Below are 141,208 nucleotides of genomic sequence, written 5' to 3'. Positions count from 1 at the left end.
TACAATGAGAGTGGTGAGGCACTGGAAGAGGTTCCCCAGAGACATTGTGAATGCTCAATCCATCACTGGAAATATTCAAGGCCAGGGTGGATGGGGCTTTGAACAACCCAACCTAGTGGAAGATGTCCCTGCTGATGGTAGCAGGGTTGGAAATCAGTGAACTTTGAAAGTCTCCCTTCTCTCGTTTCGTTGCATGTTGTCACTAGTGTGGCTTCCTGTCTTTCCTGATGAAGTGTTTAAACTCTCTTTAATTTGGAGATATGGTGATATCAGCATGAAGACTCAGATTTTGATCACACTAGATACGACTTGCAGACTGGGATTGCTGCTGAGCTATAAAGATCCTGGGGACACAGTCTTCTTTTTGTTGGTTTTTTGTTGTTGTTGTTATTGTTGGTTTATGTAGCCAAAGACTGCGTAATGATGTGTTGTGGGGTAGACAGGAGAGGAAAAAAGTGCAGTATGTTAGTGGCAAATTTAGTGTTAATAAAAAGACTCCTGAAATACCTCTTACAGGTATGATACTGGTACTATGATCCAATATTTATTTTTTTTATTTATTTTATTTTTCTGGAAAAAACATAGGTCTAAGAAAAGTTTAAAAGCTCTCTGATATTGAAGCTGTCTGAGACTAAACCTTCTAGTCTGTGTTTTGGAGAGGGAAGTAGTTTGTTTAATGCTAGGTTATTCTACAAGTCATGTAATAGCTGATGAATATTGAACTCCCCAATATCTTCGATTTACAAAATGTGTTGTCTACAGGACCTGAGATGGGATTTAGTTCAGAACTAAACTCTAAAGCTGACTTTTACTGGAATTTAGGATAATTTTAGTAATTATTTGACCAGAGCACTTGTGGTTTCTTTGCTTGACAACTTGCATGCAACTTCCATTTTATACGCAATGTCACGTATGTTTCTGTCTGTAATATTTATAGTTGCTATACTGCTTTATTTCCTTAAGTATCATTAACTTATTTCTTGTCTGTTCTGCAGCAAATGTGTGGATCCAGAATGGCTTTTACTGGCAGTTTTCTTTCATGGTCCCCTGTAGTACAAATGTAACAGGCACGTCTAGGATGTCTCTGTTTTGAAGGATTTGAACTCTGCCAGCAGAGGGCATACCCTTCTTCCATTATGAGAAATAGGCTGCTTCAGCCCAGGGTTGTTGATGGATACCTTACTGTGGGTCCACTGTAGTTAAAATGCATACTAAACACCTGGTTTCGTAGTGTTCTGTACAGAGGTGGTTGGTTCCACATTAGTTGCTAATGAAAAATGCATGATTTTTCTAGAATTTGTGTCTGTGGATATCCTCGCCAGCAAGTAAGAAAGTACAAGGGAGTCAACTGTAGGATTCCAGTTTCATCTGAATTCATGGTGCAGATGCTAACAGGAATTTATTATGCCTTGTAAGTTGTTTGGATTTTTCTATATGCATACAAAATAAAGAAATGTCAGCTTAATTTCTGCACGTGTTTAAGCGTGTTACCATTGTAATGTTTTATTTTCTAGTGGATGATGCTGTGTCTAGCTATAACCTCCTTAGGAAGAGAACGTAGTTCTCCAGCTAGTTGTCTGAAGTTACTTACGTCATATTGGGGAAAGAGGGCTAGAACAGCAGTTAATGGGTATAATTGCTGATGTAAAAAAACTGACTTTAAAGAAACCCCAACCCTTTTCCATCCGTTGTGTGCTGTCTGCATTTTTTGCATGCTTAGTTTTGACATCAGTCTAGTTAAGGACAAAAGGTCTTATTTTTTTCTCTGAAATGCTTATGTTGTCTACCCTTTGATAGCCAAATTAATGTTTGAAGCTCTCCTGTTAACTGAAATAATTAAAGATTAGAAACACAGGAATACTCCAAAGGTGGAGTAATATTAAAGCAGTTCTGCTTGAATTTCAGAATATTTTGTCACTAGCTGATCAGTAACAAATGACATAATTTCTAAACTACTCAGGATGGCCACTTGTAAATAAAACTGTCTTCATAGATGCTACTTCGGAACAAGTTCACTAAATGGCAAGCTTACTGCTAGTGAACACAAGTAGTTCAACCCCTCTAAACTGAGCTATGAAGGGACGCTAAGTCTGTGAAGGTTATGTGGCCAAGAAGGTTCTTCTGTTGATACAGATGCTTATTATTATGTATATATTTACCTTTGTAGTTATAATGGAGAATGGGATCTGGCTCGTAAAGCTATGGATGACATTTTGTATAGAGCACAGCTGGAACTGTATCCAGAACCTTTGCTGGTAGGTATTGTATTTCAACATTTTTGTGAGTAGAATTTTTAGTCTAGGAAATCCTTCCTTTGAACACACATGATGCAACATCACACCAGGAACCTAAATTCCACAAGGTGTGTGTGGCTGTGCTTGTATGAACAGCTAGGTCTGTAAGTATGCACACAGAGGCACAGGTATTTTCAATGCATTTAGTTATTTTGTCACCTTCCTTAGTGAACAAGCTGTTTTCAGTAGAATGTTTCTAAGTTTTGAGAGCTTAGATGATAGTAGAGAAGCATTCTGAAGTAATAGCCACAACTCTGAACTGGAAACACTTTTGAAACAAAGTTCAAATGTTAGTACTGAGAGTTAATTGCAACCATAAAAAAGCTAGCGTGCTTTTTGACTTTACACTGGAATTGTACATGGTATCCTTCTTGGAGTAATAAGAATCCCCTGAGAGAATTCTTCTAAAATTTGCATCTTTGTGTTAAGAACTTAACTGCATTTTTTCTGTTCTAGGTTGCTAATGCAATAAAAGCTTCACTGCCTCAAGGTGCCATGAAATCTAGTAAAGAAGGTACAAGATGCATTCAGGTTGAAATTACACCTACTTCATCCAGAATATCAAGAAATGCTGTGACTAGCATGTCTATCCGAGGACATAGATGGAAAAGGCATGGTAAGAAACACATTATGCAATGAATTCTCAACTTTTTACATGTGTTTAATATAATACTGAGAATTTTATTTTTGTGCATCTTCATTGCTCATATCAAGCAGCAGTTTGGAGGTTTTTATTTTCTTGATTGGTAAATGGGAGCCTTAATGCAGTTCAAATGAAGTGTTTATTTCCTTAATCATTGGGGGTGGGGGGGAAGTTGATTAAAAAAAATCACACTCAAACGAACCAAACAAAACAATAAGCGAACATACAAGCAAAATCCACAAATCCCCTTTTTCTGAAAGGGGAGGGGAGCTGTACCAAGTTAGAGATTCTTTACAGAGACTGATATTCCTGTCTTCTGAAAAGTAGTTTATAGTACCTGAAGCAAAGCAGATATTTAACAGCTCTATGCAGAGCCTCGTCTCTCTTAAATCCAATTTTTATTTAAATAATTTAAGGGTAGAGAACATGAACAGTTACGTTTTGGTGTTGTGGTTTAACCCCGGCCAGGGCTTTATTACGCGTAATGTTTATTTGGGAAGATAAATGCCATAACTCTGAATGTTCCCCCGCACACACTTCTTCCCCCAGCTTTATATGCTGAATATGACATCATATGGTCTGGGATATCCCTTGGGTCAGCTCTCCTGGCTGTGTGCCCTCACAGCTTCTCGTGCACCCCCAGCCTACTTGCTGGAGAAGAGGTGCGAGGAGCAGAAAAGGCCTGGACTTCGAAAGTAAAAAACCTCCCTGTATTATCAACACTGTGTTCTGCACAATCCAATATATAGCCCCATACCAGCTACTGTGAGGAAAATTAACTCTGTCCCAGCCAAAACCAGCACATTTGAGCAAACTAATGTAAGGGTTTCCACAAAGTAGAACTGGGCACAGTAGGCTGGGCTCAAAGGTAGAAAAATGATGCTAAATGAACTGCAAAAGGAGCACTCTTATAATTTCTTCTACCAACTTCAGATGACGAAAGCACCACTGGACCAGCGATCACAACTGACAGTGGCTTGTTCTGCTGGCCTTGTAATTCTGGTGACAGGCTAAGTGAGTGAGTGTAGATAAGAATGCTCTTTAAAAGATTCAATAAAGATTGTGAAGTAGTATCATAAAAATTTCTGTATGATGATGAGCTTCTGATGATGATGTATTTCTGATGAGCTTTTGTAGTATATGGACAGTTTGGTTAGAAAAATATTGCCAAGTCACGTAGCATGAGGGACTGAGAGTTAATTCAGGTAAATGTTGAGAAAACTTCATAGATATGCTGATCGAAGGTGACTTTAAAATAATGATGGAGCTTTCCGAGCAGTAATGGTACACATTGGTGATAATAGTACCACTAGTAAGCTGCCAGAGGGAGTGAGGGGCAAACAAAGGTTAAACCAACCAAACTTCTTTTTGGTTGATTAAAAACTGCTTAAAACTATCAGACAGACCTGAGAAGCAAGACACTGGTGTCTAACTTGAGTGAGGTCCAGGAGCAAGTCATTACTGAAATCTCAAGACGTTTTAGTCTTTATCATTTATTTTCCTTTCTTCATGATTACAGTTGTTAAGCAGGGATTACTGACTGAGTGCAAGAAAACTGTATGATAGCTCAGCTTTTAAAGGTACAAATCCCTCTGAAGCTTGGCAATTCTGTCAGCTATTAGTTTTCAGTGGTTCTGATGCTTGATAAGATGAGGTGGCAGGGGACATAGATTAGGGATACTGAGTGCCAGTTTGTTTAGAGCAATTGAAAGTGTATGAAAATAAACATTCCTTTTGTGTTTGCATTTACAGAAAAAAAGTAAATGTTACAGAATCAGCATTGGAACCATCCTTATAAGTGCGTCTTTTTCAGCAGATACAGAAATCAGGAAGTTTTTACAATTACTGCTTTCTTGCAGGGGTGATGTGCAAGGGAAAATGGGTGGGACAAGTGGGCCCTGCAACAGGTAACAGTAAGGTGAAAGGGAAATGGGGATAACAACTAATAGAAATGGAGCAGAATGCTGTGTTTTATGGGAGTCTCATAAAGCAGGACAAGATGAGAGAAACGGTGATATCTAGTCAATATGACCCAAGTAAGGAGCAGTCAGTGTTTAGGGATGAGGATTGAACTTTAACAAAAAAACTGTTTTCAACATTTTGTTTGGATTATTGGAAAAGCTTTGGATTTGCCTCAATGGTACAGGATTTAATGAAGAGGAAGAAAATCACTCATTGTAGGGTGGGTGTGGAGCAGAACTTGTATGGTAGATTGCGAGATAAGTTGTAAATTCGAAGGCTGTGTAAATATTAGTCTGAAACGGAGTCTATGGTATGTTTTACTAACTGCTTTTCCAATTGTTTTGTTTTTAAATAGTAAATGTTCCATGCATATACTACTTCAGCTAATCTTCTAAACATTTTCGTTACAAAATACTAACAAAATTGTTCAGTTTAACTTGAAAAGCCTTTTTAAAGTCAGAATGGATGGTCTCCTGATTTCAAAATTCCTAATAATATAACTCGGTGCCCCACAATTCCTGATAAAAGAAAGACAAAGAATAGATCTTTGAGGTCAGCATGCAGAAAGAATAATGAGGCTTGTGCTTACAGGTGCTTGTTTGAATTAAAATAAACACTGAAACTGGTAGAAATCAGGTGACAAACTTTGTACCTCCTAACCATTATTCTCCCATGGTGTAAGGGGAAAAAAAGTAATTGGGGGTTTTATTTTTGTGCTTGAGTGTAATAACAGCGAGTTATATACCTGAATGAGGAAGCTAGAAGAAACAACTGAGAGGAAGCTTGATCTTATACACTGTGTGGACCAGAAGAACTGATGAAGTGAAGCATCCCTTGGGGGAGCAAGGGTAACAATTTTTAATCACTAGCCATTTGTGTAAAATAACAGAATTGTAGCTAATTGCATTTCTGAGAAGTTGTAATGTAATTTATAGCTTCTCTATATTAGTATATAGCTTCTATACATTAGAAGCGGAGAAGCAGAGACTTTATTCTTTGATATTAAAAAAGCCCTCAGTTTACTGTAAGTTTTCAGACATCAGATCTTGCAAGCCTGTGCTAGAACTCAAGACTGAAGTTAAACCAATCTTTTTTTCAAAGCTGACATTTAATTTTGTTGTGATACTCAACCCTGTAACTCATTAGTTAGAGGTGTTACTTAAGACTTCTTTAAAGATCAAGTTAGTATTATGCATTATACCCTTCTAAGATAGGTACTTTAAAGATACTGAAAGTGAAGGTCATTTGCAAAATCAGTCTATCTAATCACAAATGGGTAGGATTTATAGAATCAGGGCATACTAGCCACCACTTATCAACGAATTATTGAGTGCTGTTGAGCTGGATTACCTCTAAATTGTAAAGCTTAAAATGTGTTAAAAACAAGCCTTGAGTGGCATCTCCATTTCCATTTGCAAATACAGGAAAACCAGAAAAATCATATGGCGGGTGAGGGACATGAACACCTAAATTAATGGTTATTTATGGAAGCTAGGAAAAAAACAAAGCAAGCCCTAGCAGTGCTTTCCCTGCTGACATAAAATCTGCCATACTGACCTATACAAGTGTTGTTTGGGAAGAACTCCTGTGTAGAGGTGTAATGCATGTAAGAGAAATAATCTGATGTAACAGACTGAATAAGAAGAGCTAAACAGATATTGGTATGATACATAACATAAAACCCAAGGCATCAGCTAGAGAATAGAGACAAGATGTTATCTTTTTTACCCAATACAGAAATTGATTTTCATATAGTACACAAGGTTTAGAAACATTAGTCTTCGAATCACTTTTTTTGGAAACATTATGGATTCCTGAAATAGTTATAACTTTGAGGAAGCTGGAATGAATGTTAATTTTGGAATATAAACTTGATGCTCTTGTGAATAATCTAAAATGCTAACGTTGTGCAGAAAATGCAGCTTGAGCTTGTGGTGCTTAAAATTGAATTACAATCCAAATGGGCAGTTTGCCTGTGCAATCTGAGGTAAATGATCTAGGCAACTATAATAATAAGGTAGGCTATAATTGAAATATCTTTTCAGTGAATTCTTAGCAGCTGGTAATCATGAAATGCATTTATCAAGGTTGGTTGTACTACTCATAGCATTCAGAATGTGACTCCAAATGCAGTTTCCTTCAATTGTTATATTTATATTAACTTTCAAACTGATGTAATTTATTGAGTTTCATCTCTACACTATTTAGCGGTGTCCTTTGTTTTTCTCTTTTGCTACATTGCCTTGTGCACTGGTTTTAATAGCTCTTTCACAAAAGACATGCCCCCAGAGTTGTCCAGCTTGAAGCAATATTCTATTCAAAACCAAGCACTACAAAGCTGAAGGTTTGTTCTAGGTGTTCTTAGAAGTTTTAAAATGAAGAGCCAATGCTATTATGGAAAGCATGGATTGTGTAGTCTTATCCCTGCCGTGAGACTGTAGGTGCTATGGTAGTTAGGATACCCAGTATCCCATTTGTTTCATTAATTTTCTCCTCTAGTTCAATGTTAAACCCAGAGAAAGGTAGTTCATTAGAAGCAGTTAATAGCATTTAACTAAAAGATTGGACATAATTATACTGAGTAAAACTCTTCATTTTTTTGGCTTGGTGTATCCTCCATCCATTTTCACCCTAACCCCCCCCAGTTCACGGTTTATTGTGGTAATAGTTACACAGCTGTGGGAATGCAGCAATGATGGGTAAAGTGCTAATATCACAGCAAGGTATTACATTTAAAATGTACACCACCAGACTATAGGTATTGCTGTTATGCAAAATCTGTAACAAAATATTCTTCCTCTGCTCCTTTCATTTCTGCTGTGCAGTCTGAGTCTCCTTTCTTTGGAACCGGACAATTAATTAGCGCTTTTCTGCCCTCGGAGGGGAAGGGACTTGACAGTAAGCTCTGTTCTGCCCTCTCCTCCCTCTGGTATGCTGGCTCTAAATGAAGTTTCTATCAGAATCGACATGAGTGTATGGAGATCAGTGGATCCTGGGGAGATGTTCTGCTGGAATAAGGTGCCTGTAGCTGCAGTGATGGGGTAGCAGGAAGGACTTTGAAGATTGCCATAGAGAAAGTTCAGGTACCTTACCATAGTTAAATAAATTAATGAGGCCAATCAGAGTGTTGATCTTCTCTCCTTGCTAACCTTTCTGCTCTTACGTTTTTAGAAAAAAGGCTGTATATGATGGTGGTATTACTATTATTATTACCACTATTGATCTTATTTATTATTATTACTATTGCAGTTCATGGTGCTTGGTTGTAGCTTTGTGACTGACAATAGAATTCTTTTGCAGAAAGTGCTATTAGAAGGAGTAACACAGAAACAGGTCTAACTTGATTTTCCTACTAAATATCAGGAAGTTAGTGCTAATAGCAGCAATTATTAATGCCATTTCCTTTGGATAGTACAACTTAATAAATACATACTTTCATTTGTAGTTGACTAGTTAGAATCTTGATGCTTAGCATTTGTGGGTAAAACTGGGGATAGCTCTCACACCAAGGGACAGTTGTGTCCATCCCTGCTCGAATAACCTTCTAGCTCTGAGATTTATTTTCCTGAGATATGCAGACAGTGCAAATGCTAGCAAAAAGCCCAGTGCCACAGCCCACTTGACCTAGAAGTACACTGTGCCTGCACAAGAACCCTCACTGTGTGCACAGGGGGAAGAGAGTATCTCCTCCAGCTAAAAAGCATTAGAGCTGCCGCTGTGAAAAATCATCTCATCATAAATTCCCCTGAATTTGTACTTCATACTGCTAGTTAAATGTCTGTACTGCCAGCTTCTGTCATATGCAGTAGCAAACTGGCAGTGTAGTCTGGATTGTCCTTACTGAATCCTCCAGTCTGAAAGAGCTTTGTTATGAATAAAACACAGGGGCTCAGCTGAGCTTTATTCTGAGCTGTGCTTTCAGTGCATTTTTAGTCTTGTCAAGTTTGTGGCCACATTGCTTGAATAAGTGTGTATATATATATATATATAAAGTATATGAATATGTAGCAATAGTGTAGTTCTTGCTCATTTGTATTTCTGTGGTATAGATCTTCAAGGAGGGTGTGCCCTGACTGTCTGTAACTGATGGCTTCTCTTTTTTTTCTTCTTCTCCAGGTCTTCTAAATGCAGTTTTCTGTTTATAGAGCTAGTAGCTGATAAAGTAATTCTGAATACATTTAGAAAGACCTTCAGATACTGAGACTACTTCAAACACTGTGGAGCTGACAGGTTGCTAGGATTGTAACTTGTCACTTACATATACTTGGAATTTCCATAAAGTTTCAACTCCCATTTTTGTTTTCACTTTTTCCCTTTTGAGCACTCGTTCATCTGAAACCTGTCTTCATGTAGTAGAGACAGGCATCTTCTGAGCTGGGACTTGTTTTACCAAGACCCTGTAGGAATTATTGCATTCTTATTACTAAATATCGCTATTAAATCTCTTGTGCTGACACACAACCATCATTCTCAGACTTTAAGTAGCAGTGGAGTTTGCTTTTTGCTTGAGGATTTTTGGCTGTCTGCAGGAATCTTTGTCTTGAAATCATTTTTTGGTCAGGTTGAGCATTTGTATATGTGCTAGTGATGTCTTACCCAGATGAAAAGAAGTAATCTTAGAAACGAGCTGCAATGGTATTCACTTTAATTTCCCCTTCTCCCTTTCCCCCCCAGTGCAGCAGAAAGTTGTGGTGCTTTCCCTCTCCCCAGCTTAATCCCTGTTTTTTTAAACTGTACTTAGTAGCTGACTTGTGTGACAAATAAGTTTATTGCAAACTGATTTAGTTGTAAGCTCATGTAAAACGCTTAAAAAGGCTGAGGAGATCTACATTTATGGTGTTAGTGGGTGGCAAAAATTGCGGTAAAACTCCATCAGTTTTATCTGAATAGGTTGGTTTTAGTAACTGGAGAATTTTTCTATTGGTAAATCTTCCAGGTTGAAAATAGTTTTTTGTTATGGTGAAAGAAAATGAACGTCAGTGTGCTTGGGCTGGCTTAGTTGTTTCACCCTTAGTTTTCAGGCTGACCACTGTGCAGCATCATGACATTGTATGTGTAGAATTTCTAGTCTTGTATGGTAACATGTGAAGCTGATAATGCCATTTTGTTGTAAAAAATAAGTTTCGCTTTAGCATGGTGATACAGAGAATACAGTCATAGAAGTGTATTATGGAGAATTCTTTGATTTCTGATAGTCTGATAAATGCTTGTTTTGATGATCCTTAGAAATTTCAGTTTTGAAAGAGCAAGCGCGGGGCTTTCCAGTATGGGGATGCAGGCCAGTAATTGGAAGAATCAAGCCTGCGATTTCGAAATAAAGCAAAATTCCATACATGCTAATACTGCTAATTAACAAGAGGTTAATATATGAACATCTGCTTTAATTTATAATGCTTTAGTCATCTGTATCTATTGGCTTTTGTTTCATGTTTTGTTTCAGCCATCTTTTGTTTGTTGTTTTTTTTTTTTTCTTATCCATCTTTAATTCTAGAACAACCAGAGAATGGTAATGATGCTACTGAATTGGGCAACTTTATCATACCTGAGATTAGTGTCACAAGTGTGGCTGGAGAGAGGACCGGGAATGGGGAAAAGAGCAGAGCACTAGCAGAGAATGATGTTCAGCATTTACAGGGAGTACAGGAAACAGCTACAGATCCTAGAACTGACAGCAAAGGCATGCCAGAAATCAGGAGACAGAAATCTGTAAGAAAAATGATGGAGGATGGAATAAACTCATCTGGCAGAGTGCAGTTTTAGCAGAGCACTTGTAGCTGCACTCTAAGGTACCACTGTTGATTGAAAGGGTCACTGCTGCATGTTTGGAGATTTAAAGTATGCAGTTAATATATTTGCATGTGTAATAACACAAATGCATGTATTGCATACAGCTTTGTCTGTGCCACAGACTATGGCAACATACTTACAAGTAGATATATTTAATCTCAAGAAAATACATTTTGAGACTCAATATACCTTTGAGTTCACTAAGCTCTGTTTATTGGGTTTACAAAATCCAGTGATCAATGGTTTGAAGAATCCGTGAAAATAGATGTGGAAAGTCTTTTGCTGTGTACCTCAGATTTGCCAAATTCACCTTTTACGGTATACTGGAGATCTCATCTTGTGCTTGAGTTTCTGACTCATACCACTAGACCTGTGATGCAGAAGGTGACCTTTCAGTCCTAAAGCATTCTTAGGTTGCTAAACATGCCAGTGCCATACTGGATGCGCTGGAGCATTGATCACATACCTTTATAATTAACAAGCTTTGCAAAATCGTGTATGGAAGCACTTGCTCAGAATAAGTTTTACACATTTTGTTTTGTGTGGCATCTTCTAATCTGTGAGTTTCTTAAATTTCTAATCTGCATGAATTAACAAGACTGCTTGTTCGTTTTCTTTTCCAAATCACTACAAAATGAGATTTTGGGCATGCTTTTGATCTAGTTAATGCAGCATTATTTGCTGCAACTTTCTATCCTAATGAACCTTAATTCCAAAATAAAACGGAATAGGTAAGTGGTTTGTCTTCTGTTCTCTCTTCTGTTGCTGTATGGCTTCATGCTTGTAAATATCAAAATCTAGCAATACATAAAATTAGTAAATGTGAGAAAGTCAAATGCTAATTATTTTATTTTGTTTTCTACCATACAGGTAATACTGATTTAGAGATACAAGAGGAACTGATCGAAGTATCTGAAAGTGATGAAGGGTTTTACTCTAGGGCTACTTCTAGCACAAGTCAGTCTGCCCTATCTAACAGCAGCAACACGAGCAGTAAGAACCTATTAGGGAAGAGCCAACGAAGGTCTGGAGGAAGCAAAGCTGGAGGAAAAGAAAAAGAAGGAGAAACCTGCAGAGAACACTTGTCACGAAAACAAACCCAGAGAGCCATGAGTGAGAATCTAGAGCTTGTCTCTCTGAAGAGACTGACACTGACAACTAGCCAGTCCCTGCCTAAGCCTGGCAGCCACAGTCTGGCCAGAACAACCACTACAGTGTTCAGTAAATCCTTTGAACAGGTCAGTGGTGTCACAGTTCCAAATAATCGTGGTGGTGTATCTGGTACAGAGGCAAACAGGTTTTCAGCTTGCAGTCTCCAGGAGGAAAAACTGATATATGGAACAGAAAGATCAGATTTTCCGATCTTAAGCAAACAACCTAACCAGCAGCGACCTCCTAGTATTAGCATAACTTTGTCAACAGATTGATATCCAGTTGGCAAGTATGAAAACTAAAAATACTGAGGGTTTATGCTGGTATTGGTGCATTGATACATTAAACTCCTTAATATGTTACATATTACTTTCTTAAACCACAAGCCCATAAATTCTTACTTGGCTCATATTTGACAGTAACAGTGAATAGACAACAGTTGTAATTATTTTGCATCAAATTCTAACAGCTTGCAAAGTTCCTCTTTGACTTACTGTATTTATATACCCAGTTTTTTATGGCTTCATGTGAAGTTACATCTTCATCAGTCTAAGAAGCATTAACTGGTTGTTTAGCCACTGACCAAGATGTTTGGCTTTTTACAAATGCACAGTATGGGAACAAATAAATCCTCTTTCCCAGATTCTGCTTTTTCAGTACCACTTGGCATAGGCAAAACTGCAAGGACTTGTTTTGATTAAGCTGAATCTTGCAGTATGGGCATGACATTTTGGAACAGCATTGTAAGAACAAACGTTCTTGTGTGTTAGCCATGAGAAAGCGGTGTGTACATGTAAAACTAGAAGCATCAGTTCAGTGTTTGATGTTCTGGTGGTTTTTGTAATGGTAGTTAGTACGTGTTGCAGTGTTCATACGTATTTACACCTGTACAAGTCTGAATTATGAAAGCATTTTGGTTTTTCTGTATGTCTTTGAAACTGGGCCAAAAGTCATACAGCAGCAATACTTGCAGATGGGAGTTCTTACCAGTTGCTATAGTAGTCACTCTTTAGACTTAGGAATCATGTGACAGACTGTTTTTGTTTCAGATTCTTAAATATCAGGCGCAAAGCTACTCACTGAAAAGTCACTGCCATCAGTATTATTATTTATGAGGAAGAGATGTGCTTATGTAACTGTGTTATGCAGGAAATAAGGTGTGAGCCCTTTGCACTGACTCAAGCAAATCAGGAGTGTGAATGTGTGAACATGGACTTCTTACTTGAGACTAAGAGAAAACTACCAAAGGATGTGTACTTTCAGTAACTTGCAAGCACAAAGGGAAATTATAATGTAAATATAACTAGTACTGTAATTCCTAATCTTTTATATCTATTATTTTTCTAGTTCGAAATTCTAAAACAGCAGCCTGTCCTAGGCTACCAAACCTTTAATCTTCAGCTAGTTTGATGACGTTGTTTGATACCAACTTTTATAATGTTAAGGTTTTAATTAAAAATGGGTATTAAAACTTCTTATGCAGAAATTTGGAGAAGCAGTAGCTGACAAAACTACTCCAATAGCAGTGATGAGCTGACAGACAATTTATTATGAATGAAGTAGAAAGATCTAAGGCACAGTCATTCCCAACCATCCAGATTTCTGCAGCTAGTGATCCCATATGGTCTGGAACCTTGTAACAGAGCAAACTAAAACTCTGGTAGACTTTCCCATTTGCCTGAAGATAGATTTAGATATCCCTTTTTTGACTTAAACTGAAGCACAAGCAACTTTTAAGCAGCTAACATTATTCAGGTTTATAGCAATTAATAAGTTGATTGGTTAATGAAAAGAGATGAGGATATATAGTTGATAGGGATAAGTTGTGTAATTCTGCTTCTAAGACTGCAGAATAGGTGTGTACCTTTCTTAATGTTCACTGCAGCCTGTGGAATAGCTGGAGTGGTCTGTAGGTGTTCATCTTCACCTGAGAGACTGCCTTTAAATGAATGTGCCACATTTTCTCATTCTTCAGTTTGTTGTGTGACTGTTCTATTCTAGTAATGCAGTAGTTCAACTTTTTACAGAGGAATGTTTTCTTAATTGTACATGAAAACTTACATTCCTGATGTATAAACTGCAGGTTTGTCCTGTTTAGTATTTAATACTTTAGCCAGTGAAATAAACTGGTTGTTTGAAGTTGTATGTTTTTGTAAATACTTTGTATGGCCGAAAATTTTGCCTTTTTAACAGGTTTTTCTGCAACAGCACATTTGTTTCAGATTGACTAATGCCTGTGGCCGCTTGGAGCATGCGTAACCACAAGCAGTAGGAGGGTTTAGGCAGCTGATAGCTGCAAACCTTGGCTAGCACTATACATACTGAATGTGGAGCTCTTCCTTTCCTTGAAATTGTTCTAGATAGTATGAGGAAATAACCTGCAGAACTTACAGCTGCCTCTTGATCTGCTCTTGCAGTGTAGCACTGGAGAATACTTAGGAAATACTTAGAAGTAATTTTAAATTGAAACATAAACTAGAATAGATACACAAAATTGCAATTGATAGATGTTTGCTGTAATGGTATTAGTTCTGAGTGTCAAGGGACTAGAAGTTTTAAGTAACTCTACTGGTTTTCTTTTCATTTAGTTCGTGATTGGTTGGTATCTCCACACTACACACTCTTTTCAAGCTGGCTGTTGGTTTAAAAGATCTTTATTATATTGGGAAGATGTAGTCACTTTAGCTATAAATAGAATTTTGAAGGATCTAAAATGCCATCATGTTTACAGTACTATTGTCTACCAGTCAAACAGTGTTAAAGTCAAGTCAGTTTATAGTTTATCCTTTTATTTTCTCCAGCTAATTATTCTAACTGGTCTGACTTGAACCCAGGGGCCAATAGGCTCATACTGGTACAACTCAAATTACATAAAGCTTCACACCTTCTTTTAGAAAATGATGAAAAGTTCTCAGTACTAAAGGCTGCTGTTTCTATACATATGTGGCTTCATATAAGTATGTATGTATTGGTCTTTGGAGCAATTTACACAATGAGCATGTTTTTGTGAACTGACATTACATGTTTGATACTGGTCGAGTCTGAATATCTCTTTCCTTATGTGAGCAGTAAAACTTTCAGTTGTGTTTCTTTCCTTCCTTAAAAATAGACAAAAAAAAAAAAAAAAAGAAAGAAAAAAAGGCAGGAAAGCGGGATAGGGAAGAGGGGAGGGCAGGATTATTTGTTTTCAAAATATCCATGGATTGGAGGTAGAGGGAAGCAGGGCAGGAGCCAGATATATTAATTCTTTTGTGATATTTCTAAAACTGTCAGGCTCTTGAGTTTTGAGCATTACTGGATCACTTCAGACTGATGAATGAAAAATGTGTGTTAATGTAGTAGAGGTCTCCTAAGAGTGTAAGGAAGACATATAAAGACATCCCGTACTGTAATCTGTCTAGCCGGCAGTGGAGAACACTCCAAACAGAACGCTTTCCCTGAAGAATGTGCATGCAGGATTGAATCCTCTCAAATTATAGTAAGAGAATTTGTTTTAATGCTGACACTTACAACTGACCTTACTGTTTTAAATCAAAGGGCACTGTTTCCAATTACGGCTTCAAGCTTTCAAAACTGTTGAAGCTGAGAATAATTATTTTTGTTGTGAGAATCTGTACCATTTGTGCAAAAAGCGGATGGCCTCTAACCACTTGCTGTAGAGCTTCAGTGACTTTTCCAAAGGGAGTGAAATGTCCTTGAATTGCCTTGAATACCTGATTTGACAGGTACAGAAATATAGCGCTCTTTTAGCTACACTTCTCTCTAAGGAGGTCTCTTCTGATTTCTGTGAGGATTCTAGAAATTTCTAACTTAATTATTGTCTAATATCTTTTGTCAGCGTTTGAGGGTTACAGTGCTGTATATAGGTGTGTAATATATTGCCTTTTGTATTTGTACAATTCTAAGACTAGATGTGTACATTTCTAATATTCACCAAAGTCTGTGGAATAGCTACATCAGTCTATAGGTGTCTGTCTTCACCTGAGAAGCCTGAGTTTAATGTACCACACTCTTTCAAATTCTTCCTTTCATGTGTGACACTGTTCTGTATTATCCTAATGCAGTATTTCACCTTTTTACAGTGAAGTGTTCTCTTCATTATACCTGAAAACTCACATTCCTAATGTATAAACTGCAAGGTTGTCTTGTTTAGTGTTTAATAATGTGGGCAATAAAATAAACTTTTTTTTTTTGCAGTTGTATGCCTGTGTAAATACTTTCCTCAGCAGAAAATATTGCTGCCTCTTTGCAGGCTTTGTTGATGAAATACACGATAAATAGCAATGTATTTGTTCCATTTTCATTATATGCATCTAGAAGTCACAGACCACATTACTTAAAATATGCTGAATACCCATTTTAGAGAGCCTTGTCAGGTGAGTCACCTGCCTGAGAAACACTGGCTGACGCATGAAAGGTGGGTTCAAGTGGATGAATTTTAAACTGGTTGATGGCAGGAGTGGATGACTGTCCTTTAAGCAATGTAGCACTGCTTGGGCAACTTGGAAGTTTTGGTGGTCTTAATATATATTAATTATAGATAACATTATTCCAATATATATATTATTCTAATATGTCCATTACTTTAAGATGTATATCAATATATATTAGAATAATCATGTACATTACAGGAATATATATATTTATATAATATATTAGTGGTTTGAAACACAGGTATGATCTGCAATGTGTCTCTGTTATTAGATCTTCCATCCAGCAGTCTTCACTGTGTTACTGTGACCTGCTGGTGATCTGGGAGCTGTGGGATGTCTTTGCCGCAAGGGTGCATGTGTTGCCGCATGAGTGCATGTGGCTGGCTCACATTCCCATTGTTTCCCCAGGGCTTTTTCTGTGAAGCTGCTTTCCAGCTCTCTGGTCCCTGTGTGTGCTGGTGCCTGAGATTCATGCGTTGGCTCATGTCTTCCGCCCGTTCATGTCCCTGTGAATGGCAGCGCAGTATTGTCTTCTCCTGGTTTTGTGTTACCTGCAAACATGCCAAGGGTGAGCTCTGCTCGATCACCCACCATTGTGAATGAAAATGTTAAACTGTCCTGGCCCTGGGTGTTGACCTGTGGTGTGCACCAGTAAGGCCAGGTCTGTGGCTGGCCTTGGTGCCCCTTTGAGCCTGGCAATTTAGGCAGTCGTCTGTACTCAGAGGCTGCTTTCTTTTCCAAAAGGTTTAAATTAGACTTGATGCTGTGATTGTCCTGTTGGTGTGTAAGATTTGCTGTTTCAGGTACAGTGGGTGAAAGGCCGTGCTGAGAATCTGCTCTTATATTGCTTCAGGTCAGATTTGTTATTGGTTGGTAAAAGACAATGTGAATTTGAATGCTTCTTCTCAAAATGCGGTAATGAGTATGGAAGATGGTAATGGTTCCCCGACAGCCCTTAGCGGAGGATGAGAGCACCTGAGAGCCTGCTGCACAGTTCACAGAGGGGTGTTTGAGGGCTGTACAAGTGATTAGTGGCCAGGTACAGAAATTACTTTTGTTTCTACAGACTTTACAGCTAGCTGCCTGCACTGAGCTTGTAATAATTATTTTTCATGTTTTATGTTAATCCACCTCTGTAAGGAAGCTGACTTCAGTGTGGGGGTTTTCTCCCCACCCACAGTGCCAGGTTAATAAATACATCTACTAATTCAGGATAGTGGGAAGAAAGTCACCGTGACTGCAGAAACCTTTACAAAGCAAGCCTTTACATTGCACAGTGCTTGCTTCATTAACTTGATTCCTGAAATGAGGCTGTGTTTAATCATCTGTTACTCTAAATGTGCTGGGACAATACTGAAGTGTAATGGTGCAGAAGGACTTGGGGAAGCCAGGCTGAGTCACACTGTGCTCCTGACAAGCTACCTCGTTGTTGTTCTCATCATTAATGCTGACTAATACTGGCAGTAGGGTTTCTTGGTCAGGACTGTGGTGGTAGATTTTTCTAGTGGGAGAGGATAGATTTCAGAGGAGGCGAGAGGAAATTCCACCTTTTCCCTCTGCAGCACATGACAGTAAATGAAGGAGCGTCAGGTATTGGCACAAGAAGTCCTTGATGTGGATGTGGTGATTTTCCCAATATTTCTTCAGTCCAAACAGTGAACCAAAATAATGCACAAACATCCTGTGATTTCTCTGAAAAGGTACTTTGCTTGTGCATGAAACTTGAATAGCATCATGGATTCCTATCAAAGTAGGAACCGAACAGTGACTCATTTAAAACATACATATAAAACCACGTAATATATATGTGTGTATGGACAGTTATACATACACACACATACATGGCTTCTTTCTCAGCTAGTCACAGTATGGAGGTTGTAGAACTGCTCGGGAGGAGACTGTTGAAGCTGGCAAAGGCTTGGACCAGCACTGATACCAGTGACCTGTGACACCATCTGAAATGAATTGGATATGCTTTTTTAACAATCACCATATTAATATTTTTCTTCTAAATTTTTCTTCTCAAAATGCATGATGGCTTCATTATTGTTAATAATCCGGAGTTCGGACTTGGCTAATAACTTCGGTTGCATGATTAAATTGGGATAAGGTTATATCTGCTAACATTTTGGAATCAAGTGCAAGCCAACTGTCATACCACATGTCAGCTTTCATCAGACTCTCATGCCCCTGAACTGTCAGTGTTTCAGAAATCTGCTCTAACAAATCACAGACCAGAAAGATTTCCCCAAAGTCGCAGCACTGATACTCCCCAGCTTTACTTGTTAGTTCACTGGGATTTATATCCCACGTTTCAGCCATTAAAGAAAACCAATCCAACTGTATGTAGCTAGACTGCTGGTTCCGGCTTTCCCTGTATTGACTGGAGGAAGATTACAAGCACTGTGAAACTGATTCAGAACATCCTGAGCCAGGGAGATCCTTTCTGACACACAGAAAGTGTTCATCCCATCCCTCGCTTCAGTCTCATCCTGAACAGCTAGCTTAGCATTGCTGCCTTGTTACTGCTGCCTGCTGAGTCTGTATACCCCCCTCTTTTGCTGCACAAAGCCAAAATAAGCTTTAGTGTATCATCAGTCGCTTCAGCACAGCTCCGTATCCCAGCAGCTGTCTGCCTTTTACCAAAGGCCTTGCGAGCAGGCAGACGTCAAGGAAGAATAGATTTGTCCAGGGTGTAAAGTTGGCTTGAAATAACGTGGACAGGTGCTGGGAGTTGAGATTCAAGCTGCATCTCTTTGGATTATCTGAGTAATCACGAAGTAGTTGCATTTCTCTATGCCTGAAGCAGGGAAGAAGGAAAGAACCGGAACACAAACCTCTCCCTAGCATTACTGTTTCTGCTTTTCTTGCTTCAGGATCCCGCTTTGAAGTATGTAATAGATTTATCAGGTTTTTGTATTTAAAGGTAGAATAGCAGCAAGGCTGTTAAAGCTTCCTTGCAACCGGGTGATACCTGTTCAGCTCTGGCTGAATCCTCTGACAAATCTGAGGCTTGGTTCTTGACTATTCAGCCTGGGAAGGAGCTTCTCAACTGTCTCACATATGGCATCAAATTCATAACTAAGCTTCTTTGGTTATCCATGAGAACTGTTTCCTGCTGCCAGACTGGGGAGCCATGCTACAAAAGCATTGCCCTTGAATTCAGCATAAACCCGAATGTGTTTCAGGTGCTTTAATCTCCCCCAGCTCAGGGAAGAGCCAAGGAGATGTTTTCATCACTTCTTCAGTCTTTGCCCAAGACAGGCTTCCGTGTCCAGCAGGTCAAGGGAGGTGATTCTCCCTCTCTACGTCCTTGTGAGACTCCCCCTGCCCCGCAGTACTACATCACAGCTCTGGGGCCCCCAACACAAGAGGAACATGAACCTGTTGCAGTGAGTCTAGAGGAGGCCACAAAGATGGTCCAAGTGCTGCAGCAGCCCTGCTCTGGATCCAGGCTGAGAGAGCTGTTCCGTCTGGAGAAGAGAAGGTGCTGGCAAGACCTTAGAGCAGCTTCCAGTGCCTAAAGGGTCTAGCGGAAGGTGTTCCTGCCCATGGCAGAGGGGTTGGAACTGGATGATTTTAAGGTCCCTTCCAACGCAGACCGCTCCTTGAGATGTGTTAGAATGCTGCCAGCCTTGTACCGAGGCACTTGTGCAGCAGCCAGTTCCATGTGTGGTGATAGGAGTGAGGGCAGAGGTCAGTGCAATTGCAAACCCGAGGGCTTTTTCAATACTGAGCCTTTGCATGGGCAGACCTGTGTGGAGAACAGCAGGAGGATGGCTGCACCTTCCAAATGGCTGGCTGGAGAGGCAATTTCCAATGTCTTCAACTGGACACTGCATCGAGCCCTAGCAGCACTGCAGCTGCCCATCTCCTGAAACACTGCGATGCAGCTTCTGAACAGATTAGGTCACTGCTTTGGCATCATTACCCAAAATAAAATGTGCTTATGGACAAATACCTTGAAATTACTCAGCAATGAATTCCTCCAAGAGCCCACACTGTATGATCCATCTTTTTCACAAAGCCTGGCATGAGTGATACATACTGCAGCATGATACGTGTGCTCCGTGCTCGATGAATGACAAGAGTGTTTTTGTTCCTTAGCAGCAGGATTGGATAAAAAAAAGCTGGGATGCTTGTGAGCACAAAGAGTTTTGACGCATTCGGGTAATGGTAAGATGAATAACTTCTTGAATATGCCAACAAAATTAGTTACTGGGTAGATCCACTTATAAGGTATTTGATGCCACAATTTAATTTCAGGCAGAAAAGCAGTGCCTTGGAAGAATCTTTATTCAATCTCGAGATATTGAACAGCTTTAATACGCCTTGACATTCAGTACCACATTCATAATCCCTGCAATTATTCCTTCCTACTCTAATAAGAGCAGGCGCTGTACAGCACAAGTACTGAGGGATAGTTTTGTTTCATGCTTGAAAGAAGGAACACGTTGTATAAAGCAGACTTTGTACTGAGCTGTGGGAAAAGAGGTGAATGAGAGGCTAAACCCAAAGCTTTAAAAGCAGTTCAGAATGCCCACTATGCTTCCTCTGCCTGTCTCTGTAGGCAGTTGTGGATGAATGAAGAAGCTGCACAAAATGAGAGGCATAAAGCTGAGAGCTTACTGAAGAGGGGAGAGCTTTTGGAGGAAACCTCCCATGGCTCCCACCTGACTGCAAGGGCAGGAGGCACCTTCCCTCATCAGGGCTTGTGCTGTGGGCTTCTGCCCCTTCCCTCCCTCTGCCTGAAACTTGTGCCTCTGTCCTCTCTTGGAGAGCATCCTGAGTGCTGCTGCTGTCACAGCAACAACTACAGGAAATCAGTGCTGAAACAACCCAATGTGGGGCTACAAGAGCATTTGTGGGCAGGTGGCTGCGCTCTGCTATGTAGGTTTAAGCATTGATGATTTGCTTGTCAAGTTCCAGTGTCACAAAATGTGTGACTGGTACCTGAAGCCAACATGTCAGGAACTTCTGGGCTGTTTCTGGCAGAGGGCTGAAGGAAAGGAGCACAGACAATGAGTGCATGTGAAGAAGCTGTTTGCTTTCTTAAAGGATGTGGCCCTTCAGCTGTCTCTTGGGACAAGGGTATTAAAAACATTCTAGTGGGAAGTGTTACAGGTCTGTGATAATCCTTTGGGAGATGTCTGTAATTTCCACAGAGGATTGTTAACAGAACTGTCATTAGGAGGGACTTGAAGGACCAATTCTGTATCAGTAACTGCAGGTCCTTATTGCTTCCGGAAGTTTTAACTGACACCCTTGTTCAACAAAATGTTCCTGAACCAAGAATAGGGTGTCCTGCTTCAGGCTTCGAGCACCTTTATGTTGATACTGGTGAGCAGTGGATTCCAGAAGATGGGAACAGCCCTAGGTGGGAGCTCTTGAGCGTGCCATTCTGGTACTTAAACCATCTTTCTCAGCTGGGGCTCTGGTGCTTCTTCACCAGACTTCATTGTACCGCCTTGAAATGGTACCCTTGTACCACTCTGTTACAGTGAAGTAACAGAGATTCATAGAAAATAACCTTTTGGGGGTTTAGACAAAGAATGAAAAATGGACCTTGAATGAAAGGACTTTTTATTGCAAAAGGATAAACGTTGTGAAATGGAGATGTCTGGATGGTGGAGCCTGTTGGTCTGAGAGTCAGCAAAAACCCAGATGCTCAAAGAAACTTCAGTGGAACGACAAAGTCTCTCACATTTACACCTCAAGAAGGGGAGGAATCTTTCATGGGAAGCTGGCATTGAACATGTAATTCCCTTAAATAGTGCACTTGAGCACCCGTAAGGAATAGAATGAAGGGGAAGCAGAAGAAAGCATACAGCCTAGTGGGATCAGAAAGTCTTTGTTGTGGACTCATTTAACTTTTGCAATGAAAATTAAAATACATGTACAGGTTCTTTAACTGTAAAACCAGACTAAATAAGAACAAGGGAAAAGGCACAAAGGAGGAGGAGTAGGAGCAAGAGCGAGGGCTGAGACTAGCAATGTGAGAAATGCTTTAAGAAGATTGACATTGCCACCTCATGGCCAGTCAGTGCAAGGACGTAGTGATGCATGTGCGAAGGCTACAGCAAATCGTACAGTGAGGTTATGTTCCTCTAGTCAGTCACGACTGCTTCTCTCGATTGACAGTGAAAGGTCGGGCAGCGGAGGTAGTGCACAGCCTGAGCTGTTCATCATTCCCACCGCAGGCACTAGGGTAACCCCCATAGGTTCATTTATGTGCCACAGTACAGAGTCTGAACAGGGTGAACTCCTTACACCAAGCATGATCCAGTGACCCACCAGGTCAGTGGCTGATCTCCTTTAAGCATTTATTTATCACAGCAGATTACATTTTCTTGAGGCTTCAAGCAAATGTAATAGAAGCCACCATGTGATTTGTTGTACTGTGCCATACAAAGTACTTGCATTGCTCTTATTCTTTGCAGCTTTCGTTCCCTGGGCAGATAGAATCCCAGACTGGTTTGGGTTGGAAGGGACCTTAAAGCTCACCCAGTTCCAATCCCTGACACGGGCAGGGGCACCTCCCGCTAGACCAGGTTGCTCCAAGGCCCATCCAACCTGGCCTTGAACACTGCCAGGGATGGGGCAGCCACAGCTTCTCCGGGCACCCTGTGCCAGCGCCTCAGCACCCTCACAGGGAAGAACTTCTTCCTAATGTCTAATCTCAGTCTCCCCTGTCAGTTAAAAGCCATTCTCATTTGTCCTATCGCTAAATGCCCTTGTAAAAAGTTCATCTCCAGATTTCCTGTAGGTCCTTTTAGAATCATGACTGACATGAAGCACAACAGGGTTACAATCCCGAAGTCACTCTGTGCGTCATTCTGCAGAAGGAAGATGTCCCATAGTGATCAGGCCTGACCGCATTTGCTCGGATCTCAATATCTGCTCAGGGGGCAAGTTACCGGCTCATGTAAACTTCCATAGCCTTGCCAGTTGCCTCTTCTAACCTCTCCTAACACTGTGCTGACAGGCACATCAAAATGTCAGGTCAGCTAAAACACTGAGCACCTCTGACAGCAGGCTGTCACGTGGGAAACAGAAGAAAGTCAAAAAGGAGGTTCAGGGTACTTGGCAGCCTCTTTCCTACGGACAAACACAAGTCCGTAAGAAAAGAAAGAGCATGACAGAATATATTCTGTTATATTCTGTAATGTTATCTTGGTTCTGACACCAGCTCTCATTCAACAGCAAACATGGAGCACCCCTATCACTTTTCGCATACTGCTGTACTTCTTTGTGGAGAGCTTTGCAAAGGACTGGCTGCGTGGCAGAGGCCATGCAGATGGTGCTACGCGGCAGCTGGTGCAAATCTCAGATGGAAAAGTACAAGGGAGCAAGATGAGCGCGCCCTGGAGATAAACCGCGGCAGCAGCAGAACGATAATTAAGTTTGTGACCTTCAAGTTGCTTAATGTTTATCTCACTGACCAGACTCCTTGTCCCTGATGCTATTTTGTATCCTGTTTTGCTGAATTCCTTTACTGTATCTTTAACCAATAACCTTGTAACATGTAAAAGCTATAAACCAATGATCTTGTAACATGCAAAAGCTGTAAGCCAATAATCTCTCTGTAATCAAACTATGAACATGCAAGCAAGGTATATAAGCATCCAGCTGCTTAGCAATAAACGAGACTTCTAAAGCAAGCTATGCTCGTGTCTCCCAGCTCTTTGCGACACTTCTTCTTAGGTGTGCATGTGACTCTCACCAGCTGCGCTCACCCCAAGCTGTATTTCTTAGGGAAATACTCTTTTTCTGTAGAGTTGTATAGACTGTGTCTGAATTATCTGAAAAAAACACCCAAAACAAGCCTACATGGAACTATATGAGAATGTTGGTAAAAGAGAAGTGCTGGTTGAGCTACTTAATAAAACTGATCAATCTTAACTTTCTATAAGCTACTGCATTGGATAACTGAGAGCGCTGCTGTCATAGCTGATCCGTGCTAATTACAGCAATTATAATGCTTGTGGAAAAGGAAATTTGCAAGAAGTATATGAAGCGTTGAGCACTCGGCTGCTGTCAGCTGAGAGGAAGGCAAGTTAATTGAATGTAACAGTCTCTCCTCTTTCTGTTGGAAATCAGTGGTTAATTACAATGTGCAGCTACACGGCCATGTCACTTGCTGTGGTATAACAGCAGCGTGTCACGTTATCAGTCACTGTGCTGGTGAAGCTGGAAGGTCCTAAACACCTGATGGAAGGCTGGTTGGTTTCAGTGATGCATGAAGCTGATCTTCATTCAAAGTGTAGAAATGGAAATATTCTACCAGAATCTACCTATCCTTGTGTGCTGTGTTGGTGTGTGAACTCTAGCTTTTTTTAGTATTGCTATTTATTGTAAATAGATTTAAATACAAAGGAAAGTTGATGAAGTTGCAGAAATACCTTCTAGGAGCAGGCATACAAAAGAGCTGGTGCCAAGGGCAATTTTCTGTAGATTTCTTGAAGCTAAGCAGAGCTGTCCCAAATCCCAAACTGATTTAATGTCTCCATGTATCTGGAAATTGGCTGGTTTTCATCTATAGCAACTTCGGTTGCTCACTAAAAAATGCAGAGTTGTCCAAAGGGCTGCTTTTCTCTAATGTTTGGTTTCTATTTGATAGTATACTTGTGCCTGGTTGAGACTGCCTAGAAATTAGAGCATGGCTTTCAAATGAATGTGCCATAGAAGGCATTCCTCTACCTCACCTCTCCTGATGGATTTTCAGGCCATGGGACTGGTCTGTGTAGGTGCAGATACCACAAATGAGTGTGGGAATGAAGACAAAGCCTTAGGCCTGCAGTGCCAGTTGTTTGGTACCGCAGAGCCTGGCGCTGCAACCTGCAGCCGCTGCGAACTGGAGGTAAGGGGTGCAGTTAACATATTAAAAGGATACTAAGGAGCAGTTAAAATAGATAATAAGGAATAGACACTAGAATCTGTTGCCAGACATTCCTCTAGCTTTGCCCCTGTAAGCACTTTTCATCTGTGAGGATAAACCAGAAGGTAACTATGGATTCAGCATGAAGAGCAATCCAGCGAGGTAAACAACAAGGTTTAATGAAACTAGCTGGGTTAATTGGGAATGGAAGCACTTTCCAACAGATCAATCGTGTCTTCTGTTCTGCCTCAGAGTTCAATACTGGACATCATGCAAGAATGTAATGTTTTGTGGTGCCAGGAAAACCACTATTAGCGCAGTTTATTAGATTGTGCATAGGCAGCCAGTGCCTTTAATCAGTTTTATTTCCTATTAGCTAAATATATGAGTAACATGAGGTATTTTGTTGAAAAGGGGAGTCAAGTCTTCGCAGTATTTGGTTAACTGAAAGTGAGAAAGCATCCAGCCACCTCCAAGTAGAGGAGAAAGCACACCAAGCCCTTGCCCTGCGGGACAAGCAGAGCTTGTGTCCCCATGGCAGCAGCTGCCTGGGGCAGTGGGTTTGTCACTGCTCTGCTGCACACAGCCAGTACCTTTTCACTACCCCTCTGCCAAGGCAGGGCTGTGGGGCAGTTCTTCTGGGAAATGCCCCAGATCCTCAAGCTCTCCTGCTCACATTCCTGCCTCCGGGAAGCTGCACTTCTGGTGGTTGGTGCCTGTTTATCATTGGGGTGTTTTGTTTTCATCGTGGGGTCCTCCGTGCACATCATCAGAGCCGTGCTGAGGATCCCCTCTGAGCAAGGGCACCACAAAGCCTTCTGCACGTGCCTCCCTCGCCTGCCCGTGCTCTCCCTGTCTGTCAGCACTGGCGCATTCGCCTGCCTGAAGCCCTCCTCCATCCCATCCCATCCCTGGATCTGGTGGTGGCAGTTCTGTACTCGGTGGTGTCTCCAGCAGTGAGCCCCCTCATCTCCAGCCTGAGGAACCAGGAGCTCAAGGATGCTCTGAGGAAGCTGGTGGCTGGATGTGTTTCAGGCTCTATCTCCCTTTGCTGCTTTACATAGGTCTTTCTGTTTCAGCTGGTGATGTTCTTGTCTGCGTGTAAACGGCAGTTTTCATCCCCTCCTGCTTAAGTATCCACACACGTCCAGTGACCCACAGAGGATGTGTCCTTGGGCGTCTCTCACTGTATTTAAGGGAAACCAAAGACCCTGCAGCAACTTCTTCTCTGTGATACGGCTCTCTGGGACGGCTGCTCTGTCCCTGGAGCAGGAAGAGCTCTTGAGGAGCCCAAGGGCCAGGGCTGTTGTGCTGGTGTGGGGAGACGGGATGGCACGGGGGGGCTGCAGACCTCTCAGGGTGTCCTGGGCAGGAGAGCAGGGACACAGGGGTCCCTGCAGGGGACTCCCCTGCAATGGCACAGGCTGGGGCTGCCTGGCTGGGAGCAGCCCATGGCAAAGGTCTGGGGGGGCAGGAGCTGGACAGGAGGCAGCGTGTGCCCTGGCAGCAAGGGAGCGCAGCAGCACCGCGGGCTGTATGGCCGGGAGCACGGCAGGAGAACAAGGGAAGGGATGCTCTGGGATACTCCATCCGGGTTTCAGTTCCCCAATTCAGGAATGACATTGGCAAGCAGGAGTGGGTTTAGCAACGGGCCCTCAGGACAGGCAGGGACTGGAGCCCCGTGCCTGTGGGGAGAGGCTGGGGGAGCTGGGCTTGTCCAGCCCGGAGAAGGGAAGGCTGATGGGGACCTGCGATCTTGGGAAGGGAAGGCTGTCGGGACTGGCTGCCTCTCCCGGCAAGGAGGACGTGGAGAATACAGAGCCAGGGTCCTCACTCTGGTGCCTGGTGGGAGGACGGAAGGCAATGGGGGATAGTGGCAGAGGAGAGTTTCAGCCAGGACATAAGGAAACCTTGTCCCCATAGGCTCAGGCAAGTGCTGCATCCGGTCACCCAGAGAGGCTGTGCAGCCTCTGGCCTTGGGGTTTTCCAACTGGGGCTGAATCGACCTTTGAACCGCTTGTTCTGAGCCTGTTTCTGACAGGCTGGGCTTGAGATTTCCTGCGGTCCCCTCCAGCCTCTGTTCTCGTATGATCCTGCAATGACGAGGCTATGAAGGGCCACAGAGAAGCTGTGGCTGCCCCATCCCTGGCTGTGTTCAAGGCCGGGTTGGACAGGGCTCGGAGCAACCTGCTCTAATGGACCACTCTGAAACACCCCCATAACACCCAGGCACACCCCTGAAACACCTCAAAAAAAATCCAAACCACCCAGACAACATCCAATGGACACCCTAAAACATGCCCAGAGCCCCCAAAACTCTACTGGGATTCCTCAAACTCCTCATGTCCTTGTCCCCTCCCTGCTGTGATGCCGTGGCTTAAATCAAAACCTAACCCCTAACCCTAAACCCTATCCCTGAGCAAAACCCTTATTCCTGACCCCAACTCTAAGCCTCACTTATTTTTGTAATAAGCTATACCGTGTAATTATAATTATTATCGAGCAGATATTATTTTAATAAATACCAATTTATACATCATCCTCGCTAGTAGAAATGCTTTGCAGCCCAGTGCGCCCATGACACCTCAGGCCATAGAAACCGGGGCGGGTCACCCAGAAGGGACGGGTTGCTGCTTGGGTCGGGCTGGGTGACGCTCAGCGGGTGCTGAGCAACTGTATTGGGCATCACTGCTGGCTCCTGGTGTCTTTTTCCCTTTTTGGTTCCGTATCTCTCCGCTTGTTGTTTCCATTCTTTAATAGCAATAACACGAATATTACAGTGTACTTGATTTCGGTTCCTGACCTGTTCTCATCTCCACCTGCGGGTTTTACGTTGTTCCCATTCTCCTCCCCATCCCGCCCGGGTGCTGAGCAAGTGGCTGCTGGTGCTGAGTTCCCAGCTGGGTTTCAGCAGTGACCCGATCCTGGGCTCTTTGTACACGGGCACAGAGCTGGAAGCAGCATTATTTGGTTCAGGAAGCGCAGCTCCCGACTGTTGCTGGGGCTGGGGCTGTGCTTGCCAAGGGCAGGGGAGGCCCAGCAACAGCTCCTGTCCCGGCGCAGCTGCTGAGGGAGCACAGGGGCTTCTGCGGACATTGCCACAGTCAGGGTTCTGCAAAGCCCACCAGCCCCTTCCCACCTTCCGCAGTGCCCGATGGGCTTCTGGGCTGAGCCTGCGTCTGCCAGTACCTGTCACCCCGGCTGGAATGGCTGGAGAGCCGCTGCTGAGGCTGCAGCAGCCGCAGTGCTGGTTGCTGGGGTTGGAGTAGAAGCACTGCCTGCTGCTTTGCCACGAGATCCAGGGACCTTTTCTCCTTGAGGGTGCTGCATAGTGCTGAGCAGGGCTCGGTGGGCACGGGGCAGGCCCCAGCACGTTGTGCTGGTTTCGCCTCTCTGGTATCGCCAGGACGATGCTTTTCCCAGCCAATGGAGTGGTTCTCCTGGATCTTGCACTTGTTCAGGGGTGAAGTTCCACAGCATTGCAGGGGCCCCTGGCCTAGGTACCTGCCCATACGGTCCCACACACCCTGCTCCCGTAACCGTACAGCCTCGGGGAAGGTGTCTGGGGGTGTGCTCACAGCGTTGCTCACCCTTAAGCAAGACCTGAACCATAGGCAGCAACACGCTGGTGCCCAGCAGAGGAGCAGGGTGGTTTCATGGGCATTCAAAGGACATTTGAAGTGTCTGAAATTCTGAAATGCTACCGTAAAGAGCCTGGCGGGGAGGTGGAAGATGTGGGGGGACGTCTCCCCCATAGGTTGGTCCTCCGAGGAGAAAAAGCAGGAGGTGCAGTTATTAATAGTTCCCACAACGTGGATTGCAAAGTCCAGGGGGGATGGCGATGCTGAGAGCACAGACCAGACTGACAGTGTCTAGTACAAAGATGTCAGCACCGTTCTTAACATCAAGACACAAACACGGCTCTTTAAACCATAAGATTTATTATCAGTATAAACATTGAGAATGTTATAAATAACAATAAATTTATTAATAAAGCTATAAATAACATACAAATTTGTGAAGAAAGCTATAAATAACAATAAATTTATTAATGAAGCAATAAATAACATACAAATTTATGAACATAGCTATAAATAACAATAGATAAAGAAAGCTATAAAAAACAAATTTATGAATAGAGCTGTAAATAACAATAAATTTATTAAGAAACTATAAATAACATACAGACTTGTGAAGAAAACTATAAATAACAATAAATTTATTAATAAAGATATAAATAACAAATTTTTGAATAGAGCTATATATAAGAATAAATTTATTAATAAAGCTATAACATACACATTTATGAACACAGCTATAAGTAACAATACATTTACTAATAAAGCTATAACATAAATTTATTAAGATATAAATAACATACGAATTTATGAAAAGCTTTAAATAAGAAGAAATTTATTAAGAAAGCGATAAATAACATACAAATTTATGAATAGAGCTATGAAGAACAATAAATTTATTAAGAAAGCTATAAAAAACATACAAATTTGTGAAGATATAAATAACAATAAATTTAATAAAGCTATGAATAACATACAAATTGATGAATCAAGCTATAAATAACAATTAATTTATTAATAAAGCTATAAATAACATACAATTTATTAATCGAGCTATAAATAACAATAAATTTATTAATAAAGCTATAAATAACATACAATTTATGAATCAAGCTATAAATAACAATTTATTAATAAAGCTATGAATAACATACAAATTTATGAATCGAGCTATAGATAACAATAAATTTATTAAAGCTATAAAATAAAATTTATTAATAGAGCCATAAATAACATACAAATTTGTGAAGAAAGCTATAATGATAAATTTATTAACGAATCTATAAATAACATACAAATTTATGAATAGAGCTATAAATAACAATAAATTTATTTAAAAAGCTATAAATATACAAATTTGTGAAGACAGCTATAAACAACATTTATTAATAAAGCTATAAATAACACATAAATTTATACCTATAATTTCAAAGTTATGAATAAAGCTATAAATAATGTATAAATTTATTAATAAAGCTAAAAATAGCAAATTTATGAATAACACTAAAATTAACATAAATTTATTAATAAAGCTATAAAAATACGGAAATTCATTAATAAAGCTATGAATAAAATAGACATTTATTAATAAAGGAATAAATAACGTATACATTTATACCTATAATTTTCAAAGTTATGACTAAAGCTATAAATAATGTATAAATTTATTAGTAAAGCGAAAAATAGCAAATTTATGAATAACACTATAAATCACATAAATTTATTAATAAAGCTATAAGTAACATATAAATTTATACCTATAATTTTCAAAGTTATGAATAAAGCTATAATGTATAAATTTATTAATAAAGCTAAAAATAGCAAATTTATGAATAAACTATAAATAACATAAATTTATTAATAAAGCTATAAACAACACAGAAATTTATTAGTAGAGCTATAATATACACATTTATTAATAAAGCTATAAATAACATACAATTTATGAATCGAGCTAAAAATAACAATAAATTTATTAATAAAGCTATAAATAACATACAAATTTATGAATCAAGCTATAGATAACAATAAATTTATTAAAGCTATAAAATAAAATTTATTAATAGAGCCATAAATAACATACAAATTTGTGAAGAAAGCTATAATGATAAATTTATTAACGAATCTATAAATAACATACAAATTTATGAATAGAGCTATAAATAACAATAAATTTATTTAAAAAGCTATAAATATGAATAAAGCTATAAATAATGTATAAATTTATTAATAAAGCTAAAAATAGCAAATTTATGAATAACACTATAAATAACATAAATTTATTAATAAAGCTATAAGCAACACAGAAATTTATTAATAAAGCTATGAATAAAATACACATTTATTAATAAAGCTATAAATAACATATAAATTTATACCTATAATTATCAAAGTTATGACTAAAGCCATAAATAATGTATAAATTTTTTAAATAAAGCTAAAAATAGCAAATTTAGAATAACACTATAAATAACATAAATTTATTAAAAAAGCCATAAACAACACAGAAATTTATTAATAAAGCTATGAATAAAATACACATTTATTAATAAAGCTATAAATAACATATACATTTATACCTATAATTTTCAAAGTTCTGAATAAAGCTATAAATAGTGTATAAATTTATTAATAAAGCTAAAAATAGCAAATTTATGAATAACACTATAAATAACATAAATTTATTAATAAAGCTATAAATAACATATAAATTTATACCTATAATTTACAAAGTTATGACTAAAGCTATAAATAATGTATAAATTTATTAATAAAGCTAAAAATAGCAAATGTATGAAAACACTATAAATAACATAAATTTATTAATAAAGCTATAAATAACATATAAATTTATACCTATAATTTCAAAGTTATGACTAAAGCTATAAATAATGTATAAATTTATTAATAAAGCTAAAAATAGCAGATTTATGAATAACACTATAAATAACATAAATTTATTAATAAAGCTATAAATAACATATAAATTTATACCTATAATTTCAAAGTTATGACTAAAGCTACAAATAATGTATAAATTTATTAATAAAGCTAAAAATAGCAAATTTATGAATAACACTATAAATAACATAAATTTATTAATAAAGCTACAAATAGCATATAAATTTATACCTATAATTTCAAAGTTATGACTAAAGCTATAAATAATGTACAAATTTATTAATAAAGCTAAACATAGCAAATTTATGAATAACACTATAAATAAGTTTATTAATAAAGCTATAAACAACACAGTAATTTATTAATAAAGCTATGAATAAAATACACATTTATTAATAAAGCTATAAATAACATATAAATTTATACCTATAATTTCAAAGTTATGAATAAAGCTATAAATACTGTATAAATTTATTAATAAAGCTAAAAATAGCAAATTTATGAATAGCACTATAAATAATATAAATTTATTAATAAAGCTATAAATAACACATTTTTAATAAAGCCATAAATACCATACAAATATATGAATAAAGCTATAAATAACCTACAAATTTATGAATAATGCTATGAATAACATATAAATTTATGAATAAAGCTATAAATAACAAATTTATGAATGAAGCTACGAATGAACATAGGAATTTAGGAATAAAGCTATCAGTAACACACAAGCTGATGACTAAAGCTATGAATAACACACAAATTGATGACTAAAGCTATCAGTAACGTCAAAGTCCGGAAACAGAAGAGGCGTGACGCTGAACCCAGGCCCCAGTTCCGTGCCCAGCGCTGCTGCCGCACTCGCAGGACGGAACCAGCCGGCAGCTGCTCCACGTGTTCACCGCTCCTCACTCCGGTGTCTTCCTCCAGAAGCAGCCCCGCTTACAGGCTCCACCTTCCGGCTCCTGGGGGTCTAGGAAGCAAACGACACCCAGGAAGCATCAGGCCTTGCCTAGGGCTCACCCGGCAGCACGCACAGCAACTGTGCTGCCATCGGGGACGGTCCGACCTGGCCAAAGGCGGCCTGCCACTTGGGAATCTGAGGGTGCTTTTCTCCTGTGTCTCAGCACACGTACCAGCAGGCTGCTCTGAAACGCCTTTAGTGCGCTGAGCCAGAAAGGCTGGACTCGTGCACTCACTTCGGCAGCATGCGGGGCTTTTCCCCTCTTACTTCAACGGTCACCTCATTCGTCAGTGCTCCCTCTGTGGCACTCTCACCCTCCAGCAAACATACCCACAGCCGGCATCTCAGTGTTGTGCGCTGTGCCGTGCAGGGCTCTGACACAACTCCCGCAGCTTCAGCTTTTACTGACTGACAGAATTTATTCCCTTCTCCCCCCAGGAGTCCTCAGCACCAGCTTATCTATAGAAGCCTGTCGGGAAGTACGCTAAGAGCTCGTGCGAGTGCAATGGTTGAACTGAAGGCCCAGTGAGGTACTTACACTGCAGACAGTAACTCAGCTCTTGTGATCTCCCCTTCCTGGAAGAGTTTCAGAGCAGCTGTCTTGGCCGCCTCTAACAAACGTAGGATCTCTTACCAGGGACTTACCCTGCTGTGAGCTCTGTCTTCTCTTCCTGCACTGAGGTTTTGCAGGGGATCCTGGCTCTTCTGCAGCTTTCTTCGCCGCCTCGGTTCCTGATGGCAGCTCTCTCCCTTCCGTCAGAGATGCACATGCAACACTCGCATTCTCCTTTGAATAAACACACCAAAAATGAAATAAACCCAAAGATCACGCAACAGTTTCCCGGGAAGTTTTACCTCCATTTAGCCCTTACGTGCTCTGCACTGAACAGTGCCTCCACAACAGCCATTTCAGACTGGTGAGCTGGGGTGTGATCCAGTCCTTCTCCCCGTTCTTCAGGGGCTCCCTGTGTGGTCACAGAGTCTTGTGCCGTTTCAGCAGCAGCGGTGCTTTCTATGGCTGCATTGAGGTAGCTTTCAAGCAGCTCTCCATCCCAGCTTTCCACTACAACAGCGCTGCGTGATGCACACATCTCATTCAAAATCTCAAACACATCTTCGTAGCTGAATTCCGGCAACTTCTCCTCGCCCTCAGATGCATGATGTGCCCCATCAGAGGGCGGGCATTCAGCTGCAGAAGGTGGCTGCACGTCAGGACTCTGCGAGAAACAAAATACAGGGAATTGCTAGACCCAAAAATCACAACCATTTTCAGTCAGGGCTGACGGATTTTACTGCTTCTGAGGACCATGCAAGTGCTTACTGATGATGAGGACACAAGCAGGGCAGGATGACCAATGCTGTAGCTGGCTGCATCCCTCAGCAAGACCTCGGGGAAGTGTCTGCCCCAGAGCACACACGAGGTAAACTGATTCTTGGCCAGAGCTCAGTGAGATCCACAGCCAAAGCACTGTCTTCTGTACCACCTGCACAGCCCCTGCCACCCTGCTCCCGGAGAAGCGATCGAGGCTACACTAAGGCTCGGAAATCTCAAGCCCGTTTGATCCCTTCTGCACAATGCTCCTGCTGTCCTGCTCAGAGGCAGCCAGGCACTGACCTGGCACCACTGGCTTACACCCCTGCTTGCCTTTGGGCTGCTCACACGCAGGGGACCTTCCACCAACCTCTGCCCAGATGCACCAGCACCTTTTGACTGGCAGTTCCCTGGCTGCGGGTGTACAATCCAAGCAACCGCTAACCAGGAAGCGGTTAACCAGGAAGCTACCAGGCCACTTACTGGTTAAGTAACCAGTCCACCTCTTCTGACTCCATGGGACTTGCTTCTCCAAGGAAGACCCTTTTGACCGTGTATTTCTATCACCTTTCAATCTCGACACACCACCACCCCCTGACGACTCCTTTGGGAGCATGTGCTATCCCAGACACTGATCTCAGCCTTCTGACATCGGAACTGATGTGACTGTGACTTCCCATCGCTCACACTGATCCTCATGTGCTGGAGGGAAAAGCAGCTCACAATGGAAGTGAGAGGACAAAGATGCACCGTGTGGAAAACAAACACCAGCCTATCGATGGCACGACTGGCTGTTGGCTATTTCTAGCCTCACAGCAACGTTACCCTGGCCATAACCTCCCCAGCTCGGGTAAGCTCATATTAAAACAGGAAAACACGCAAAAAGGACAAAAGGTTGGTATTCGCAAGACAAGAAACTGGACGATCAGGCTTGCACGGGTCAACCCTTTTTCAGCACACACCAGCAGAGCTTGCTTTGCTTATCCCCTGTGAGGAAAAAAAGTATCTCCATGCTGCTGGACCGCGAAAGGAAGCCCTGGCATTTTTACTGAGGTTCTTTTGCTACTGGATAAGCCAGGCCACCCAATGAGGGGCGATTTCCACCAGAATTCTAGAAAGCCTTGACAGGAAGCACTGGAGCTCTCCTAGATAGGGTATCTCTGAGCTGGGGCCAATTGCAAAAGTCAGCTTGGTTCTTCTCATGCATCCAATGAAACTCAGGACTGCCGCAAGCTGTCTGGGGCACAGAAGTGGAGCTGATTCCCAGTATCATAACATTAAAGAATCCCATTTTGTGCAGGCCAGGGCTTTCTTCAAGGACAAACGGAGACTCAGGAACTAAAGCGAACTATGGTGAAGTCAAACATAACACTTTTATGGGAAAAAACCCTCCGCCGATGAGGACACCCACTATGCCGCTGCCCTGAAACCTTACCTGCATTACAGCACTGCCCCTTTCGTGTTTCAAAGCGGTGCTTTGAAATGGGCACTGGCAAACCACGTTACTTTCCCTTTCCAAAGCAGGTCAGTCCCAAAGTCCTCTCCTTCCTGCCGCAAGCCCAGAACCCTGCGGTCCGTGCACGGGGTCTCCTCCCTTCCCCCTGCTCTCTGTGCGCTGCACTCACCTGCACAAAGCCGCAGTCGGTGGACGCCGCAGCCGCAGCACTGGCGCTGACAGTCAGAGGCCCTCCCTGGGCAGGGGGCAAACACTGCGGGGTGGCTGCAAAATTCAAACACAGGGATCAGATGCCAGAACCGGTGCCCAGTGTGCACAGTTCTGTTGCTTACTTGCATTAAACACTGCAGTAACCACTCCGTAAGATAACTCCCTGAAAGGGATTATGGCCTCCCCACTGACTGAGAGACTGAGCTCTCCACCTTAAAACATATTTCTTCTGAAGTATGGAGACACAGATCAAACATACGTCTTGTAGAATTAACCAACACACACACACACAGAAACTTCCTATTCACTCTATCTTAATATCACCCTTTGGATTTGGCGGCTTGACTTTCTCAACACACCACACCACAGAAAGGGGACGCCCACAGGAAGGGCCTGCCTGTTCACACACACACACTGGAATGAAAATGGGATCTTATTCCAAAAAGCAGGAAAAAGTGCTTGTGAAACAGGAGGCAAGTGTAAAACAGAATGTCCAGATCACAGGCTATAAGAAGCTACAAGTAAAGTAGAAATTGCACAACTCTTGCACTTAGTAGAGCTTATAGTGAAAGCAGCTCGTGAATCAAATGCGCTGTAATGCCTGTACATCAAGGGGAGGAGAGCAAACATAACCGTGTAGCAGCCCAGACTGGTGACCAGTTCTGAACGGGTCTGAAGTGCAGAATGGTGCACAAAAAGAATGGTTTGCACTCACAACACCTTTTCTTGGGGTTTTTTCCCAGCTGCAGCAGTGCCTGATCTAACAGCAAGAAAAACTGCCCCACTGATGGGCTCGGCCGGCAAAGGGAAAGGGGCCAATTCATTTGTAATACTTCAAGTCTTCCAGGTGAACCAGGATTCCACACACACCTGCTTCACCCACACACTGTTGTCCTTCCCTGCTCATTGCAGAGAAGGCATTTCTAAGCTCTTCTGTCTCTGATACAGTTCATCTCATCAGAGCCAGAAGAAAGGAGCAGCTAACGCACATTCTGTCACCGGCTGGTAGCAAGTAACGGGCAGGGAGCACACATCTCACTGCAAGCACCCACGTCAGGTACACACACAGTGACAGAGCACTGGGGAAAACCATTTCATGCATCACTTTGCGGTAACTTCTCGGGCAGCAAGGGGAGAACTTTTGCCGTACGTGTTGGATCCGGGCCTGGCAAGCACTGCCCCGGAGACGCGCAGCTGCCAGGTTCTGGAAGGGAAGCAGCAGCTGGAGCCCCTCGCTGAAGCGGCAGAAGCGAGCACACGGTGTGGAGCGTGTACGTGACCTCGGTGGAACCCCGGTGGAGGACGGGAAAGGGAGCCCCTGGGCCTGGGAAAGCTGCGGAAGCCCCGTGCCCTGGCAGCGACCCAACAGAACCCTGCCACGGTCTGCAAGGGACTGGGCGCTGCTGGGAAGGCGCTGCCTGGAAAGCAGGGGGGTACAGGCAGGAGGCCGCTCTGTTGGCGTAAGGGAAGAAGCTGGCTGGACGGCAAGGTTGAGGAGCCTGTCCTGCAGTCACCAGTCCTGTAAAACAAAGGGAAACGAGGACTAAGGGAAGGAATTCTCACTAGCCCTGAAAGGCAGGATGAGGAGCCGAGGCTCCACGACGTTCCCTGGGAAGACCACCTTTGCTCCAATGCTCTTAATCCAACAACAGAGTCTATACTTATACCTAAACATACAGTAACTGCTGTAGCACTACCACCTGAACACACAGGAACATCAGTGCTGTGCCAACGCACAGTCATCTCTGGAGCATTCAGTCTCCTGAAGCCCTCAGGAGCAAGGGATCGCTACCTAGAAATGTGCTATTATGAATCAAAACGGGCAGGAGCTGACTAAACGGGCACAACTCATTTAGGAAGTGCTGCGCGTTACAGCAGGCGGAGAGTTGAAATAAAAGGGGAATCGTGAAGCACGGCTCTACCAAACTCCAGCGCTGACAGCACACGGGCAGCCAAGGCAAGGGCAACGTCCAAATCCTAAACGTGACTCTGAGAGCCCCTGATCACAAGTCCTTCAGTTTGTCAAGGGAAACAAACCCAAAGCCAGCTTTTTTCCAGGTAGCTCACCCGGTGCAGTTGAGCCTAAGAAAGCTCGGACTTTGCGTTTTGTTACTCCCAAGACATTCCCTTTAATCTTCCCTGGTTTCCTCCCTCAGTCAGTCACTGTTTCATGGAGCGGTACCTGCCCTCATAGCGTTACCCACCGCTTCCCGCAGATTTAACGACAGCTTTCGGAGCAGCCCCTCAAGGAGCAGTAACGTTCACCTGGCAGGGCCGTGCCCGCTCCACAGACGGGGTGAGGGTGCTCTCAGTGCGGCCCCCGACAGAGGCCGTCTTGCAGCCGAGGGGCAGACTGAAGCACACGCGAGCCCCGCTCCCCGTGCCTGCTGGCAGCACATCTCCCTGCGCCAACAGCAGCGGCTTTCCCGCAGCAAGGTCCGGCAGCCCCGCTCCCCGCGGGGGTGGCGCTCTCCAAAGCCCCCAGCCCCCAGCGCTTCTCGGCCCGCAGCCCGGGGCCACCCCAGCTCACCGGGCCTGGCAGCCTCGCCGAGCGTCGAGGGCGGGCGCTGGGAGCGCTGGGGCGGGCGGCTGGGCAGCTCCGGGCCGGCCGCCAGCTTCGCCTTGTTGGCGCTCGTCAGGCGCTTGAGGCGCACGAGGAGCTCGGGGCGGTCGCGGCGGAAATGGGGGCTGTGGAAGTGCAGCAGGGGCCCGGCGGAGCCGCCGCCGTCGCCCCCCGCCGGGTCCCGCAGGGGCCCGGGCCCCGGCCCCAGCTTGCGGAACCCGTACAGGTTCAGCTGCCGGATGAAGCTGGCGAAGTTGCTGGTCTTGAAGAAGCCGGCGCCCAGCGCCGCCCCCTCGCCGGCCGGCTCCGCGCCCAGCAGCTCTCGCTCGAAGAGCCGCCGGTCGATGAGCAGCCCCTCGCCACGGGCATCCCAGCGCACGGAGCCGCAGCGCGGGCTGTTCACCAGCTGCCAGAGCTTGGCCGGGAAGCGGCTGGGGTTGACAGCGCCGGGCAGCCGCTGGCCCTCCATGGCGCTCCCCGCCAACGGACGCCCCGGCCGCTCGCGCTCCACCGCCCGGCCCCATCGGCCCGCGCCGGGGGAGCGACACCGGCCCGCGGCCGGCTTCAGCCCGCGCTGCCCGCTGGACATCCGCAGACCGCAGCGCTCCGACAGAACCAAAGCTGCTTTCTTCCCGAAGCAAAGCCAGACTCAACTCATGCTTTCCCTCTCCGGAAAACACAGCAGAGTGAACCCAGCTCCCTGCACACCTTCCCCTCCGAGCCCGACTGCCCCACAACAGCCAGCAGCTTCAGAGAACCTTCTGGTGCCTGCCAAGGGGAACAAAGCCCACTTGTGAGCGCACTGCTCCCACTCTTCTCACTGCTCATTCTGTAGCTGAAGACCACCACAAATAATCCAGTGGGCTTTATGAGGACTTACGGAAAAATCGACCGAATTCCTCCACATGGAGACCTCCGGAAAGGTGCCCCCAGCACGGAAATCCGCCCTTGCCTTGCCACCTTAACCACCACTGCCGGACTGACCCTCTGCTGCACCACTTTGCTGGGCTGGAGCACGGCTCCACAGTGCGAACATCCAGCCGCTGCTCCCGAGCAGGTAGCGCCAGCACAGAAAGCAGTTGCTGAGCAGCACCTACACAGGGAGACCGGCAGAACAATGCTCCCAACATGGGAATCCACTCTTGCTTAACCACATAGAATCGCATGTGTACTGCCTACATGGAGTGCTCTCTCAAGTGCCACGGAACCGAGCTCCGAAGTGTGAATGTCTAGATCCTGCTCCTAAGGCTAATGTTTTAGAAAAGAAAGAACTGCACGTGCTCCATACGGTCCGGAACAGTGCCCCCAGCATGGATATCCTCACTTACATACACACCTAAAACTCCATCCTAAAGCCTCACTCAACAGCACTCTCTGTTGATCCACAAAACAGCTCTCAGAGTTTGAACGTCCAAATCCTGATGTGAAGAATATACTAACAAACAGAAAGCTGGTGCTGGGCATCACGTAAACATGGTGCCTTCCGCAACAGGGACACCAACATGGCAATCCACCTCTGCTTAGCTACCTAAACCTACACCTGTGTCCGACCACACAGGGCAGCACTCTCAGACGCCCCATAAACCAGGCCCCTATGTGCGAGGTCTAGACCCCGCTCCTAAGCCTCATGTCTTAGGACAGAAACGAGGAGCTAGGCATATCCTATGCATTGTGCCCTCTGGAACAGTGCTGCCAATATGGAAATCCTCACTTCCTTACCGACCTAAAACTGCATTTGTGTAAAGTCCAACTGGACAGCACTACCCTCTGACCCACAAACCAGCTCCCTCAGTGCAAACGTTCAGACCCTGATGCTAAGCCTATGGTGCCAGGACAGAAAGATACGCATTAGCTACACACGGCGTCCTGTACAACAGTGCCACCAATAGGGCAAACCATTTGGGTGTCAAACCCCCAAATTATTTTCTTTTTTCCTTTTTTTTTCTCCCTAGATTTTTTCCCCCATGTGTTTTTGTTCCACTCTTTTTAACCCCACGGTTATTTTATCCCACGTTTTTCCCCTTCCAGTTCCCCTCCTTTTTGTTCCCATCGTCACATCCCATACACACTTCTTTTTTCCTCACAGGTTTCTCTCCTTTTTTTCCCTCTCCCTCCAGCATTCTTTGGGGATTTTTCCTTTCTTTTTTTGTCCTTTTTTTTTTTTTTTTGGAGGTGGGTTGGGTTTTTTTTGCTGGTGTTTTGGGGTGAGTTGTTGTTGGTTTGTGTTGTTTTGGTTTTTTATTTGGATGGGGGTTTTAATTTTGCTGGAGCTTTTTCCATGGTGTTTTTTGTTCCATGCTCCCCCCCCCCCCCCCCCCGCATTTTCCTCCCTCCCCGTTTCTCTCTCCCACTGTTTCCCCCCCAGGTCGGTAGGGTTCTTTTCCTACGGCTTCCCACACGCACACTTCCCTCCCCACCCATGTCTTCCCTTCTGGTTGGTGGGGGTTTTCCCCACACTTCCCCTCCTCCACTTTTCTCCCTTGTGTGTGTCCCCTCCCTTTTTCCCCCCACCCTTTTTTCCCCATTCTTGGCTGGTTTTTCCCCATGGGGATGGGTTTTTTTTGACACCCCCTTTTTTTTGCCCTCCCCCCACCCGCTAGGGGTTTCATTTGTTTTTTGGGGAGGTTGTTTTAATTGATGGTTTTGAGTGGGGTTTTATTTGCTTCCCCTTCCCCCCCCCCCCCTTTTTTGTCTGTTTTTTTCTCCCCAGGTTGGTGTGGGGCTTTGGGTGCAGTTTTTGGTGGGTTGGGTTTGGTTTATTTTTTTCTTTTTTCCTGATTCCTCTTTTTTCCTGGATTTTTTTTTCCGCAATTTTTTTTGGTCCACATTTTTTAACCCCCCAGTTCCCCCACACACACACTTTTCCTCCCCCACAAAATGGGGGGTTTTGGTTTTCTCGTTGTGTTTTTGTTCTTCGGGTTCCCCCCTCCCTTTTTTTTTTTTTTTTTTTTTTTTTTTTTGCTGGGTTTCTCCCAGGTTAGTGCTTTTTGCTTGGCTTTGTTTTTGGGGGTTGCTGTGGTCTTTCTTGGGTTTCTGTTTTTTTCTGCCAAGGAGGTTTGGGGTTTTGATTTTTCTTTATTCCTTTTTTCTAGCTTATTATTATTATTCATATTTTGCTGGATTTTATCCATGCTTTTTATCAATGCATTTGATTCGCTTCCCCCGCCCCCCCCCCTTTTCTATACCTTTTTCCCCTTCTGGTTGGTGGGCTTTTTCCACACAGCTTCACACCCCCCACCCCACCCCCTTTCCTCCCCTGTCCCTTCTCCTCCCCAGAAGTCGTGTCCTCCCTCCCCCCCCCCCTTTTCCCCTTTCCCACCTTTTCCTCCCTCACGGGTTGGTTGATTTCTTCCCCACAGGGTTGTGGCTCTCCCGCTCCGGTTTGTTTTTTGGCGGGGGGTGCATGTGGTTTTGGTTTTCAGGTTTGCGGAAAGGGGGAAAAAAAAAAACAAAAGAGGTGTTTGTTTTCTGGAGAGGTGGGTTTGCCACCCCCCACCACCCCCTTTTTTGGTTTTTTTTTTGACTGGCTTTCCACCCCCCCTCCCCCCAAGGTTTTCTGGGTTGGTTTTCCCCTTTTTCGGTTTTGTGTTTACGGGGTTCCTGGTTGTTTGTTGGGTTGGGGTTTTTTGTTGGGTTTTTTTTTCTGGGATATTTATTCCCCACCCCGTTTTTCCCCTCTCCCCGCCTTGTTTCCCCCACACGCACTCACAGCAGGAGTGCCCTGGCACCACCTGCTCACAGGGGCACCACCACCTCTGCACATTTGCCTCCTCCCAAACGGGCTCCCCTGGCCAGGGCACAATTCCTTTCCTTCACAGCAGCTCACAGGGGCTGTGGTTTATGTGGCCATGCAGCTTTGGCTGAACACCATTTGCACAGCACTGAGGCCTCAGCACTGAATGCTGCAGGGGGAACAGCAGGCTGGGAGGGGACACCCCCAGGCAGGTGACCCAAACTACCCGAACAGGGATCATGCTCAGCAACGAGAGAAAATACAGGGGTTTAGGAGGATTATCCATCTGCTCAGAGACTGGCATCAGCCTACCCACAGGAGGTGGCAGTGGCCGCCTCTGCCTCACTTGTGGCATTTCCTTCACTTCTTGCACTTCTCAGACCATTTTTCTCTTCAATCTTGACGCACACCTCCACACACGCACTCCACCCGGCCGGAGCCCCGCGCTATCCTGCGGGATACACGGCAGCGCCTTGCTCTGCAGCACTCGGGGCCCCTCGCTGCAGCCTCGCACGGGCAGCGGGAGCGAGCGTCGCTTATCCCAGGTACAGAACTGAAGCGTCCCGGGACCGCACCGCGGGCAGCCGCGCACACCCGGCAGCGTCCCTCGGGGCAGGACAGGCGCTGCCGAGCCCCTGCCCCGCACCTCCCGGCCCCGGCACGCACACGCCCGGGCTGGCAGCGAGCCGCTTCCTCCGCGCCCTTTACCGCGCTCTCCTCACGGCCCCCGCGCTCCCTCCCCAGCGGCGGCGCGGCTCGGGCGGCCCCGCTGCGCGCGCAGGCGCCGCTCAGCGTCGCCCCGGCAACCCCCGCCCGCCGCGGCCAATGGCAGGCGTCCCTCGGCGACGCGGCGGGAACCGGCGGCCAATGGCCGTGCGCGGCGGAGAGGCCTGCGGGGCGCGGGCGGGCGCGGGCGGTCACCGGGAGCCGGTGCCCCGCGGCCCGTGCGGGCAGGGCGGGCACCGGGCTCGCCCCCGGAACGGGCAGCGGCAGCCGGGGGCAGGCCCGCACCTGCCGGAGAGACAGCGCCGGGAGAGGGACTGCGGCCGCAGGGCGAGGGGAGCGGCTCCGAGGGAAAGAGGGGAGACCGAGATCAGCCGCGGGGGAAAGCGCCTCACCGGGGGGGCGGTGAAGCACTGGCACGGGCTGCCCGGGAAACTGCGGCTGCCCCGTCCCTGGCGCTGCAGGGGCTGGAGCGGCTCTGCCCTGCAGCCAGGCTGAGAGCTGGGCTGGGTCCGCCTGCGGAGGAGAAGGCTCCCTGAGGGGAGACCTTAGGGCAGCTCCAGGGAACCTGGAGAGGGGCTTTGGACAAGGGGGAATGGCTTTAACCTGCCAGAGGGGAGATGGAGCTTTAAGGTCTCTTCCAACCAAAACCATTGTGTCATTCCACGAGCTGCCCAAGTAACCTTCCCACACCAGTCAACAACAACAACATGGGGCTCTAACACAAGGTAACAACCACAGCAAAGACCATACCCTTCTCCAGGCTGAGCTGCTGCTGCTCTTCCTTCCAAAAGGAAACACACAGCTGTGCTCTCCACACCTACTGGGGTAGAAGGACTTGGAAGAGTTCAGCATCGAGTTTGGGGGTTCCCAAGGAGTCGGTTGTGTAATCGGGGCTCACCTAATGGCCCAGCGGCCTTGCAAAGCAGGTCAGGGCTTTGCAAGTTGTTCTGGATCAGAAGGGAGAAGGATGGATGTGAGGGAAAGTCACCCCTTCCCGTGTGCCTTTCTTGTCCTTCACATTAACAATACAGGTACTCAGAGTACCAGGAATCTCGCAAACTCTCTGGGATTCTCCACAGACCCAGATCTTCCCCGGTTCATTACGTGAGATGTGGAAAAACTTCACTCCTCTGCAATTTGTTACTGATGTCTGCCTAAAGATACAGCCGCTGCGAGGGAGGAATGGTCACCAGAAGGATGTCCATCGGTACTCAGTTGTGACTGATTACATGAACTTAAAAATGGACTTCAATATTCACACACTAGGGTTTTTTTTTAATGATAGAGGTCTGCAGTGTTGGTGTTACTGCAAATACAAGGAAAAGTCAACTTGAAAGTGGGCACCTGAAAGTACTGTATTTGTGATGCTGCACTGCCTCAGGAAAGGCATCTCATTTGGACCCAGAACACTGTTGCAGTGAGTAAGCATTTCTGTGGATTTCAGTAGACACAGTTTCCCACAGATTTAAATTGTCCTGGAAAGTTGCACATTTCCGAGAGCAAATACCCTGTGTGCTTAGTTAGTTAGCAGTTTTCTTAGCAGCTGTGTTGGGGTTGCTGTCAGGTATCGTTTTCTGCTGCGCGCTCCTCTTCAACTTCACAGCGAGTGTAAAAGTTGTTCCTAGGAGAAGATCACCTTTCCCCTAAGAATGACTCTTTTTTGGTGTGCTCTCTGTTATTGGCTTCCACTGTTCTGCTGCTGCACTGTTCAGGTTCTGTGCAAGGTGACTGACACATGGAGCGCCCCTTCCTTCTCTCAGTTTTAGTAATAAAAGGTCTACAGACAATGATTTGCTTGTGCTTTTGTGCATTTTTGAAGTAATTTTTCCTTCTATATGATTCCCCTTCCCCAATTGTGCTTTCTTTTTTTCAACTATTACAATTAAGGCTGAAGTAAGGAGCCACACTGTTAGAAGCATCCAGTGGTTACCAAGGAAACCGATACTTCCGACCATCCCATCCAGTCAGTCCAGTCCTTTTTCTACAATTTTCAGAGTCATTAAGATTTAAGAGAATTCTCAGTTAAGTGCAGCAGCTCTGAAATGGAACAGAATTGTTATGGATGGCTCCGTGAAGGTCTCTGCTCAATGAAAGCAAAAAGGGGAACATGGTACTAAGGTACAGAAGGGATGAGACTAACATTGATAGCATTTATAATGCACTTGGGTACAGCAGTAATACTGTTCTTGCAGAGTTGTGCAACAAGAAGTGGTTAAATCCAGATCTGGTGAAGAAGGACATGGAGCTGTTGGAGCTAGTCCAGAGGAGGCCATGAGGATGGTCAGGAGTCAGAGCACCTCCCATATGAAGACAGGCTGAGAAGGCTGGGGCTGTTCAGCCTGGAGAAGAAAAGCTGCACGGACACCTAAGAGCAGCTTCCAGTGTCTGAAGGAGGCCTACAAGGATGCTGGAGAGGGACTCTTCATCAGGGACTGTATGATAGGACAAGGGGTAATGGGTTCAAACTTAAACAGGGGACGTTCAGGTTAGATGTAAGGAAGAAGTTCTTTACTGTGAGGGTGGTGAGGCACCGGCACAGGGTGCCTACAATTGTGGTAAATGCTCCAACAGTGGCAGTGTTCAAGGTCAGGCCGGACAGAGCCTTGGGTGACCTGGTCTAGTGTGAGGCATCGCAGCCCCTCGAAGGGGATTGTAACTGGATGATCTTAAGGTCCGTTCCAACCCAAACCATTCTATGATCCTGTAAGCCAGAAAAGACTATGAGTTGAAGAGAAATTTAAAAGATAGGGTTTTTTACTTTCTATAGGAGACATTAGGCAATATTAAAAAAAAAAAAATCCATCAAATACTTCCATGCATCTCATAATGTTATAGGAGATTTGTCCTCTGTGCATATATATATATTATAATGTGAATAAATGTAAATAAATGTAAATAAATTCTTATGTGAGGGTGTGTAGAAATAGCAATTATAATGGATTTTCAGCTGGTAAGTGTTACTGAGTGATGTAAATGAAATCAGAATTTAGTCCAAGGTTCTGTTCTCCCTTTCTGAACTGGTTTCCTCCCACCATGGCAGATGTGAATACATATGGGAGAAAGAACAGCACAGATCCATCTAGCGGGAGGACGGGAACAATGTACGTGTTGCTGTATTACATGTGACCACAAAGCAAAGTTAAAATTTTCACACAGAACATGATCATGCAGGTATGGTTTATATATGACACGCCTTGCATTGTTAATAAGCATTACATTTAAAATCAGGTAAAGTGATAGCGCATAAACATACGATAAAGGAAAATCAGAAGTTGTATGGACAGCTATTTCTCAAATCAGTGCATTCTGCTGTATTAGGTGCAGCAACTGCAAGCTGTCCTGTTCCCGCTATGTGGATAATTAAAGCAGAATGATTGCTGATAGTGCACCTGGGTCTTGAGCAAGCCGGGGAATGTCTGGGTGCAAGGTCGGGCTGAGAAACAGCCTGGGGGTGACAGTTTATAGAATGGAATTTATAGTGACTGAAAACAGTCACTGTGAGTGATGTGGTTCTGTTTGGCTTCATAGCTCCGACCCATATCTGCATGCTATAGATTACCATGCTGTAGCGAATAAAGAACTGAACTGGAACTCGTTGTGAAAGCAGTGTGTGTGTGTGTGTGTGTGTGTGTGTGTGTGTGTGTGTTTAGACTCTTTCTTTACAGACGCCACAAATGGTGCCCTCTGTGTGTGGTAACTAGACTGCTCGACATTGTGTGTGTGCGACCCGACTGGGAATTTCTGGTACAGACACTGGTCTGTTAAAGGTCAGTAATACCCGTGGAACAGCGAATTACAGGATTGCGTTAGAAAAACGGGACAAGTAGAATCAGCCAAACAGAAATTATATTTGAAAGTTCTGCAACAGATTTTAAAATCCTCTGAATATCATTTGTCTGAGAGACAAGTAGTGAATCTTTTGTTATGGGTCAAAACAAATGGCAACTGGTTTCCAGAAACAGGATCATTTCGTACTCGGATATGGGAGAGAGCTGGAGACCGTTTACAGGCTCAAAATCGCCTTGGCGTGGAGGTTCGTGTTGATTTAATAGTGACATGGCGTTTTGCCTATTGTGCGTTACCTAATTTACAACCTGCTGAGGATATCATTCAGAAACATGACAAACCAAATGACCAAAACACTGACCATTTGAAGGAGCAAGGACAGAAGGATGCAAATATCTTTTCTGAGAAGCCTGATGATCCTTTTGATCTTGGCCCCACAGATTCAGAAAGGGAGCCACATTTAATACCCGCCTCTGACGCCGTTAAAGGCATTCACATTGAATATTCCTCATGCTCCTCAACCTACCACACCTCCATTGATTAATCTTGACAAAGAACCATTTGGCCAGCTCTTAGTGAACCAGAAGGACAGTAAACCATGTATACAAAAATGTATGGGGAAAGCGATAGAGGATGGTGATTTTACTGGGGACATGGCTTTCACTTTTCCTGTATTTTATAGAACAGATGGGCAGGGATAACAACAACACCCGGTACATGAAAGTATTCCGTACACAGTCTTTAAGGAATTGGAAAAAATCAGTGATGGAAAATGGAATTCAAAGTCCTTACACATGAGGTCTGCTAGAAATGATGAGCAGTTCAGGATCTATGGGGCCATGGGATTGGAACACTTAAATGAGAACGATTTTGACACCTGATCAATACTCAATATGGAGATTGGAATATAGTGACTTAGTGGCTTTACAGTTATTAGATAATGCTCAAAGAGGAATACCAATAGATGGTGCCACATTAACAGGCTATAGGTGATGGTTGCAACCTCATAATCAAATTAATCTAAACCCTTTGGTATTCCAGCAAGCCGCCCATATGGCTGTTCAAGCCTGGAGGCGAGTACCTGCATCAGGAAAGAAAACTACTTCTTTCGCAACTGTTCGCCAAGGGTCTCAGGAACCCTGTGTGTCTTTTATAGACCGATTAAATAATGCTATGCAAAGGCAGATTGATAATCCTGAGGCTGATGGGGTGCTTTCGTTTCAGCTAGCATATGAAAATACAAATGGAGATTGCAAAGCTGCTTTAGCCCCAGTCAGGGAAAAATTTACAGACACTGCTGAGTTATGAAAACATGTCAGGATATGGGTACGGAGACTCGTAAGGCTTCTGTAGGGATGGAAATCCTTTGTTGGGAAACTCCAAATGGGGTGCGGCGAAACCCGGTGCCCCTCAAAACAACATGGGTTTTGCAGCAAATGCTCCATCTCCGATCTTGCAGCTGCCACAACGGGCAGCACCGGGTTGGATTTGGCAGCAGGCGCAGACATCGAATTAGATTGCTCCACTGTTAAAGCTACAGCTACCAATGCTTGGGGACCTTTGCCAAATGGATTTATGGGTCTTTTGTTGTGATGCTCAAGTACAACTCTCCAGGAAGTAAAAGTTCATCCAGGGGTAATAGATTTGGGTTATACAGGAGAAACAAACATTTTAGCACCTGCCTTAAACGGCAGTTTTAAAATTCCAACAGGTCGAAAACCGGCACGACTTGGTTTGATTCCATACTGGGTGCCAAAAGGAGAAATTAGCACAAGGAATATCTCTGGATTTGGAAACTCTGGGAAAGCTGAGGCTTATTGGAGCCAGCAGATTACTCAGAACCCACCTTTATTGAATTTGCGGGTAGAGAATAGAGTCTTCAGTGGATTAATAGACACTGGGGCAGATGTTCTGATTATTTCACAATCTCAGTGGCCGGCTGATTGGCCCTTTGAAAACACTTCAGCAGCAGTAGCCAGAAGAGGAGGTATACAATCGCCTCTTAAAAGTAGTCGAGTCCTCAAAGCTATTGCACCGGATGGTGCTGTAGCTGATTTTTAACCACATATACTGCCAGTATCTGTGAATGAATCTGTGGGGTTGAAATTTGCGAACGCAATTGGATTTGTTACTTACCACAGACAGTGCAAATTTATCCTAACGGTGCCTGACCTGAAGCCCCTGCTCAAACTTGCATGGTAAACAGAAAAACCAGTCTGGGTTGATCACTGGCCTTAAAAAGAGGACAAATTGGAGCAAGCACATTTACTGGTCAAAGAGCAACTAAGAGCTGGACTTTGTTCCATCTACTAGCCCCCGGAACACACTCATTTTTGTAATTCCAAAGAAATCAGGGAAATGGCGACTTTTGCAAGATCTGCATGCAATTAATAATGTAGTGCGACCCATGGGGTCTTTACACCCGGGTTTGCCCAATCCTACTATGATTCCAGCTGACTGGCTTCTTTGCATTACTGATTTGAAGGATTGGCTTCTTGCAATTCCTTTGCATCCTGCAGATTGTGATCATTTTGCTTTTTCTGTGCCTTCAGTCAACTGTGCTGCTTCTGTGCCTTCAGTCAACTGTGCTGCTCCTGTGCAAAGATATCAATGGACTGTTTTGCCACAAGGAATGGTAACAGTGAATATAATGAATATTGAATACAGTGACTCAAAAAATTGAGATAAGAAACTACACCTTGTATTGTATGGGTTTGTCACTCGTAAAAGAGATGTTAGAGCAAGGAAATTTGCAGCATCTGCTAGAAAATGCTAAGGCAGAAGCTAGAAAGATCCTAATAACTACATCACAACGGTAGTGCTATGAAGCAGGTAATGGAACGAATTAAGAGGATGGGAGAACACCACTGCTGGGAGATTTTCTTTGGCTGTTCCCCCACTGCCACCAGCATCTTCAATGCGCTGCTGCACCCTGTGGTAGTTATACTGCTAATGTAAACCTGTATGTGCTTTGCCGTGACAGCGACCTGTTACTGGATGAGGCAGGTGAAACTCTGCATTGACGACGAGGTGCAAAGACTGAGGTTGGCCAAACACCTCCTACCATAGTCAAGGGCAAGGCTGGGTTGGCCTCTGTGTTTGTCACCAAGAGGAACCTTTTGCTCTGCTGTTGGCCGCAACCCCGTAGGCACTGAGCGGTGGGGACACATGCCATGCCAGACCTTGATGGAAGGGATGGCCTCCTCTGTTAGAAGGGGGCCATCCAGGAGGAAAGGACAGGCCAAGCAGCCTGCGGCTGGCACGACAGATGATGTAGTTCAAATCCCCTGCTCAAGCAGGCTCATCTAAAGCAGGTTTCATCACCTTCTATTCAAAAAGTCTCGTGTCAAGAAGCTGCTCTTGTGCGATTTAAGACTCCTTGAGCAGAGAAGGGGGTAAGGAAAGCCAAGGACTGTGTCTTTGGAGGTAACAGCATCTATCTACAGGTTTCCAAGATTCCCAGTGTATCTGGCCAACACATTGGTTAAATCTTGGGTTTGGAGCCCGGACATCACCGATCTGCTTTGCTTCTCCTCCATGCCATCTGGAGACTTGGTACCAATCTGTGAAGAACCGAAGCCAAAGTGCTCACCACCTTGATCGTGCAAGGGGCAAAACAGGGCAGCAATTGATTTTTTTGCTTTTGGTACGCAAGCATGGGTGTGAAGACTTTGATGGGTTTTGCTGCATGAATTTATGCTACCACTCCAGTCCAATACATGCACAAATACAGAAGTTAAAGACCTTCACACCTAAAACCCCATCTCTAAATTCTCACTGGACACCACTCTCCACTCAGATGCTTTGGGGGATGCTCCGGTGACCCCCTCGCAGACACACCGGGACGGGGCACCCCCGCCGCCGCCCCGCCACTTACCAGGGCGCTGTCGGACGGGCGCACCCCGAGGGCACGGACCCGGAGCCACCGCTCCCCAGCAGCGCTCCCAGGCGGTGCAGCTGCTCCAGGGGCTCCTTCTCCTTCCCTGAGTGCCACACGCGGCCGCTACCGCTGCGAGCGGCAGGGCTTGGAGCAACCTGCTCTAGTGGAAGGTGTCCCTGCCCATAGCAGGGGGTTGGAGCTGGATAAGCTTTAAGGTCCCCTCCAACCCAAACCATTCTGGGATATGAGTATAGGTAGGAGCAAACTTTACTCATTTGCCTTTAACTGATGCTCCAAGTATTTCAAAATAACTCTTAAATAGGTTGCTGGTTTGATTACCCTTCGTACAAAACCCTCCTTCAAATGCAGGTTTGTTCTCTTCAGATTTAATGCACGAGCAGAAACCAAACCTGCATAACCACTGAAACCAGTGCAGAGTTTCAATAAACTTCAGCAGGGTCAGAAATTGGCCTCAAGGATCTTCCATACAGGAAATGCTTCCTTCTTCAAAACTTTCCTAAGCAAACGTTAGTGATGCTGCACCACAAACACTCACCCCGTCACACACGTTCCTCCCGAGACCGGTATGCAGCTTAGGATTTTAACCATCACCGTCCTGTGTCCTTGATACAGGTTCTCCCCTTTTCAAAGCCTGCCGATAGGGAAAAGCTGCAAGTGCTACACAACCAGGCAGACTCGATGCTTCTTGCCAAAAAGATTAGGCCTTATTAAAAAATACGCCTATTGCTTATCTTTAAGGATCTCTAAATCTTGTTAGCATCAATATTTAAACACAGGCATGAAAAATGTCTTTCAACTGAATTCCAAACTCAGTTAATTTTTGGGCAACTCCCCAAGGATAAAACACCTATTAAAAGCCAACAGCAAGCCAGAAATCTCCTTCCATTTCATGTGGTAAAAAACCCAATACATGATAAATCCTGAAAAGGGGTCTAGATACTGGATAGGGAAAGCCTATATTGTTATAGTGCAAGCATACAGCTTCACAACTCCAAACAGCTGTCAACTATGGCTGCAAGTAAGCTGAAGTAGTAGGCAGAGAGGAACCATGTCCATACTAAGCCAGTCAGCCATGTAGCAAAACTAAAGATCACTGCAACCAGTGCCATCTTAAAGAAGAAAAAGCTGCAAAACCTACAAAATACAAAAACTGAGAGGAACCATCACTTTGCATGGCATAAGTAGGAAGCTATTTTAACGTGATGACTTTCCTGCTCTAAACTTTAAGCATAACTTTTACATATTTTTAAAGCCTAGGGTTATTATGTTAAATGACCTACTTGTAGTGGCACCCTAAGTGGACACCAGTGTCCACAACTTCTACAGGACAGTGCAATATGATTAAGCACTAGATTTCTAGGCAAGGGGAAAAAAACCCAAACCAGCAGTGACTCATTCCATTGAAAAGCTTATTACTTGCACTTCCAAAGCAACAGGCGACAGGGATACTGACTGCAAAGCAAGCCACATCCACCTGGAATACTTTGTATTCTCAGCTTATAGTTTATAAACTCTCTCTTTTCATATTCTAAAGGATTAACAGCATTTGGATGCACAGAAACTGTCTCTAGAGTGATGTCTGCAGACGTCTGAGTCACAAATTAAAATGTCTTCCTAAAATGTAGCAGGCTCAGCACTTCCTCTAAGTGGGAGAAAAAAGCCCCTAACCAGAAAAGGAGGGTGAGGCAATACCCAGCTTTTTTCCTAGACATAACAAAATCCTGAGGGAACAAGATGTTCATGCTATCAGAATACAAACCCAAAGACACAGAATAGTTCACCTTTCCCCCTGTAAAGTTGGTTTTGAGTCAAGATCTGCTCTTTTCCCTGGCCAAGCATGAAACCTCTCTTCAGTTTAAGACTGTTTTCAAAATCCTGAATGAAGCCGAAATCAAGTGCACACACTGAACATGTACAGAATCTTACTGGTAACAGAAAAACAACACAACACATAGTATTACATTGGCTAGAACACTTCAAGTGTTCTGACAAAAAGACTCACCTTATTGCTAGGAAATAAAGCATTTGGAGCCCCAATCAACTGATGACATTCCAATCAAATGCAAGTTCAAAGAAAAAGAGTATTTTTTTTATTGTATCAAATTAAAAAAAGCTGGAGAAGGAAATGGGGGCAGAAATGAAAACTCATTCAGGGAGTCAATGGCATAGCTTGTCACCATGCAGTCTGAACATGACAATTGCAGATATTCAGAACAAGCAAGTCCAAATACCACATTCCCTGGGAGAGAGGAGGGAGTCTCTTTCCCTTTTCACAGGCTAAAGTAAGAAGTTTTCAATGTATTTCAAGGCAAGACCCAGCTAGCAGAAGGCAGATTTTCTGACAGATAAAGCAAGGGAAAAGGATCTTCCTTGTAGTCTCTTGCTCCTGAGCCCCCTTCTTCAACTCCTCTTGTGGCGGCAGGAAGGCAAAGCATGTCCTGTCTCTGTGAGTCTGTGCCCTCCTTGTCTACAGTAACAGCAGGCACCTGTGATTCCTTCTCCAAAGACATTTATACATTGAGGTCAGTTGAATACTGCATTATGAAAGCATAAGCTGCAGTGGACATGATTTAGAATCAGTTATTTTTTTGCCCATCATGACAAAGTAGAAACGGCAATTCCTTACTTTATAGACATTCTCTTAAAGTAGCAGCTGCCCCAAACATCTGTCAAGTTTTTATATCCCAGGAGAACAGATGCAGCCAAAAGAATGTTCATTCCAAAATGACTACTCTGAACTTCACAAGCAGGCAGGGGCAGCTCCCAGTTTAAACATACACACGGCAGCTCCCAGTTTAATTAAGGATACACAGCACCACTTAGTGGTGAAAGCAGTCACCACTGACGTGGAGGAGAAGTACCACCAGCTTTTTTCTTCACTCCCCCAAACACGAACCAAGTCTGCTCTGTCTCTCCTCACTAGCCAAATACTATTACAGTGTCTTTACTACAAGAAAGTGTATCTACCAAGCAAAAGATGTCCAAGAGAGATGAACCTCAAGGCCAGTAGAGCCAAAGGCTGCTGTGTCTCAAACAGATGCATCCACTTTGAAGAGCTTTTCAGCATTCTCCAGCACTGTACCAGTTTCTGGTGACACAGCCTCAAGCAGAGTTTAATCAAATAATCCAGCTTAGTACCTGCCTGTACTCCAAAGAACAGCAATCTGTTGGCTAACAACTTGTGTTTTACATAGACTTGGGTCATAAACAAATGCAACAGATGTAGAAAAACTAAACACTGACTTTTCATTCCATCAACCAGTTAAAAAAATAACTTGCGCACTTACATAACAAAACACAGTAACTAAAAGAAAGCCTTTCATTCAGGACAGATTAGTGCATCGTTACAAAAAAGTAATGATTTCAACTTACAAAGTCAGCATCATCATTAGCAGTGCACGTTTCCTGAAGAGTAAATCCCTGTCTGTTATCAAATATCAACTGCAAGAGTGCATAAACAAAATAAACAACAAACACACCCATATCCCAAAAGCTCTATTTATATTATATTCGATATATATATATATGTCTTCATAGATGACAACTGTATCGATTTATACTTCAGGTCCTTCTCCTCCAGGAACCAGCTATAAAATAATAAGACAATTGCGTGTTAGTGCCATAGATTGAAGTTTTACAAACTCATATGTGACAGTTCTTTCTCTACAAGATTTTAGCAGATGGAGACTTCATGGTAGACCACAAAAGTGGTGTTTAGATTTGATATTATCTTCCTCTGGCAACAGAACAAATCAGTTACGGCCAGAGAAACCTCCAAAATACAAAGAATGTTTAACAAGACACAAAGGAGTTCCTAGATAAGGAACGTTTTGTGTTTTGTCTTTGTTATTCACTTCAAGGAGATTTTTTTGTCTAGAAACACTACAGCTTATTTTCAGAAAGACATAGAACATGCTCCCTTTCACGTAGGATTTCTCCAATTGCTCATTCTTCCCCAGACTGTCACTACACTAGGAAGTTGGTTTCCTCTTTTAGACTTCTATTGCTAAGCACAGCCCAAAAACCAATATAGCCTGAACCCTTCTACAGGCAGCAGGGTAAGTCAGCACAGCATTTTCCTGTGAAGAAAGTAAAGAATTTTCTTTTAAGACAACTGAACAACAGAAAAAGAAATGCAAAAGGAAAAATATGAATAAGAAGGGGATAATTTCTTTCGCTGACACATTCGTAATAGTTAGCTGAGCACTTCTAAAGACAAAGAGCTCTGCTGCTTTTGGGACCAAAGTAAGAAAAAGTCTAAAGCATAGTTTTCTTGATGTGGGAAGATGTGCCCCCAAAAGAGACACGAGATCTAATACAGAAACATATCCATGTCTTGCTGAACATCTGCACTCTAAGAATCCCCCACTTCTGTTTTGACGGCAGCATCCCACCAGTGGAACTGGATGGTAGTAGTTTTAGCCCATACAAGAAGTCAGAACACGCACTGTTCTTCAAGGATGCAGAACAATAACCAAAGCAGGAAAAGGCTTAGAAATGAAGTCAAGATGGCAGTTGCCGACACACACAGTGAGGAGGTGCAAGGCAGGTAGGACAGCAAAATGGAGATTATGCCTCATTCACACAGAGCCAGCTTGAGTCTAAGTCAGTCTTCCTCTTCTCTCCCCACAAAATTAGGAACGCCCTTATGTAGGAACTCCAGACTTTTAGAATCATAGAATAGCTAGGGTTGGAAAGGACCTCAAGATCATCTAGTTCCAACCCCCCTGCCATGGACAGGGACACCTCACACTAAACCATCCCACCCAAGGCTTCATCCAACCTGGCCTTGAACACTGCCAGGGATGGAGCACTCACAACCTCCCTGGGCAACCCATTCCAGTGCCACACCACCCTAACAGGAAAGAACTTCCTCCTTGTATCCAATCTAAACTTCCCCTGTTTAAGTTTTAACCCATTACCCCTTGTCCTATCACTACAGTCCCTGACAAAGAGTCCCTCCCCAGCATCCCTATAGGCCCCCTTCAGGTACTGGAAGGCTGCTATGAGGTCTCCACGCAGCCTTCTCTTCTCCAGGCTGAACAGCCCCAACTTCCTCAGCCTGTCTTCATACGGGAGGTGCTCCAGTCCCCTGATCATCCTCGTGGCCCTCCTCTGGACTTGTTCCAACAGTTCCATGTCCTTTTTAAGTTGAGGACACCAGAACTGCACACAATACTCCAGGTGAGGTCTCACGAGAGCAGAGTAGAGGGGCAGGATCGCCTCCTTCGACTTGCTGGTCATGCTCCTTTTGATGCAGCCCAGGATACGGTTGGCTTTCTGGGCTGCGAGCGCACACTGAAGTTGGCTCATGTTCATTTTCTCATCGACCAGCACCCCCAAGTCCTTCTCCGCAGGGCTGCTCTGAATCTCCTCTCTGCCCAACCTGTAGCTGTGCCTGGGATTGCACCGACCCAGGTGTAGGACCTTGCACTTGTCATGGTTGAACTTCATAAGGTTGGCATCAGCCCACCTCACAAGCGTGTCAAGGTCCCTCTGGATGGCATCCCTTCCCTCCAGCGTATCAACCGGACCACACAGCTTGGTGTCATCGGCAAACTTGCTGAGGGCGCACTCAATCCCACTGTCCATGTCAGCAACGAAGATGTTAAACAAGACCAGTCCCAACACTGATCCCTGAGGGATGCCACTCGTTACTGGTCTCCAGCCGGACACTGAGCCATTGACCACAACTCTTTGTGTGCAGCCATCCAGCCAGTTCTTTATCCACTGAGTGGTCCATCCATGAAATTGGTATCTCTCCAATTTAGAGACAAGGATGTTGTGTGGGACAGTGTTGAACGCTTTGCACAAGTCCAGGTAGATGACATCAACAGCTCTACCTCTGTCCATCAGTTCCATAGCCCCATCATAGAAGGCCACCAAATTGGTCAGGCAGGATTTCCCCTTAGTGAAGCCATGCTGACTGTCACCAAGCACCTTGTTGTTTTTCATGTGCCTTAGCATGCCTTCCAGGAAACTGTGCTCCAAGATTTTACCAGGCACAGAGGTGAGACTGACTGGTCTGTAATTCTCCGAGTCTGCCATTTTCCCCTTCTTGAAAATGGGGGTTATATTTCCCTTTTTCCAGTCATTGGGAACTTCACCTGACTGCCATGGTTTTTCAAATATGATGGCCAGTGGCTTAGCAACTTCATTCGCCAGCTCCTTCAGGACCCGCGGATGGATTCCATCAGGTCCCACGGACTTGCGCACGTTCAGATTTTTAAGATGGTCTTGAACCAGATCCTCTCCTACAGTGGGCCCAAGGTCTTCATTCTCACAGTCCCTGCGTCTGCCTTCTAAGACTTGGGTGGTGCGGTCAGAGCCTTTGCCAGTGAAGACCAAGGCAAAGAAGTCATTCAGAACCTCAGCCTTCTCCAAATCCTGTGTAGACAGTTCTCCCGAGAGCTGCCTCGGGGAGCCTATGTTGTCCCTAGTCTGTTTTTTATTTGCTATGTACCTGTAGAATCCCTTCCTGTTATCCTTAACATCCCTAGCCAAGTTTAATTCTAACTTCAGTGCAGACAAGCAAAAAACTCTGGATCTGCTTCTGTAGTATTTAGGAAGTTGCAGAATCCAGCTTAAGGATACATAATCATAGCATCTAATTGTTTCAGTACTGATCTACATACATCAGCACATGATAAACAAAACCTGTAGTGTTTTCCATCTGGCATCATCCAACAGGCCTCCAGGTAATTTTTTCAGAGCACATAAAGGTACATACAGCTCTCTGAGCATCAGGTGGATAATCACCAAATGACTCAACAAGCTTGTAAGCATCCAAAGTGCTGCAAACACATTTATATATACAATAATGGATAAAATCTATTCCACCTACATACTTAGACAGGCAAACACTCATAGGAGTTTAAAGCCACTGTATGAACCAGCCTCCAGAGCTGGTAACAAAACCAGTGATTCTCTTGCACACCTCAAGACCAGAAAAACATTCACCTAAGTAAAATCAGGGTCATGCTCTTTTTATTATTATTCTTTTTAAGCTGTAACATGAGCCAAGTAAGGCTATAATACCACTTTTCCAGCACCACTCATAGACAAATATGCCCTGGAAGGTATTTGAAAGTACATTATGCAATGGAATTCTCTGGAAAACTCAGCTTAAAGCAATTTAACTTAATTGCTGACAGATTTACAGGTACAGAAAATAAATGCACGCAGCCTTTTAACCATGATGACTTACCATTGTTATGTTATTTCCATTTAACAAAATCTGGTCTAGTTTTGTGATTCTTCTGCCCTCAGGTGTAATCTCACTGAAGCAGCATTAGAAAAAGAACATGAGAACATGTAACCAGGGACAATGATTGAAGTTTTGATTACAGAACTGACAAACATCTCTGCATTAAGATGACAATTGCTGGAACTAACAAAGACATCAGCCACACTGCAGCGTAACTGACCACCTGCATAAAGAAAGCTACCTGGCAACCATAAAGTTCCATTGTACTTTTCTGCTCAGTACATAAAGACACGGATTCACCCTGTAAATCTTGGCAATTTCTTGAATAGCACCTACACTCAAAATAGGTTTCAAATATAAACACAGCACAGCAAAGTAATAAATACTCATCTTTTGAGTCTGCCAGCTTTTTAAAATGTAAAGGCAAACAAAAACTGGGAAGTTCTACACACAACCCATGCAAAATTAAGGCTACAAAATAGGAATCTGATAACAAGTATATATCATGCAACAGCTACTCTACGACACGGCTGTCCTGAATAGATCACCACCTATAGTTTAACTCCAAGATATAAACTACTCAGCTGGCAAGTATCAAAAAATGTAAACCCACTTTGCTTCTAGATTTTATACAATATTTTTTCCTCAGGAAACCAAATAGAAATAATGCTTACAATTCTGTAACATCTTCTAACACCATATCTGAATACCCGGATTCAAGGAAAATAAGGCCCAGAGTTTTAAAATCAAAATACTTAGTTATTTTCATTTTTAATGAACTGTGATTCTATGTGTGAAATAAAAATACCAGAATAATACAAGCGACCCATACAAAAAGTTTTTATCCAGTGAACTCAAACCTCTTGAAGGCAATGAAGGAGCTGAAGCATAAAGCATTTGGCATAAACATTTCCAGCAAAGGATACTGACAAAATCATCAAATCCTAGAAGCGTTCCAACAATTTCTTTGTCACTCTTCATCACAATATGAATGCGGGAGCCTATGCATTTGTCCACAAGCTCTGTAAATAAAAGCAAACAATAAAGTTGAAAGGTACAAGAGACTGTTTCATAGAACAGTACACTTTTTTGAACAAAACCCCTGATACTGTGTGCGGTGGAAATGTATTTTTAAAGGCGCACATGTACTGCTAGTACACTGATACGCAGATAGGCTCCACAACTCGTTAAAGCTGTAAAGTAGGTATGCGTTTATTCAGCGCTGAGGCGTACGGGGATTGCTCCTCCAAAGCATGCGCACCTCAGTGTCATTTCCCTCTACATTTATCTTCTAAAGTTATACATATGCATTGAGTTGCTCAACACGCCTATACATATTCATGACCTATCCCCGCTTCGTATTATAATGAGTTAAAAGGTCCTTTGCGCGTGCGCAGTACCTCCTGGTGGTCTTTGGGCAAGGGTCTCAAGATGAAGTAAATGAGTCTTCCTCAGCTTAAACTTTTCACCTCTTGTCGTCACGCATGCTCTCTAGGGGTCTGGTCATTGTCCATACGGCAAAGCTGATTTTAACTGGAACTAGGTAACTGTTTCTCCCCCTTATCAGTAGCTTATGTTCTGGTACTGCATGGTAAGCATGATAGGTATTTGCTGAATGAGTGTAAGCAAGCAGTACTTTTGTTAAGCAAGTGGAATTCTTTTAACTCCCCTGTACAACCCCCTTGTACATTCGCTAAACCTCTGTATCAACGCGACCACGTTTCCGCGGCTGGAACTCTGCAGGAAGACGTTCCCTTCAGTGAGAACGCTTCAATGTCATTGAATCACAGCTTGGGTTGGAAGGGCTCTTAAAGCTCCCCCGGCTCCAACCCCCTGCCACGGGCAAGGACACCTTCCACTAAACCAGCCCCGTCCAGCCTGGCCTCAAGCACTGCCAGGGTGCGCAGTTCATGACCGCACACCGGCCGAGCACCAACGCTCGCCCCAGCCGCTCTCTGCTCCGCACCCACAGACACCCACCGGGACCCTCGTTTCCTGCAGGCGCCTCCCGGCCTCGTCCACCCCATTCAAGCTTCCCGCCAAGCGGCAGCGCCGCTCACACCAACCACAAGTGCCGCAAATACGCTCTCCCTCTTCTCCCTTCCCTCCCGTCCCATTCCATGCCATCCGTCCCGTCCCGTCCCGTCCCGTCCCGTCCCGTCGGACACCGCACCAGCGCGGCAGCACCGCCGATTACCGAGCGGCAGCAGCTGAGACGGATTGCTGGTCGCGGTGGCCGCCATGTTGGACCCAGGCCTGACCAATCGCTGCCACCTCCCGCTTCAGATGTGACGGGCGGTGCGGCAGACCCGATGAGCAGATCGCAGAGCAGTCGCTCCGCCGTTTTCCCCTGGGTAAATACACTAACCCACCCTTCAGATAGCTCTTCTTTTCGCGGGGAGTGGCAGGTAGGAGGGCTTTAATCGCTGTACGCCACAGCTGTCTTTATTTCCCCACCCAGATTTGCTCATTAATTCACAAGTGGGCTGCAGCAAGAAGGATTTTTGGAAGTCCTTTGCATATAGACATGGCTTGGAGCAAAAATCACTGGCTGTTCAAACACAGTTGGCTTGCTTCATACTGCAGCACTGAGCAACCTGCTCTAGTGGAAGGTGCCCCTGCCCATGGCAGGGGATTGGAACTGGATGAACTTTAAGGTCCCTTCGAGCCCAAACCAGTCTATAGTTAGATAAAACTGCTATTTCAACATCTAGAGCCACCGCACACCTTGTGCCCGCTGCCTCTGGAAAAATCAAGCCCAAATAAATTCCATCCTCTGCCTTAGACGGCATGAACCTTTGGAGGATGTAGAGCTGCTGGCTGCAGGGCGGCTAGCTCAGTTCTTGTGTGGTTAGCTCCCAGGCAACTCTGAATGTTCACAAAGTCAAATCCAACCTCTGGCAACAGCAGATGCCACATGGCTCCACACAGGATCACTTCACAGTGACCAGAGCAATGTGAGGACAGACTTGCCTCATAGCGAGAGTGCAGGGCTTTGTCTCTCCCTGGAGCAAAGCGTGTACAAGGTGGCAGTCAGGGTAGTTGTAATGACGGTGTAAGTTGGCACAGGCAGAGTGTGGGGACAAGCACAGAACCACAGGTGAAATGCTTGATTTCTTTATCTCACCAAACAGAGGATCCCCTGAGCAGAACCTGGGCAGAGGCACAGGCATCATGGAGCTTGATCCATGCTGGAGGATCACCGACACTGCTGTTTTCCCTGTTAGTCATGGATTCATGCAGGTTTCATTTACCACTGCGCTTTGATCTTCTCCATAGCAGGACAGAAATTTCAAGTGTGTCTCATCGGATGTCTCCAATCAACTCTACTTGCCAAGCGCAAAAAGATAAACAATTAGTATGATATGTTTTTTTTTTTTTCTACAGCCCACTTGCAGTGTATTTCTCAATGTATAAAAATTCTGATTCACCTTTCAGTAAAGTGGATTCAAATCCATTCTGTCAGTTCCAGGAATGGATGATAGTCCTTGGGCAGTCTCGTTCAGAGGAAGAGGAGGAGAAGAACCTGGCTAGGCAGGCTTACAAAATGAGTTTTCCAAGAAGTAAGCCTTGTTTTGGTGGGTTGGTTCTGAGCTGGTAAGTTGATGGGTTCTGTTTGCAGATAGACATCTGCAGAAGACATCTACATGGGCACAGGGAGAAGACCAGCAAGGGGGTGGAAAACAGTCTCTTGAAAGTGTCAGTTTTCTATTTTTGCTTGCCGTTTTTGCTCATGGAGTTTCCCAAACCACTGCATTACATGAAGTCTGACATGGAGACTGTCAGGAAGTGAAAAATACGGAGGAAAAATTAACCATTTAATCTAGAAAACAGTGTTGGCACAAAAGCAAATGGACACAAGAACTCCTTGTTATTGTTATGAAATGCAAAATGACTAATGAACTGATGAATGGACGGGGCTTTCAGCAACCTGGTCTAGTGGAAGGTGTCCTGGACTGTGGCATGGGGGTGTGGAGCTTTAAGGTCCTTTCCAACCCAAACCTTTCCATGCTTCTATGAATTACAATTACTATGGTAAGGATACAATAGATGGTGATTCTTAAGTAAAATATTTACCTCTGAGTAACAGAAGAATTGTAGGGCTGAGTTTTCATTGCTGTTTGTGAGCTATGCACCGAGAAAGAAAATACCTTCAGGAAAATTCTGAGACTTCTTTAAGAGCTCGTTAGGTAGCAGCTCTCACTTTCCTTTCTGTCTCATAAATACACGCTGTGTGAGCTGTGAAAAAACAAAATAAAACAGATTATATCAACCGGTTTTCCTACAACAGGTTGGTGTTGTCAATCCAACATTTTTACTGTTTTAGCAGGAAGGAAAATTTCAAGCAGAAAATCTAATAATTTATTTAGAGAAGCAATAAGCTATAATTATCCAGGAATATCATATACAAATGTCTCTGTAATGCAAAATCCATAGCAGGAAGAGTGATGCCAGACTGCATTTTCCTCAATGAACTGAGTATGAGCTATAAACACACACATGCATCTTTGGGGAGAAATCTCATTACTGCAGTAAACAATGGCCAATACTTCATACCCTTTTCCTTTTTTAAATGATACTAAACAGTAACTTACAGACTAAAACTAACAAGAAATCATTCACTTGCCAGAGCTGGATTGCTCTTCATAGCTTATCCTGTGTTCCTTGCAGTATATTTTTTCTATAATGGCACTTCTGTTGGAGCTGAGGAACCATATGTAATTATATGCTTTCCTGTTATAATCTGAGCCTCTGGGTACTGTGCTCATGTTGAGATTTTAAGCATTATTCTTTTACAGTTCTTTCAAAAATAATCTCTTCCTCCAATTTCCGCCAGAGAATCTTAATAATTCAAAGCCCAGTCTTTACCAAATGCTGTTGATTGATATAAGCAGAACTGAATCATAACACAGGTTAAAGAGGGAGGATGGCCTGAGTGCACTATGATTTTAAACCACACTAAATTTTCCTGTGCTCTTGGACAAACCTTTGAACTGTCTTTCTAGGGTAGAGAGTCATAGAACGGGTTGGAACGGACCTTAAAAATCATGTAGTTCCAATCCCCTCCCATAGGCAGGGATCATAATATATACTTTGCGGCAGAGCAGTGCTAACAGAAGAAGCTTTTACTTGATTTTTCTCATTTTCAGCATCCAGACTGACAAACCTGGACAGAAACCATCCCTTTTGCGCTGCCATTAACATGCACGGCTGGAAGGATGCAGCCGAGGATGTGCTGTCCTCTGCGCTTCGGGGGAGCTTTCAGAGATCTGCTCAAAGAAGTAGACCACCACCAAGAGGAGGCACCATGGTGGGACCAGGACTGGCGAGACGGCCGCAGCGACTCCACTGCCCGGCCTCCATTATGCTCTCCCGGCCGCAGGGTAACACGCAGCCGCACGCCCTGGCAGCGATTTCGATGGGCTCAGGTTTCCTCCAGGGTGCCCAGCGCAGCAGCACCGAGGCACCGCCGCTCCCCGGCACACGGCCGCGGGCACTTCCTGAGGGGCCGGGCCGAAGCTAAACCCCGCCTGGCAACGGGGCGGAGGGAGGGAGGTGGTGCCGGTCGCGGCTGGGCGCTGCGGAAGCACCGGCGGTCGGGGCTGTGTCCCTGTCGGACCCTGGGCGGCAGGAGGCGGAGCGAGAGCTCGTGCAGGGTGGCATCCTCCGGAGCGGCCATCGCCGGGGCTCCATGGAGAACCGGGGCCCGGTGCTGCACATCGTGGTGGTGGGGTTCCACCACAAGAAGGGCTGCCAGGTGAGGCGGCGCGGTACCCGTCGTCTGCCTCTTCCGCTCTCTCTCCCTGCCTTGCTCTGCCCTCAGCCCGCGGCGGGGCGGCCCGGCTGGGGCCCGCGGGCAGGCTGGAGCTACTGCGGGAGGGGCGCGTCCGATGGGGCCAGGGAAGGGGGGAGCTGCGCTTTACCTCAGGGCGGGCCGGAGCCGGCGAGGCGCCGCTGAGCGCCGTAGGGCTGCGGCCTCCCCCGGGCTGGGCCGGGGGCTCCCTCAGCCGCGGGGCCATGACTCAGCCCGCCCCGGGCGGTGGTTAATGTTTGCTGGGCTGCGTACGTGACCGCTCCCGGTGCTGCGCCCGTGGCTGCTGTGGGTCGGGCGTTCAGGCTGAGAGTTAAGAGGAAAGCAGATTTGTTACCTGCCTCCTGCTCCTGCCGGACTACTCTCTCACAGGTACAGCTTGTGCACACGCAGCCTGGTGGCCCCAAGGGACGGGGCTACCCGTGATTTAAGTTTCGAGTGTCCGCTCCCTTCTTGCATAAGTGCTTGGCTGCTTCCTGTAGCCTGTAAGGTAGAATAAGTTTATGTTGTGTATTTCGTAGCTGTGTCATGCTCGGCTTATTTTAACCCTTAGAACAGGAGATGCTGTTACCCAGCTGGTCTGCACGCACAGTTGCTTTGCTGTGGCAAGACAAGATAGATGTAATGATGGCCTTGCAGTGAGTCGTTGTCCTTGGAATATCCTTAGTGTTTACAAAAAAATTGACAAAACAGTAATGAATGCCACGGTGATGGCTATACAAGAATAGGTCTGACACAAACACGTTTCATACAAGGTAGCAAAGAGTTAAATTGATCTTTGTTAATGCTTAAGGAAACAAAACAAGCACAGCATGGTAATGTGTAAAACCATTCTTCATACCAACAGAGGCAGAAGCAGAAGTGCAATAACTCATTGTAGGTATTCTTCTATCTCTTTTTCTGAAAGATCTGCAAGGTTTTGGCATGCATCATTTCTCCTCAGGGTGTTTAGGGGCTGTTCACATGTGGATGTTCGCAGGATCTTCCTGCGAAGTGATCAGATTATCTGGGTTGCAAGGTTTGCGGTATATATCTGTCACTTTTTGGTCAAAGACTGTGAGATGTTAGTTGGTTATCAGTAGGAGGAAGAGCAGTTTGTTGTTCACCTCTTGGAAAAGACATAGGTTGGAGATAAAAGCAGAGATCACTTTTGTTGCTTCTGGTCTTCTGCAGCCTGTATTTTTTTCCTTATAATGTTATAGAGTGTGGATGCAATGAAGAAAACACACACAAAACCCCCAGTGAATTTTATGTAGTAGCAGTGAATTTTATCTTGCTGCCTGTAAAATGTTTGTAGAGGTATGTTTTCAGGTGTTGTCAGACATGGGGTCGGAATACCTCTGAACCATATCCTTCTGTAAGTTTCTTAAGAAATGGAGAAGTTGGAAATGAAGGCAGTTGGGGAATGGGTTAAGGTAGCTGTGTTGCAGGGAGAACTACAGGAATAGAAGGTCAGTTGGTAGAACCACAAACAGCCAGGCTTCCTGAGGGAAATCTAACCAGAAATCTAATTTCAAATGTATTCGACTTCTGACTTAGCAGATTTGTTACTGAACTGTAGCCTCCTAAAAGAACTGGAGGCAGGGAGCTGCACAGCTATAGGCTAATGAGTTTGACATCAGTAGCACATGAGTCTCTAGAGAATTGATGAAGGAAATAATTAATTAACAACATGAAACTAAGTAGACTGAGTCCTAAGGGCATTCACTGGAGATGGATCATGCCTGACTTACCTGCATCTTTTGCAAGAACAAGTGATTTACTTTCTCTGTAGAGGAAAGAGAGAACCTTGAATCTGCCTGCAACTTGCAAACAGATCACACAGCACTGAGAAAAATCTTTTTTCCTAAGGTGGAGATAATGGGGAATTAGCACAGGAGCTGGTACCTGAATAAGGAATAGTATGAAGGTGAGGAAGAAGCAGCATATTGTGTCAGAATAAGAGCTGCTGGTCTGAGAGGTGCTTGCAAAGGATGTTTATCAAGACTGAATTTGGGCCCACATATATGGTACTGGCATTGTGTATACAGTGAAATCTGAACTATGGTGAGCAAACTTGAGGAATCAGTGTTACAAAGCAAGACCGGAATGTTGTGGAAGAGCTGGATGATAAGGAATGGTGGAATGATAGAGATGGGGGTGCATTACAGAGGCATGCAATAGGAGTCAATAATAACAGTACAGGCTTGGGAATTAACATGAGAACACCTGTGGAAGAGCAAAGTGAGACCACGTATGATGAAGGCCAAGTTCCCAAAGTGGTGTCGTTTTGGGGGTGAGAGTGGCAGCAAATGTAGTCCTATAATGTAATAGTATTTTTATTGATGCATAAAAATTGTGATCAACCTTTCACAAAAATGGATTTGGATTCTGTCACTTCCAGGAATAGATGAGATAGTCCTTCAGCAGTCTGTTTTCAAGGAGAACGTAGAAGAGCTTGTCTAACTAGGCTAACAAAATGGATTTTGAGGCTTTCAGTTGTCTTCATCTGAGGACTACTAAGCTGCCTCTGTGACTATGGGAAGATTCTTCCCTTTTCCTGTCCTACCTCTTCAAAGCTGGAAGATAGAGGCAGTTATGTGTTGAGCTGAAATGGGGAACTGAGATGACCAAAAAACAAACCTTGTTTTGGGTTGGTTTTGAGGTGGTTGGTTCACAGGATCTGTTTGCTGGGTGGACATCAGCAAAAGACAACTGCAGGGGCACAGACAGACTAGTAGGGGAGGTGGAAAAGTGTCTCTTGAAAGTGGCAGCCTAGGGCTTCTCTTTTTGATTGTCATGTGTCATAATGGCCTTTGAAATATTCATTGAACAACTGCATTAAATGGAATTGGATTCCAGGAGACTGTTGGAAAGTAAAATATAAGGAAGAAAAACCAACCGTTTAATCTAAAGGCAGTGCTGGCACAGGAACAAATGGATATGAACCGTCTGTGGACACGCTGCAGATGGCAAGCGAGAAACCACTAAGTGCAGAAAAGCAAAGCTCCAAAGTAGCTTTTAAAGTTTCAAAGCAGCAATTCAGGGTGAATTTGGAGAGCTTAAGTTGGAGATATCATACAGCTAACCTGCCTGTTGTAAGAGGAGTTTACCTGGTTTGCCTGAGAAGGCTCCTTTTGGGTTCTGTGTTTCCATTTCTCTTTTCTCAAAGAGTCTTCCTAATGAATGCATGTGGAGTGAGATACTTGGATGGATTTTTTGATTCTTGGTGTTTTCACTAGATGACTTTCCCTCTGAAGCTGTAGTATGGAAGAAGGGGGAGAGAAATATATATGTGCTGTAAAGCTGATGTGTACAGAGGTGTGTAACTTGAAACTGAGCTCTGACATTATGGATTCTCTGGAATTGCTGTTGGTAATGGAGGTAATTGAATTCTATGCATTCTGTGTATTTCTGGCTTGAGGCTGATGTGTGAAGTGTACAGGTCTTCCTGTTGATTATCTTTCCGTATAAGAATCATTTATAGAGAAAAACTTTTATGTGCAGTTTGGAAATGTACAGGAACATACTTTTCTTGCATAGACTTGGAAAACGATCCACATGCATTTGTTTACAGATGAGAAGGAGTCAGGGAATTGCTTTGTCTCCTTCCAAGGCCCCACTGTTGGACTGTGGGTCTTTTTGCTGGGTGAAGTAGAATTAGGCTTGACTTTGTTTAGAATTAAGAGATGTCTAAGGAATGAGCGAGTTCACTTTGCTCTTTTTATCAACTCTTTTGAGAACTGCCTACGTTTCCAGGTTTCCTGTGCTCTCGACTGTAGCACTTGCCTCCAAGAGGGAAATTCTGAGGTTGCTCTCTTCACAGCATTCCATAGGCAGCCTTCTGGAGGCATCTCTCTCTTCTTTTGTTAAGGGGAACACTTCCAGCTTGTTCCAGTCCCTGTTTGTTTGCTGTTGTTCTCCTAAGACTCTGTTTTACTGGAGAATTACTTTTTTTTTCACTTCTTGGTCTTTGTCAACCCAGTAGTTGATGTGATGGTTAGATGTGCTTGATGCTCTTAATCATGTAAGTGAAGTAGATGCCTTGTTGTTTTTAAAGTCCTTGTTCCTCTGTTTTGGGGAGTACAGTAGGCAGGTATTAAGCAATAGGTAATCTCCTCTAGTGATTAAATGAGATGTTGTTAAAAAGAGCAACAGAAACACAAATTAACTTGGAAAGGAACTGGGCTGAAATCAAGCTGAAGTGCTTGTTCTTCCTCTATTGACAATAACATTCAAACATTAGCTCAATTCCTTTTGTTTTCTTCCCTGTTTGTAATATTATTTAAGCACTTCAAAGGGCCATTATGACCATGGAATCTCTAGGTGAAGTTAATCCTAGCATAGATTGAGTATCAAAGATTACCCTGTTGTCTAAAATATGTGGGTTTGCTTATATTCAACAGGTTAAAACTTTGAAAGAAGCTTTTAGCTTTTATTAGAAAGGCTATTCAAATTAGCATGGGATGCTAAGAGTTTTAAATCCACAGTGTATTGCTGAGTACACCTGTAGTTGCTATCTCACATTCCTGTAAACAGCGCAACAGATTCTGATTTCTCATGTAGGATTAATGGTATGTTCTGTTCTTTGCATGTCTCTTTAATCCACTTATTTAGTGTTTTTTATTCATTGTTCAAGTGAAACTTACAGGGGTTGTGGATTTCTGTTTGGATTTTTTGTTTCTTTGTTTGGTTGTTCAAGCTGTAAGAGCTATGCTTTGATAATCTTGCAGGTGCTTTCCTGAAGTCACAGACAAGAAGTAAAGCATTTCTTTGAAGGATCGTATACTGGATACTTTCTCCATAGTTGCCCTGATGTGTGAATTGAGATAGAGTTCCTAAATACCTGATTGCAGCTACGTGACACTTCATAGTATCATCATAGTCACTCCATAGTCAGTATCATCAGCTTTCATCCTGTAATCTGTCTGTTCTTTATATGTCTCATAATATGTGAGTAGTTATTTAAATATTCTGTACCAGAAATCTTGAGCTTTCTCTTGAATCAATGAATTAATTACAAGTGCATCTAAACATAGGACAAGGGGGAATGGTTTTAAATTGACAGAGGGGAGATTTAGATTAGACATTAGGAAGAAGTTCTTCCCTGTGAGGGTGCTGAGGCACTGGCACAGGGTGCCCAGAGAAGCTGTGGCTGCCCTATCCCTGGCAGTGTTCAAGGCCAGGTTGGATGGGGCTTGGAGCAACCTGGTCCAGTGGAAGGTGTCCCTGCCTGTGGCAGGGGATTGGAACTGGATGAGCTTTAAGGTCCCTTCCAACCCAAACCAGTCTGGGTTCTATGAATACTAAATCAGTAAAAAAACCTTATTTTTGTACCTCTGTGTCACCTTTCATCTACCTATTTCAGAATGCTTTCAAATAGTAACTCGGGCTCTCAACACTTGTAGAGGCAGCAGTGTAATTTACATACACCTATAATAGAGGGAGGTTCAAAGCTGTAAATCACTGAACGAAAGTCACTCCAGTTGGAATAAATTGAAACTTGCTGTTTTAGCTTTGTGTTCCCTGTCCTAATACTGCCTTATTTTGTGTGTCTAATTTTGTTAATCTGTCCCACACCTTACATGTGCTCTTGAGTTACTACATCTAGGCAGGTGTGTTGTTTCTGACAGCACTCTTAGAAAGTTGTGGATACAAGATGTAAAAGCAAGTTCCTTGCCTGCCCTGACATGCTAGAGGACAGGGCATGGGGCTGCTTGCTTTGTTGAGGTTACCTAGAGCATAGTGTGTTCTGTACTTCAAGGTGTTACTGTGTTTGTTGAGCTGGATTTGTCTGTTCTGTGGAGTAAATCTAATGCTGAAGCTTGAAAGGAATGAACATGTTCACTAGCAGCCATTCTGGCACCATCTGGTTTCCCGTGGTAAAGAACCTGAATGCTTCGTGGCTCATAATACAAGGTGATCGCTTGCTTGGACTGCATCAGTTCAGCAACATAGGTATATGAATTACGTACAATGGCTGTTTCTAAACTGACAAGTAAATGTACTTTAAAGTGTGCCTACAGTCCTGGTCCTTCATTTTCCCAGGACAGAGAGGATTCACTGGACCACTTGACAGCTCCCTGCCAGTATGCAGGGGCTTCTTTCCATTGGGAACATGCTGCATGCAGCAGAGCTGAGGAAAGCATGCGCGTCTGAGTCTTGTGTGTGATGAGGTTTGGTTGCTGTCCTGGGGGACAGGAAATGCCGCCAGGCTGTGTAGCTGGGTGTATCCATTAAGAACCAATGGGAGCAGCAGGTTGTGGGGTGAAAGAAGGGCTGCTGCTGACCCCAGTCTATACTAATTGCTGTGTTGAGCAGATATTAGTTAGGAGCAGAGTGAAGGATCTCTTGTTTCATTAAGGAAGCTGCCCTGTCTAGTACCTTGTATCTTCTTAAGAGTTCATTCTGTATGAATTCAAGCTTAGTTTCTGTAAGACCATAAAGTCTTATCTTGAGGGCAGAATTCCCTAGCAAGTCCTCTAGGCTGGAATGGTTGCAGTAGCCTTATGTTCCACTTCTGGGAGGAGTGTGTGTGTTTGTGGAGGTTGTCATTGTTTACTTTCTTTGAGGAGAATTATGCAAGCTAAAGTTCCAAGGCACTGGATTTATGGCTGACTTGAACTGCATGACTGCAAAACTGAAGTGTTAAGTAATTGGAAAGAGTGTCTAAATACATCCTAGCATGACTTTGACGGCAAATATGAAGGTTCAGTGTTTCAGGTTATTTTATATTTTAAGGGCCTAAAAGTCAAAACTTTACGAACCTGGTGAGAGTTTTCAGATCAAACTTGAGTGGTTATATTGTGCATCTGCAATACAAATGGTGTCTTAGAACTTGTGTAAGTGGCAGCTTTATAGCTTTAGCAATATGTGAACATGAAGCAGTGTCAGTTTCCGGAACTGGAAAGATAGGAAAGACTCTGCCCTACCTCTTTGTAATACATGGGCTTCTTTCACTGTTAATCTGCATGTATGTAATGGATTTTAAAAGATATTTATAGAAATACGTATCATGCATATTCTGCATCTACATGTTTATATAAATATGCAGGTGTATAATACATAGTTATTGCACAGACAAATATATAATGTATATTTAAAAATCTGTTGTTAGATATATTATTGCATAGGCATTATTGTTACATGGATGGGCTGCTCAGCTTGTAGATGCTGATCTGTTGGCTCTGACGTACAACAATGGGGAAAGCTTGTCATTTAAATCAGATTAAATTGTGATTTCAATAATAAATTGTTCTCCGTGCTGAAAGACCAACAATGTTCTTGGATTTCCAGTTGGCTGCATGCTGCAGTTGTTATGACAATTCAGATAAAATCAGGGGTATGCGGGTTTTCTCTGCGTCTGGCTGTGCCAGGACTAATACATCAAGAAAACTTTTAAAAATCCCTGCTTTGTGTGAGGAGCAAATGCTGATTTACATGAAAGGAGGGGTCAAGGTTTAGGTGTAATTTTAATCTCTTGGGTTTTTTTCAATCACTATTGCTCAATACTCAACATCCTTCTACTTTTCTTTCTTAAATGAGAGCAGAAGAGCTTGTATGCTCAAAATGAAATGTGTTGAAATGGTTTATGAAGGGAAAAGTTTTCCTGAATGGGAATGTAAAAAGTGGGTTTTGCTGATCACCTTTCCTTCCTTTGGACAATTCTTTTACCTGTTTGTGCAGTACAAGCAATGGGAGAGATCATCAAAGCAATTGTTCAGAGAACGGAGTGGGTTCTCTCCCTGTAGATTGGATTTTGCAGTTTACTGAAGGCATCCTTAGTCTTTAACATTCTGAATATTTTCAGGGTTTTTTAGTAGAGATTTGAGTTTAAATCCTCTCTTCATTGAACTGATGGGGAGCCTTACTTGTGTCCACACGGTTTTTTATTTCTAGTCCGAAGAAAAATCTTCTCAAACACCTATAATAAAGAGGAGAGTTGATACTGTGACTGTGCTGAGTAAGAGGGGTTAACTTGTAAGTGGAATAGTTCAAACATGATTGTAGATGGAAGGGGGAGGATGAGGAGTTTATACCGCCTTGCCAGCACATTTTAGATGATTGCTGTTTGGTGCTCACTGAGAATCTTACTGTGGTTACCAACGCTAAACATTTCTAACAGGTAAGGGAAACAACCTTACCTGAGTATGAAGCTCACCAAAAGTTAATGCCAACTTCCTGGGTAATGTCTGAATGTAATACCTTAGGTGGACGTGTTTATATGTATTGGAAATTCCTCTTTTATCAATGCGCTTTAACTTCTCTTCTGGTTGTGTACTTGTAATTTAGAAGAGAATATCAATGTATTGTTTTTAAAGAAAAAACACCATGTTTGTTCCTAAATATAACAGGCAAAATACATTTTTTTCCTTGCCTGCACTTGTCTTTTTTACTTTGAGTTAAAAAATAATAAATGAGTAAAATAATAATAAATGGCTGGTAAATTCCTTCTGGCTGGGAAATCTCCTTAAGGGGAGAGTTTTTTAACTTGTATTTTATTTTTATTTGGCCATCCACAAAGGGTGAAATCCTCTGTGCAGAGCACGGTTATTTATTTGTCCACTAAACTGCAGCACAACATTCTGTATCGATTTTAGTTCGGATATCCATCAAGAGCTATGTGCTCGCCGAACAAGACAATGTGAACAGGCAGAAAGCATTGCCATCAAACCCCTTTGACAGGCATAAGAAATATTTCCAGCAGTAATGAAGATCCCTGATACTGGGAGGAATAAGAACTGAGTGGAGATTCTAGTCCATGTGTTACGTAGCTTATTCTGATGTCTCTGAGTTCAGCTTTGCATTTGAATTTCATTTTGTTGGGGAGTCTTCTTTAATTCACATGAGGGGACAAAAAAACTGCTCTGGCAGTCTGCTCTGAACTTGCATGTATTTCTTTGTTCTTGTTGACTAATGAGCTTTATTAAAAGACTTTATTTCTCATATTTGCACTAATACATCTGTGTATTAATGACAACAGGGAAATTGAAGTGCGTGCTTATGTATGCACATTGTCCTGGTTTCAGGTTATATGTATGTATATATGTAAGGATTTACATAAATCCATTGTATTTAAATAAAAAATTAGCTTCTCTTCATTCTGTGAAGAGGGCGAAAGAGCCCTGAGACAGGTCTCTCTGTAGTCCAATCCCATCCCCCTGTCAAGGTTCGTCTTGGGTTTAAAGTGGAAGATGAGAAATAAAATAGCTTTTATTTTAGGTTGCTTTGACTGGGGACACTGCACATTGTGCACACACAGGCTGAGAGGAGGATTTGACTGAGGCTCCAGCTGTTCAACAAGTCAGAAGTGATAGAACTGAGATTCTGTCTACCCTGTTATTATCACTCTTGTATATGTGCATTTTGCCAAGCTTTTCAAGAGCTGTGGGGTTTGGTTTTTTCAGTGTTTTTGATGGTTGTGGAGTTCTTTTTTAGGCTACTCAGTGTTCTTATCCTTTGGGTTTGAAATAATGTTTTTTAATATGCAGAGTTTGATGCAAGTCTGCAAATTGAGCTGTAGAAATCAAGCAGGGAGCAGTTATGATGAGTTTCATCTGCATTCATTCAGTCAGCTGCAAGTTAGAAGTGTGAGCGAGCTCTCTTCAGAGGCGATGGAAAGAAACAGATCAGATGAATCGTCCTCTGCAGGTGTCTCTTTTCTCTGTCTGCAGAATGCTTAGGAAAAGGAAAGCTGTCTTGGAGATGGTGCTTTTTGACATGTAGGCAGCTGACATGAATCCCACCTGCACTGACTACTTGGCAAGAAGTTTGATTTAAAGAGTTCCCAGTGATTTCATTTCAAAGAGTTAAGTCAGAGGAGGGGTGGAAGGAAGTTCCCCCAAGGCATTGTGTTCTCTCCTTGCTGTTGGATTATCCTTTTTCTTTTTCCTGCTTTGTTACTTCCACGCTTTCAGCCTCCATGGTATGAGGCAGTACTTCTAAAAGCAGTGATCTATTACACTACACAAACATGATTCCTCCTTAGAAACCAGGGTACTTCCTACACGGATACTCTTGGGGAGGAGGAGGAATAGTATATCAGAACATAAATCAGGTCTATCATAAAGTAGATCTGTGAAATATTCTGGTTTAAGCTACTTAAGCGGTCTTAATTCTGCTTTATCTGAGTTTTGTGATATTCTCTCACTTATACACGCAGATGCATACAGAGAGCACATTTTTGAAAGCAGACTGATAAAGAACAAGGTTGTCATTAGTGTCTAATGTCTGCTCAGTTTGTTGAATTTGGAACAGTCGACGCCTGCTGAAGTCCCTGTTGCTGGGATCAGATAGCAGCTGAGGTGCTGACAGCGTATTGTGAGCTGGAACAAAGTAGTTCCTCAGCAAATTTCATGCTGTCAAAAGAACACAGGAGGCCAGATCTTTTGGCTTTATTCTGGGCTTTAAAAAGGGGTATCCTTAGTGAATACATTTTTCTTGCGTAACTTGAGTTGCCCTACCTTTTTTTCCTTTATTGTATCTTCTAATTAATTATTTTGTTTGGAATGCAAAATAAAATTGGAATTCTGTAAGTGCTTGAATGTAGCCTGATATCTTAGATCTTTACTCACCATATTTTACTGTGAGGAATGCTTGAAGGTATTCACTGAACTCTAAGGGACCTGTGGTCTCTGTATTTGCTGGAAAGAACCTCCTGCCATGGGTCATGCTGTGAAATAAAATGCCTAATTCAGGAGGTTAGTGTAGATGTTTCTTGACTATCTGTGTTTTAACACTTAGGAACTGTGTTTTATTTATTGCTAAGGTTACTTCTCCTGCAGGAATCTAGTAATAATTCTGTCAAGTTTTCCTCCAGCCGGTTTGAATCTGGACAGCATTAGACTGTGTAATCCTTTTCTGTATTGCAGATACTTAACATGAAGCTTCTGACGTTTTAGTTTTCTTGTATCTGTGGTTTGAAAAGGATAGCAAGAAGTTCTCTGGATTTGTATTTGTACTAGATGGCAGGCAGTTTCTCTGCTGCTTGGATGGATGCTAATTCCAGTATCTGTTTCTCCTGCGGAAGTCAGATGCTCTTCCCGTTTCCTTAGCATAAGTAGCAGACTGAGGATTCTTGGTAACTAATTGCAAGTCAGGGTCTGGATTCCCTCCCCTTTCCCCCTTCCAGAATTAATCCTTTCTCTATTGCATGTTTTGTTGGTTTGGGTTCTTTTTCTCCCCCCTTGCCTAATTAGTTTTGTGGGTTGCTCAAGTTTTGCTCAGGATTTTTGCCTTTCACCAGACCTTTATTTTTTTTGTGGGTATTTTCCAGAGCTCATTTATAATGCAAGGAATAAGAAAACTTAATAACAGCAAGTAACAAGGCTGATTTCTTGTGGTGGTGTCCTTTGTGCTTTTTTAAGTTGGCAGCAGTTGTAGAAAGAGTGACACCGTGTGTTAAGGTGAAGAATTTAACTTTTCTTGATTTAGTTGCTATTTCATCTTCAGTCCTCTCATCCTTTACCATGTTTGTCTTTTATCATCCATCAAATGTTAAGGTTTTCTGTATGCTTGCTTTGCCGTGCTTTTGTTTTCCATGTGTATATATCTGGAAAATTTCCATGTGTACATATTACACCTCAGTGTTTATAGCTACACATGCTTTGAGAGAAGTTGCAGTGTCTTTAGCTATTTTAACTTGCTGTTCAGTTTCTTTTACTGATAAAGGTGGGTTTAAGTTTTGTTTGGTAATTTAAGAAATACCTAAAGGGGGGCCTACAAGAGAGCTGGAGAGGGATCTTTACAAGGGTTAGAGGGACAGGACAAGGGGGAATGGCTTTAACGTGATAGAAGGGAGTTTTAGATCAGACATTAGGAAGAAGTTCTTCCCTGTGAGGGTGCTGAGGTGCTGGCACATGGTGCCCAGAGAAGCTGTGGCTGCCCCATCCCTGGCAGCGTTCAAGGCCAGGTTGGACGGGGCTTGGAGCAACCTGCTGTAGTGGAAGGTGTCCCTGCCTGTGGCAGGGGATTGGAACTGGATGAGCTTTAAGGTCCCTTCCAACCCAAACCAGTCTGGGACTCCAAATGCACTTCTGGAAAAAAGAGTTTGTGAAAGTGGCTGGAAACCCAATGGGGACTCCATAGAAAAAGAAGATGAAGGATTAGTACTGTGAAGATGCTGATGATGAGAGTCTGTGGTAGACATGCAGTGTAGTGCTAAGAATGGAAAGGTTTTCTGTATTTCTAGGAAAGAGGTAAATGACAACAAAATGAAAGGTGAAGTTGAAAGGCAGGATTTCTTGGGGAAAGGGAGGTACTTTAGGCCAATGTGTAGAGCGCATTGCAGTGAAGGATATAAAAATACTTGCAAACAGTATTTTGCTATTAGCTTAGTTTCTGAGATTATTCAACACTGTTAGGGTAAAATAGAGGCTTGTGTGTGTTAGTGTGTTACCCAGCCATGAGCACTTGCGGGGCTGAGAAGCCTAATCTGATTTCAGGCTATGTGTGACCAGTGATGGCCCCTGCTGAGGTTGCAGGTGCAGCAGTGTGCTGCTGGCTGTGTGTATACAGAAGATATTCAGCTGCTGGGTGATACTTTGTGCTTGAGGACCCGTTTCACATTTCTCTTGAGGAAAAGGTCCTAGTCTGAACAGAAACACTGTACAAGCCAGATCTGATCAGGGCCTGTCAGACCACATGTGAGTCAGTCTGTGTGTGCTTTGGAGTAGGAGATAAAGAATGCTAGTAGGAAATAAAACTTTAATACCGTTGCTAAAACAAAAGATGCTGGGATGAATCATAGACGCTTGTTTGATAAAAGTAATGTATTGCCTCTTTGCCTCCCCTCTGCTTTTGTTTTTTTGTTTAGGTTGAATTTTCCTATCCTCCCCTAAAACCTGCAGAAGGACATGACAGCCAAAGCTTGCCAGAGGAGTGGAAGTACTTGCCATTTCTTGCCTTACCGGATGGGGCTCACAACTATCAGGAAGGTAAGAAGTGAGAGAGGAAGTTGTATCTACTACTGCTACTGCAATCAAAGAAAACATCTTGATATCTGAACAGTTAATTGGTGATTCTTTTAGACTTCCTGAGTTGTTTTTGGTTTAAGCTGCCAAATACATTGGCAAAGATACGTTGCTTCAGACTTTGAAATGAAAGTAGATCATAAAGGTGTACCTCCTGCATCAAGAAATCAGATGTCGACAAAAGCCTACACTTGCGTGTAGTCTAGAGCAAAACAAGGCTCCAGCCCTTTCAGTTCTTTGAACAGGGAATAAACTCTTAAGTAAAACCTAATCCAGTTTTGACGGAAGAATGAAATTCTAACATTCTGCTTTGTAATGTATGTAATCGTCATGTTCTCTACTAATTCAGAGGTTCTTAGAGTAACCTACAGGTCACTCAGTGTCTGTAGAATGGTGTATTTTGAAAACCAGCAAATGTAAAGGGCAGGAACAGAAGCTTTAGTGTATTTGTCAGCAGAATGATTCCTTTCCCATGTACTTACCAGCAAGTTCACTGCAGTTATTTTGTTTCTGTTGCTTAGTATTGCATTTATTTGTTTGACAGCAGTTTGGTTCATCACCATGACATTTATATGCATGTTCAGTTGTTTCATCTGGGGTTTTTTCTCTGCATAGCAGTGAACAAGGAAGTCACTTAAACCAGCAAAATCACAGAAATGCTTTAATACTACTTTTACTAACATTTTTGTGGTGGTGGTTTGTTTTTTTTTTTAACTCTATGTACTTAGCTTCCTAGTTCTCCAGCTTCCAGAGATCTCATTTGGAAGCAAAAAGAAAGTAATATCAAAATAATCCCCTGCCTAGCAGCAAGAAGACTCCAGTCTGGGTCATGATTCAGTAGCTGGATTTCTGTGTTGTTAAATACATAAGGAGAAATAGGCTACATTCAAAGCCGGGAAAGTCACATTCAGCTGCACCTACATGTATTCTTTTGGCTTAGTACCGTCCCTCAACTTTGAGTATTTTTATCACTGCACTAAAAGCTTATCAGTGTGTAATTTTGGGTAAATAAATAAAGACTTGGCAACAAAAATTATATATATTCTTGTGTTCTGTAAACAAGAATGCACCTGAATTTGATACAGGCAAGTTGTTTCAGATAATAGTTCTGCTTACTATAGCTTTATTAGATATCTATTTTTTGAGTTTTAAAGTAATTCCCACTGATAGTTGCATTTTTGCAAAGGAGATGATGGTTCAGGAAGCAGTCTTCAAGGCTTTCTAAAACCCTAGGTAGTCTTCATAATGTCATTAAACTTGTTTGGGGGAATTAGCTTTGTTGTGAGTAGTCCCTCTTTCCGTTGGGCTTAAAGCATGTGAGATTGTCTCTTCATTTTGTTACTGTGAAGCAAAGTATTAGTAGTTGGTTTCAAAACAAGTTCCACTCAGGTTTTTGAAAGGCAGATGTAAGCAGTTGTCTTCTAGTTACGATTTAGCAACTTTTGCAGTAGTAGCAAGCGTGTGTGTATGTACATTGGTGCGTAGGTCATAAAAACCTTTCTCTTGTCATATTTTATAGATACTTTTTTTTTTCTTTCATGTTACACTTGCACAGAGAGAGTAATTATTTTGTGTGAGACAAGGATTCACAAATCCTTTTTGTGAGCATAGTGGTGCATAGATATCTACCTTAGCAGTGGTAGCAGCTATGTTAATCTTTCAGCTGTCCTTGTTGGTGGGTTTTTTTCCCTGTCTTCATGGCATTTACCTTCTTAATGGCATCACACTCCAATTGTATGCCTTGCCTCACAGTGCTTTGTCTTCGTTCCTCCATACTGAATTGGAAAAGCAGCATGCCTGCAGGTTTCAGTGGTGCTTAGCTGCTGTCAATAGTTGCTTCTGAGAACCTGTCAGTGGGCTTGTAGGAGCTTGGTTAAGCTAAACACCAGGCTGTTGTCAGAACATCCATATTAGCACAGCTGGAGATGCTTCCACAAAGCATCTTGCAGTCTTGAAACTAATTTAGGTGTAGGCATAGCTTTATAGATGAGTTTTTAAAGTCTCAGACAATAAGTGTGCCAGTATTTTCAGCAGTGAATGTTTTATAAATAAGTGATACTGAAAATGACAGTATTGGACTCCTGTTAGCAACATATGAAACAAGTCTTTTCTTTTTTGCAGATACTGTGTTTTTCCATTTGCCACCGAGATGTGGGGATCGAACCACAGTCTATGGTGTCTCTTGCTACAGGCAGATTGAAGCCAAGGTAACTTTCCAAGTTGGGAATTATATTAATGAAATAGTAGGCTTGATGCATTAATGACCCCAAGAATCAGTGGCTTGCATTACACCAATAAACTGCATGATCAGCTTGCATTAAAAACCCATGAAAATATGCATAGTAAATAGCTCCATAACTTGGAAGCTATTCCTTCCCCTTATGTCAGCAGGCTTATTGTGGTCTTTTGAAATGTCCAAGGCAATTGACAAATATGTTTTGGCTCTTGTGAGCTAATCCAAACATCAGCACCAAATAGGAAAGCAGCTATCAGCAAATAGCTAATAGTCTGTCAGGCAGCCAAGTCATGTATCTGGGAATTAAGCATCTTGGGTGGAAAAATTTGAAATTTCTCCAGTGTGTGCCCATGAAGAATTTTGGAGTGTTTCCTGGGATCTTATGATGCAAGTGTAGGAATGTTTTTCTTCACCTACCTCCTTTGCCGAAAGTACACTTGCAGAGTAGACAAGAATCTTCCCATTCATTGTAGCTGCTTACCAATACGGAGCAAGTAAAAAGCAGTAAAAGTGAAAAATAGCTGAGAGGTGGTATGCACCTGATCACACTGAGGAAATGATGTACTTGATCTACTGGAATCTGTCCATATTTTCAGAAGTAGTAACGGTAGTATGATCTATGTACTTACAATTGAGAAGTTGGGAACTAGATGATCTTTAAAATCCCTTCCAACCCCATAGGATTCTATTGCTGAGTTATTACGAATTTCTTTTAAAATTCCTCCCTTTTCCAGTGAAATGCCAAAAATCTGGACTGCCATGTGGGTTTGAGTTTTAAATGAGTCTTGTATTCAGAAGATGTAAATGTTGTACTCTGTTCTAGTGTTAGTCATACCTTGATTATATTTCAAGTTCCTGTTTATGCTATAGGAGAAATTTTACACATGCAGATTTTAGTTCAATTTCTTCTGAACTAAATCCAGGTTGACTTTAGTTCCCTCACTATCTTTGAAGCCAGTCTTCACTGTATTCTGGGATTTAGAGCCTTCCTCTATTTAACTATAAATCAACCTGGCTTTATTGTGCTCTTGATTAGTTTATGTTGTTTAGTAACTAATTAAGAAGCTAAAGAGATGTTTAACACTTTGGAACAAGTAGAACATAAAACAATGTGTTTCATAGGACAGCTGTAGTGCTCTTCGCATCTGTCCTTTCTGGTGCGTGGGCTGCAGTCTACACACTTGCTGGTTTGTATCATTAAGTTAATCCCTTTGCTGGATTTCTGTCCCCACCCTTTCTAGGTCTGCTCTTAAAAAGAGACCCGAGACCATTTGGTCTGGCTGAGAATGTAGTTGATTCTGGAGATTATACCTCCTATTTATTTGATGGGTGGCTCAAAGAAATCCTCAAGTATAAAGCAAACAAGTTTCTAGGCAAAGACTTTTCAACCTGATCTGTTTCCACAGATACTGTTAGAGAAGAGCAAGTGATGTGTTGTGATCTGTTACATTACCTTGAGTTAAAATGTCATTGCCTTTTCCAGGGCTATTGCCTTTTTCTCATGCTAGTGTCTTTTTAAGCAATCCTCTGCCTATCATCACAGTTCTGTTTGGATCTTTGCTGTGCTCACTGAGATGAGAACACAACTCTGACTTACCAGTTTTATGACCATTTTTACTAGGTAAGGGCAAACTGTTGCATGGTTTGGATATTCTACCATTTAAGGCAGTCAGTTTTAGGATTCTGTTTAAAACAGGGGGGTGGCATGTGGCAACTAGACCTGTATTCACAACTGTGTCTGGTAGAACTACTGTAATACTTCTATTTTTTAGGCATTAAAAGTACGGCAAGCAGATATCACCCGGGAAACAGTACAGAAGAGTGTCTGTGTTCTCAGTCAGCTGGTAAGAATGTTTGTTTAACTCCCAAAACACTTTCAGATAACATACTAAAAATTATTTATTTTCCATATTCTGATTTGGAATTTTTGGCTCTAAACACCTCACTTTAAATCATTGCAGAGTGAATTTACTGAAGTAAAATTGAGTCAGAAGGCTCTGGCATTTGAGTGAGCTGCCTGGAATTGGTATCTTAAATGAGTTATTGTAGAAGTGTCTGCATTCTGTAGAAGTTATCAGGGATCAGGATATTTATTTGTGCTTTTGATTATTCTTATGTGATACTAACTTTATTTCATGTAGTAGGATTGAGGGTTTTGGCCGTTATAATACCTGGAGAGGGTGGCTATTGACATTGATGCTCTGACAGTTGACATTGAAAGAGGTTTTAAGATAGTCACACATACAGCACACTCTTGTTTTGAAGAAGCATCTTGTGATTCTACCTATTTAGCAAAAGCTACCTGTCACCAGGCTGAAAGGTTTAAGCACAGGAGGAGGATGCTGCAAGTTAGCAACTGCCCCTCCATGAACTCTGTGTGTAATAATGTGTTTATATTGCAAGATAAGAATAGGAGAAGATTCTACTTTAAGATGAGTGACTAAATAAGTTTTCTTCACGTGTTTTTGTTTGTTTTTCTCCCAAGCCTTTGTATGGATTACTTCAGGCAAAGCTGCAGCTCATCACACATGCGTACTTCGAAGAAAAAGACTTCTCACAAATTTCAATTCTTAAGGTAACTTTTCAGTAACAGCCACACAACAAGCTTTCAGTGTACAGAGCAAAGCTTTCAGTGTAAGGCTACAGGCTTTAGTGTTTGCAGTTATTGCTCAAATATTCCATTTGTGTAGGTCATTCATTTATTCAGCTGTTGTAGCAATTTAACATAAACTACTCTAATCTGACAGAGAGTCACCTTTCTGACGTGTAGTGAAATACAAGAACAGGCATGATTATCTGTCTGTATCTCCATTGACCCAATCAGTAAAATCTGACTTTCTGGAATAAGATGTTGAGACCCTTGAAAAAGTGAATTTTGTTTATTCTGGATTTTTGATGATCATGTGCCATTAACAGCTTCTGAGTTTTGTTTTGCTTTTGTTCTAACTTTAACAGGAGCTTTATGATCACATGAATAGTTCCCTGGGCAATACTTCACTAGAAGGGTCACAGGTTTATCTTGGTAAGTATTTTTGTACAAGCAGCAGAGATGTTAAACTAATCAGCACATTCCCTTCCTGAGCCAATTTGGTTTTGTGCATTTAACAAATTAAACAACAGAGGTCTGTGTGCCTGCACGCTGTTCTGTTATGTGTTTATTTCTTAAAGGATTTCAATAAATGTCGAATAAATTGAGTGTTGCTTTCATAATAGGAGTTAGTTGTAGGTTAAAAGCCATGCTACCTCTTGACCCAACAGGCTGACAAGCCACTGCTTGGCTGCTTTTAGGAAACAATACCCTCTTAATTTCTAGATTGAGCTATTTGATAGTGTAGGGTGCTCAAGCTTTCATCATAGAATCATAGAATAGTTAGGGTTGGAAAGGACCTCAAGATCATCTAGTTCCAACTCCCCTGCCATGGGCAGGGACACCTCACACTAAACCATCCAACACAAGGCTTCATCCAACCTGGCCTTGAACACTGCCGGGGATGGAGCACTCACAACCTCCCTGGGCAACCCATTCCAGTGCCTCACCACCCTAACAGGAAAGAATTTCCTCCTTATATCCAATTTAAACTTCCCCTGTTTAAGTTTGAACCCGTTACCCCTTGTCCTGTCACTACAGTCCCTGACGAAGAGTCCCTCCCCAGCATCCCTATAGCCCCCCTTCAGGTACTGGAAGGCTGCTATGAGGTCCCCACGCAGCCTTCTCTTCTCCAGGCTGAACAGCCCCAACTTCCTCAGCCTGTCTTCATACGGGAGGTGCTCCAGTCCCCTGATCCTCCTCGTGGCCCTCCTCTGGACTTGTTCCAGCAGTTCCATGTCCTTTTTATGTTGAGGACACCAGAACTGCACACAATACTCCAGGTGAGGTCTCACAAGAGCAGAGTAGAGGGGCAGCTGTTATTTGGGATAGATCCCATCTGATTCTGACTCTTTTCTGTGTTTTCTGAATGTACAGTGCAGTACTTCAGCCTTTCCATAATGCTGTATGGTAGCCAACAGGAGTCAACTCAAGAGTATGACAGTTCATCTTATTATTGTCTCAGTTGTAGATATAATTCTTGCTCCTGCTTGAAAGAAAGTATTTTATGAGTTCTGCTCTAGAAATAACCAGGTTCACATAATGGGTGTCCTGTCCCCTCTGAAAAATGGTGACAAGAATTAAGTTAGTATCTCTACTAGCTATTAAGCTGTAGTAATTGCTCTCTTTTTGGAATCTCAGGTCTGTCTCCTCGGGATCTTGTTCTTCACTTTCGACACAAGGTAGGTGTTCTATACTAGGTATATGAGGTACAGCACTTTGTGGAGTAAAATGCTTTGAGAGGAACTGGAAAATAAACATGTCTAGACATACCCCAGCTAGGAGCAAGATGACTGTTTCCTAAGTGCTTCTGGTTACAACCTCGTGATTTCCTGTCCCCTTCAACCTACGTAACTTCAGTGAATATAAGTCCTAGACTGACAAATTTTGCCTGTGTGCTGGATTCCCTAGCCATTTCTAGGTTTGTGTGACAATTTCTTTAGACCTGTCCCAGACTGCAGGTGGCATCTCAGTTATGGCCTTGTTTCTGTTTCCTGTTTCTCATCAGATGAATGTGATGGAAAAATATTGTTAAAGTCTGTGCAGGCACAACTTGGAGCATTTTAACTTGTATCTTGTAATTTCTGCAGCTTTTCCATCACAGAACTTGAGGGGACTTGCTTCTCTTCTATTTCCCAATTACTGTTGAATGCAGTGTGTATCCTATAGCTAAGGTACAAATAGAATCTTTTATTAACTGAGAGAGGTATCAAGGAAGCAAATTAAAGAATCTGAATTTCATGGTGTATTTGTGCCTGCTCAGTAAATTTTTGGGGTAGAACTCATTTTTGTTTAACACCAAAGGTCTGCCAGTCATACCCCAGAATTGTCTGTGTTTTAGTTTGAGTGTAGAGAGTCTGTACAGCCACTCTGATCTAGATGTGTCATCTGTAAATACCTAAAATTAGGTGAGGTGAATGACACTCTTGGTCTTTTGCTGAATCTTTTCTGTATTTCTGTAGAGGAACTCTTTTATGGTTCTGTACTTTACTGGGGTTTTTAAATTCTTGAGTTACACTACAAGTACTTTCCAATAAGCTTTGTGTGCTTCAAATTACACAATTCTTTGTGTAGGCTTTTCACTGTGTATCTCAAATGCTGATTTAAAATGAGTGCTCAGGCAGAAAAAGAGTATTGGAACACTGGTTTTCACTGGTCGAATGTATTTGCTCATTTGACAATCATGCAGTGATTAACATGAAACCTTGGGTAAAAGATTATGCTTGCACATTATTTTTGATAAATGGCACTGGTTCACTCACCATATTTCTCCTTTTTGTGTTTTTTGCTGCAGGTGTTGATCCTTTTTAAACTGATTCTTCTAGAGAAAAAGGTAACATTTTGTAGGCTGAGGTAATTAAAATAGAAGATGCAGTTATAAAAATTTGCCTCCACTTCTGTTCTGTCCACACTCCACCTTATTAACGGTTGTCCCAGCCAGAGTAAGTCAAATGTTATTAAATGTGAGTGGAGAAATTTAACATATTATAAAAGATAGGAAAGGATACACATAATGCAAATAGGTACCTGTGTGAAGGAACCAATAGGAAATGCTGATACCCAAAAGGCTGCATATAGTTTTACAGGATAACTTCTGGTTCAGGCTTTAAATAGGCGTACCAAAGAAAACGAGTGCTAGAAGTGTCTTTCAGACTTGAATTCCACGGACACCTGCAGGAGACAGGGTAAAAAGCCATATCTGTTATGTCAGGCTGTGAACTCACATTGAGTGGGTAAAAACAGTTGAATTCTAGGCTCAGTGTTTTCTTTGGGCTATCTCACTGCCTCAGAAGTAATGCTGACTTAGTCATTTAAGTGCAAGAGGCAAAATGTATAAGCAGTTGTGAAATAAAGACATTTGTTTTCTTCTCTGTGTATATGTATGTATAAATACCCTGGAACAAGCACGTTCGTGACCTGGAACTATTCGTTCAGTGAAGCAAATGTGTATCAGGTCTCAGATATATGCAGGGATTTGCTTTTGTTTGTTTTGCTTTTTTAAATTTGTTTTTTAAAATTCTGTTTCAATTTCCCAAATGTCACTTTTTCTTCAGCAAACGTGCTCTGTTAAACCCCAACTTCTTCAGAGCACTGAGAAGGAAAATGAGGATTTCCTGTTAGCTGCAATTGGAAAGTCAGTAGGACTTAATCTATAAAGGAAGCGTTCAAGGCCAGGTTGGATGGGGCTTGGAGCAACCTGCTCTAGTGGAAGGTGTCCCTGCCCATGGCAGGGGTTTGGAACTGGATGATCTTAAGGTCCCTTCCAACCCAAACCAGTCTGTATTTCTATGAGTAATTCTAAGTATAAACAGTTGTGATTTTTTTAAAAGCTTATTGAAGGCCTGGGTATCTTTTGTGAGGCAGTAAATATGGCTTTTAAAACAGAAGCAACAGCTTCTCCAAAGCTTTTGCACTTGTCACTTGTAAATTAAATATACCTTGACAGTTCTAAATGTTTATTGATGAGAATAAATGCTGTTTGTAGAATCATAGAATAGAATTAGAGAATGGTTTGGGTTGGAAAGGACCTCAAGATCATCAAGTTCCAACCCCCCTGCCATGGGCAGGGATACCTCGCACTAAACCGTGTCACCCAAGGCTCTGTCCAACCTGGCCTTGAACACTGCCAGGGGTGGAGCATTCACAACTTGTCTGGGTAACCCATTCCAGTGCCTCACCACTCTTACAGTAGAGAACTTCTTCATTGTATCCAGTCTAAACTTCCCTTGTTTAAGTTTTAACCCATTACCCCTTGTCTTATCACTACAGTCCCTGATGAAGAGTCCCTCTCCAGCATCCTTGTAGGCCCCCTTCAGATACTGGAAGGCTGCTGTTGAGGCCTCCACACAGTTTCTGCATTTAAGAGCTATATGCTAAAGGCTGCTAGGTATGAAAGGCCAGGCAAAAGGTATACTTAAGAAATTACGATTATGACATAGTAGGAGTGCACATAGAAATATGTATGTAATCAAGACTCAATACGCAAGCTTTTTCCCCAGAAGAACCCAAATCTACACTGTTTTTTTTAAACCATAAATGAAAAGAATATTTCCCAGTAGGATTTTTTAACGTATCTCCACGGATCTGTTTAAAAACTTATAATAGCATTTCACAAAGTCAGTTTAGTATCTGGACATAAAGAAACAAAATGCTTTCTTGAGCTAGAGTTCTTCTCTGAAGCTGCTCAAACCACAAGACATAAATGCACAGGAAGAGGAAGGGTTTCCCAAGCATGTTCATGTGACTCAAACATATGAAATTGTTTTTAAAGTCACTGGATACTTATTGAATAAACCTGCAGGTTGCTTTGATTTTGTTTTTCCCTGACCTCCAACAGGAACACAGTGCTTGCATTTTCAAAAGGAAGAGTTTAGGTTTTCTGACACTGCCTGTGTTCTGGCACATATTAAGGTTCCAGAATAACAGAAGGAATCTGTATGTTCAAAGACCTTAAACATAATCTCTAAGAAGCCACTAGTAATGTCAGTTTTCCTTGTGCTGAAAAATGCCTGAATGCCGCAGACCGATTTGCTTTAATCCTTAGCAATTTGGTTGATGCCTTTCCACAGGCTAAAGAACTGGTTTTCCACCTCTTGGCTGTCATTAGGCTGGAAGACTGCTTCCAGATGGTGATCATTGGATTTTCTGCTGCCAGGACCACCCAGTTTGCTGATGTAGATGTTGTAGGGCATATAATGGGTTGGGAGGGGTCAGGAAGTGTGTGCACATATAGACAGAGAGATGGCAGAGGGGCTTGATGGAACCAATATAGAAAAGTACTCGGCTTAAGTAAGCAGTATACCCAGTGAAAAGTTAGGGTGGAATAGATTTCTTGTAAGCAAGATGGTACTTACAGACTTAATTATTTCTGTAGGCTTAAAAATAAGCTTGGCTAGGAATACACATTATCTGGGAATCTAAATCTCTAGAGGTATTGCAGGTTTTCTGTTGTAGTTCATTGCTGTTGGGTCCTGTATCTTTCATACGTGTATTAGAAAGCAGCATCCTAGAAGAAGTTTGACTTTTTTGATTCCTGTTGGAGTCAGCTGAAATCATGTCCTCAGATGAACTGCTTGTTCTCATCATGCTTTCTCTGTGGCTGTAGCAATTGAATTTGCCTATCTTGAACATAGAAAAAAGAAAATTTGTGCAAGATAATACACATAATCTGTTTCTAGCTGAGGTACTATTAAATATCATTAGGTATGTGTTAGGTCTCTATAGGTTTTTCTTTTGGTTCCATCAATTCACTAACTTGTAGACCTGCAAATACTAGTGAAACATGAGTTCATCAGTCACATCAAAGTGTCTGCCTAGCTGACAGCAGAAGTCTTCTAGTAAGTCTGCAAATTTGCACTTCTAATTTCGTCATAAACCTATTAAACTGGCTTGCAAAGTCAAGTTATGTCATTCTGCATTCCTTTGTCTGGTTGATTCCTTGTAACACTTGCCTGTCTTGGAGGAGCTTTGGTAGTAATATTCAGTCTGCCTTGTGGTTCTTCTTTCATTGCTAGCCTTTGACACCCGTCCTTTTGAATTCCTAACTAATTTACTAATCACAGTCTCTCTGATTTAATTGACGAGATTCTCTATTCCCATTCTCTTAAGTGCTTTACCAAAGCTAATATCAGTCATGTTTTCTGTTTCCGCAAAATCTTGTGTTTAATCATAGGAAGACACTGTTAATAAATGCATGCTGCATTTATCCTGGTTTTCATTTATCTGCATAGCTTTAATTTATTTTCTTAGAAGAGATGGTTTTGCATAGGTTTTTGTCAGAATTATGGAATGGAGATTATTTGGCCTCTTTGATTTATAACAGATATTATAATGTACTACACATGGATAAGAATTTATGTGGTGTGCCAGGAACAACTTTTTCCTGTCAGTTATTCAGTAACTGCATCAATCTGGGGGGAAAAAAGCCTTAACAACTGACAGTAAAATCCAAATGATTGACAAGTGTCTATTACACATGGGTGTATATATGCAACATATGTATTACAAATAAAATATAAGGGTATTATAGACATTTAAATATTTGAACTGCTGTAAGAGCTTTTGTTGGCAAGCAGACTCTCTAAAATAACATAAAAAGCAATGCCTTGAATAGTTTGCCTGTGTTCTATGTATCTTTGTCATGCTTGAGTGTAATTTTATTGTTCTTGTTCTCTCCCCGCCAACTCTCCTTTTCTCTCCCCACCTGTCTCCCTTCTGCCACTAGGTGCTGTTTTATATCTCTCCAGTAAATAGATTAGTGGGAGCTCTGATGACTGTCCTGTCACTCTTTCCTGGTAAGAAGAGAAGTTTGGACTTCTTTTTTTATATGCTTCCTGGTAATAATTGGGACTGGCAGTTTCATATGGCAAACAACACAGGTGACAATAGAGTCATGTTGGTATGTTGCCTGAAAAACAGGTGACTTTTATGTGTGTACACATACCCTAATTCTTACTCCCTACACGCTATGGGTTTTTTCTTGTGCTTTATTGGAGCCACTGGATCTTCTGTATTGCCAGTGGGTAACATAGGTGGGACCCTGAATAAGTAACATGTTCCTGGTGAGTTCAAACAAACAGAGCCAAAACCCCTAATCTTGCTAATTCCTAGCTTCTAACCAGTTTCCTCAAAGCAAAAAAGTTGGGGAAGATTGTTTAGGAGAGAAAGTGTGGGGTTTGGTTTGGGTTTAGTTTTGTGTTTTTTTAACACAGCTTCCCCCAGAAGTAGTGTTTTAAAAAACTTGATTTCCACTACGTACACCAAAGCACTTTGTTCATTTTCTTTATTCAAAGTCACTTATATTTCTATTGAGATGCTGATATTCCTGTGTGCTGTCACTTTCCAGGGATGATTGAACATGGTCTTACTGACTGCTCACACTATAGACCAAGAAACAGCATATCAGAGGATGCTGGCTTGCAGGAAAACACACCACATTTAGGTGACTCTGTTTCCACTGCTGATACTTCAGATACAACTTCAGGAATGGGAAAGGGAAGCAGAAAGGTGGCAGAAAACCTTTCACTGGAAGGCCAAAAAAGAAGCATGCCTTTCTCCCCATCAGAGAAGACTTGCAATGGAGCTCAGTCCTCCAACAGTGCTGTGCAGCGCTTGAAAGTTCCTTCCCGTGCTTCTCCAGCATCCTCTGAAAGTGACTGGGAGACCTTAGATCCAAGCATTTTGGAGGAGTCTAATCTGAAAGAAGGAGAACATGAAAATACAGCATCAGAACAGGCTGAAAATCTTCTGAGCTCAGAAAGCCTTCCAATCACTGTGCAGCCCCAAGCAAATACAGGACACGCGGTGCTTATTCCAGGACTGATTTCTGGGTTGGAAGAGGACCAGTATGGTATGCCCTTGGCTATTTTTACAAAGGTAAACATGTTGTTTATGATACCTGGTAACTCATAAAGACATCTGTTTTTCAGAAGTGGCTAATAATTTTGGTTACCCAACTCCAGATGGACAGTAGGGTACTACAAAACATGTAAGTACAGTCTCTGGCAAGTGACTGTGTTCGTAGGCAGGTGGAAAGTGTGAGTGCACGTCTGAGAGGGGTGTGTGCACGTATGTGCACACACTTGTCTTTCATATATACACTCATTTTAATTCTACATGATGGTAAGCTGTAACCCCACTGTGGTTAATAAATGGTATGTAACTACTGTTTTCTTACACTCTGAGTTGTTGATCTAACCTGTATGGGGCAAGATCAGAGTACTTAAGAAGTGTTTTGATACATTAATCTACACCAAGATTCTGAAAGCTGTATTTAGCTAACACCTAAGCCTGTGTTTCCCTCTTCTAATTTTTATATGTATGCATTTATAAAGATATATATGCATATATATGTGTAAAATGTGTATATAAATGTGTATCTGTATGCACACACAAGAATATATAGAATCATAGAATCACAGGCTGGTTTGAGCTGGAAGGAACCTTAAAGCTCATCCAGTTCCAACTCTGCCACGGGCGGGGACACCTTCCACTAGAGCAGGTTGCTCCAAGCCCTGTCCAACCTGGCCTTGAACAATACCAGGAATGGGGCATATATATCTAATTTCATTCTCTTTTTACATGGTAACTCCCGGTTTTCTGGCTCTTTCCCTGTGCATGGTGCAGAGCCACTGAAGTTTAAGCTTGTGCTGGTGCCTGACTAAACTCCAGGTACTCAAGTGTCTCTCTAAGGACTCCGAGCATTGTCAGATAACAAGCAATACATTTACTATGGCTGGTTTCCCATAATCTCTCCCCACCAACCCCTGGAAAGTGCATCCCTGTTAAGGATATTTTTGTTAGTAAAAAAGTTTTGTTTTTAATTTAATAATCTTTTAGAGGAATGTTTGCCCAGAAAGAAGAAGATTCGGATTTATTTCCTCAAGCTGATGAGGTTCGAAGTGGTATTTCTTCCTTTGGAGGTGCTTATTTGCATTTCCTTACAGAACATTTTATTAAATGGGTCTGTGAGCTCCTGTCCGTAACTTGCATTGGAAATGGCAGTCTGTGTGGGCTCACGGGAGCAGCTCAAATGTCATTGCCCTTTATTGCCTCACGTCACTGTTAGAAATGCTTTTTCAACCAAGATCTGCAGTCCTTTGTTTGTCCGTATGGTCCGTCTAATGAAAAGGATAGCCTGTAAATTGTATTTAGTGTGGCTCTATGGGAAATACTAGATTGAAAGCAAGAAGAAAATTATTGATAAGGGGGCCTATGAGTGCAAACTTAGTTTGCTACTGAGCCCATAAAGTGGAAAAATAAACAATTTTAAGGAAATGGACAGTTTTCTACGTGTTTACCTTCTGTTCCACAATGGCACTTTTCATTTGAATTCATCCAGTGTAATTAAAGCAGAAAAGACTACATCTCTTTAAGTTATCAGAAAAATGTCATTTGAAGTTATAGTTTAACCGCTATAAACTTGCTGTAAAGCTTAAATCTCTTTTAGAGCTCTCATATCAGTTCTTTTTTATGCAATGCCATGGAAAGACTAATAAATCTGACTAATGAGAGTGGGAGGAGATTTTGCCAGATGGCCTAATTCCTTCTCCAAGTACACCTAAGCATAAGGAAAAATAGGTTGTGATACTTGTTTCTTTGCTATCAGTTCTTTAAGTTCTGATACTTATTTCAGTTGCCCTCTTTAAAAAGAATGGAACACGTTCACAGAAATAAAGAGTAGTTGCACTTAGAGACAAATGTGAATTCGGGAACTGATACTTGATACTTAAATAGCAAAAGATTTCCAGGACTTTGCTACTTGAGTATCCAGTAATTAAACCTTCCTTTGCCAGCTTTCCAAGCCGTATTTTGGGAAAGATTTCCATTTAAGTTGGTGATTCCTCTCAAAGCACTGTTGTTCCTTTGACACAGGCTATTTGTTCTCAGCCGATAAGGCCTTGTCATCTGGGAAGCCATCCCTATGTCTAATCTAACAAGAGGGAATAGCTGTGCTCCTTTCTTCCATATGTTTCCCATTACCACGTACTGTGTGATGAAGTGCACATCCTCTTTTTTCTGCCTGGTATGTGTTAGCCCTTCAGGGTTCCTACCAGTAAATCGCTTTGTGTTTTATGCAACTGAACAGCTGGAATTAGATTTCAGGGGTATGTTGAGCCTGTATTGAAAAGAAAATTACGATTCCTACAGCTGCTTCTCGATGATCTCTCAATGATTTACATCAAAGCCTTTTTACAAAGGCAAAATGTTTGGTTGTTGGGGTCTTTTGCAACTGGAATGTAGGATACTAGTTTAGCTTGTAATCATGGAGTGGCTAAAAAGCATGGTGTATTGCTTTCTATCCTGCTCTTTCTTAAAGCAGGCATGCATATGGTTATCAGAAATTGATTGCTATCTCTGGAGCCTGGAAATCTCCACCTACAAAATGCAGATAGCAGTCTGTAGCTTTCCTGCGTTACATGCTTCAGGACTACTAGAAGACATGATATGCAAGTGGAGACACGAATCTTTGTTGACTTGTCTCTGAATTGACCTGAGACCTCACTCTTGTTTTATATTGCTTGATCTGTTGCCTTATAAACACATTTGATTCCTGTCCTTTGCATTGTGTTTCAGCTTCAGTCCTGGGACTGAAAGGCAGCATAACCACCTCTTGAAAAATGTAATTCATGTGGAACCTGTTTGCTTTGCTTTGCATATGTGATGTAGCAAAGCAATAGATAATCATGGCTGAAATGGTAATAATTAAGGTTCATTCTGGGTGGAATGTGCTGGTTTTGTTAGGGAAAAACTATGAATATAGACAATTCTAATTGTTTGACCTTATGTTAATCCTCTGAACATGTCTGTTCTTTTAGGGGTACCTCTGTTTGCCCTACATGGCACTGCAGCAGCATCACCTCCTGTCAGATGTAACAGTGCGCGGCTTCGTTGCCGGAGCCACCAATATCCTGTTCCGTCAGCAGAAGCATCTGAGTGATGCGATTGTGGAAGTATGAACCTTTGCCTTTGAGCTTCTTGAACTAGGGAGGGGGAAACAGAGGTTGCATTTTAAATACAGCTTTAAAGTTTCACATTCGTGCCCAAATTCTGAATTTTTCCTTTTGAAATAAATTCTTAAAATGCAGAAGTGTATTAAATTGGTGTCATCTGTTAGGATAGGGTTAGATAAGGTGTGCAAAACTACTACATGGTTTTCTGTATAGTTTTATATCCAATATTTGAATTTGCAGGGCACTTAAGAGTTTTGTTTTGTCACTTGTGTAATTTTAACTTCTCAAGTTGTGGGCTTTTTTTCATCAGTTTGTAGTAAGGTCTTCAAAAATAAGTGCTTGCAGCTGAGAAACAGCTACAGTTGGATAATAAAGCACATTGCTGTTGAGTTCCTTCTGATTCAAGCAAGAGTCAAAAATCAGTATCTAAGAAAACAGCAGGTCTAGCATAAGTATCTAGTCAGAAAACATCAGTATCTAGTCAGAAAATATCAGCATCTAATCAGTTCTAGCAAATGGATACAGCTACATAATCAGCATTTGGTAACCTAAGACAGCTACATGTAGGTAACTTAGTAAATTGAAGTGATAATCAAAGAGCCTTTAGGAGAATGAATGTGAGCACCAAACTTCCCCTACCAGATCCTGTCAAATAAGCAGCTTTTACTATGTGCCAGGGAGATGATTAGGTTCTGGTTTTATCAGAGCAGTATCTGACTTTCTGAGAACAGCTAATTCTTTGTTTCTTTGGCTGTTTGTTTCTTCTTGATATTGGGAGGACTGTAAGTTTAGATTTAGGTAGCAATATATAGTAATATATATGTAAGTAATTTCATTCAGATGAATGTTTACCTTTGGAACTATTTCAGATAGAAGATGCTAATGTACAAATCCATGATCCAGAACTCCGTAAGATCCTGAACCCAACAACTGCTGACCTGAGATTTGCAGATTACTTGGTGAAGCATGTAACTGAGAACAGAGACGATGTTTTCCTTGATGGCACTGGATGGGAAGGAGGTGATGAGTGGATCAGGGCTCAGTTCAGTGCTTATCTTCATGCACTGCTTGCTGCTGTGCTGCAACCAGGTAGAACAGACACCTTGTCTAGGGACTGAGATGAGGGTGGGTGTAATAAGCATTTGTACTGTTGCATTGAATGTGTGGGCAGTCATTGAATCTTTCTCTGCCTCACATTTCACTTCAGGCTGCTTTTTCGGTTGACCTTGGCTATTCTTGTTACTCCTTGCCCAGTTTGTTACTAATTCTCACTCCGCAGCCTGACAGACACTTTCTTCTGTGTCTTCTTTCTTCTTTGTCTGTCTCCTTGATTTAATTAAGCTTTCCTCATAAGCAGAAATACCTGAAAACTCATATGTGATGATACTTTTACAAACTTGGGTGTCTTACAGACACTGTTGCAGCCTGAGGTTAATTTTGGGGACCTAATTGGATTTGGAGACATTAAGCTAAGAGGCTGTCTTCAGGAAGTTTTCCAAGGCTATTCTATCTCTTTTCCCTTCCCGCCATAGTCCAAAGCAGGGATTCACATAAGTGGAAAGTGTCATGTAGAGGTGTGTGTGTTTTCTGGAGCTTTTGTCTTAACTCAGAAATCTCAATGTTCCAACTTTTTGTGCATGAATATAACGAAAAGAATCAGTGTTTTATTTGTGGAAAATGTTTTGTTTGCCCAGCACTGACCCTGTTCACTTCATTCTCATCACAAGTATTCTATATTCATATCAAATAACTAATTCAGATTTTGTTCTGTGGTGTATGTGAGAAAACATGGGGTTGGGGACTTGATTTTTCAAGTCCGGAAGATGCTCAGTTCCCGTCTGACAGTATTTTGAGATGATTACCTGATTGATACGAAGAGCCAGAGTTTTCATACTACCTTTGCTCTAAAATAACTGTTTTCCTTCTCTCTTGGCATAGTATGTTTGGGACAATTTAAAATGAAACTAATAAAACATTATTTAAGTGCCTGGTTCTTAATACTAGAGTTTTACTTTGATTTGATGAGAGCCTGGAAAACTTGCATGTTTCCATACAAGAAAGAATGTGCTATGTCTTGTATTAGGTCTATAATGTATTGCTGCAAATTCTCATCTTCTTTTTAATTTATCAGACAATGAAAAGACTTTGTCAGACTTTGGAACGGTGTTTGTAGCAGCCTGGAAAAATACCCACAACTACAGAGTATGGAATAGCAACAAGCATCCAGCTCTTGCAGAGGTCAATTCTAGGTAAGGAAAGCATAATTTTTTTTCTTTAAGCATTTACCATGGATTGTTCCTAGTCAGGCACACCATTCTGTAGAAATACAGTGTTCCCTTGTTCCTGCTGTAAGGTACATTGAATCAATACCTCCTTCAATACTTCTTGCTCTAATTTTGAGCTATAGTTCTAGGAAGAAAAATACATCCTGACTCGGAAGAAAAATACATCCTGACTCAGAAGAAGTGAAAGTTGTTCAAGTTGATTGTTGGCTGCCCACACTTACAGAAAGTTTGTCTTTCCTCAGAAATTGTGCTCAGATGGTTCTGCTTTTCATTGATTGCTTCCATGTGTCCAGGGTGGCCATTAATGGGGATGGAGGGGAACTGCCTATTTTGTGTTGCATCTTCCGCACTTTAGATTGTTTTATGTGTATTTTCACTCCAAGATTAGATGATGCCAGGCTTGGCGACACTGTTGGCTGTGCATGTGTTTTGTTTACAATGGGTTGTTATTGTACTGCAGGGAGTTTTGTTTGCTTTTGCGTTGTCAGCTGCTCTAGTCTGAAGAAGGCTTTTCTTCAGACCTGCAAAGCTCTCTTGGCCTGTTTAAGGGATCTTTTTTATTTGCTGTTTCGTTAGAAGGAGGTGCTGTGCCTTAGTGTGCAAAGATTGTTAATATCTGGACTGTAAATAGAAGGCACCTTACAGGTCGTTCCTAAGAAATCTACAGTTGAATTGTCATTGGGACCTCGCCTTTGGTGAAGTAGTGTGTCTACAAGAGATTTTATTAGTTTTGTTGTAAGCCACAAGGAGGAGTACAAGTAATAACTGTGTGACATGAATTGATTTATAAAACTAAATTCCTAAATGTTTTCTTGGTTTTTCCTCCTCTTCCAGCCACCCATTCCAGGGCCAGTACTCTGTGTCAGATGTGAAGTTAAGATTGTCACAGTAAGTATATAGTACTTGGATTTTTTTATAGTTTTTAAAGTGTGATCAAATATTAATAACGTACTGTTGCTATGATGAACTGAAACAAAATAATTATTTAAATTGGGCCTGCACATGAAACTGTACTCAGTGTTCTGCAAAACACCACATCTGAAGATGGAACATTTGCCTGAAATAAGGACAAACAGTGCTAGCGCACTATTTTATGTTGGACTTCACAGTAGAGCTCTGTTTTTCTTGCATTGCAGTTGTAAGGCTTTTGTATCTTTTCTTCCTCTGAGAAGCTTGCCTAACTGATCTTTGTGGATAAGATGCATGCAGGAATTACGGGCTTGATTATGTATGTATATATAAAACTATACATACACTATGTAAATTATTGTGTGTGTGTTGATATATATACTTTAACTATGTATTTTATTCACATCTGGAAGTACTAAGTCAGTCAGCTAACAGTGTTCAGTATCTCTCTTGTTTAGCTCTGTGCAAAACAGTGAACGTGGAAAGAAGATTGGGAATGTGATGGTTTCTACTAGCCGAAATGTTGTTCAAACAGGAAAAGCTGTAGGTAAGACATTTGTTTCAAACCAGCTTGCATCTAAGCTGTATCTTTTTTGAAGAAGCATCCTATATCTCAGTTATGTTTTGTTTTAACCCAGGTGTACTTTATTATATACAAAGCAGAACAACATTTTGAGGGGTAAAGCTGCTGACTGAGGCTCTGTATATCTGTGGAATAGCAGAAAGAGAAGCAATTAGACAAAGTGTAAATTCCTTTTCCTGTGTGGGCTGGAGATGAATGTGGGAAAAGAGATGTTCAGGTAAAAGCTGTCCTGGAATCTGGAAATGCTTAGACAGCATCACCACCTTCTGCACTGAGCTATTCTCATTTTTATATTACTTCAACTGAAACTATTCAGAGCTGGTTGAAATCAGAGGAAGACCTTAATGTCGGTTTCCGCAGGTTTTGCAATAGTTTGTAATTCTCTGGAAAAGCACTTATTGCACTTGAACAGGAGCTACATCACATTGTCACAGAACCACAGAATCAGAGAGGTTGGAAAAGACCTTTAAGCTCATCCAGTCCAACCGTTCCCCAGCACTACCAAGGCCACCACTAACCCCTCGCACTGAGGGCCTCATCTACACAATGTGTGAACACTTCCAGGGACACTGACTCCACCACTGCCCTGGGCAGCCTGTTCCAATGTGTGAGCACCCTTTGGGGAAGGAATTGTTCCTCATCTCCTTCTAAACCTCCCCTGGGGCAGCTTGAGGCCATTTCTTCTTGTCCTGTCACTTGTTCCTTGGGAGCAGAGAGCAGCCCCCTCCTGGCTCCATCCTCCTGTCCGGCAGTTGTTGAGAGAGATAAGGTTTCCCCTGAGCCTTCTGTTCTCCAGGCTAAACCCGCCCAGGTCTCTTGGCTGTTCCTTATCACCATTGGGCTCCAGGCCCTGCACCAGCTCTGTTGCCCTTCTCTGGCCCTGCTCCAGCACCAAAATGTCTCTCTTGTAGTGAGAGGCCCAGAACTGAACACAGAATTCGAGGTGCGGCCTCACCAGTGCCCAGCATAGGGAGATCATTGTCTTGCAATACCAGGTAATGTGAGTTCATCCACTGAAGAACCTGATAGTTGTCCTGCAGTAGTTTTACCAAAAATTGTTTAGCTTCCTATTTTATTCCATTGGAGTCTTTCTACTCTTTTTGCTGTTGTACAAGCTGGGAAGGAATGCCTTTCAGCCCAGGGTCTAGCAAGGGCAGCACAGGCCATTCGTGCTGACCTACATCGTTCAAGTTCTTTGAATATTTTCAGATACAGACTGTGTGGACTTGGATTTTAAATCCCAAATTGGATGACTGGTTATGTGGGTTTTCTCTATTTCTTTCTAGTGGCTTAATAGCAATAACACTACACTACTGACCTTTGCTTTGTAATGCAGGTCAGTCAGTTGGAGGAGCCTTCACAACTGCAAAATCAGCTGTGTCATCCTGGTTTTCCACTTTTACACAGTCAACCCAAAACCTTGGGGACTGAATGACGGTTTTCCACGATGCTGCTGAATACTTCAGGTGCAATGCTTTCTCTGAGCTCTAGAAAGACTGCTCCGAAACATAGGAGTGGAGATTAACTATCTAGGACCAAAACAAGGTATATGTTGCTTGCAAGCAGACATGGAATGTTATTATTCAGCTTCTCTAGAAGTATAGAAGAATGGTGGGTGTCTCCATACAATGGGATGGCATTTCCAATATACTGGTTGTATTGAAAATGACTACTTTCCTTTCAAACTGAGCCTTTATAAAGACATTAGCAAACAGGGCTTGTGGCAAGCCAAATGTGTTTGACTTTAGATTTGTACATTTTCTTGGATGTTGAAAATATTTATGTAAACTAGTTATATTTTTCAATCCAAACAGCCAAATGTTGGTGAATTCTTGTTAGAAATAAGCGCAGTATAAATACTGTTTCCTCTTTTGGGTTGGACTTGAGAAGATCTCTGCAACAAGCATACAATGGGAACCCTCAAAGGGTTCCTTCCAAGCGAGGTGGAACTTTTTCACCTGCAAACTAAAATCAGAAGGGTGCAGAGTAAGACTGTTGCTGACTTAAGGGGTTTATTTTTCCCTTAATCCTCTGTACCCGTGTACAGTTGTTTGCATTATTCCAGCTCTCTCTGGCCCCGGATCTGTGTGACAGTTGTGAAATCAGTATTTTCTTGACATCATGCAGTAAGCCTTCATAACTTTGCATATGTTCTGGCTGTGCTTTTACCCTGGAATGTAAATGGAATTCCGGTTGGCGAGATCTCTTTGGGAAAAGGATTACAAAACAGTTCTCCCAAGTCTTGATTGGATCACAGACAGTTTTGTGAGATCTTGCTTTATGACAATGTAATTACATGATCAGTGTAGTTACATACATACGAACACAACATACTGAACCCGCCTAAACCTACACCAGTAGCAAACTCTGTGTGGCTTTTTTAACCACTTTTTTTTTTGTTACGGTAAAGTTATGAAGACTCTTCCAAATGAAAATCAGCTCTGTCGATTTTCTGTGCAAACTCAGGGAATGTTCTGTTTGGATTGCTACCTTTTTCATAAGGAAAGTAACACTAAAATTGAGAGGAACTGAAATGGTTCAGTTTGTATCCTTGTGTGAAGAAATATCATAGTTTATATGAAAAGATGTGGCATATGCTGTATTTTGTATGCAACATGCATGAAGTGTCTTCTGTATGCAAGAGTTTTCCCGCTTCCTCTCTTTGTGTGCCTCTTTATGCCTTCCAGCATCCCCCCATGAGAGCTGTTAACATTTGCTACATTACATTATCAAATGTTCCAACTTTCTGCAGTAAAAGGCTCTTGGTTTACTGCCTCGTCAGTGTCTGTCAGCATTTTGCCATGGTCTTTTCTGGGGCCAAGATTTCAAGTCATGGTTATTTCTTCTGTTCCTCAGATAAAAGGTAGCAGCTGTACAAGGGATAACCCAGAAGGCTTGAATGTACTTTCTTTTAAGAATTGAAGTTCTGGTTTCCTTAGGTGCATTTGAGAAGCCAACAGAAACGCCACACTTGTATCACTATCCAACAATTTAGTTTTCAGTTTTATTGCTTCAAACAGCAATTTGAAAACACAGGGTCTGGTTTAAAGCCTTCGTGATTTTTTTTCCAGGACTAATTAGATAGAATGGCTGTGGAAAACCTGTGAGTATACAGCTAGTATGAGTAGTTTCATTTGAGAAGGGCAAAAAAGGCCCCTAAAGCTCTACTAATCTACTGCTTCTGACAGACAAGTAAAACGTATCTATAGAACTGCTGCAACTATTGCTCCTGGTCTCTGTGTATTTGTGTATCTTCTGAAACTCCTGTTGCTCTTTTCTGGTTTTATTCCACAACTCTGTAATAGAGAGAATAGAATTTATATCTTTCCAAAGACTAAGTAGTACTTGATAGGCAGGAAGACCTCTGGTGAAATAAGACTAGGGCTGCATTTATCCATGATGAGTCTGGAGCGTTCTGATTCAGCATGCAGATAAGAAAACACTCCAAAATAATCCCTTGCTTTTGTGAAATGGCTAGCACATAAACTGCTCTCTGGGGCTTAAGTAGTCAGGCTTCATGTTGTAGTGAAGACTGAGGAAAAATGCATAAAGGATTTAAGCACTTATAAAAGTAACTGTAGCAACTTAAGGCACACTGGGTAAATTTAGGCTTAGGCGCACAGAATAGCAAGTTCTAGGAGCCAGGCAATTGATTGGTATTTCCATGTACAAGAAGTGGGACCTTCAAGGATGCCTTTTCAGTATCTTTCTCTTCCTCACCTGAGTTTTTCTGTAGATTTCTCCTGTGCCTCAAATTTGTATAGCAAATTTGTTATTGCTATACAGTCTGTTATTACCCTGCATTCCCCTTACTCCCACAGACTCCCTTGCTGGTCCAGGGATATTAAGGATGATACTAGAAAGCTGACCTGTTTTTTGGCTGTTGTTTTGGTAGATGGGTCTGAGGAAAGGCAGAAGAGTGGCTCTGCAGTGCTAAAGTGGTACACGGCTGCTTGCTGCTCTGTACAGGGACTCTTACGATACTTCACAGTGTTTCTCTTATGGGCAAGAAGATGAGGCAGATCTTTCTCTGCAGTCTTTTTCCCACTGGCCCAGCTGTCTCTGTTGTGGAGCCAGACGCACAACCTGATTTAAGAGTATTTTCTGTTCTTCACAAACAGTAGAATAAGAAACTTGTATCCATTTTCAACCTTTTTAAGAACTGGCATGATGCTAGCAAGTCAGGCTGTGATTTTTAAACTCAGTGATGAAGAGCATGCAGCAGGTGGAGACGAAGTGATTTTCATAATAGGTGGTCTTCATTAATGTGTTCATTTGCTCTTTGACATATGTTGAACTTTGGGGCAGTAGGAAGGCATGTGGCCACTGAGGTTCCCCTAAGCCCATGTAGTCCTCTTCTTAATTTAACAGTTGTAACCTCTTTAGTTAAATCCAATGCAAACACAAGTTACTTTCTTCCCCTCTGTTTTCAAATGTCCAGTGCAAGCATCAGTATTTAGAAAGATTTAGGCAGTTGATTTCCCTTTCAAGACCCTGCCATCCCTTTCTGCCCTGCAAAGGACACTGAGCCCCACATCAATTGGTGATAGTGCCTCTAATAAGTCAACTGTGAAGCTGTTGCTACAGCTCTGCCATGACGTATGTTGCAAAGGTATTTCTGGCTGCTGATGCGCAGCATGAACTGACTTACAGGTACTCCAGTAGCACACCTCTCAGATCCCCAAAACCCACAACACTAAGTATTGTTGACCTAATATTTCATTCCACGAAAAGGTTCAGCACTTCTCATCAATCATTTTCATGTTACAACCTTAATCCCTGTGCACATCTGACACCGGTTCCCTCAAATATCACAACGTGATGGTCAGTTTTAGATCAGTGTTCTAGTACATTGCACTTGTTTGACCTTGTACATGTTTTAAGCACCTTTGTAATGAAATTGAGTCTTTTGCCTAAACAAGCTTCTGATTTCCATATGAGTTATTAATTACTAAGCCGAGCAACTAATGTGGCAGTATTTAATGATGAAAGTGAAGGCATGAATGCAGTTTTTAAACATAGAAACTGTTGTTTGATAATGAAACATTCAAGTAATGTGTTGGATTTTTCTTGTCCTGCTTGAAAAATAAATACACCCAGCCTGCTTAAAGCTCTGTCTGCTCAAAAAGCTGTATTATTTTAAGAACTGAATCCCACCAGACTACACTTGCAGGCATCTAGTGTGATACTGGTAGCTCCTTGTTTTAGGCTGGCAGTCTAGCTTGTCTTCTGTTCAGACTGGTTGTGCTGTTGCTCCTTGCAAATGTAGGACAAGAGTATCCTCAAGTGTGATTTTTGATTCCCTATTGGGTATTGCTCATTGTGAATTGATTAAAGCCTTCAGTAGGTCACAGAGCTCTCTCACATCAGCGAGAACTTCAGGTACAACTACAATGTGGATATAGATTTAGCTTCACAGTAATACATAGTTTATGGGGATTGTGACATCGAGTGAAAACCAGGGGGCTGAGTAAATGAAGTGCTGCACATCCAGTTCTCTGCCATCATGAGCTGTTTAAAGCATGGTAACTTCTACTCTTACTGTCTCTGTCCCTAGGTGAGAATGATCTCGTATTATTGCTGTAGGATCAAACTGCCTCCAGTAACACTGGGATGTGAACTGGATGGAGCGTGTGTCTAGAAAAGAGTTACAGTTCTCCAAAACGTGTTAAAATGTTTCAGACCATGTGCAAGTTATTGTGCAAACACACTGAAAGAGAGACCTCCATCATGTTGTTCATGCGGTGTCATTTGACTTTCTTGCAGGTATTTAGTTTGCCTTCGAAAGGGCAACATGGAGAGTACTGATTAAAGGCAGAAACTCTCCATTACTGTACTGTGATTAAAGATGTGTGACAAATTGCTTTGTGGTGTTTGGAGTCTTTAATACTTAGGAGAGGAGAGACTGGCTTAAAGAAAACCGGTACAGAGCTTTAGTTCTGTGATGTTTCTGGTCTTGACCCCTTTCTTTATCACACAGTAGCAGTAGTGCTTGGATCCATAAAAAGAAGTTAACTAGGTAAGTAGTGACCCTTACTCAGGTTACTTTATTCCCCCTAATCTGACAGTTGTGTGTGCACCATCTGTAGAGAGATGGAACTTGGAAATCAAGCTGTCTTGTTGAGGCCTTCTGCATAGGTTCAGAAGTGCCTGATCATACATTGCTCTTGTAATACTATTCCAAAATCAACTGATAAAAAACAAGGTAGGGTTTTTGTTACCTTCCTGCCTGAATGGACTAATGTTGGTGAAAGCATAATTACTGTTTGCCTCAATACTAGCAGAGAAATCCTACACAAACTTCTTTTCTTGTCTTAAGCTAGATCACCAAGAAAGGCACACTGCTTCCTAGAAAGAACATTTAGACTGAAGGAAGACCAGTTATCTGAAGTGAAGGCAAATATGGAGGTGGGGAATAACCTCACTTGGATGCTAGATGAAACAGATGGGAAATACTGAAGGAGTAAACTTGGTTGGTCCTTCTTATCTCTGAATTCAGAGACTTTATGAAACGCACAGAGGCACCATGGAGAACTCATGAGTTGAGGCAAACCAGAAATAACACTGAGCATAATGTGTTGTCTAACATGACCTGTGGTTACTGACCTTTGCTGCTCTGAATTGTGTGTTTATGCATTTTGATGTGTGTAATGCTGTGCTGAAAAGCTGGCTGAAGAGTATGTCCACTCTTAAATGGTATTCTTCAGTAAGAACACGTGCTCAGAGGTAAGTCAGAGAGCAATAGCTCTCACAGTGGCTAAATAAAACCTCAGTGTCAAGATCTAACTTGATGTTTGGCACATCAGCTGAATAGACTCTTAAAGCCTGCATTATATCACTACCTTTTTATTGTCTTGTTTACCAGCTCTTTGGTCATATTACTGCAGTAGAGTGTGTGTCTGTATTCAGTACAGCTTAATATTTTAAGAGATGAAGTCATGTAACATTTGAGGTGACCAGTCCTTCAGGAATGGTGTGTGTATGCTTAAACCCTCCCTTTACTGAAACGAAGCTACCTGGAGTCTCAAGTTAGACCAAGACACAGATGAGCTATGTGTTTTAGAGCAGGAGGGGAGAAAAGTACACACTTTTATTACTCTTTCACCTTCATGCCTGTCTTACCTTCTCCGTTAATCCTTTCCTTCCAGTTTGGAGTTTAACTCTGTACTGACCCAGGTGCTGCTGGCTGTGAGTGATCCCTGCATTTTACTCAGGCTGCTAGTACTCCTTCTCCAGGTAGTAAGAACTACTGTAAGAACTCTGCCTTCCTGCATTGTACTCATGTTGTAGGAGGGAGATAATCTTAAATACTACTGGAGTGGAGCCAAACAGAACTGGGTCTGGCTAATGTTAAGCCTGAAGTGGAAAGAAACTGGTTTTAAGGGTGAGTCTGCCTAAATTAAAGCTCCTTTCATGTAGGAATCCAGACCAAAAAGAAAACAATGTTAAGGTAGCTGTAAATGGGAAACAGAGGAAGGAAAACACCAGGCTGCTGCTGCTGCTTCAGGCATCACAACGGCTTGTCCACACATGTTCCATAGTTCTGCAGTGGGGAAGGTGCTAGTGCATTGGAACAGAAGCACTGAGAAGTGACATGAGAAACATGAAAAACCAAAACTTCGGTTTTATCAAATTAGTTCCCAAATTAACCACCCCTGTGATCCTGTTCTGTGTAAAGCTTGATACAATTCACTGCTCTAGACCTGACTAGTCCCCTTAGAACAAAAGTTAAACTTGCCATTAGGTGTGTATTTAAACAACTGTAAAAACATGGGGATACATTAAAAATAAGCAGAGGCCAGACTGCTTCCTTTTATTACTTCAAGTGGGGGAAAACTGGAACTCTGCAGGACTAATTTAAAGGAATTCCACCAGAAAAGCCACAAGCTTTCTGCACTTACAGCCAAGTATGAGGACATACAGAGCATATTCTTTGGAGCTTGTAGGTAAATGGACTCCAAAGCCAAGCCCAGGTTGAGCAGGCTTGTATTAGGGTGCAGCTTTGTAGTGAGATACTAGTTTAGAACTCTGTAAAGGCTTTGACTGTATTTGCTCCATTTATGAAATGAGAACTGTATTTTTCAGCTGATGTCTTTCACTCTATGTCCAGTGCTCACCTCCAGGCACATGCCAGTATTTTGCCTGCACAGTTTCCCTCTCTAGTTATGCAAGGAAAGAACTGATACTTGAGAACAGCATTTCTCAGCTGTGTTTTCCTTTGGGGTTGAATACTGACTGCAACAACTAGTTGTATAAGCAACTGAGCTAAGAGCTAGTGTGTCTTGAATGGAGTCACTACAGAACTGTTCAACACTTGACTAGTTTAAGTACTGTACTAATAATAGTAAATTAATTCACAATAAGGTACTACATCATCTTAGACCATATAAAATGCAGATAATAGCTAGAACAATATAAAAATAATACATTAAAGATGCAGACCAGCAGGAAGCCCTGTACACCAGCTGTGTTTTAGGATATTCCCAAAGGCATAAAATTAAGGACAGCTCTTCCAGATTCCGTGAGGCAACTGCAGCAGCCACTGCAATTTAGTCACCTCTTTCCTATTCAGATTTACCCTTTTCCCCCCCTTCCTTTGGTAAGGAACTATGCAAAAAGATTTTAAACTCTCAAGCTGAAGGTTCTCATGCCGCAACCCCACTGTGCTCCTTCACCAGCTATAACTCATCTCCAAGCACTTGGGCTTGTCCTGAAGCCTCCTGCAGCATGACACAGTGGGCAGAAGGGAGCAGCCCCTTCAGCCCAGCGGTCCCAGGGACACCACTCACAGTTTTGCCTGAGGTATGTGATTCTCTAAATCCCATTCTAAAGCAGTTACCACTGGTTTTCCTTTATTGTACACTCCCCTGAGTGGGCTTGCAACTGGAGGTGCTAGGCTACATGCCAGCAATAGGAACAGCTCTACCAGCAGCTTGCCTCTTTCTCTTCTGTTGGATCCACCATTATTCTGGCTCCCATAAATCCCTGCAATAGCACAAAATGCCAAAGCATTACGAAGAGTTTTATATAAGGCAGCTTTCTTACCTGAAGTCCCTTTCCCACTCAAAGCCTTAAACAAAGCTTTGTAAATCCACATAGGTGCTGTAACTGCATTTATGGAACAAGGAACAGAATCAGAAGAAAGCCAATGGCAGTCTGGTTGATGGATTAAATTTGTTCTTGGTATTAAAGACTGAAAACAGGTTTCCCATCTTCTGAGCTTGCAGAAAAGATCCCTCATCACCTCCTTACTGCCCACTCATCACTTTCAGTTGAGCAGGGCTTGTCCTATGACTGGAGAAATGTTGACACATCAAAATCATAGCAGGGGATTCCAGTTCTATATAATCCTTAGTTCAACTTGGATTCCCCTTTCAGTGATTAGTAAGTAAAGTCCTGTGCTTCTCTCCAGGCTTCTCCCAGCTCAACTACTGGCAGTTGCCTTCAACAAACTACTCTATGCACAGTAACTCTCTGTCCTTCAAGCAGAAAGCACACTTCAACTCAAGTTGGATTCAGTCTTTTTTAATAAATTAATGTCATTCAAAATACAGTGCCAGAACATGATGTAGCTGAACATGCTAGTAAGGTTTGTCATGAAGCACCTGTGTTCATGTTAGATTGGCGGCGCCCCGCTACTGCTAGTGGTTCCTGGGATTAATGCCAGAGCAGCACTAGTCATCTGCTCTCCTGCACGCAGAGCACAGGATATTCCTGAAGTTTGCTCCCCTCCCTCCCCCGAGTAAAAAACCTGATAGCTAAGGGATATCTATACACAATCACACTACAGTAATGCTTGTTATTAAATTAACAGAAAATAAAGACCTGGTTAATCCACACTAAATCTTTGTTTTACAATGGAAAAATACATCAGCAGCAGGAAGTAATATACACGAGCCAATGGTACTGTAACACAGAGCGTGGAGGCATTTCCTGATCAAAGCTCCACGCAGACCCGCACTATGAGGGCTGGCAAGTCCTACTCCCAAGCCCAGCAACTGAAGTCCACACCTGGTAATCTACCAGCTGCTTGGAAGACCTGTATTCTAAATAGACAGGTATAAGTTAGTGAAAATAGGATACATGCACCTAACGATACAGCTTGACTGAACCTGCAGTCATCGTGCCCTGCATGTTACCATACAATGGAAGATCTACCCTTCCTACCACAGGTAGATCCATGGGATTTGTTTCTTTTTCTTTTAATGGCATTACTATACCAACATGGATATTAGTATTAAGTAAGTGCAGCACAGGCCTTGAGTTGGGCTGCGCTGACAGATAACTAGCACTTAAGCAGAATATCCAGAAGTAGTTCAAATGTAACTAGAAGATACTTTCAGAAGAGTTGTGACATCATCCTAGAAACAGAAACTACTTTTTTCTGAAGCTAATTTTCCTGAACTGAGACTTCATAGGACTAGAAATTAATTCTTTAGACAAGTCAGATGCTTAAGCTTATGATATACATATACGTTTCTCAATTATCAGATAATAGTATTTCAGATTATGGAAGCCTATCTGCTCATTTCACTGATTCATACTGAATGGCAGCAAGGGTTAGGGGAGGGCATAAAAATACATCTTGGGGAAAGCAGAGTCTGACACTTCATTTTCCAGACCTGCTCTTTCACAACCATTTATTTCAGCCTAACTGAGCACAGAATCAGTTGCTCAGTCTCATCAGGAGCTATACAGGAGGCAGAGTAACCATATCCCCATCCAGCTCAAACTCATCAACTCCATCTGGTGAGAAAAGATAGGTTGGAGGTTTCCACGGGGACTCTTCAAGGCAGGATGGATAGAGCTTTCCTACAGTACACCGGAAGTCCTTCCCCAGGTCCCACAGCACACGTTCCGATATGTGCTGCCTTAGAAACCAGCGGTCAAGTTCCAGATCATACTGGTAGGTGGCATACTTGGCTCTCTCATTCATGTGGGTTTCTCGTATAAAGACACATAAGGAATTGGAGATGACAACAGCTCTAATGCAGGGGTCAGAGTACCGCTTGGCAGGGATATTGGCTGCCATCCTCCATTCGTTTTTATTCACGTCATAGATTTCCACAGTTACGGAAGACCCATCTACAGTACTGCTGGGGAGCCTTATACCGGAATTGCTGGCAATATGTAGTCCCCCAATATAGAATATTTTGTCACCAAAAGCAGCAGCTGAAGCAAAACACCTACTTGTTTGGCGCATGGCCATTTCGACCCAAGCGTCCGACCTGGGGAAATAGCAGTACATCAGGTTGTATGCCATGACATAAATGCAGTTGTGAACTGCTACTGCCGTGCTCCACTGCCACGCGCAAGGCAACGGGCTCACCATGGTCCACTCGTCTTTCTCGGTGTCGTATCTCTCCACAGTTCTCCTGTTGAGCTCTCCACCAACACTGTCTCCTCCAATTGCATAGATGTATCCTTCACAGCAGACCAGGCATGGCTTTATGCGAACGAAGAGCATCGGTGTCTTTGGAAACCAAGTGTTTTGCTGTGCATCAAACCAGTAAAAGCAATTGACAGTTCTGAAGGCAGCCTGGAGTTTGCTGCTTTTACTGTGATTGGTTTTTGTGTTTTTCAGAGGAACCTGCCCGCCTGCTATGTAGATGTCATTATCAGGAGTTACAAGCGTCCCAACCTTATGCAAGTCAGCAGGAGGGTTGCAGAGTTTGTAAACCTTTTCTGCCTGTGGGCTGTAACAGACAGAAGAATAAAGACTACCAGGGTTTTCAGCAGCAGCTTCAATGAATATCATCATCTCCTCTTTTGTCATACCGAGTCTGGGCTTGAAGAACTTGGGCATCGATTTGTAGAGTCCTTGCACTACCACTGACTTATCATTAGGTGGCAAGCCTTGAAACCAGGCTCTCTGTGTCACTTCTGAAAGTGCATCAATCCGGATTTGGCTAAGAACAGAGGACAAGTACTGTGATCGTGACTCCGTGTTGTACTCCAGCCATAACATAGCAGCTTCCCGCACTGTCTCCTCCTTCTCCACATTTAAATTGTCACTACTTAAAACATCTATCAGTAGATCGTGCGACAGTTGCATGAAAGCCTCCTGGTGGTACACAGCAGTGAACTTGTGCTCTACCATTCTTTTAGCACTCTGCTTTAACTCCTCGCAGCTGAAGAGGTCAGCAAAACTCAACAGACGCACACAATTCTCTGCATTAATCTTTTTGATTAGGTATTCTCTGCACCGCTGCAGCACATCATCTACCTGTAACGCACAGAAGAAATGCACTCAGTATTCCTGCGTACAGCCTGTTCCTTCACACACATAAAGTACCTGCATTTAGTGCTGAACAGAGTTTAGGCCTGGAATACTACGTATACACCAGAAATTCAGCAGTGATTTACTCAACTGCTTCATACAGATCAAGTACATCACATGGTTATGTGTTTTGGAGAAACTACTCTTCTGTCAGAAGCACACTGTTTTACTTCCACCCTCCATAGGGACTGTGAAGCAAGGAGGGATGGGTACAGGACACCCATCTGGCAAGCAAGCACTGCCTATACTGAGCAAACTGAACATTTTGAAGTGACTACACAGAAAAGACTATTTAATAGGAAAGAATATGGTTCAGAGATAAGAAGCAATTACTTCATACTCCAACTAAGACACTCCTACCTGTAAAAAGCAGGCAGTTTCGTACAGCTGCTCTACGGTGCTGTCACTTATTGCCAAGTTACCCGTGTATGCGTAAGTGATGATGATTTGCAAAGTGGCTGCATCCACGTTCCTCAGGTGCACATGTGTCTGTTTGCTTTCGCTCAGCCCGCTCATGAACATGGCTCTGAGGAGAAACACATACATTCAGACAAGGACCAACAGTGAGTAGGTGCAGCCACCTTAAACAGTCACCTCTAAGGCTCCAGTGATTTCACTCCAAAAGAGGAACAGTCTGTTTAGTACTTACCATCTAGTGTTTAAGATAAAGCATTTATTTACTTTTTACGCTTTGTTTACTTTTGGAAAGTACCATCAGTGCCTTCTGGAGAAACATTTTACACTTTCAGAATCATAGAATAGTTAGGGTTGGAAAGGACCTTAAGATCAAGTTCCAACCCCCCTGCCATGGGCAGGGACACCTCACACTAAACCATCCCACCCAAGGCTCTGTCCAACCTGGACTTGAACACCACCAGGGATGGAGCATTCACAACTTCCCTGGGCAACCCATTCCAGTGCCTCACCACCCTCGCAGTAAAGAACTTCTTCCTTCTATCCAGTCTAAACTTCCCCTGTTTAAGTTTCAACCCGTTACCCCTTGTCCTGTCACTACAGTTGCTAATGAAGAATTCCTCCCCAGCATCCTTATAGGCCCCCTTCAGATACTGGAAGGCTGCCAACTCTTTTGCATTAATCAGACAACTCTAATGATTTGTGAATCTTAACACTGGAATTTAAAACTTGTTCTATGTTAGGTGATGATGATAAGGAAAAAACATCCTCCAAGAAAACACTGTTGAAACACATACAGCTAGATTTTAGATTCTGAAACAGAAGCAGCAGATTCATGCAATGGACTGAGCTAAGTCATATCAAAAAGTGTGCTCCTCTAGGAGGAGGGAAAAGCTGGAGCAAGGACTAGCACTCTGTGAAGTATTTCTTATACACCAAAATGCTTTATATACCTATTGCCTATTCTGACTAGAGTCTAACAGTGTAAACCAGGTACTTGATAATTTTCTTAAAATAAGGGACATCAATTTTAAGAGCTTGATATTAATTCAGGTTTGGTCTTTGCAGTTGTATTAAGAACTCAGCTCAAGGCTCTTTATATGTATTTGGGTCTTTTTAAGAACCCAGGCATGAAAGAAACTAGCAGGGACTTTGGGTGCACCCTACAGTCCTGCCTCCAGCTGCAGAGGTGAGGGGACACAGAGGCACACTTCTTAAGCAAAGCTATTCCAAGAAGCATCTTATATAGAGACGGTGCCATAGCACTGTTCCCTCCTGCCTCATCCTCACCTCTCCATCTTCTAAGCTCCATAACTAAGGGCAGCTTGTATCTTAGGAGGGACCACTGGGTGGCCAAGTCAGCATCAACTTGCCATACAGGTAAACGAGACAGTACAAGTGCCAGCAGATTCCTCTTTGTAGAAAGGAACAGGTAGCTGTTAGAGACAGCAGCGTTCCAGCACAGAGATGGAAGGTAAGCTGGCTGCAGTCACACACAATGGCTGCATCAACCAAGAGTTGTTTTTCTGCTCTTCCCCCTCTCCCCACAGCATCCTTCAGGGCTATCAATTTTTCATAATAAAGCTAAATTTAGGAAGCTGAGCATCTTTTTGTAAACCAAAGTAGAGAAGAAAAACAGAACATGACAAAACCACAAGCTTGATATTTTTTTTAACGAGTGCCAAAACCTCATTCCATAAATAATAAACACACACATATGAATAAGAGATCTAACTACACAGTCTAATGCAGCACACTGTGGACTCGTGACAGCTTTCCAACCTTATGATTAGCCACCAACGTTGAATCTGGCTCCATTTCCAGGGGCTGTTATTTTATAGACTGTTGGAACTATGTCATCTGCGCAAGGCCAACAGCAATAATCGTTATTATCTAGTGATCACACAATGCTTGCTGCTAAAGAAATAAACCTTTTCATCTCAGCTGAGGCTGGTTGGTACAACACAAAACCCAGCAGCAACAAACACTTCTATGAAAGTAACAAATGAATCCTCAAATATTTCTATGCAAGAAAGCAGACAGTGTACAGAAAACAGTTTAGAAGTGCTCTGCATGGTGAGCCCATCTCATGAGAACCTTTCCTTGATGAAACAGGAAAGCAATGTCAGAACTGCATCAGGAAGGTAAAACATGGCTGGATGTCACCAAGACTAGTTTCAGGCTTCAAAATTCCTTCCAGGCGGGCACATTAATTATACTGTGTTCCCACAAAAAATGATCGATCACTACAGAACATTCACAGTGCCTCATCTTCTAGGACTTACTACGAAGGTATCTGCAAGAAGTAGAAGCACTTAATGTATCTTGTTAATAAAAACTTCTCCAAAGACAGAAACCAGGACACCCGGGGAGCAGGAGCTGCTGAATTAGAAACTGCAACAGCATCTTAGTGAGGGGAAAAAAAACCCAAACCAAACCAAACTACAAACATAGAGAGGAAAAAAAACCTCCCAGGCAAAAAGAGAGTCACACAAAAGAGCATCTCTCAGGCAAGCAAGAGAAGAGTTTCTGCATTCTCTGCTGAGCAGAGCAAACCAGGTTATTCAAGAAAGGAAGCCGTGAACATGTACAGCAATCCCTACTTTTAGCAGAGGCTTCTGCTAAAAAAACACAGCTAATAAACCTGACAATGGAGCTCCCACAGCTAAATCTCAATAATCCCTTGTTATCCTACCTTAGGAAATAAAGAAAAGATTAAATATTTCTAGATTAAGGATGAAGAGTAACAATTTACTGTTTACTCATACTTGATTAACTCTCTAAAGAAAAGGAACCATCACAAGTATAACTGTTTCTTCCACTTACTCTAAAAACTACAGCACCTATCCAGAGTAAGTCACAAGATGCTCTTTTGGTGTTGGCACGTAATGGTATTTAGGATTTTAATTACTACACTGATGTTTAAAACGTTAACACATTAATTATAAGTCAATCAAGTAATCACAGATTGCCAAGAATTAACAGATCCCACTTTGAATGCTTACCTGAAATACGAGCTGCAAGTGGCAAGAACCATCTTATGGCAGGGAAATTCAGTGCCCTCAACAATCAATACTATGTCAGTGAGCAACTGCTGTTCATAGAAGAATTTTAACTGCTCCAGCAAGGATACAGCGTACTCTGTATTTATCTGCCTCTCGTCCTGGGTAGACATGACTGTATTCCATTAATATTTCCAGGACCAGAGAAAAAAAGTCAAGATCTTTTCACCAGAGAAAGGTCAGTTGAATGTTTCTGAAGTAAGAGCAGGAAGTCTGTAGCCTTCAGAAGTGATACCGAGAAAAAAAGGCAGTGTTATCTTGGACTGCTGAATCAATGCTTCAGACTTTGACCGACTCTTAGGTCATCATGCTTTGACTTGCTGTCACAACCTGGTCAAAAACTTTCAAGAGTGTCTGCAGGGCTCCTGGGGAGATCCGTGATGCAGCAAAAGCGAAGTCTGAGGTAGGTTCTGTGGGACCATCTCGTGAACAGCAGCTGCACTTGAGTCACTGAAAGAAGGAAAATCAAGTTAATTTACACATTAGCACTTACTCAAAACCCTTTCATAGTTACCTGTTAAAAGTAGTTGTCTACAACGTATTTCTAAATCAAATTCCAGATTTAATCTTGCATTGTTGTTTCACATTCCAAAAATTGAGTAATAACCAGGATCACATTTGTCTAATGTATAAGACATCACTATCATCACAGTTCATGATGAATGGTGAATGCAGAAATACCTTACTTGAAATACCATACTTGAAATTCCAGGCAAAAATACACCATTTAGTGTAAAGCAAAGGCTACAGGAACCCCTGCTGCTATATCACAGATCTGCTCATTCAACAGAGCCCTGCCTCTAATACAATTCAAAGACAACTGTCTTTTAACATTCACTTGCTTGAAACAGATCTGCTTAATTAATGCCACTTCAGTAGCTACTAATTTAGTGTCACTGATCTTTCCCAGTGAAGAAATACACACAAGCAGGAACCTCAAACTCTTTAGTTTTCACTGGCTGTTTAACTGGAAACCAGTTAAATGGTCAAACCCAATGTTCACTGGTCAAGTGAAGCAAGCTAATTAAGAACCCCAGACTGTTTTGGGTTGGAGGTACCTTAAAAAGCCTTAAAGCTCACCCAGTTCCAGCCCCCCTTCCACGGGCAGGGACGCCTTCCACTACAGCAGGTTGCTCCAAGCCCTGTCCAACCCGGCCTGGAACACTGCCAGGGATGGGGCAGCCACAGCTTCTCTGGGCACCCTGCGCCAGCGCCTCAGCACCCTCACAGGGCAGAACTTCTGCCTAAGAGCTCATCTCAGTCTCCCCTCTGGCAGGTGAAAGCCATTCCCCTCATCCAAAGTCCCTCTCCAGGTTTCCTGTAGACCCTTTAGGCACTGGGAGCTGCTCTATGGTCTCCCCTGAAGAAGCCTTCTCTTCTCCAGGCTGAACCAGACCAGCTGCCTCAGTCTGCCTTCATAAGAAAAAACAGAAAAGTTGTTAATATTCAGGGGAGGAGAGACTTACCTGCTATAACAACAGATATTTGCACAAGTCTTGCCTTCAGACCTCCAAGTTTCAGGAGCAGTTAACTGCTGGAGTCACTGACCCACATGTATATCAAGGACATACAAATTATTGCTCATCTAAAGCAGTGACTTCCTTCAAGTCACACCTTTTCACCAAATGAGCACGCATGCTGTCTCTGCATCCATGACACTATCCTGGTTATCTGGTAACAGCATAACATGCAACCTAATCCACTGACAGATTCTGCACTGAACTTTAAATGGCTATAAAGACACGCAGACCTCCTAAGTGCATTAGGCCCACAGGAATAAATAGCTCATGGCTCTACTGGTATCCCGGGTCTCTCTACAGCATTGTTTTTCCTGGCTTAGGAGTAAAGTTACAAGAACAATACAAGCTAGTGGATTAAGCTCTGTTGAGGCAGAGCATCGGTACTACTAAGCTTTAGCAAAGGAAGTCATTGATATCCTGACTTCCTATTCTGATGTAATTTTAAAGGATATAAATCTTCAGGAATAGGAAGAAGGAGCACAACTAAGGTACGCTGTTTTAGTCATCAGGTAATGGAACCAGTCAAGGATACCATGGAGAAACTGACAGACACCTGCTAGTGAGATTAATGACTTTTTCAGCAGCATGTGGCTGAGGGTTGGTAACTGAAAAAGCAGACCTGTTCAACAGGAGACAAGCTGAAACTGTGACATTAATATTAATAGCTGGAACACTTCAGTATGACCCTCAAGAGAAGAAAAGATTGAGGAGATGACAGGAGTCTTGTTGGAGAACATTTACATGATGTGAACCACTTTGGAACTATGAATTCATGAAGCTGGAGTCCTTGGTTTACAGCTGACCCCAAACCATCTTGTTTCTGTGATATGCCTGGAGAGGTAGATGCACATAATAGGGACACACAACATACATGACTCCTGTTTTCCACATCCATACTGTGCTCTGCTGCTAGTGGCAAGCATTTGCTAATGAACAAAATTTTGTGTTTGTCAAAGTCAGGAGTCGCATCCTATTCCCTTGTAATGGAGCCATCCTTAATACTCCTGAAGAGAAAAATAAATACATCAAGGATCTATGCATTTCTGGTTTAAAATTATCCATCATTTATATTGACATTTGCCCAGGAGAAGTAAATCTGTTCAAAATATTTGGGTAAGTGGTGTAGAAGCATCATTTTGTGCTTGGAAAGACATCCACGACCACTTACCTACCTCTCTCATGCCTCTCTGAAGAGCTCCACACAATTTTAAAGGAGATGGCTCTACTCACTTTAGAGGCAGTGAAGGAAGAATCAGCTTGTCCAAGGCCACAAACTTGCCAAAGGAGAACTACAAGAGGGTCAGTCTTCCCCAGTCCCAATATAGTATCTCTCACTGCACTGTTGTTGTCTGGCATGCAGCTCTTCATCTCGCCAGACTGAAAAACTATCAATGTTAAAAGATGTCTACAGATGCACTACAGCATCCTCTAGTTCTAGAAACTACACAAGAGTGGACATGTTGGATTTATGCATGAGAAGACCTATGGCTGAAGTTAGCTTAATATCCTGAACTGAAATTCTAATAGAATAAAAATAATCCTTGAATACACATTCTATGAATAAGACTTTCCCCTCCAACAATGTCACTGGAACAACCGTGTTGTCCTGGGTAACTTCTTGGTAGTCAGCTATGCAAAGCAGGGCTGGCAGGTACCTGCTGGATGGCCACCACTGAACTGGACTTCAAACTAACCCCAGGGGATCCAAAGTAGCTCCCTATCAAGCAGAACAACATTAAGCAACAGCCTGATAACAGGGCTTGTTTTTAAGTAATTGTTCCTTTCAGCTTAAGTAATGAGGTGGCTTTTAACACTTGTTCATGTACTTCAAATCTGAATGAGACTATTCCAAAAATTAGTCATCAAATGTTAATGAGTTCTGGGACAGGCTATTAATTGCCTTCCTTGAATCTGATAATCTTCTGAGGTCAGGCAAAGACTAATAAACAGAGATACAAACTGCACTATGTACATGGAAGTATTAACATTATATGTCAATGTCTAACATGCAGTGACTATGTGGACTATTTCCAATTTAATTAGTAGGGAAAGGTGTAATATATATAAAATTCTTCAACTGAACTCATTCAAAACAGAATTTGCCTTATTTTTTTTTTTTCCAGAATTAAATGAAGGACAAAACATATCTAGATATGCAGTATTTCAGGGGTGGAAAAGAAATAAATTCTTCTGAAAAATCTCATTAAGAATTCTGCTAGATTAGATGCCTAGCTTCCAACAGAATTCTGGGATGTATGAAAGTGTCATAGGTTCTTATCTGCATCTTTGGCCATCTAAATCTCTCTTGAATTCTAACTTCATTAATTCTGATTCACACTTCAATAAACCTGTATGTTTGGAAAAAAAAAAAAAACCACCACCAAAACTTACTTCCTCAGACATTCAACTCATTAAATCTACTTTTAACTAATTAAGAAAAGCTTTAAATACTACTTTTGTGCACTTTTAGTCAAATTCCTATTTCCATCCAGGGGCAGCTTCACACAAATCACAAGGAAAAACGCATCTAAAGCAAGTCACTCGCTATTTTTAACATAATAAAATGCCAGAATTAAGAAGCAACTGCAAGCCAAACTACACAAGCTCATGTGTGTAGAGAGGAATCCTCCCAGCTAGCAATGAAAGTATCGACCTCCGCATATGCTGAGTTACACATCAACATGATACAAAATTACTACACCAACTAATAGCACAGGGGAATACAAGTACTAAAAGTGATTAAAATCAATTCTGTAAATCAATACACCTAGCCAATAGATCTCAGACAGGAAAGAAAGAAGAAAAAGGAGTTGGAAGTTCTAGATTCTTGAGTAATATATCAAGTTTGCATCCTTGGCAGCAAAAAAGAAATAGGTAATTGATGAAGCAATTTCAGACTTGGAAGTTTTCCTCTCTTCTAAAGCCATCAAAGGTGTCTTTGATAGCACTGCAAGTTCAGAAACCTGAGTACATCAAAGAGATTCTAATAAGGCAACAACATGAAATTTCAGAGGAATACAAGAACTGATTTATTCCTACAATGTTATCATCTTGAAAATTACTGTTCACTTGGAAATTACTACTATTTTCCATACATATTATGCTTGGGAGGAAGGCTAGTTACAGTTCAGAGGTAGGTAAGCCTTCTGAAACTACGCAGAAGCTAGAGACAAGGAGTGTCAGACTCTATGCTAACAACATGTTTGGTCACAATGTACTCCTCATTACCAGTTTCTTTCCTGTTTTTCAGCTCCTAAAGGAAGTTATACACTAAAGGAAATACCTGCTCCGAAATAAAATTAGCACAAGATAAACCAACAACTTCACTTGGCAAGTGGCCTTCTACCCTGAGCACAGGTAGTTTCCATCCCCAAGGGCGTTTCTGTTTTGTGGAAAGACTTCACCTGTTTTGGAAAATTAAGCTCTGGAAAAAAGAAAGAAAAAAAAGTGGGCCATGGATGTCTCCAGTAAGCTCCAGCCAAGTCCCATCCGTAGCCAGAAAAGTGGGTTTTCTCTCTGTAGTATGTTAATGAAGACAATCTGTTTAACAGCTTCAATTCCAGTTCACAATACATGTCACTTCCTGAAAAGTTCGCTATATGTTGATGTTCAACTATAAATTCAAGTATTTCTACATTAAGAAATTAGATTAATAATTAATCCCAGATTGGTCTGGGTTTGAAGGGACCTTAAAGCTCATCCAGTTCCAACCCCCTGCCATGGGCAGGGACACCTTCCACCAGAGCAGGTTGCTCCAAGCCCTGTCCAACCTGGCCTTAAACACTGCCAGGGATGGGGCAGCCACAGCTTCTCTGAGCACCCTGTACCAGTGCCTCACCACCCTCATTGTAGCTTAATTAACCATGTTAGTTCCTAAAAGGTAGAGTCTTATCATGGAGATCTTATTACCACATATAAAATTTACTAACAAAGTGAAATAGCCACTAAATTAAGGAAATCTTAGCATATGCACCAATTCTGCTTCAACATCACCTGACCAACCTAAAAAAAACCTGCCTCAAAAAAATACCCCAACAACAACCACCTGTCCAAAACATAGTAAAAATACTTCTAAATAAGCAGCAACATCCTTTCTTTTTCTTTGGTCTCTACTGGTAAGATGCTAGTTAGACAGCACCAAGTATAATGAGACCCTTTTACTCCACATACAAAAATAATCGAGAAAGAGGTGTGACACCTACGCCCAGTTCATAGCAGTACATGATTTACACATCTGAGTGCACTAAGGATTAAAAATTACCTGTTTCTCCTGGAACATTTATGAGAAATTGAACTAACTTCATTTTGTATTTTAACAATCTCCTGAATCATCTTAATAAAGCTCTCTTAGGTGAAGCCCAAAGTGAGCTCACAACAGCACATAGACTTTCAGGTCCAGTATGATCCCAGAATAATGCAGAAAGCAAAGCTGTGGCTTTGCAACAGAAGCTCTAAAAACACAGATGTTAACTACAATACAAAGCCATTTCTGTTCGTAATTAATTTCAAAAGCAGCAGGTATCTATCCTGTTCATAATAGAAATAACAGTAAATAGTAAAAAAATCTTAGGCATGCAGATAACCAACTTCAAAGTTATACTATGCATATACTTAGTCCATAAAAGCTCTCTAAGACTTTTCTGGCTCTTCAAATGCACTTCTGAAGCCCATCCTCAACTGCTGTAAGTACAAACACAACTAGATGATGCATCAGCAAGTAAAGACGGGCAGCAACAACAACCAGCAACACTTCTACAGTGCTGCTCTCCTACAGGGCTTCACTGTGTCTTCAAGCACCTACATAAACCACCCAAACTACAGACACCCCAACCTGCTCAGCCGAAGAGGCCCTGAACGCTGAAACCCCGCTGCCCACCCCGTTACAGGCCTGAGCTCCCAGCCCCTCCCGATTGCGGGGCGCAGGGACACGGGACAGAGACCGAGACAGACGTTTCCCCTCCTCCCGACACCCAGGTGTGCACGAGTCCCTCCGCTGCTGCAGTTCCTTCCCTGCTTCCCTCAGAAGCTCCCCACCAGCACTAATGAAAGGGGCACCGTCCTGCTCCGTGAGTGCGGCGCAGGCCGGTGGCTGAGGCCCGGCCGCACTGCAGGCAGCCCGCTGCGCCGAGCTACCCTCTCCTCATCCTGCAGCCCTCCGGGAACCTGCCCCGGCCAAGGAGCGATCCCGCAGCTCCTCGCTTCCTTCCCGGGGCGCCTCCGCCGCCGGTCTCAACCAGTGCCCGGCGGGACACGGAGCCGCAGGCCGCAGAGTGCGGGAGAAGAACCGCACCCAGACCGCGGGGTGAGGAGCGGCTGTACCGGCACCAGCGCTGCCGCAGAGCCCCCCTCGGGCCGCCCCGTCCGCCGCGGCCCAGCACCGCTCACGGCGAGGGGCGGCCTAGCCCCGCGCGGGAGACGCGAAACAGCGCCTCGGCCGCGGGAGAGCCCCCGCCAGCCACCCCCCGCACCGCGGACACACCTCCGAGCGCCTCAGCGGCGGGCCCGCGCCGCGGAAAGCGGCGAAGAACGATCCGGTCGCACCCGGGCGGCGGCGGCGGCGGCCGTTACGACGCGCCGCCCGCCTGCGCTGCGCATGCTCACAGCGCGGGAAGGCGGGAGCGCGGAACGGGCGGGGCGGGACAGCGGGTGCCCGCGCAGCCGGGCCCGCCGCTGCTTCCGGGGCTGCTCGCACCGCCCCGCCGCTTCCGGCCCCACCGCGCAGGCGCTGCAGGCGGGGCCGGGTTGGCGGCTGCTGGCTCAGGCAGTGTGGGCTCGGCCGTGTCTCGCTCCCCCGGCCCCAGCTCCCCGTGCCCTGAACGGGCCGTGGGGCACTAGGCAGGCACCTCCGGCCACCTCAGAGGCCCGGTCTGACTGCCCCGGGGGCGGACCTGGCACTCGATGTGGGGAGGTCCGCAGCTGCGCCCCTGCAGGAGCCCGAACGGGAGATCCTGAGGGGCGGCGGCTCTTTAAAAGCCAGGGAGCCTTTCATTTGTTAGTTTGTTAATCACTGCCCAGGGCAGGGCTGCAGTCGCCGTCCTGGAAGTGTTCGCACACGGTGTAGACGAGGCCGTCAGTGCGAGGGGTTAGTGATGGCCCTGGCAGTGCTGGAAACGGTTGGACTGGATGACCTTAAAGGTCTTTTCCAACCTCGTTGATTCTGTGATTCCATTTGGATACATCCACCAAGAGATAAAACAAAACAGTAAAGCACAGGAATTTCCCAACCTGGAAGTGTGAACTGTTTCCAAGCACCCATTCCGCTTAGTTTTCCTCCAGTCGCATACCTTCGTGCATAGCACAGTCATAGTGCTTTCCACTGTCCCTCTCTGTCCCAAAATTGGTGTTCCGTCAGTCACAGATGGGACATTGCAAAGTCCCCGCTCCGATTCTGATCTGAGAGCAGACAGGGCAGAGACAAATTAACAACGCTTTGTAAACAACCTGGCAGAGTGCGCTGTGCTTCTCTTGGCAAGATGGAAAGAACACGATGTTTGTCAGCACACTTAGCCACAGAAACATAGAAGCAACCAGGTTGGAAAAGACCTTTAAGCTCATCCAGTCCAACCGTTCCCCAGCACTGCCAAGGCCACCGCTAACCCATGGCACTGAGGATCTTGTCTACACAGTGTGTGAACACTTGCAGGGACAGTGACTCCACCACTGCCCTGGGCAGCCTGTTGCAATATGTGAGCACCCTTTGGGGAAGGAATTGTTCCTCACCTCCATCTAAATCTCACCCGGTGCAGCTTGAGGCCATTTCCTCTTGTCCCATTGTTCTTTGGGAGCAGAGAGCAGCCCCTCCTGGCTCCATCCTCCTGTCAGGTAGCTGTAGAGAGCAGTAACATCCCCCCTGAGCCTTCTCCAGACTAAACGCCCCAGGTCCCACAGGCCTTCCCCATCACACCTGTGCTCCAGGCCCTGCACCAGCTCCCTTGCCCTTCTCTGGCCCCGCTCCAGCACCTCAATGTCTCTCTTGTAGTGAGGGCCCAGAGCTGAACACAGGATTCAAGGTGTAGCCTCACTGCAGGGGGGCAATCACTAGCCTGGTCCTGCTGCCATACTGGTGCTGGTACAGGCCAGGATGCAGGTGGCTTCTTGGCTGCCTGGGCACAAGCTGCTCATGTTCAGCTCTGTCAATCAGTACCTCCAGGTTCTTTTCCAGTGGGCAGCTTTCTAGACACTCTTCCCTAAGCCTGTAGCATTGCATGGGTTATTGTGGCCCAGATACAGGACCCATGTTAGGATGGAAAAACATCACTCCCTTTACTCAGTACAGAAAAATTCACGAATTTCAGAAACAAATCTAAACTTTGCACTGCATTACCTAACTTTCTGAAAGACAACAGTTTTAAGCAGAAGATTAGCAATATTCTGATTTGGTTCCTTAATGTAAGTTCAAACATCACAAAAGGGAAATGTTAGATTCATTTAGTAATACAGCTTAAACACCCATAGGATGAGCCTTAGCTTCCTGTAAGCAGAAGAAACAGCTGAAAACTTTTACCATGATTCCTACCCTCATGCTTTGATTTGCCGTCCCCGGCATTGATAGAAAAAGGCTCCTGCATCACTATTTAATGAGCCTCAGGTGGAAGGGGGGGTAGACAAGTAGTAGCTGCTTGCCATAAAGAGGGTGAGCTGAGGGTCTGGTTGGTTTCTTGCTTGGCTGTAAGCTGTAGTAGCATGGACCTTAGTTTTGTAGGGGCTTTAATGGGGTATGAATAGCTTAGGCCTTGTAGGCTTAGGGTTTAGTTTCTTTGCTTTTTTTCTATATTGCTTGCTTTTTCTAAGGCCAAAATAATTCTGGGAGTGTTGGCCTAGGGGAACAAGGGGAGCTTGTAGGCTTTTTGGTGCTTACAAGAGCTGGTGGGCCATTCTAGATGGAAACAGAAGAGGGCTCTAGTGTTCCTGGAAGCTTTCTGAAACTCTAGGCTGAGCTGTGTGCTAGGTTGTAAAAGGTCTTGAATTCAGATTTCTTCCGTTGTGATTTTGAAATGTTTAAGCTTTCTAAAGAGCTGAGCTGCTGTCTCTTTTTCCTGCTTAGTCACTAGACCTTTTGTGTTTGCCACTGGTTTTTTTTTTTTATTATTTTTTAATTATTCTTCCTGCTTGTAAGCTATGTGTGACAGGATTGTATTATTTGCATGGTTTGGAATGGGCTGAATTTAATCATATTAGTTAACTGAGGAGATGTGTAAGTGTGGGAGGGAGTTCTGTCTTGTGAATTTTGTATGGCTTTGAATGTGAACTTATGCATAAATATTTTCTTTGTTACCTATTACTTAGTTTAAGTGTAGTGTCACTCAAATATTTGGGTTATTGTGTTAGCTGACCTTGTTCTTGAGTATGTTATGGAGTGCATTTCTTGAATTAATGGAGCTCTTATAGTGATCTCAAAGGCAGCACATGTGTTAGCATTAGGAAGTGCTTTCTTCATAAAGCACTAAACTTCTGAGTGTGTGAAGTTTCCACTGAGTTTTTTGCTCAAAGCTAATTCTTACTTGGCTGGAATGCTACTTATATGGATATGTATATATAAGACTACACTAAACTTATTAGTCCTGTGGCTTTAAAATATGTTATAAAACTGGATCGAAGTACTACTTCTGAGAGCTCCCTATAAAAGCTTGCTTGGCAAAGGAGAAGTTAAAATCTTTGACCTTGACAGTAATGCAAATTCTTCACTTTGTTTGGAAGATAATTGCTTTTTCCTGGAAAACTCTGGTTTCATTGGGCTGGGAGAGGAATACCTGCTGAATTCTGACAGAGCATCAAAAATATGAAGTCACACAGCTCTTTCAAGTGGTTAATTCTGGTTATTTTTCTCTTTTAGTGTTTAAAAAAGAAAATGAATACTGCCTCAGCTTCAGAGAGTGGATCATATTCCACAAACCACACAAGACCCTTTTTTTATGTACAGCCAACAGCACAACAGCCTTTTCCAAGTACATGGTACCTCAGTCGTCCATACAGTCCATACTGTGCACCTGCTCCAGGTAAAGTAAATGACAGCTGTCTGTGGTAGCTTTGCTTAAGAAGTTAATAGCTGTTTCCTCCACTGGAGGAAACAAATGAGTATATGTGTTAAGAAGCTTCTTAGGAGTTTATGGTAGTATTATTGCAATGTTTTAGTTACCAAAAATCTGATTTATGGAGCGTTAGTTAAATGTGTCGCTTGGGTGCTGGAAAGCATCTGCTTGTGGAGAATGGAAACTAAGCAGAATATTAAGTGATGGTTTTCCCACAGATACAGAGGTCTCGAATATGCCTAACAATTAATGTGTGTGTACATATTTGAGTTACATATACATATTGTAGGTATGGATAAATCTAAACTTAAAGATCCACACAGAAACAGTACTGTTAAATACATCCTGTAAATGTGTGTATGTTGCCACCTATTTAGAGCTGTATTTTTCAAAGGCAATGCTATAACATAGTCCATGAAATAGCAAAAAGGTATGGAAAGCTAACTGGTGTACATTCCAAGTTTTGTTTCAAAAGTACCTCTCCAGATAAGCTGTTCCATAACAAGGAACCCTCTCTGCTTTTTTTTGTACCAGATTTGCTTCCAAGTGTTGGTGGGGAAGTGTCTTTCTTACTTATGTTCTGATCTTGTAGATGTCCCTGTGTGCGAGCAACTATTAATAGGAATGACTTATTTCAAGAAGATGTATTTGTCTTTGCCATTTTTATTCCCAACGTCTAGGCTTCCGAAGTGGACATCCCTATTTTCCATTTTATTCTGTTGCGCTCCATGAGTACCCTGGATTTTTTGTTCCACAGCAACCAGTACATGCAAGAGTTAACAGACGGCCTTATTTTAATCCTCCCCAACCTTCCCCTATGTTTTATCATGCAACAAGACTTAGACACTACAGTACCCCTGGGAAAAAGATGGAGACAAAAGAAACACAGACTGATCCTATACAGCCTGAAAACAAGCAAAAGAAGCATCAGGATATCCGTATGGAAACGAAAGGTTGTGATGCAGGAAATGCTGCCTGTGTTTCTTCTGGTATAGGTACAGAGACTGAAAGTACTTCGGAGAAACAAGACTCATCTGGATCTTCCATTGTGGTAGACAGAGAGTTTCATAACAAGAGCCCTTCCAGCTCTACACAATATAGAAGTCTTCCCACTGGAAGCTATGCCTTTGAGAAGGAAGAAGTGAGGATAGAATATGGAAATGGCTCTCCAGCTATTCAGCTGTGGAAGTCCTTTAAAGAAACTATCCCTTTGTATGATGTGGCAAGTGGTAAAGCAGTCCCAGAGAATATAGTGCAGCGTGACTTATTTTCTGTTAGCTCATGTGAAGGAATGATGTATAGCACTCCTGAAGGGGAGAAAATGGTAACAGGAGCTTCCTTAGATGAGAGAAAATCTCTTCTCCCCTCTAAACAGGGTGTTGAAACTGTGCAAGAAAAAGAGGTCCAAAATAATGAAGTGAAGCTGGATGCAGAAAAGCAAGTGCATACAAGTCAAGGGGCAAAATCCCCCCCAGGTGAACCCATGGCAGTGCAAGTCACAGAGTTGTCAAGGCCTGTTAGCATAGATCAACCAGTGGCAAGAGAGGATGTGGTAGTAGCTAAGAAAATGAGTTCTAAAAAAGCTACAGGCTCAAAAACTGCTCAAGAAGAGCCCAGCTTTATTCAACAAGCAGGACTGCTTTCGTCTAGCATGGAGGTTATGAGTGACTTGAGTTTCCAGCAGAAAAAGCTGAACCGAAGCCACAATGTGACCAATGAAAGTCAAACTGATAGGAGTATTTGGTGTGACGAATCCATTGAGAAGTATGTTCCTTCTAGCAGCTGGCTGGCTTGTGTGGACACTAAGGACACCAACTACACTTATGACATTTGTCTGCCACAGAGGAAGCGTCAAAGTGTACTCAGTCTTTCTTCTGATGATGTGTCCTCTAGAGAGGAAGGCTCATCAATTGACAATGCCCCAGTGTCTTATTTTGTTCCTGACTATGTGCTTCACAAAAGCATGTATGCTTTCCAGAAGAGTACAGAGGGCTTGGAGAAAGAGAAAATTAAAAGTGCCGGGTCCCTTAATGAAGATGAAGTGGTAGGAAGGGAGCAGATGAATAGCTTGCATGAGCAAGATGTCAAAAACTCTTCAACCATGAAGAATAAAGAGGCTTCTAGTAAAGGCAGAAAGCTGGGAAACCTTCCTAGATCTTCTAGTCAGATGAAACTCAATTCTCTCAGGCCAAAAGCAGCTAAGAGTTTGTCAGAAGTTGAGGACTCTGAAGAATACTCTGTGAGGGGAGAAGAGGATGATGAAGAGGAAGAGGAAGAGGAGGATGAGTATGATGACTATGACATGGATGAAGTGGAATATTTTAATCAGGGAGCTACTCCATATGAAATCTTGATGCCTAGTACAGGAAGTTTCTACCAAGTTGGCCAGAGGGTGCTTTGGAAACCGCCTAGACATGCTATACCAGCTCACTTAATCAGCTGGCCTGCTCAAGAGACGATACAAACTAGGAATGGGTTTGGTGACAACACTGGTGTAGTTTGCAAGCCAAAGGAGAGAGAACAAGATGGTGCATGCAGTGACTATGGGTCTTATGGAAGAAAGGTGCCTAAAGCAAGAAAAGGAGGACTTGAACATCAGCGAGCACTACGGAAATTCTTGGGAGGTAAGAAAATGGTGGGGACAAAGTGCTGCTGAATAGAAACAACCCTCCTAACTGCAGTTGGAAACTGTAGTTTGAGCCAGTGGGGAAGATTGGAGCAGAGCCGTAAGTATTGCAGAATTAAGTTGGATTTTCTTGAGGCAAAGGGGTCTGCTACTATCTTTTGCCAATTGCAGGATGATTCTGCATCTTCACAACCAGCAGAGAAATTTGCAGAAACTCTCCTTTGAGGTAGATCTGATCTACTTCACCTTCTGCCATTAGTGGCAATGTATTGATTTGAAAAGCTTACGGTTATTTGAACTACCTATTTACCGTTGTTTAATACTATCGTGGAAACCTGGCATTTAAATTTATACAAGCATTCTGGGTTCTCATCACATCCACATGTTAAGTGGATGAAACAGGATTAAGTTCATTATAATCTAGTGGCCACACCCTGTGTAATTTCTCTGCAGAAGAGGAGTCAAACCATTGTTAGTTCACTGTAGCTGCTGCTCTCTTGCTTTTAGCAACAAAAGCTTTGCCTTATTTTAATCAAATCAGTGTGAAACTGTAAGCTTGACCTGGAAAAATGCATGTTATTAGTCAAAGAAACTAGATTCATCTGAACTGAAAATGAGTGAAGTTATAACCAGTTATGAGCCCTGACTGATGTGGGAAATTTAGCGAGGGGCTTCTCTTTAGTCCAGCCTTGTATTGTGATAGGCATCCAAAACAGGGTGATCTACTTTTAATTACAGTCTTGGTGTTCTTAAACTTCATCTTCTTTGTACAAAATCTGTAATTTAAAAGTTTGTAACATGTCAAGTGTGGTCTCTAGAAAACCATGAGGTTTTTCTAATAGCCACTTACTATTAGATTTAGTAGCTAGCTTTGCATTCTGACTTGTGGCTTGAACAGTATGATAACATTAGCAAAACTAAATACTAACTTAATTCTTTCCTTAATTAGGAAGGCTGTTCAGGGAGAACATGGGGATACCACCTGAAGAGTATTGGATTAGAAGTGGTGCTAAACCCAAATTTACCAGCCAAATACCTGGTAGTCTCTTCCCTGCAGCCAGGAGCAAAGAACAAGGTACAACATATTTGCTCAGTATGTTTCTGTGCTTAAGGAACATTCAAAAGGATATGATAAAAAACAGAAAGCTTATGGTATTTGAAGAAGGTTTGAGGATCAAACTAATGCTCATCACTCTGATTTTGATGAAACGCCTGTCAGTGCATCTTGGGGCATATTTATATCCTTCTCAAACCAAAACATGTGAGTAAGGATGCACTCTAGCTACTTACCTTATTTTAAAGGTACCAGGGGAAATCAAAGCATCAAAAGCTTTGTGGCCAAGCACAATCTTTATTTGTGCAGATCTGCTACTTCCATAAACTGCAGTATTGATTTTTCATCTGGATAATGCTTAAGTGCATGTGTAGTGATAGTTCCTGATCTTGATGAGTAGAACATAGAAGGAGTCATGTGTGATAGCCACATAGGCCAGTGCTTAGAAACTAGCATAGACCACAGTTACCTTGCTACTGCTAAAGGATGTCTGAGTACAAATCATCTTGATGTGGCTAAGGGAAAGTTGAACAGATCGTAGAATCGTTAGGGTTGGAAAGGACCTTAAGATCATCTAGTTCCAACCCCCCTGCCATGGGCAGGGACACCTCACACTAAACCATGTCACCCAAGGCTCTGTCCAACCTGGCCTTGAACGCTGCCAGGGATGGAGCAACTTCCCTGGGCAACCCATTCCAGTGCCTCACCACCCTTACAGTAAAGAACTTCCTCCTTATATCCAATCTAAACTTCCCCTGTTTAAGTTTTAACCCATTACCCCTTGTCCTATCACTACAGTTAATGGGTTACTTTAACAAAACCAAGGTTAGCTAGTTTCTGTATAATTTTCCTCTGAAGAAGAAAGTTTTGCCTTTACAATTAATGTTTACTTGGAGTGCAACTCTGTTTCTAAATGTTCTTCAAGGGTGTTTCTCATGGTAAGTCCTGTTGCAACAAGTGTAGAATTTGCTGTAATCTGGGTATTACTACTGTCCTGGCTCATGTGCTTTCAAGGTATCACAGGATCAGTCTACCAGGTAACAGTGTGATGTTATTTTCAGGACAGACTGACTTGATAATATCTATCAGGTTCCCTGTATCAACAGCTCAGTAAACTATTCTTCAGAGTGTGCTCCTTGGTTCTCTCTCTATATTGCTTTCATGCTTGAGCACACTGGGATTTGAGATTTGTCTCCTGAGTTGGATACTTTGTCCTATCTGTTATCACCTTTCAAATTATGTGTTGTTTATGCTAGCCTGCTCTGTAAAAGCTGGAAACATCTTCCTTTATCAATACTGTTCTTGGCTCCTTACAACAGTTCATAAAAATCATAAAATAGTTCTAAAATTTTACCTTTCAGCATGTCTCTTCTGTCTCTTCCAAGTTATAGATGGTATGGCATGCTAAAGATGTTTGTTACTCCCTGCTTTTTCCTCTTCCTTTTCCAGCTTATAGTTTGGGGAAGCTGGCATGTTCAATGCTAGGAGGAAGTAATAGGTTTCTTAATGCTGTCCATGCCAATGGATGCCTCAGAAGTGCTAGTAAAATCATGTCCTTTTTAAAATGTTGCTTATCTTAAGACTGGTTTCTTTGTATTAACCTTCAATTTAAGTGCCCTGCAAGTAAAGGGGTTTGGCTAAACAGAGTATGTTGCTTTGGCAGTAATGTCATATACTAAATTTGACTTCTTGAACTGTCTACCTGTGGTGCATAACTTAACAGGTCTGAAGAACTGAGTGTTTTTGAGACAGTGTCAAGTCTGGTCACTTGGACAGCCATCAAGTAGTCTTGAACACTTAAAAAGTGAACTAGAACAGAATTACCCAGCTTTCACAGGAGTTTTTTTGCCACGCTAACATCTATTCAAGTTATGCCCCCAAATGCAATGCATCCAGAGTTATGGTTAGTGATTCAATATTGTAGACATAGAGGACTGTTGCTTGGCATATAAGCAGTGTCAGTTTTGTCTGCCACTAAAATGGGCATGTAGTGGGATGGGAGAAAGAGGAATACTACAGACCAGCCAGGGGAAATAAAGCTTAAATTTGCTTTTAGACTATGCTTTGGAGAAATAACACCAGTTGTATCTTGCTATGTAGGGTACCCACCTTTGGCTAAACTAAAGAAGAAAAGAATAGGCAAGCCACCTTCAAAACGCAGAGACACAAGATGTGAGGTGGAAGAAGCATGGGAGATACCTAAAAGCAGTGTGCACAAAGGTTGGTATACAGTGACAAGCTACAACAGTGGCTGCTGTGAGATTTTTCTTCATTACTGTTTAATAATTAATGGTTTTGTTTGAACTGTAAGAATATCAGATTATGAAATAATAGTAAATACACTGCTATTGTATGTGGGCAAGATGGAGGGGAGGCAAGGCAAGCTAAACTTTGAACATTGAATCACTTTGCTATGAAGACTGTTGTAGCTTTGACCAGGTTAGATTTCTTCTCCTTACTTAAGAGAAAGGAAGGAAAAAAACCACATACAAAGCTCCAGTACTTTAGTCTAGTTGCTTTCTAGACTATTAACATCAAGTGTTGGGTCCTGTGTTGCTTTGCAGTAATGCTTTTCTTTAAGCTACTGGTCTGTCTCAGCCAAAATACTGTTACTTGAAACAACACAAATGCATATAGGTGGTTCTTAACTTTATGGAGTAGGAACTTTTTGCTACTTTGGAGGAAGTTGAGAAAGGCGATGGAGGGAAATACGACATTGAGTAGGTTCAGTAACAAATATACTTTTGTGCACTTGTGGGAGACTCTAAGAAGGTTATAGATTGAAAAAGGTTGGTATGTACAAGAAGCTAATTTAGGTGGGTCAGAGTTCCTTCTGGATAAGAGCAAGTTGGCATGGTAAAGATAACCTGAATATTCAGTCAGGAAACATAAGGGTTAAAGGCAGTCTCTCTTATATTAAACAGATGATACTTCCATGTGTTTGCAAGGTTGGAAACCATGTTGGACTGAAGCATGTTACTACTCAAAATTGGCATCAGTCAATGGGATTATTTGAACAGTGTTAAACCCTTAATTGCTGTTCCTCTTCAGTAAAAGCATCCAGAAAATGTGCATCATTCCAAAATACTTTAGATTTGCCCCAGAAATAGTTGGTGCTTCTTGGGTGCATTCAAAAATGTAGTTGCAGGAGCACATTGAAAATACACAACGAGTTTTATGAGGAACTCTTATCAATCTGTTATCTTGGGATATTCTGAAGTCAAGCATCATTCCTGCAGAATTTATTCTTGCTGGGAAGCTGAGCACATAGTTATATCAGTGTGATCTTCTGCAGTAAGACATGGCAATCGCTGCTGTCTAGTCTGTCTTTAGAAGCAAATTGGCATGTACTGGGAGGGAGAGCGCATTACTTAATCTCTTCCTTCTCTTTTTTTCTTCAGGGCATGGATCAAGAAAGTCCCTCTCTAAGAGACAATAAATGCCAATATTGGGGCAGGACGGGAAACAAAGTTATGTTTTGCATAAATCCCGAACTATTATTTTCTTGTATATTTTGTAAGTTGCTGTGTACTCTTAGAGATAAGTAGCAACATTGTAAAGACTGAGGACATTTAAAATGGAGTTAAGTATTTAACACTAAAAGCACCTTTTTACAGCTAGCACATCCACTATTTAATAAACTTAATAGAATTGCACTTTGAGGCTTCTTGTATTCCATCTCTTACCTGGAAGCAAAACAGCTTGTTACAGGGGGGCGTGTGTTCATCAGTAGTATTAGTATTATTAGTCTTTACTGCTGTCCTGCTGTTGAGCTCTGCAGGGTTGTGAAGCCTGTCAATGTCATCTCATAGTCAGCTTGTCTGTATGGTGTGGCAAATTCTCTTCCATCAGCTGGGTTTTTGGTTGCTTTTGGTTTTGTTGTAAAAGGATACAGCTAAAACTGGATCAGGTTAAGTACTGACTTGAAGTTTCAAGGCAGCTCCTCAGATCTTAACTCTCTTCAAGTGCATGACTGAGGAATAAAACTGAAACAATGTGGTGATGGGATGCTTCCCCCTCCTCTCCTTTTTTTTTCTTTGGAGACCTTTGAATCCCCTATGGAGGCCCTGAGCTGGAGAGATGAACTTTGGCGAACCAGGAGTTTTTACGACAGCGCTGTACCCTGTCCCTTGACTTCTTACTGATGACATCTATTACTGTTGATACTGTCCTTGGCAACTTGCTACAGGAAAATGATCTATAGAACTAAGATGATAAAACTAGTGATCTTCTGAATAATGGAAATAGACCGATGAGGTGTATAGCTCGGAAGTGGCTGTTTTTATGTGGGAATATTGAGGTTTCCCTACCCACCCTATCCTTGATCTATTATTTTTAGTAGCACTTGCTTACTTGTTTTAACAAGCTTTTATAATGATAGCCTTCACCCCAAGCTGTTAGTGAAAGGATCCACTTTTAACACTGCAGTCCAAGTTTTTATTTCCTCTGTACCCTAAGCACTTCAAGAAAATAAGGAATACAGATTTTGATTTGGCTTTTGTGCTGCATAAAGCCTGTGTTACATCAGAACCTGAAAGAATAAAATGAGGGAGGGAATTACTTCCAGAATGGAGCTTTTTAATAGTTTGGAAAATATAGGACTGCTGCTCTTGGACATCTAATACAGGAATGTGCTGCTCTTAGAGGAGGAAAGACTATTCTGACAGGTAGGATCAGTGGTAGAATCTCTTCAACCTGAAGACTGTTCTTAGGTAAGGATTGACTTCTCTTTCCCTGAACTTGAGCATAGCCTTGGCATTGAATACTAACCCAGTTCTGCTGACAGACTTATCAGATAAACAGCAAGATACAGTTAAAGGAATATTCATGACTTCACAGTTGCATGGTACTCTATTAATAGCTAATACTTCACAGGTACTCCCAAGATCGTGCTACTGATCCTTTCACAGGTCTTGCAGTAGTCAGTGTATTTCCTACCCAGACAAAAGAAGCAATTCAGGCTCTGGTGATGCCAGCTCCAGGGAAGATGTGAGGGAGTAGGAGTGTTTAGAGTGTTTAGACAGCTCTTTGTCTGAAAACAAATGCTATTTTCAACTATTTCCTCAATCTTGTAGTGTATCCATGCTACCTATCCCTACCAATGCTTTAAGTAGTAGGCATGAATGTGCAAGTGCTCCAGAAATACTTCTTGGATCATGTTATATGTGGTGTATTCTACTCTGACAGTAGTAGTCGTATGATCTCAAAACTAAATCTTCTACTTGGCTTTTTTCCACTCAGCAGCATGATTTGTGGACTGCATCTTAAGTCAACTGCTTTACAGCTGTATTTAATATTCCAGTGGGTAAAATAGCCATGCTTTAAGCAAGTTGTGAAGTACAGATTGTGTTTTATGAGGCTGTGAATTGGAAGCCCAGGCTGCTTTTATTCAGGTAGGTAATCAGCCACAGAGATATTTGAGATTTAACTTCACAGGTGCACATACATGGCACACTTTGTTCTCAGTGAGGCTGGACTTTCCTGTGCTGGCAGCATTGATCTTGCAACTAGGGCAAGTACAACTCTGCCCCTGAAGCTTTCACATGCTTCCTGCTGCACCTCTGAAGAGCAGCTGAAGAATCTATTTGCTGCTTGGCACACCAGTAATAAGTGGTAAAGGCTTCTGAGGCTGGGAGATTGGTTTGGGCAGACTGACTGTCTGTGGCTCAGGATTTGACTCCTTATTTGTAGCTGACTAAAACCTCTGTCACAAAGTGGGTGTGCTGCAGTCACTGAAGTGGAGCCAGTGGCCTATGTTGGCTTGCCACGTTTTAATTCTATGTTCCAAGTGTCAATTTGGTAGTACCTGGATGGCATAAAGCCTTCCCTTTTACAATGTCCTGTCTTCTGCCTTATGTTGGAAAAAATTAATTACGGGTCTCCCTATGCAAATCAAAGTATGGAAGACCAGAGTCAGTGGCACCTCTCCTTCCCCCCCTTATCACATGCTGAGAGAAAAACACATACATGGCTTAAAAAAGAATCCTCACATTCCCCTGACTGACTCACTGCTATCTCAGACAAGATTTATAAGCCCCAAGTAATTTCATGGCCATAGAAGTAAGACATGTCAGTATTCTTGCTTTAACATTTCAGCTGTTAAACTTCTTTCTGGTGAAAGAGCCAGGAGCTCTGAATTTCCTGCTGATGTTGTTGACAGAGAAATACCGGGTCACCAGTATATCCCACCACAGGGAGATTTGCTGTATAATACTGGAGGATAAAACACAACTCCACATTCAAGCTCTGGGAATAAGAATCTTTGTGTAAGTAGCTTTTGACTACCTTGTGTTTCCCCAGAATATATTGTGAATGACCAGCAAGGAATGGGGGTTCATTTTTACTAAATGACTCTTAAGACATTTAGGAGGGACAAAACACATTTTAATGTATATCTTCCCATCATCTTTTCCAAAGGCCTCAGGAGGAAAAACCAGTCCTCTTCTATGAGGTTTAGTCTATGGTTCCTAATGTCAGTGTTTTCACGTTACTAATGTCAGAGCTTCACTGTGCCTTTCTTTTTCTTTCAATGTAAGCATAAGCACAGAAACTGAATTCCATGTAAGCCCTTTCTACTCCTGTCAAGGCAAATCTGTTTCTGCTTCTCCTTTTGCAGACTACCACTAGGTATCTCATCTTGGTCCTGAAATCACAGCTTTGTATCACTGCACCTTGATGTTTCAGAAAGAGCTCCTAACTCTAACACCATTCAGCTTACTGTAGCTGAGTCTGCAAGGTTAGAATAAAAGCATGGTCAGTCCACAAGGTCAACTGAGTAGACAGAACTTTTCCTTCTTCCTGCTTATGTGTTCTTTACTGCTGTTCTGTGGCTTCCATGTCTATATTGAAAACCATTTTGAAAGCCTTACAACACTGGTAGGCTCCCATTCTTGTGGTATGATTCATAAAATAATTGTAGTAAACAAAAAATAAGGTGGAATTTATTTCCCCAAGTAAAAAAACCTCAGATGTTCCAAAACAACTGATACTAAAGTATATACAGAAATGAATCCTTTTCATCTTGAACAGGAAAACCCCTCTTTAAATAACTAAACCTACTCCCTCTTTACATTCAGCTCCCAATCCTATACGCTGGAGAAATGCTTGAGGTGTTGTAGAACTATGTGTATTAACGGTGATGATGTTGAAATTTTATTACACATGATAAAACACCCAAGTTTTATTAACAGCAATTTTGTCTTTAAGTAGATCCCCTTGATTAACTTTCCTTTCTTTCAGCAGTGCTCTTTATTTCCCAGCTGCCAGTACTAGGACAAATACACTGAACTTCACATAGACTGTATGCAGTAAAATACAGTACAAGCTGCTGCTTATGAGCACTGTAAGTGAACTCCCAGTGCTCTGTATGTAATACAATAACTTTACGGAGAAAAGACACTTAACAGACAGCTGGCTCCTGCTGCAGGTTTGTTGGCAATACCTTGGAAGTCACTGTTTCCTGCCACTATCACATGTGGCAATCCAGAGCCAAATCTGACCAAGGCAGATGACCCTTAGCACAGGTTTTACAATAAAGATATGGTTGATGGAGAGCTATTTAATGCAGTTCTCTTCTGGCTGCAGAGGGGCAGGAATGGGCAGCCAGCGTATGATGTCATATGTATCATCTATACATTCCCAGTTTAATAAAGCCTTTTCTGGTGGTTTCTTCCTCATCCTTTGGATCTTTCCCTTCACTCCACCAGAGGAAGTCAAGGAGCATGCAGCAGGTGACTGCTGCTAGTCAGATTCTGACTTCTCATTAGATTTAGATGACTTACGCTTTCTCTTTTTCTTCTTCTTCTTTTCTTTCTTTTTCTTTTCCTTCTTTCTCTTTCTTTTCTTATGTTTATCTCTACCTTCAGAGGAAGTGGAGCTGCTGCTGTTTTCATCATCCTTATCACTGTTATCTTCTGAGGTAGAGTCCTCCAAGAGCTGCTTCAGCTGCTGTATCCTGAATTTAAAAACTGGAATGAGAATCCTTTCTAGCTCTTTTTCACCTGTAAAACTTTACTCTAGCTTTCATGTTTCCTTCCTAGCCTGAGAAATGGGAGCTACATGCAAAGGGCAGAGGAACACTTCTGCTTTTGCCAAATTACACTCCTGTTACAGTATTTGCAGACTGATAAAAGCAATCCCTTTAGACACCAGTAGATGGTCTGTTCTCTGGGACTTCCCATCCCACAGGATGTCAAAGGCAGAGCAGGATATGGCCAATATTTATGTGTGCAAAATAATAAGGCTACAGCTATCACCAGATCATCCTGAGAAGTTCTGTGCTTATCTATATGCAAATGCATGTTGGAATGCTGATACTATGACATTCATTGTCCTGATGACACATAGATGATGGTACTGAAGCCTTTTTTAGGCCTACAAGTAAAATAAATGCAAGTACCTGACTATTATGGCATAAATGAATGACTACTCTATAAACTTTGTTTTGGGGAAAAGTGTAGAAGATGACAGAATTAAAGAGGCAGGAAGTATTATTGTGTGATTCTTAAGAAAGCAGAAATGCATTTGTGTCTACCCACATAAAGAAACTGCCATTAAACAAAATACAAGCTTACCCTTACATCAAGATTTCCCCTATATTAGTACCGTGATTAAAATGAAAACCAATTTGAAAATACAGTTTACTACGGAGCCACGCTTACCTCTTTTCTCTTTCTTGCCGTTTATTTTCCTTTATTATATTATACATTGGATCTTCATGGGCCTTTAAAGTGGAAAACAGAAACCCCAGTGTTGGTAAAGCAAAGTATTTTTTACTGACTGTTATATTTCCTAAAAACAAATACATCAAAGCAACCCAGTTCCAGAGGCTTTTATCAAAAGATGAAATACAGTTAGCAAGCTCTTAATTCCCAAGTATACTCTCAGGCTTACCATACTTAATCTGAACTGGTTTGGTTTTTATTACTTTAATGAAGGGGACCCTTCTTAGATATAATGCCTCTCTGCCTCTTCAAGCAGTTAGCTAAGAGAATGCCTTCCATGTACTACAGGGATAGCTAGACAAACATAGAGAAGTTCAAAATACTGAGCTCTATGTACCCTTATAGTATATTCTGAATGTAAACACACAAGAATGATTACAGGTGCAAGGAATATAAGACAAACAAATAATGAAGTTGGAGTTGCCCTTGCTTGCTCTGCACTACCATTATTGAACTCAGTTCTTTTGCAGTGGAACAGGCATTGCAGCAAAGCTTGTGGTGAAGGAAGGTAGCAAATAAACACTGCAGATGTTTAAGGTGAGTTCATGCCATGCAAGAATTCAGCAAAAAGATGGGGTGATAATTTCTGTTGGAAGATTAAGCAAACAATTTCAACAGAGACGAGGGATCTGATGTTGACCAGAGGTGGGAATTAAAATGTCAGTAACAAATGAAAGATGTTGGGAATGCACCATGAAGGGCCTTGGACATACAGCAAGAATCTGAAGCAACAGAGAAAAAAACCTGAGGAACAGTGAAGAATAGAGGCAATCTTGTCATGGGAGAGAGCTAAAACTACTCTTTGCAGTAGCATACAATCAGTGTGAGCCCAGAATCAGGAGAGGATGAGTCCAGACTACATTTTTTAAGGATAGAAATGAGGACATAAGACAAGGTGATGAGAGCTTGAAATACAGGTTAAGAATGCAAAGCCACAGGAAAAGTTAAAGAGGTCACGCAGAAAGAATCTGCAGAACTGAGATGCAGCCTCATGTAGCAAGAGATCAGACCTGTAGACAACTGGATTACAGACCTAGACAACAGGCTTCATGATGTGGTTGTTCACAGCGACAGCAGAAGGCTTGAAGCAGCTGCAATGTGGGCAGCTCAAGCTTGACTAGACATGTTTTGTTACGTTGGCATTTTAATCACAAACACTGAGTATAATAGTTGAAACAGCTTCTTGAAGGTTTTCAATGTAAATGTAAAAATTACTAATTTTCCTTTTGAAGAGTAGATTTTCTGCAAAGCAGTCAAACATCCAACCACATCTGTAGCTTTTTCTTTATTAGGAGATTTTCGGCATCTGTATTATACTAGAGACAGGGGAAAAGTCCTTAATAAAGCATCATCTAACAGGCTTCTCTTCACTTGCAAGATTATGCATTGTCAGTATTAACAAGTACAAGCAGTAATACTACAGCATTTGTACTCACTACTCTAAATTGTTCCAATTTCTGGTTGCCTTTAATGAAGAACGGGCATTCTTTATCTCCTGTTCTGTGTCCATAACGCTTACACCTCCAACCTTTAAAAATCAAACAGCAGCAGTAAATTGCATCTCTGAGCCAGATCAGAAAAAAAACCACCAAAACCATATTTATGCTGATTATTTTCCATGTATTGGAACAAACAGTATGATGTCCATAAAAGTATGGCTTTTATGAAAGGCTAGGCAAGGCTACTGCATCCTTCAAGATACTCTTACATCAGCATGAGGTCATAGATTCATAGAATGATTTCAGTTGGAAGGGAAATTAAAGCTCATCCAGTTCCAACCCCCTGTCATGGGCAGGGACACCTTCCATTAGAGCAGGTTACTCCAAGCCCCATCCAACCTGGCCTTGAACACTGCCAGGGATGGGGCAGCCACAGCTTCTCTGGGTACCCTGTGCCAGCGCCTCAGCACCCTCACAGGGAAGAACTTCTGCCTAAGAGCTCATCTCAATCTCCATGCTTATCCTGTCACTACCTGTCCTTGTAAAAACCCCTTTCCACACTTCTTGTCAGCCCCTTTAGGGACTGGAGCTGCTCTGAGGTCTCCCCTAAAGAGCCTTCTCTTCTCCAGACTGAAACAGCCCAACTCTCTCAGCCTGGCTCAAGAGCTGACCTGCTCCAAGCCTCGCAGCATCTCCGTGGCCTCCTCTGGACTTGCTCCAACAGCTCTATGTCCCTCTTATGTTCTTGCCCCAGAGCTGGATCAGGACTGCAGGGGGGGTCTCACCAGAGCACAACAGAAGGGGAGAATCCTCCCCCTTGACCTGCTGGCCAATCTACCTGGACCTCACCATCTGTCCAGCAGATCTGCCCTCCCCCAGTGTAAGTGGATGGCTCATGAAGGTCCAGTGACATCTGGAATATTTTCAGCCTTACACTGCATGACTTTGACTTCTTTTCCCAAAGGCATCCAAAGCCCTTTTGTTGGGGCATGTGCCAGGAATTCTCGGGCACCTTCATTGCCTGGCACATCAGGTATGCAGTCCTCTGGTTTTGTTTCATTCTCCTATGAAAAAAAAAGAATAAAATAACTTTTTTAACTTGGTAAAAATTAATACCGCAAATGTTCAGGCTTTCACGTACTGTGGAAGCTATTTGCCCTGTAACATTTCTTTTTCTTGTAACATGTAAGGGATTTTAAATGCTTTTAACAGCATTAAGTAATCTGCTTTTGTCCCTCACCCTTGAATTTTCCAGTCTGGACTTTATTGCCATATCAATTCCATTCCTTCCTGTTTATTTTAGTAATTTATTTAAATAAGTAATGTAAATGAAAACTTAACAGACAAGCAGAGGCTTCTTTTTCCTTTTCCTTCTAAGAAGACATAATAATTAAAAGCAGCCTTTACATCACAGATTATTTCTTTAGGTGAAAAGCACTAAATGATGGCTTAGGTATACAAATTTGCAAAAGAAGTTATAATTGTGAAAGGAAAAGAAGTATTTTTACACAAACATCCGAGCATTAATAACCCTGAAGCATCCTGAAAAGATGTCACTCAAACTGAAAGTCTGCTTTACCATAAATGACTCCCCTTTAGCTTCTCTGTTAAATACTGCACGAAGCGTGTGTGCTAAGAGGTGATGAAAGAACTGGTCTCATCCTATCTGGGCATTTCACTCTGGATTCACTAAGTCACGGTTCAGGTTGTAACTGAGGAGACTGAGTTCTACCCTGGAAGCACCTAGGTATACAGGTAAAAGTCACTTAAACACCTAAAAGACAGGTTTTGTGAAAACCCCTCGTCATGCTAAACATTTGCTGCAATGTATTTACCAACCTTAATGAGCCCAGGGGGAGGTTTCTCATAGCTGAAAAGCAATAGGAACATTGTTACTCTGCAGCTTAGCACAACCTCGCTGAGAACATAGAGTACTTTGAGGGTATACAGCTAAATGCGCAATTCTCTCCTCTTTTTCTGTAGCATCGCCCCCCCGGATCTCACTGATGCACATTTCTTAATTCCAGCACTGCTGAATCACAGACACAGACAGCTGAAAACGTCCCATCAGACTGTTCCTTACATCCAACCCTGCCAGCCAAACCTAACACATACTGATTTAATCTGTGTATTAAACAAGACAGAACCATACTGCCCCAAGTATCATCTTTCCTGCAGCATTTCTCTAGAGCTAACATAGGATACAAAACGTATTTAAATCCGAACAGCAAGCAGGCACTACTTAGAGCACAGCACCTGAGAAAGTGCCTGTGTTGGGAGTTAAACGCCAAGGCATTATGAAATGGTCTAATTTTTTAGTGCATTTCACTATAGATTTTTACTTCCATTTGGAAAGGGAAAAAGTCATATTCTTGTGAACCTCCTGATCTTCTTATTCCATTAAGCCCCTTTCAAAGAAATACCATAAACCTTTCACAGCACTGCGGATTACTGATGGAGTCATTCGGCAGATCTCAAACCTTTTATCTTAGTTTCTTTTTTAACCCACCCTAGTGGAAAGCGGCTGCACAAGCTCTGCTTCTATGCTGCAACTCCAAGACTTCCAGGAACGTGGAAGAAACTCTTCCCTCCACAAGAAGCGGTTATAGAGTCACCGAGCAGCCCTGCAAGCGGCGCCGCTCCCAGAGGCACGGCCTGCTTATGGGTAAAAACGAGCCACCGGCTTACACAGCTACGGGGCTGGAGCGGCCGCTGAGGGAAAGGAACGGGCCCCTGCCTCCCGCGGGGCCAGGCGGCAAGCAAAACCCTAACACTCCCCGCTAAGTCATGCACTGGGAAGGAGCCGCAAAGGGGCGGGGAGCCTCCCTCCGCCGCTCCTTACAAGGACTCGAGGTGCTGGATCTTCTGCAGCTCCTGCGCCTCCAGCCTCTTCCGTTTCCTCTCCTGCCGCTCCTGGCTCTTCCCGCAGCGCGCCGGGGGTTGCGACCGGCTCTGGAGCCGCTCCCGACTGCCCCTCGCCTCTTCCTGCTGCTGCGCCCTCCCCTGCTGCTCCTCCTCCGGGCCCAGTGCCGCCGTGTGGGACATGGCAGCCGTGGACGGAGCCCCGGCAGCCGCCGAGGCCGCGGCGACGCGCCCGCCCCTCCCCGCTGCGCATTTAGGTTTCACTTCCCCTCCCGGGCGGGGCGCGACCGCCCCAGCGTCGACTGCCTCCGGTGCCACGGCCGCGGTCGGGCCCCCGGGCGTGCACGGCTCTGGGCGGGAAGGGCGGCCATGTTTAGCCCACCGTGAGGCCGTAGCAGTGGGGCTCCCCGCCGGCACCTTTCGCATCCATTAGAACTAGCATGTAGTGTTGTGCTTTCAAAACACCGATATTTATATAAGTGGTAATAACATAGAATCATAGAATGGTTAGGGTTGGAAGGGACCTCAAGATCATCTAGTTCCAACCCCCCTGCCATGGGCAGGGACACCTCTCACTAAACCATCCAACACAAGGCTTCATCCAACCTGGCCTTGAACACTGCCAGGGATGGAGCACTCACAACCTCCCTGGGCAACCCATTCCAGTGCCTCACCACCCTAACAGGAAAGAATTTCCTCCTTATATCCAATCTAAACTTCCCCTGTTTCAGTTTTAACCCATTACCCCTTGTCCTGTCACTACAGTCCCTGAGGAAGAGTCCCTCCCCAGCATCTCCATAGGCCCCCTTCAGGTACTGGAAGGCTGCTATGAGGTCTCCACGCAGCCTTCTCTTCTCCAGGCTGAGCAGCCCCAACTTCCTCAGCCTGTCTTCATACGGGAGGTGCTCCAGTCCCCTGATCATCCTCGTGGCCCTCCTCTGGACTTGTTCCAGCAGTTCCATGTCCTTTTTAAGTTGAGGACACCAGAACTGCACACAGTGCTCCAGGTGAGGTCTCTCAAGAGCAGAGTAGAGGGGCAGGATCACCTCCTTCGACCTGCTGGTCACGCTCCTTTTGATGCAGCCCAGGATACGGTTGGCTTTCTGGGCTGCGAGCGCACACTGAAGCTGGCTCATGTTCATTTTCTCATTGACCAGCACCCCCAAGTCCTTTTCTGCAGGGCCGCTCTGAATCTCTTCTTTGCCCAACCTGTAGCTGTGCCTGGGATTGCTCCGACCCAGGTGTAGGACCCTGCACTTGTCGTGGTTAAACTTCATAAGGTTGGCATCAGCCCACCTCACAAGCGTGTCAAGATCCCTCTGGATGGCATCCCTTCCCTCCAGCATATCAACCGGACCACACAGCTTGGTGTCATCGGCAAACTTGCTGAGGGCGCACTCAATCCCACTGTCCATGTCAGCGATGAAGATGTTAAACAAGACCGGTCCCAACACCGATCCCTGAGGGACACCACTCGTTACCGGTCTCCAGCCAGACATCGAGCCATTGACCACAACTCTTTGTGTGTGGCTGTCCAGCCAGTTCTTTATCCACCGAGTGGTCCATCCATCAAATTGATATCTCTCCATTTTAGAGAGAAGGATGTCGTGTGGAACAGTGTCAAACGCTTTGCACAAGTCCAGGTAGATGACGTCAGCTGCTTTACCCTTATCCATCAATTCTGTAGCCCCATCATAGAAGGCCAACAAATTGGTCAGGCAGGATTCCCCCTAGTGAAGCCATGCTGGCTGTCACCAAGCACCTTGTTGTTTTTCATGTGCCTTAGCATGTTGTCCAGGAGAATGTGCTCCAAGATTTTACCAGGCACAGAGGCGAGACTGACTGGTCTGTAATTCCCCGGGTCTTCCATTTTCCCCTTCTTGAAAATGGGGGTTGTATTTCCCTTTTTCCAGTTGTCGGGAACTTCACCTGACTGCCATGATTTTTCAAATATGATGGCCAGTGGCTTAGCAACTTCATTCGCCAGCTCCTTCAGGACCCGCGGATGGATTCCATCAGGTCCCACGGACTTGTGTGCTTTCAGATTTTGAAGATGGTCACGAACCAGATCCTCTCCTACAGTGGGCCCAAGGTCTTCATTCTCACAGCCCCTGCATCTACTTTCTAAGAACTGGGTGGTGCAGTCAGAGCCTTTGCCAGTGAAGACCGAGGCAAAGAAGTCATTCAGAACCTCAGCCTTCTCCAAATCCTGCATAGCCAGTTCTCCTGAAAGCTTCCTCAGGGGGCCTATTTTGTCCCTAGTCTGTTTTTTGTTTGCTACGTACCTGTAGAATCCCTTCCTATTATCCTTAACATCCCTGGCTATGTTTAATTCTAACTGGGCCTTAGCCTTCCTAACCTGGTCCCTAGCTTCCCGGACAACATCCCTGTACTCT

At 42.8% G+C, this 141,208-nt stretch overlaps 6 protein-coding genes and 1 long non-coding RNA gene across 28 annotated transcripts in view; 3 read left to right on the top strand and 4 right to left on the bottom strand.

The window, feature by feature from the left end:
- The window catches only part of HYCC1 (hyccin PI4KA lipid kinase complex subunit 1), a 46,322-nt gene extending 30,288 nt beyond the window's left edge, over positions 1-16,034 (top strand). For 7 of the 10 annotated variants that reach the window (XM_065665849.1, XM_065665846.1, XM_065665848.1 and 4 more), the window contains exons 8-12: positions 1,295-1,411; positions 2,168-2,255; positions 2,751-2,910; positions 10,391-10,405; positions 11,557-16,034. In XM_065665849.1, the coding sequence (XP_065521921.1) occupies positions 1,295-1,411; positions 2,168-2,255; positions 2,751-2,910; positions 10,391-10,405; positions 11,557-12,113 (937 nt within the window). In that variant the 3' untranslated portion in view covers positions 12,114-16,034. Of the gene's footprint in view, positions 1-1,294; positions 1,412-2,167; positions 2,256-2,750; positions 2,911-10,390; positions 10,686-11,556 lie in introns of all 10 variants that reach the window. The other 3 variants (XM_065665855.1, XM_065665854.1, XM_065665853.1) reach the window with 3 other exon arrangements.
- A 17,742-nt stretch (positions 16,035-33,776) lies between these two features.
- On the bottom strand, positions 33,777-36,767 carry LOC136009120 (uncharacterized). Its single transcript, XR_010610345.1, has 3 exons — positions 36,724-36,767; positions 35,533-35,627; positions 33,777-33,812 (listed from the first exon to the last, which is right to left on the bottom strand). It is a non-coding gene; the product is annotated as an uncharacterized LOC136009120 (long non-coding RNA).
- A 15,582-nt stretch (positions 36,768-52,349) lies between these two features.
- Positions 52,350-62,978, bottom strand: LOC136007706 (U6 snRNA-associated Sm-like protein LSm5). 5 transcript variants are annotated; one of them, XM_065665842.1, is made up of 8 exons: positions 62,657-62,978; positions 61,567-61,728; positions 60,921-61,268; positions 60,744-60,815; positions 58,416-58,511; positions 58,164-58,191; positions 57,490-57,562; positions 52,350-53,869 (listed from the first exon to the last, which is right to left on the bottom strand). In XM_065665842.1, the coding sequence occupies exons 5-8, from the start codon at positions 58,468-58,470 to the stop codon at positions 53,837-53,839; spliced, it is 189 nt and encodes a 62-aa protein (XP_065521914.1). In that variant the 5' UTR covers positions 58,471-58,511; positions 60,744-60,815; positions 60,921-61,268; positions 61,567-61,728; positions 62,657-62,978; the 3' UTR covers positions 52,350-53,836. The 5 variants fall into 5 exon arrangements, with proteins under 5 accessions (XP_065521914.1, XP_065521912.1, XP_065521911.1 ...); XM_065665840.1 differs by lacking the exons at positions 60,744-60,815; positions 60,921-61,268; positions 61,567-61,728; positions 62,657-62,978 and adding an exon at positions 60,617-60,735; XM_065665839.1 differs by lacking the exons at positions 60,744-60,815; positions 60,921-61,268; positions 61,567-61,728; positions 62,657-62,978 and adding an exon at positions 59,663-60,145.
- A 62-nt stretch (positions 62,979-63,040) lies between these two features.
- AVL9 (AVL9 cell migration associated) lies at positions 63,041-101,665 on the top strand. 4 transcript variants are annotated; one of them, XM_065665836.1, is made up of 16 exons: positions 63,041-63,247; positions 76,095-76,215; positions 78,373-78,458; positions 80,260-80,331; positions 80,973-81,062; positions 81,443-81,509; positions 82,716-82,756; positions 83,869-83,907; positions 87,799-87,868; positions 88,420-88,949; positions 91,892-92,026; positions 92,896-93,115; positions 94,158-94,275; positions 95,146-95,199; positions 95,679-95,767; positions 101,361-101,665. In XM_065665836.1, exons 1-16 carry the CDS (start codon positions 63,182-63,184, stop codon positions 101,387-101,389), a joined length of 1,827 nt encoding a protein of 608 aa, XP_065521908.1. In that variant the 5' UTR covers positions 63,041-63,181; the 3' UTR covers positions 101,390-101,665. The 4 variants fall into 4 exon arrangements, with proteins under 4 accessions (XP_065521908.1, XP_065521909.1, XP_065521907.1 ...); XM_065665837.1 differs by lacking the exon at positions 101,361-101,665 and adding an exon at positions 97,140-100,917 and having other exon boundaries at positions 92,896-93,046; XM_065665835.1 differs by lacking the exon at positions 101,361-101,665 and adding an exon at positions 95,859-97,125.
- Positions 101,666-105,307: 3,642 nt separating this feature from the next.
- KBTBD2 (kelch repeat and BTB domain containing 2) lies at positions 105,308-118,689 on the bottom strand. The gene is made up of 4 exons (XM_065665834.1): positions 118,559-118,689; positions 111,503-112,009; positions 108,444-108,609; positions 105,308-108,029 (listed from the first exon to the last, which is right to left on the bottom strand). The coding sequence occupies exons 2-4, from the start codon at positions 111,670-111,672 to the stop codon at positions 106,494-106,496; spliced, it is 1,872 nt and encodes a 623-aa protein (XP_065521906.1). The 5' UTR covers positions 111,673-112,009; positions 118,559-118,689; the 3' UTR covers positions 105,308-106,493.
- Positions 118,690-120,655: 1,966 nt separating this feature from the next.
- LOC136007701 (uncharacterized) lies at positions 120,656-129,444 on the top strand. 4 transcript variants are annotated; one of them, XM_065665826.1, is made up of 6 exons: positions 120,656-120,712; positions 121,913-122,075; positions 122,789-124,732; positions 125,684-125,809; positions 127,889-128,008; positions 129,190-129,444. In XM_065665826.1, exons 2-6 carry the CDS (start codon positions 121,928-121,930, stop codon positions 129,225-129,227), a joined length of 2,376 nt encoding a protein of 791 aa, XP_065521898.1. In that variant the 5' UTR covers positions 120,656-120,712; positions 121,913-121,927; the 3' UTR covers positions 129,228-129,444. The 4 variants fall into 4 exon arrangements, with proteins under 4 accessions (XP_065521898.1, XP_065521901.1, XP_065521899.1 ...); XM_065665829.1 differs by lacking the exon at positions 120,656-120,712 and adding an exon at positions 120,728-120,747; XM_065665827.1 differs by lacking the exon at positions 120,656-120,712 and adding an exon at positions 120,745-120,794.
- Positions 129,445-132,707: 3,263 nt separating this feature from the next.
- Positions 132,708-139,075, bottom strand: RP9 (RP9 pre-mRNA splicing factor). Of its 3 annotated transcripts, XM_065665832.1 has the most exons (6): positions 138,793-139,075; positions 137,790-137,820; positions 136,885-137,014; positions 135,948-136,039; positions 134,449-134,510; positions 132,708-133,742 (listed from the first exon to the last, which is right to left on the bottom strand). In XM_065665832.1, exons 1-6 carry the CDS (start codon positions 138,993-138,995, stop codon positions 133,529-133,531), a joined length of 732 nt encoding a protein of 243 aa, XP_065521904.1. In that variant the 5' UTR covers positions 138,996-139,075; the 3' UTR covers positions 132,708-133,528. The 3 variants fall into 3 exon arrangements, with proteins under 3 accessions (XP_065521904.1, XP_065521903.1, XP_065521905.1); XM_065665831.1 differs by lacking the exon at positions 137,790-137,820; XM_065665833.1 differs by lacking the exons at positions 135,948-136,039; positions 137,790-137,820.
- Between the last annotated feature and the right edge of the window lie 2,133 nt (positions 139,076-141,208).

This window comes from Lathamus discolor, chromosome 2 (genome assembly GCF_037157495.1).
Source record: "Lathamus discolor isolate bLatDis1 chromosome 2, bLatDis1.hap1, whole genome shotgun sequence".
Lineage (NCBI taxonomy): Eukaryota > Metazoa > Chordata > Aves > Psittaciformes > Psittacidae > Lathamus > Lathamus discolor.
This window is presented reverse-complemented; position numbering and strand designations above follow the sequence as displayed.

Coding starts and splice junctions, on each gene's coding strand:
- LOC136007706 (XM_065665839.1), bottom strand. CDS start 59,732: ATGGCGGCCACCGCGACCAGCAATCCGTCTCAGCTGCTGCCGCTCGGT. Junction 58,512..59,662: donor TCGGCGGTGCTGCCGCGCTG/GTGCGGTGTCCG, acceptor TTTTATTTACAG/AGCTTGTGGACAAATGCATA. Junction 58,192..58,415: donor AGGATTTGATGATTTTGTCA/GTATCCTTTGCT, acceptor CCGGGTATTCAG/ATATGGTGTTAGAAGATGTT.
- AVL9 (XM_065665838.1), top strand. CDS start 63,182: ATGGAGAACCGGGGCCCGGTGCTGCACATCGTGGTGGTGGGGTTCCAC. Junction 83,908..87,798: donor TGATTCTTCTAGAGAAAAAG/GTAACATTTTGT, acceptor TTCTGCCACTAG/GTGCTGTTTTATATCTCTCC. Junction 87,869..88,419: donor TGTCCTGTCACTCTTTCCTG/GTAAGAAGAGAA, acceptor GTCACTTTCCAG/GGATGATTGAACATGGTCTT.
- KBTBD2 (XM_065665834.1), bottom strand. CDS start 111,672: ATGTCTACCCAGGACGAGAGGCAGATAAATACAGAGTACGCTGTATCC. Junction 108,610..111,502: donor ACTTGCAGCTCGTATTTCAG/GTAAGCATTCAA, acceptor GTTTCTCCTCAG/AGCCATGTTCATGAGCGGGC. Junction 108,030..108,443: donor AAACTGCCTGCTTTTTACAG/GTAGGAGTGTCT, acceptor TGTGCGTTACAG/GTAGATGATGTGCTGCAGCG.
- LOC136007701 (XM_065665826.1), top strand. CDS start 121,928: ATGAATACTGCCTCAGCTTCAGAGAGTGGATCATATTCCACAAACCAC. Junction 125,810..127,888: donor AGCCAGGAGCAAAGAACAAG/GTACAACATATT, acceptor CTTGCTATGTAG/GGTACCCACCTTTGGCTAAA. Junction 128,009..129,189: donor TAAAAGCAGTGTGCACAAAG/GTTGGTATACAG, acceptor TTTTTTCTTCAG/GGCATGGATCAAGAAAGTCC.
- RP9 (XM_065665831.1), bottom strand. CDS start 139,065: ATGCGCAGCGGGGAGGGGCGGGCGCGTCGCCGCGGCCTCGGCGGCTGC. Junction 134,511..135,947: donor AATTGGAACAATTTAGAGTA/GTGAGTACAAAT, acceptor TCCACTTTAAAG/GCCCATGAAGATCCAATGTA. Junction 133,743..134,448: donor CGGCAAGAAAGAGAAAAGAG/GTAAGCGTGGCT, acceptor TTTTAAATTCAG/GATACAGCAGCTGAAGCAGC.